Raw genomic sequence first — 143731 nt, 5'->3', positions numbered from 1 at the left:
ACCTCCGGTGCCAGGTGCTTTTCAATGATAATTTCCTTATCTAAGCCTGCTTCGTACCACTGTTGATTCTCGAGTGACGTGAATCTAGTGGTGTCATAATCTGGAAGCGTCTCGTCGCGGCTAGTGGATGCGGTCTTCCGGCAAGACCGAGGTGGTGGCTCAGGCGAAGGAGATTCTTCCTTAGGCGACTCTTCATGTGAGGGAGTTCGTTCCTCGCTTGAAGATGGTGTATGTGAGAGCCCGTAAATTTTTGTATTTTCTAGGATTTTATTTTATTTAATCGCACGTTTTCTATAATTTCTTTATTAGAAAATTTTCCAAAAAATTTTCTAGATAATTTTTATGAGTAAATATAGTTTTAGATGATTTTTCTAGTATCGGTTAGTTTTTGAGAAATTAAGAACGTATACCGGACGTGGGACCCGTTAGTGCGAAAAGTTCAGAAAAATTCGGCCAACTGGGTTAAGTTTTGTTTACAGGGTTTAATTTATCCGGTGTTAGGAGATAATTAGAGGATACCATATGGATTAGAGTGAGAGGGAACAAAAGGATATTCATGCATTTAATGGGGTGACAAGTGTCACCATATGATTCAATCTTGCCATTTTGACCACTATTCATGCCTTTACCAAATTAATATCAAAATTCACCAAAAATTTACCATTTTCTCCCTCTCTTTGGCCGGGCCTCTCTAAGCAAAAAAAGAAAAGAAAAATCTCCACAATCTTGTCTTCAATCTTGCCCGATCTCTCAATTGAACCGATTAATCTTCAAATTACTCCATAAAACCTCTTAGTTTAGTGGAGTTAAGCTTGGTTGTGAAGTGGTTTGGAAGTTTAAGGTGTTAAGTTGCTTCTTCCTTGACTTGGTAAGGTGAGTGATGGAGGAGCTCCTTTTCTCTTTTCAATAATGCTTAATTAGTGATTAATGTGAGCTTAAGTGATGATTTTAGTGATTATTTAGTGACTTTTGGTTGGAATTGGTGAAGTTTTATGTTTATACATGATTTTTCTGTTTTATTATGATTCATATTGTGTGGCCATGTATGATGGTTGGGAATGGCTTAGAATGAAGCCTTGGTGTGTAAATGGTAGCCAATTGCGAAAAATTTCCGCATTGAACGGAATTTCAGAAACTAGGGTTTCATTTCCCCTCATTCTGCCTGGCACTGTTCCTTATACTTAGAGACCGAATTAGCCTTGGGTTAAAACATGAAAATTGTAGAAAATAATGTTTTATAGTTTCCTGCAAAATTTCAGCGCAATCGGAGTAACGTAGCCTGTGAAAAGACCAAAATACCCCTGCTGCCTTGTTTATGTCCGAACCTGCTAATCCGCTTCTGTAATTGGTTAGTTTGACCAGGAATACTACTGATTTGGTTGAGGATGTCTTCTTAAGACTTATAGCCTTGTATCTTAGCTTTCAAATGGCTTTGGAATCACTTGAATTGGAGTTGTATATGCTGAGATATGACTGAATGAATCCGGACTGCCATAGTAAACTTCGAATTAGAAAATCTGGGGTTGTTTTGGTAATTTGACCTAGATACATTGCAAAATGGATTAAGTGGCCTTCTTCAACATTGTAGACCTTTCTCTTAGCTTCGAAACTGTGTAAATTGTACCCCAATCCGATAAGTATAGCTCCAGTTGTGACCATTCCGCTAAATGACATCAAAACTGCCTTTTGGTTTTAAGGTTTATAATTGGGGCTTTTCTAGGGTTCCTTTGTTGAGCTACCATTTGGTTGTTTTGAAGGGTATTGTGGCTCTAATTAAAGGTGTTTGATAGTTTGTGATTGGGTGTTGAGGCTTGGTTGGAAAAGTAAAGAAAGACAAGGGGAAATGCTGTCCAAATGTTTGCAGGAGCTTCGGTGCAGTCTCGGGAGTTTTGCTATATCTTGATGTAGAAATGTTGGAATTGAGTTCCGTTTGTTGCATTTTAAACTAGATTCATAGGGCTATAAACCATGTAAATTTCAGACCCTGTTTCTCTCTGGCCAATTTATGGTGATTTTTCAAAGTTGACTGAAATATTGCACCTGTTCTGTCCTCCACTGGATAAAGCAGCAATTTACGACTTGAATTCGACTGACTTGCGTTATGAATCTTACAATGGTGTTTTCTGGAAAGTTATAGCCCTTTGAATGTATTTTCCAACGGTATAACTTTTATTAATTTTCAACTTACAAAACTTGAGATATGATTTTTCATATAAGGTTGCGCGGAACTGGAAAATCCTGTTTTTCTAAGTATTGACCTTACTTTCATTTTCTACTTCAAAGTTGGAGTTGGCCAATCATTGTAGGTAGAGTTTTGAGGTTTTCATGCCTTTAAGATTAATTGTTACCTTTCCGCTCCGAGGTCATTTCTTTGATTTGCATTAATGGTTCTTTTAACTAAGCATATGGCTCGTAACCGAGTCTCACTTGCGAATTCCATACTAGGTCTTGGAGTCGAGTCTTAAGTGTTTGCCTTGATTGTTCTAGGAGGTGCCGACGATTAAAGCCGCACTTGGGAAGGAAACTTTTGAAGTTATCCCTATTTAAACTGTGAGTGCACCACTCCCCTGAGTTATTGCTAAACTGGCTTTTCTGTACTTGCAACTTGCTATTTGAATAACTTTCCTGACTGTTTATCTTGTATGAGACGAGGGTATACTTTATCACACTCGTTCTCTTGCCTGTACTGAACGAACTGGAATCTATTACTTGTACTTGTCATGTACTTGAACTTGTTACTTGTACTTGTTATGCGATCGTTTGGAAGTGTGTCCAATAATCGTACTGTTAAACTTGATCCCTGTTAAACTTGAGCTCAACCTCATGGGGAGTTAATTAAATCGAGCCAGCGAGGGTTTGGTCGAGATAATTGACAAACCATGGGTGCCTGTTCCTGGGGAAATCTTTGGGTATTGAGATTCTTGATTCCGGTATACTCGAGTATTACCATTCCTGTTCCTGTTTGGCGTTCAGGCCCGATAAGAGGTATGTTTGGTGTACGGGATTTTGGCGTTAAACTGGTGTTCTACTGGACTAGTTTCCTTTATTTGAACGTTGACGGAGGGTCAACGAGGCTGGATCATGTATAGCAACAGGGATTTGGCTCGTGAGAGCCACCTGTATCCTTTACATTGTGATGTTTATTCATTTCTCGTATTTGATGTGAATATGTGCCCCAAAGTGCTTTCTCCTAAATTCTACTGATGCTACTGTTTATACTGTTGGTAACTCATTGAGTTTTGAGCTCACCCCGTTCCGTTATCCTTATTTTCCTTACAGGGAACTATCTTTTGGAACTTTAATGTTTTGAGGAATGAGTTGAGCTAGTTAGAAATTCTTTTGCTCTTTTGGTATAGCTCCTCAAAAATTTGGAAACCCTAAATTGTACCTTAGTACAATGTTCCTTTTGGATCTGTAAACATACTAATATGTATATTATAAAGTGTTTCCTCATGTTTATGTAACATATGTATTTGGGAATGTACCCCTTTCATGGCAAACAAAGTTTACTTGTATGTGGTTGGATCCTGTTTGGCGGCGACCCTTCCCGTTCGTTGGATTATTGCAGTTTTATTCCAGTTTTGATGGAGGTATGACTGAGTCTTGGCGAGAGTTGGGCAGGCGGTCCGCCGAACCCTCTGGTTCGCCTTAGGGGAAGGTGGGGCTGTCACAGTGTAGGAGTACGAATACGAGCCCTCTTTGTGCGAGCCATAGTTCCTATATAAAAACAAGATTAACGTTCATTAGAACAATATAAACTTGCTCACATAGAATTTAAGAAAATTTCAGCAGAGTTTTCCCTTATAAAAGGGCTAAACTCCCTGCCAACATGTACCAAAAAAACAACCAAAGATCCTACTTAACTCATTTCAAACTCAAATGCATATTTTCAGGTAGAATCTCATCAAAGAGTTCGATCATTTGAACCTCAACCATTATTTCAAGAATGAACATGCCGATATATTCATAACTTTATCCACGAATCACACCACAATTGGCTATACCCATTCTTAATAATGTGCATACGAATGAGCTCCAAATTTACCAAAACAATTACAATTGAACTCAAAGAGATAAGAGATTTCAAGAAAAAAAAAAGAAAATTGAATGTGCTAAACTTAATCATAAACACACTCTTTTACCCAATGGAATTGGTTCTATTAATCGCATATCATTTTTAATTGGTATAACAGTGACTTATACTTCTCAAAACAAGTTTATATATTCAATGGAAACCAACATTCACAAGCCTAAAGAACCAAATTGGTCAAGCCTAATAAATTAAAAAAATATACAAAAAATATCACCAATTCCACAACTTTTTCCATACTAAGCATAAAAATAGTAGTAACAACATATTCTAGTACAATGTAGCACATTTATAACAAGAAATTCCAACAAATATGCATTTATCACAATATACCCAAAAACTAGAAAAATGCAAAAATAGGAAATATAAAATCTCAAAGGAAGTTGCAAATTGTTACCTCAAATGTGTAGAGTGATGATAGAAGAGGATATTGTTGCAAAAATGAGGAAGAAAACAGTCCAAATTCGGTCCAAATTTGAAGATTTCAGTTCGGCTCTCCTTTCGGTTTTAACACTTGAAATCCCCCAAATTGATGTTTTTCAAATGAAATTTTTGAGGGTTTATGATCACAAGATGTTGGAAAATGATTTTGAGGTGAAAGATTAGGGAATGAACGGATGAAATGGAAGATTAGAGAGAGAGGGTTAGGGTTTGGTGAAAAGAGGGAAGAAAATTTTGAAAAGTGCAGAAACGAGACTTCGGTTCAGTTATAGCCGCGAACCGATCCGAGCTCGGTTCGTTACTGAAAGCCCTCGTATCCGACATGGTTTGGATCCGCACCGCCAGAAGCACAGACGAGCCCTCGGATATTTATGAAAATTTTTGGATCCGAGCTCGGATCCGTCTGGGCACTTATGATCTGAGTTCGAATATGTATTTCTCTGCACTAATTGCAGAAATTGCAATTTTTCAAACTTTTTCTCCCTTTTTCCGGCCAATTCCAAAACACGCTTTGAAAAAACGTTTTATCAATTCTAACCTCCCACGCACATGTAATATACCAAAAGTACAATATCCAATCTCTTAAAACACATCAAACACATCTACATTGCAAATCGAGGGGTGAGGTTCTTTGATCATTTTTGCATATTTACACAAAAATGGCACTTTTGGGCATTACATGCACATCAAATGAGTCCATGAGCATGTATAAACATGTTATCACCAAAACTCACTTGAATATACTGAAAATGCAACATTGTATGTATGCTTGGGAATTCTAAACACTTAAAGCACAATTTGGTAAGAAAATCTCCCTTTTTACACTTGTTCCTCAATTGTAGCTCCAAAATAATGATGAAACTCCGGTACCGCCTGCAAACAAGTGAAATATATTTAATTAGTCAATTAAATCACACCAAAATGTAAGAAACACATAAAAACACAACTACAATATTATTATTGGGTTGCCTCCCAACAAGCGCTTTTGTTTATAGTCGTTGGCTCGACTCAAAAAAATTGAATCATTTTAGAACATTAGGGAGCGATTTTCTCCCCATGGGTCGAAACTTCCGAGCCAATCCACCATGTGGTGAGCCAATAATTTTATTATAATACAACTATACTAACGAAATAACTACACATCTTGCTTCTTTATTTTCAAGGTCAATATAAAATAAAATTAAACTGTTAATAAGTTAGGGCTTAATTTTCATGAACAAAATTGGAATCTTATTTTTAACTTACCCATATGAGAATATTAAAATTTGTTCCCTATATTTAATGGGGAAACTATGAATAACAAAAGGTAAAAAAATAACAATTTATAAATATATTATAAATAGTATGTTTAATTATTTTTTTTTGAAGTTCCGACATGTAACTAACTTACCGTGTATGAACTAGAGGAGAGGTTAGTATAGTTGCACTGCTTTTTTGGTTTACATATGTAGCCTTTTTTTTGGTTTTGTTTAAAAGAGTACTCATATAAAGTGAGAAATAAGATACGCGTGATGGCATTATTTCACTCATATTTGTGAAATTTTAGAATATATACAAAATGTCACAAAAAAAAGTATGTAATCCATAAGTTAGGTTATTTATACAATAACGATATAAGTAGCGTGCCATCAATGCTGCCCAAGTTTTTCATGAGTACCACATGTTGTTGGTTTGGGTATTCTTTGGCTTCGACGTGGTTGGTTTGGCACTACTGTATGGACTTGAGTAATATGTGTCAACAGTGTAGCATCTTGAATTTGAGTGCTTGTGCCTTCACCTCCTTCACATTGCTCAGAAGTATGCTGATGTGAGTCCCTATCGGACGTAAACTCTGGAAAAGTCACAGGGGACCTAGAATGCCCAATTGATACACCTTTCTCATGCATGACTTCAGTCTGAGGTGTGACAAAAGTAGATGCGCCAACTTGGTCCTTAGTAACCAGCGAACTTCCATGGAATCCAGTTTGTATGGCGGGTTCTGGTGATCGGAGTCTACGACGTCGTCCACCGCCATGCTGACTTCCGTGGGTATTTCTAGGAACTCGCTGAACACGACACGGATCAGCATATAGTGGAATCTCCTGTGGTACGTGTGGAGAGCGAAATGCAAGTCAGCGTAACTCTCCTACATGATGCAAAAATATGGATGCAAAGTCCCTCAACTCTTGAAAATATCTACTGTGTTGTTCATCACTAACTGCAAGAGAGTCCTGTACCATGAAATACATACGAGACATGGCATCGCTCTGGAGAAACAAATATAAGAATAAGAAGGAGATACTGTGGTAAAAAATAGTTAAAAAAAATGAACAAACTCAAAGTGATTATTAAAAGTGGGTTGGAAATAAACTTACAAGATATTGTACCCTAGCGCTATCACCCTGAAAGCCCTCTGGGAAAGTGGAAAATCGACTTGGATTTGAAATATAAATCACCGTCCGCTCCCGATACCACTGAACATACTCATCCGATGGATATGTAGTATCTTCAATTACAGTTCCATCTTGTACATGCACACGTCGATCAGTCCAAATATCAATATATTGTCTATGCGTGGTGCTCCAGTCTTGATTCGCCCTATCACGACGATCTAGAGAATATAGGGTTGCCTGATTATCTGTCAACCTCATATCAGGCAGGGACTGATGAAACCCAAACTGCCGCATAACCCGATGAGGGAGGTGCGGCTCAACTACATCCCAACAAATAAGATACGTTACGGACCTCCAAATGTCCCGACCTGCAGTACAATACGCAGGAAGAGAAGCGAGAACGTCCTCCGAATATGGCTGCCATATGAACTGAAAAAATATAAAATCAGAGTTGTTTCATTTTTTCTATTAAGAAATAATAAAACTTGCCAATATTCAACACAGAAAATTTCATAAGTGTGTCATGGTAGGCCAAAGATTCCTTCCAATAGTCAAAGTGTGTCATGGTATAGATGATACCATTATGACGATTGGAAATGACACAGATAGGATGTCGATCAAGTGCCACATTATATCTTAATTGTTCCATGAACCACGACCAACTGGAAATCGTCTCCTCACCAACTATGGCATAAGCAATTGGCAGAATCTTGTTGTTCGCATCTTGAGTGACTGCAACAAGGAGTTTGCCCTTGTATTCGCCACGCAAATGAGTGCCATCCACACATATAACCGGCCTGCACATGTGGAATGTTTCAATAGCCGATCCAAAAGTCCAGAATACATACTTAAAAGTCTTAACTCGATCCGAACTATCCAAATGATGTGACCACTCCACTACGGTGCCTGGATTGGATTGCACCAGGGTATCGAGATACTGTGGTAGTTCGGTAAAATTTGCCTCCCAAAATCTAAACACAAGCTCAATTGCTTTACGTCTGGCATACCAGGATTTTTTGTAAGACACATCAACTTTCAAGTTTTCTTTAACGAAACTTAGTATGTTCTTGACCTTTAATCCAGGATCATCTTCAATGCTACGGAGTATATGCCTTGAAATAACGGAAGTCGTCAGACTTGTATTGTTATTTCTAATCATGTCGCCCAAGCAGTTATGGTCATTGACCCATTTTGTAATTTACCACATTCCATGAGTCTTTTTCTTTACGGCTTTAATACACCAGTCGCATGGTGGATACGATGAAATGGAAGGAGTTCTTTCAATTGATGATTTGCATTTAGCAAACCACGTGTTACTCTTACTCTCAATAACTCTGAACTCCCTATTGTGATTGATGGGCCACATCCTAACTGCCCGACTGAGCTGCTGCTTACTCTCAAATCTCATATGGAGACGTATATTATTATTCTACTCACTGAATGTAACAATACGCTCCAATCCATCCTCCTCTTCTATATCATTATCATCTATGCTCCCAAGATCGGAGAAAAATGCAATTTCTCTTGGAACATATGCAGAGCTGCCAGCTGTGCTATTACGTCTGATATCTCCGCATTCTGTGTTGGCAACCCGATACCCAACAAAGGGTTGTTGGGTATCAAGGTTTACTCTTAAACCCCCATCTTCATGCTCATCATCCGAGTCACTACCAGACACATCTTGCGACTCCGACTCTTCAACCTCTTCCACATCAACTTCCGGGTCATCTTCTTCCGGGTCATCTTCTTCAGAGGCAAGGAGCCTATCATGCCTACTAGCATATACATCATCTTCAGCTGAACTGCGACAACCTTGACCAGGGTTAGACTCGATCCCATGTGGAGAAATATGGCATGATGGCCCTGGATCTCCAAAATTTGGAATCGAATCCAGGCCATGAAAATATTCCTGGGCACCCATGGACCCTGATGTGAGCCTTGGTTCTAATAAATCCATAGATCGATCATCATGCATATAGTGAGATGCCGATGAAATCTCTGAAATGACTAAACTAGAACTGAAATTAAACTTTGTTGGATCCATGAATGCATGTAAAAGCGACATCATTGGACCAATATTACCTATTGGTCCAGTGAATACGCTATTAACTACAGGCATTTGGACGATTTCTTCCTTCTCGATATAAATCTCCGCCATGTATGAAATTCTTTCGATCCAAAGATCGTACATTACATCAAGGGTTTCATCATCCACCACTACGAAAATAGTATATTTGGAACTCTCCAACGGTTGACGAAGAAACAATTTCAACTTGAACATCCCTTTATCGACCGTAATATAGTGGTAAATCCTGTCAACCAACTCCCCGTATCCAATTCTATGCCTCAAAGTGAATGTCCGGTTGGAAGTACGAGGCAAATAACAAACAAAGTCACCCTCGTAATGTATTTTTCCTCCCTAATATAGGTTTACCCGTAGAGGTTTTTCTACAGACATGTCTGTGAAATGAATCCCTATTTTGGGGACAATAAATTAGAATTAGTAGTCCAAGAGTCCAAATAAATGAAAGAGGGTGGACTCTAGGTCGAAATTGGCACTATTAAATAGACTAATTTTGATCCAAATATTTATGAAAAAATTGAAAACAGGTATGAAATATGTTATAAATGACGATATGAATAGCCTAAAACTCCCAACGAAATTTTTAGAAAATTTGGACAGAGTTTTCCCTAAAAATTGACTAAAACTCCCCGCCAACCAATCCACAAAATAGACTAAAACTCCCTTCCAACCAATCCAAACAGGGTTTATATGAAGTTGTAATGACATTTGCCACATTACATATTGTCAAGAGACCCTATAATTTTCAAAGTACAAGTATAAGAAAAGTACGGGAAGTTATATATATTTGGGCTCCACATTCACACCGCATAACAAGATCCACATTCACAATGATGTGATATTCCAGCAATGAACCTTACAAAATTAATGTTTTTCCCTGTAGCGGATTTTGCCACTTTTTTAGCATTATAGATTTTGTCAATTACAAAAAATACTACAAGGTTGGTCATTGACTTTAAATCCATCAATTCGCCTTAAAATAAATTTGTATTTCATATTCTAACGCCATTTTCTACTAAAAGAAAATTTAACAAACTATACTATTTCTATTTGACGGCAAAGATCCAATAGTTATAATATAAAATAAATTATCTAATGACTTGTATCAAATCCGAATGTAGCCCTCACAAAGAAATGGTAGTTGTAATATAAAATAAATTACCTAATAGTCTGTTGCCCTCACAAAGAAAGAAGTACAAAAATTTCGACAGAGTCTCCCCTATAAATGGGCTAAAACTCCCTGTCAAACAATCCAAATTACTGTTATTTCAAATTGCACAAGACGTATTAAAGTACTTTAAATCCATCAATTCGCCTTCAAATAAATTCATTTAATTTCATTAACGCCTTCGTGGTTTGGAAGAGCTTTAACAAACTATACTATTTCATTGTTTCGACATCCATAATATGTAGTTGTAAACTAAAAATTAATACCGAATGGCTTGTATCGAATTCGAAAGGTGGACTTCTGTGGTTTGGACGACGGACTTCCCAACCCAGGTCTCTACGCCTCCTAAGCTTGTGTCACCAACCTTGTATGCACCTATATGAAGCAACAACTGCTCAATATGCAAACCATTTCATATAAGTTATTTGCATCCCAATTAGTAATAGTTAGTTAACGAGGATTACAAAACTTTTTAAAAATGTCGGCAAAGTCTCCCCTACGAAAATTGCTATAAATATTCAAAAACTGACAAAGATATTTCAAAAAAAAATTGACAAGGTCTCCCCTATAAGTAGGCTAAAACTCACTGTACCAATGATACAAACAGGGTCTATATTAAGTTGTAATCAGTCAACACCACACTGTATAATATTTATGTCCCCTATAATTTAGAACCCTAACAACTATGAGCCGCCTACGAATTGCAAAAGAGAGCGATTGACATGCGATTTGGAATAATATTTAATCAATTTTTGGACTCCACATCCATATAGCTATACAAGATCTATGTTCATATACATATGCTATTTTCATCAACAACACAATAAGATTTTTTTGGCTATATCCAAAGGCCACTTGACAGCATTATCTGTTATTTCCCTAACCTCGACATGCATATATTGCAAATATAGACTATAAGATTAGATTTAACTTTAAATCCATCGATTCGACTTAAAATAAATCCGTTAACGTGTTCTAACGCCCTCTTCTACATCCAGAAGTTTAACAAAACATACTATTTCAATTCGACGTCAAAAATCCAAAACTTGTAATGTAAAATATATTACCGAATGACTTGTATCAAATTCGAATCTAGCCAACTTCTGTGGTCAGGATCTTAGAGGTACCAACCCCAACCTCTAAACCTCCCAAGCTTGTGTCACCAACCTTGTATGTACCTATATGAAGAAATAATTTACCACAAAAAACCATTTAAATTTCACAGAGTTACGACATGTATTTGTAGTAGTCAGTTGTTCTCACAAAGAAAACTCTACAAAAAATTCGACAGAGTCCCCCCTATAAATGGACTAAAACTCCCTGTCAAATAATCCAAATATGCATGAAATTCAAAAGCTCCAATCTATAAACTACATAATGTCAATAAAATTTCTAAACTCCAATTGCAAAACATACAATGTCCAATGTAGATAGTGTTTCGACCAAAAATAACAGTTGCGAAATAGATTTTAAAAACAAAAACTGAAAAGTGGGCACTTGCCACCCAAATTTGGTACATAACCCTTGCCCCCACATTGAGTATTAGAGACTTTGTCTACTATGTGCTTAGCATTTTAGAGAATTATTTTGTACATTAAACTAGTCAGAGATGATTAATTATTATCATTTTAAATGGTAACAAGACATATTAAAGTACTAATTATTGTAATTATTATCATTTCAAATTATACAGGGCGTATTAAAGTACTAATTATTGTAAATGGCTTTGATAACTACATTAGTGAAAAATAAGTATTTGTCAAATATATTTATATACATTTGTTAAAGTACGACAATAGTGTCTAAATGTATATAAAAAATAATTAAATGGCATACTAAAACTGTTAAAGCAACGGAAATGCATCCAAGACAACTTCAATGCTCGGCATCAAATTTTGGGTCACGCTAACATATATTGTAATTTTAGCAAAATTTATTTTTCCATTTTAGTTCAAGGCCCTTATTTTTCTAAAATCTTCTCTACGAACACAACTCTAATGTACGATTTACCCATAGCTGCTCTAGAGAAATTCGTTTCTTATTTGCATCTCATGTTTAATTCCCTTAATTAGAACTCATTTTCTATTTTAAATGGAACTTGCCCCTTTTTTCTTTTTTTTTTTTTTATGTTTTATCTTCTTCAACACAAAAAAATAGACTTTTTTAAAAAAATTATGATGAAAGAGAAATTTCTAAAATTATGATGAATTTTAAAAAATTTCTACAAATGAGGCATTTTGAGTATGGGATTCCATCCAAAGGGTCTTCGCATTCAGCAAATGCGAGCTCCGTGAGTTTGCATTTGCTCAATGCGAAGTCTCCTTAAATTTTCGACCAACGAAATCCAAAAAAAAACAAAAAGAAAACCAGACCTCGCATTTATGAAATGCGTGGTCAGTTACCTCGCATCTCTTAAATGCGAGGTCACTGAGATGCGAGGTCAGTGAAAAGAAACAGTGCATAGGATCTGCTATGTCCGCGAACAGATCCGAGCCCGGATAATTTCTGGCATCCCTCGGATCCAATAGGGTTCGGATCTGTCTCAACAGATGATCAGACGAGCCCTTGGATTTGAGTGAACAACTATGGATCCGAGGTCGTATCACCCAATTTTGCCTTTGATCCTCAAAGGATCCGAGGTCGGATCCGTCTGGGTTAAGTCGGATCCGAGCTCGGATTATGTTTTTTCTGCACTAATTGCAGAAACTGCAAATAAACTACAACAAATTGGAAACAGAAAAATTGCAAGAATTCGAAAAATGTAACGTATATCCTCAAATCCACCACAAAAATTGCAAAAATAAGCACAACCCACATCAAATTTAAACCCAAATTTCACAACAAATCTGAACTTGCCGTTGGATTCAAGTATTAATTAAACTTAAAATGCTATAAGTGAGGCATTGCAAATGGAAAATGCTCACCTTTATGCTGTTTGAGAGTCGCAATGGGACGGCAATGCTGGCAAATGTTGGGTCGGCAATGGGGCGGCAGCGGGTGGTCAAAGGCGCAAATGGGTCGGCAATCTGGTGGTTGAAGAAGCTCTGAAAACCGGCTGCAATCTGGAGGGCTTGCTTCAGCGAGACAAAAAGAGAATAAAGCGTGGCTTCCGGCGGAGCAGAACAACAGAGATGGTGGCGCTGCTCAGCCATGTGGCGCCGCTCCTCCTATTTCTGCCGTCTGGCGTTTGGGCAGCACAAAATAGGACAAATGGTGGCCAGCTCCGGTCTTTGGATGCTTCGATGTGCAGAACCCAACTCTGTTTTCTTTGTTTTGCTGTTCGACAGCTCTGTTTTCTTTGTTTTGCTGTTCGACAGCCGTTCTGCTTTGACTCACTTTTTTTTTTTTTTTTTAAATGGTCGCGCTTGGTGAGGTCGCAGTGAGCTCGCATTCGCGGAATGCAAAGACCCCATTTGTAGAACAACCCCCAGAAACCGCCCCAGTTGTAGAATGCCTTTTTTTTTTCATCATAAACTAAGAATTCTCCCGACGAATTTGGCACAATAATACCAAGAGGAACTAGCTTCACATCCAGGATAAGAATAGGGAATTGTTCTTCTATATGCCAGGCTAATGTAAGTTCTTCGAAAATCAAAAAAACCAAAAGTTAGAGGAAAAAAAGTACTACTGCAGTGCATAAGACAAAAGTACTTGGAAACTTGAGAATCAACAACATATCAAAGGGTTTCACGTTTTTTCCTTGCCTTTGTTTCTTTTTTCCTTTTAATGTTATTTTATTTTATTTTATTTTGTCAAATGAGTACAAAGCATCTAGGCTTTACTTATGAAGGGAAATCAGACAAAAATTATGGAATGGGCAAAAATATATATATAAAAAAAAACAGGCCTTTCTAGTAATTAGGATTTTGTCAAATAATTTTGCTATTATCAAGTATATACTTGATTAGTAAAAGGTTGCCTTTTTACTTAAAAATAAAGTAGATAGTCTTATAATTCATCAAGCTTTCCGTTATACATCTAAAAAAGCCATCATGGTACAAACAGGATGTAACATTCGATTGTCAAGACTGAGGGATAGACCTGGAAGTCTTCCCTTGGCAGTCTAATATTCTCTCGGAGCAAGGGCAACCCCTCGAAGACGTTGACGTCAAGGTCAAAAGCTACAGTGATAGCATCATGGAACTCAACCACTTTGATTAATCAGGAAAATGCCCCAGATTTTGTTAGAGATTCTTGGGATGAAGAAGTTGATGACAAAAAGAGGGGGAAAAAAAAGGAAGTTATTTGAGAGATGTGTATCTGAGTAAGCACTTAATGTATTCCACTATTTTTTCTTCTATTTTATGGTCCTTAAAGATGAACAAGAGCTCGTTTGCTCTTGCTCTAGATGGGTAGAGAGTAAAATGTTTAGCACTTCATGTATCATCCAAGATGCCTTCAATTTCATAGAGATCTTCTTAGTTGTGTGGTTGTTGTCAGGAAAGAGTACACTGTACACTACTGCTACCTATGCAAGTAGTTTTCCTTGCACTGTCATCTTTTTGACTGCTTTCTAGATCTAGGGTTTACTATAAATTTTGATTTTTAGATGGTCAATTGACATTAGGATTTTTTGGCTTTTCTAGATTTGTTTTGCATCTGGGTTATTGTTAGTTTCAGGTTTTCTCGATTGAAAATTAGCATTAAAACTACAGGGAAGAAATAGAGGAAAAGAGAACCACAGAAATTGGATAATCAGATATTTCCAAGCAGACGAAATTACTACGATGAGTCAAGATTTATTCCTTTATTTCCTCTTGTGAAAAGGCAAACTTTGTCCATTGGAGAATTCCCGATAATGGTGGCAAGAGGATTGGAGATATCAGTGGTGGCAGATGACAGAAAAAGAAGAATAGGAAAAATAAAAAATGAAAAAAGGAAGGGAGAAAATGGGGTAAATTTTCATTTATATCCCTACTTTTCTGGTTTATAACAATTACACATACATACTAATGGAGCGTGTCTCCACGCCCTTAAGACACCATCAATTTTTTGGATTATGTCATGGATTTCATTTAAGCAGGACAAAATTTTTAGTTTAGGGATTTAAATGTTCTATTTTGAAGTTCAGGAATTGAAGTGGAATTTTGTGTGTAATTTGAGGAGACAAAGTGAAATTATCCCGGGAACTTTAAAGGTAGGAAAAGACCAACTTTTCCATTGGCAATTTCTCATAGGACCAATTACACTTTGCAGCGCCATTGGGCCTTTGGTCCAGTGGTCATCCCAAGCCTTCTAAGGTTTGGTGATGCAAAGAGGTTATGGGTTCGAACCCTACCTCCCACAAAAAAATTTGCCACATTCTGTGGCGGTCTTAATTGACTTTCATCATAAGAAAAAAGAAAAAAATTTTAGAAGTTTCTTTTAGCCCCAAAGAAATTTTGGAAAATTTCATTGAAAATCTTTTTCTTGTGCCCCCCCCTCCCTCCCTTAAATTTGAATAAAATTTCATTGCCCTCTCCCTTTAACTTTTGCTTCTTTACTCTTTAATTTTTTTTTTACTTGGCTATTACGTTAATTACTGTATGAAGTTCAACTTGTTATTAATTAGTATTACATGCTGACTTGTTAAAACCATGTCTATTATGTCAAGAAAAAATTGTTCAAAACTAAAGCGCGTACAACTTTAATTAATTATTTCATGTTTTAATTTGCCAAATTTTAAATTTAAGTACCTCTTCTTGCTTGCATTTGATCTTTTGCATGTGACTTTGAAACTAATAATCAAGTTTGTATATTTTGAAAAGTTCTCTTCTTAAACATATAAAATGAGTGTATACATATAATTAGCAATATTAAATGAGTATTTTGCATTTATATTTCGAGGTATGATTGCTTTTCAAAGTTTGAGATTAGAGAGAATAATCAAACTATAAGTTTTGCACCTGAGATTGTAAGAATGGGAAGACATAGGAATGAACAGTCGTTTTAATAAATAACTAATGCATATGTTGATTTAGTAATGAATATGCGCTTTCTTATTGTGTTTCATACAGTTAAGTTTATTTTTGCTTCGTTAAAATAATGTAGCGATAAAAGGATTAGAAACTTTGACAGCAAAATCAGGATTCGACTAAATGCATGCTTAGTTTGATTATTAGAGATTTTATTATTTTATGGTAGACGTGTCTATTCAATAGGCACAAATAAATATATTTTCTCAGATGTTAAGACACCATTTCACAAAAAAAAAAAATAAAATGTTGCCACAATATAATTATGAAAATTCGTGGATCCGACCCCAGAACCATTCGAATACTGAATGAGATCCCTTACAGAGTCTTTATGGAAAGAGCAGGGTGGACTTGAAAGTCTTCCCTGACAGAGTCTTTATGTCGTTAGCATAAGCAACCCCGCAAAGACGTGGACCTCATGGTTGTCACAGACTAGTGTGACAGCTTCCCAGAAGATTATTGCCCAACAAATACACAAATCAAGCACAAAATTATTGCCCAACAAATACTCCTTTATATCTTGACTGCAGAGGCCTTCTGTGCGTTTACTAACTAAGTCTTCCCTATCGTAAGTTTAAAGTCCTTAGAAGTGCACAATTAACAATTGCAACTCTCTTCTGGAAAGGAAACTTGCGTCTTTGAAAAACAATTCCAATGGGCTTCAATCGGTTCATTTTACCGATGCTCTTGCATTTGGTAATTGCCTTAATGCTTTCTTCCGCTTCAACTTTGTCACCCCCAACATTTCCTATAGCGATGCCCGGCTGCAAAGATCATTGTGGCAATGTAAGCATTCCATTTCCATTCGGTATTACAGAAGATTGTTACCTTAACAAACATTTTTTTATCAACTGCACCAACCCTTCAACCTCTGTCCCTCGACCACTTCTGCAAAACGGTACAATCAATGTCACAGAAATATCTCTGGAAGGTCAGGTGTACCTTATGCAGTATATAGCAATTGATTGCTATAATGAAAACGGAAGTTTATTTTCCAACAATTCACCATGGATGAGATTATCTAAACGCTTTACCTTCAACAGTACAGCTAATAAATTCATTGTCGTTGGCTGTGATGCCTACGGTATAGTTTATGGTTTTGGTCAACACCGGAGCTACGCAACTGGATGTGTCCCTTCCTGTGATTATAAGGAAGATGTAATTGATGGCTCTTGTTCTGGCATCGGTTGCTGTCGGACAGATATCCCACCAGGGGCATGGAATATTACTGTGAACTTGACCAGTCTTAATAACGACACCGACGTGTGGGATTTCAATCCTTGCAGCTACGCTTTTGTGGTCGAAGAGAAGGCTTTCAATTTTTCTGCAGATAACCTCACCAACTTAAGCGATGATTTAAGTCTTCCCGTCGTGGCCGATTGGACCATTGAGGACGTGTCATGTGAAGTTGCTCAAAGAAACACGACCTCTTATGCATGCTCTGGAAAAACAGTCACTGTTAGGAACCTTTCAAGGGATTGGGATACCGTTGTTCTTGCAATCAAGGATACGAAGGCAACCCATATCTTCCTGATGGCTGCCAAGGTATGTGTGGAAAAAAATTGTTTCATTTATCTAATTAATCCATATATGCATGTGTGTTTCAATTCACATTTGAAATTATGTTTTTGCTTTCTATTTTTTTATTGAATTCTATAGCTATTAATGAATGCCAAGATCCAAGTCTTTACAATTGTGCGAAGAATAATGTTTGTTACAACACAGTGGACAACTACACATGTCCTTGTCTCAAATAAATTTTTTCCCAAAGAACTTTCAATCCAAACAAACACGGTTTGGTGTACTTTTGAAAAATGATTTTTACTTGAACAAATCCTTGATAGATCCAACATGATTTTTTTTTGGGGGGTAACATTATGCAGATATTGATGAATGTCAAAAAGAAGAGACCAATAATTGCAAATTCGGAGAACTTTGCATAAACGTCGAAGGAGGCTACAATTGCTCTTGCCCGAAGGGGTACCTTAAGAAAGATGATGGAAAAGGGAGTGAAGGTTGCACTAAGAAAAGCCATCAAGCACTTGTGGCTGGTATTCTTGCAGGTAATAGTTTGTCTTTTGTGGTACCGAAGTTCCCAAGTATTATACAGATAGGCACAAAGACCAAGCTTGGTCAAAAAGCAAATTATTGTTCTCAGATCAGCTTAATTTGCATTTTGTTCTGTTTATAAAGACACATACACATACGATCAACCTAAACTCCACTTTTTAAATTTTTTGCATTTCTTAAGGAATTATTGTTAGAAAGCCAAGATTAATGGTTGAAATTCCAAGTAGGGATATTGACTAAGTTTGGCGCTTTGATGCTCATATCATGAAAACACAGAGACTCAAATGCGGCACTCCAGGTTGTTATCCTCCTTCATTGAAGTGACATAAACATTATAGTATTACTTGTGACGTGAAGTGATGTATGTAAAATAAAAATATAATTAAAAATAAAAAAAATAATCAGGAAACGTATTTATGATACGTGCAAAATAATTTTTACAAAAAATTAGCATCTAGACAAGCCTATTGCTTACACATTGTTTCAATTTTTATCTTAAATAATAAATCAATATGTTTTGGTGACATGGAAAATGGGTAGTACCTATTATCACAACCTACACGTAGTAGCTTCATGTTTTTGGAGAAATACACAAGGTAAGGATAATTGAGAGCAACCTGAAAAGGGCTAAGAGTAGACCGAGGCAAAACTACCTAGCTGAGTCATTGTCAACCCAAAGCTCGACCACCTCTTAATCAGGTTTACTTTTGACCTCGAATTTAGCCAAACCAAAGTCAACATATATGTAAACTAAAAGAGAGTTAAGAGTGTGAAGCACAAGACCAATTCGATAATTAGCCACATTAATCAATTGACGTTATCTTTTTTATTCGAATTCAAAATCATTTCTTTTTTTTTTTTTGCTCCCTTATTGTACGGTTTGAAGTCTCCATTAAAGTGAAAAGAAAAAAAAAATTTCTAGGGTAGACATTTTCTCACATTGCCTATCAGTTAAAAGCATCACATATAGAGAAGCATTCTATTATTGCCGAAGCAATAAACTCAGGGACAAACTCTAGCTTAAATCTTGTTGAGAAATATAATCGACAATTTCACTCATATAAACTTGATAATAATCACTTGTATTATACTTCGAAGTTGATATTGCTTTACCCCTGCGCAGTTTAACATGTTCCTTCTCGTTCCTTCCTTTTCTGGGATTTTTCTTCCTCTAAATATTGTAAAAAAAAACACTGTCTTAGGTGTTGCTGTGGGCACTATGGTTCTGCTAGTGGTCTGTTCTTGGTGCTTGTACGTGTCCAAGAAAAGAAAGATGATGTGGTTGAAGGAAAAATTCTTTCGAGAAAATGGAGGGCTACTCCTACAAATGCGACTCAATGGACAAGAAGAATCCTCAAATAGCCCAAGAATTTTCAGTGCCAGAGATCTTGAGAAGGTAACAAACAACTTCCATGAAGGTAACATTATTGGTCAAGGAGGTTTTGGGATAGTCTACAAAGGTCGTCTAATAGACAACAAAGAAATTGCTATCAAGAAGTCAAAAACAGTTGATCCCAACCAAATTGAGCAATTCATTAATGAGGTTGTGATTCTGTCACAAATTAACCACAAAAATGTGGTTAAGCTCTTTGGTTGTTGTCTCGAGACAGAGGTACCTTTACTCGTTTATGAATTTATCAACAATGACACTCTTTTTAACCATTTACACAACAAGAAGCGGGCACGTGAAATTAGTTGGGACATCCGACTGAAAATAGGTGCAGAAACTGCAGAAGCCCTCTCATATTTGCACTCCGCTGCTTCACCTCCAATCATCCATAGGGACATAAAGACCACGAACATACTTCTGGACGAGGAATTTACAGCAAAAGTATCCGATTTCGGTGCTTCAAGAATGGGCCTTCTTGATCAAGATCAACTATCTACAGTGGTGCAAGGAACTCGTGGATATCTGGACCCTGAATTCTTCCAAACATTTCAGTTGACAGAGAAAAGAGATGTTTATAGCTTTGGAGTCGTTCTTGTGGAGCTACTAACAGGGAAAAAGCCCGTATGCTTCAATAGATCAGAGGGTGAGATAAGTTTAAGCAATCATTTCCTTTCTTCGATGAAAGAAAATCGACTGTTTCAAATTCTTGAAGATTCTGTCGCGTCTGATGAGAATATTGACCAATTGAGACAAGTTGCTGTACTTGCCGAACGATGCCTAACTGTAAAAGGCGCCGACAGGCCTTCCATGAAAGAAGTAGCAATGGAACTGGTAGGGTTGCGAATCACATCAAAGCATACTTGGACTCAAGGTTCTCAAGCTTTAAACCAAGAAGAGATTGAGCCCCTGATTGATCATCAAGAACAATCCAATCCCTCCGGTGGCGGTGATATTATGTTGACAACTACATATTATAGCCTCCAAAATCAAGAAATACAGCCAATTGCCCATGGGAGATGATCATTTGATCCCGCGGTCATGGGAAGGACTGGATTGCATTTTTACGTCATCCTTACTTGTGTTTTTTATATTACTAGTGATTATGTTATCACGATATGTTAACATCTTTTTAACGCTAAAGGTCGCAATTATATTTTGATTGTCAACCTCACAACAACATATTAGTATGTTTTTAATTTTCTTTAACCAAGTTCTTTGAAAAAGGTATTGTGTACGATTAATCACCAAACTTTTCTGATATCTCATCTTACTCCATTGAGCTATATTGATGGATCCAAATTGATAATCACACATAAACCCACAGGAACAATCTCAAGAATTTGATATATGAGGTAAAGGAAAGAAATTTTTTTCTATTACTCAAAGAAGGCTGCGGCTACAGAAGAACGAAAAACACAGAGGCTATGCACAAAGACCAAAAACAAAAGGCAACTGCTACTTTGTACAATAGCTAGACACAAGACTTCTAATTCTACTATGACTAACATTATGGGATTTGATCCCATGTAGCCAACTTTAGACTTGCCAAGAAAACTAGCTAATAAACAAATGACATGCGGTCAATAAATAAAACTAACCAATCAATCATAGTTTGGTTTATATTTCTACATTGACTCCCTTAAACCAAACTCCTCTAATTTGGACATGCCCAACAACTTCTTCAAGTTGATAAAAATCTCCGTCTTCAATGCTTTGGTGAAAATGTCAGCCACTTGTTCTTCAGTTCTGCAATAATCAATTTCAATCTCTCTCTCTCGAACTAACTCACATATGAAGTGATATTTGATGTCAATATGTTTGCTACGCCCATGAAGTACTGGATTCTTGAACAACTCAATTGTTGACTTACTATGACAATAAATTTTCGTAGGATCAACCTGCTTGTGCTGTAGAATACAAAGTACGCGACGTAAGCACAAAACTTGAATAACACGGTTAGCTGCTGCAATATACTCCGCTTCCACTGTAGACAATGCAATCACCTGTTATTTTTTCGAACTCCAAAAAAACACTCCGGAACCAATAAAAAATACATAACCTGAAGTACTCTTTCTCTCTACTGTATCACCTCCCCAATCACTATCTGTGTAGCCAAACAACTCAATTGCATCATTTCCTAAATAAAAAATGCTATCACTGCAAGCACCTCCAATATATCTCAAAATCCTCTTAACTGCCTGCAAATGTGACTAATGTAAATTTTTTATGAACCTACTAATCAGACCAATAGCAAAATTGATATCTGGCATTGTAAATGTTAAATATTTCCAACTCCCTACCAAACTTTTAAAATATGTGGGATTCACATATCCACCAGCACCCTCCTTGGTCAATCTCAATTTTTCTTCAACTGGTGTCATAATTGGTTTTGCTGTATCCGTTTTTAACTTCTTTAAAATGTCACCTGCGTATTTCTTTTGAGATATAAAAGTTCCACTATTAGATTGAAAGATTTCAATTCCAAAAAAACATGACATGAGTCTCATATCTATCATCTCAAACTATTTAATCATGGCCACCCTAAATTCTGCAATCATCTCTGGATTATTTCTTGTAAAAATTAAATCATCTATGTACAAGCACACAATAAGAATATCACCACGAGCATAAGATTTAATATATAACATGTGCTCATATGGACACCTCTGAAAATCACGAGTCAGAAAATAGGAATCAATTCTTGTATACCACGCTCTTGGGGTTTATTTCAATCCATATAAGGCTCTCTTCAATCTATATACCTTATTTTCTTGATCTTTTCTGACAAATCCTGCTGGCTACTCCACATGTACTTCTTCATTAAGAACTCCATTTAGGAAAGTTGACTTGACATCCATTTGATAAATTCTCCAGTTATTTTGGGCTGTTAGAGAAATTATCATACAGACTGTATCAAACCTAGTAACGGGTGCAAATATTTCAAAATAGTCAATCCCGGATTTCTACTTGTATCTTTTCACCACTAATCTCGCCTTGTATCTATCAATTTCTCCATTGGGTTTGAATTTTTTTTTGTACACTCACTTCACTCCAATGACTTTTTTACCAATTAAAAGAAAAGTAAGTTCCCAGGTGTCATGTTTCTCTATTGTATTAATTTCTTCCTCTATTGCTTTCACCCAATGATCATCACTGGCTGCCTCCTCATACACAACTAGATCACAATCTACAAACAAAGCAAAATTAATAATATTTTCGTCAGAAGGAACATCATCTAGTGTAGTAACATAATCTTGTAGACGAATTGGCATCTGTCGCTGACGTTGTGGACATCCAGTTAACTCAGTCTATGGATCTTGATCAACTAGTGATAGCTGAACATCATCATTAGCATCCTCTTGCTGATAATTTAGAGTCACCTCTGCTGTCTTAGAATCTCCAGTTGACAAGTCCCAAACTCCTCTTTCATCAAAAGTCACATCTCTACTCATTATATCACCACATCTCTACTCATTATATCACCTTTTTTGTCACAAGAATATACAACATGTAAGTACAGGAGACTTCACTATAACCAAAAAATACACACTTCTCCCTCTTGTCATCAAGTTTCTTTCTTAATTGATCAGGAATATGGAAATAGGCAATACACCCAAAAACTCTGAAATGACCAACAAATGGCCTTCTACCACTCCAAATTTCTTCAAGAGTTTTTTTGAAAATACTTCTGGTAGGACACCTGTTTAACAGATAAATTGCACAAGAAACTGTTTTTGCCTAAAAAAAACTTTGGCATATTTGTCAGTTTCAACATACACCTCACCATATCCATAACTGTCATATTCTTTATCTCTGTCACCCCATTTTATTGGGGAGTGTACCTGGTAGTCAATTGATGCTTTATCCCATTTTCCTCAAAAAAAAATCATTACATACCAAATATTCCTGACCCCTATCTGTTCTCAAAATTTTAATCTGACACCCACTTTGCCTTTCAACGAAAGTTTTTAAAATTTTAAAAGTGTCACAGGCATTAGATTTTTGTTTCAAAAAATACAACCAAGCTTTTCTACTAAAAGCATCAATAAAGGTAATAAAATACCTACAACCACCATTAGAAGGAATCTCCACAGTACATAAATCTGAATGAATAATTTCTAATGGTCTTCTGGCCCTCCATGATTTGTCAGTTTGATATCTGATATGAACATGATTCTCCAAGGACCGCTCAAGAGAAATGCTTACATAAATCTGAATGAATAATTTCTAATGGTCTTCTGGCCCTCCAAGATTTGTCAGTTTGTGCATATTTTCTAACAATCATCTAATAAAAATGCTTAAAACTCAAAGAGAAATTTAGTTGTCATAGGAGATGTGAGAAATTCCAAAACTAGTAAATAATATGTAATCTCAATCTATCTATTGAGCAAATAGATATTAATGAATATGAAAAACATTAAATCTCCAAAACATCTTCCATGCATCCAGGTGAATCACTATAACTCAAAAGATTTGTGCATGTTTTTAAAAATAACATTTGTTAAAAAATGATTGAAGCCCAAGGAGAAATTCAGCTAACATGGTAGATGTGAAAATTTTCAAATCTAGGAAACCATCTGAAATCTCAAATCTCATAGCAAAAAAAGAGAAAAAAATGGAAAAATTTCTTACAAAGGAAATCCTAGGATAGAATAAAATTTTCACTAGAAAAAATTAGGAGAGAAGAAATACTTACCAAAGAAAATTCCTCGCTAGAGGGAATTTATTTTAAAAAAGCAAATAAAAGGTATAAAAAAAAGTTCCCTCCTATGGAGAAAGATCAGATCTGAAGGCCATTTTTGTTAGAGAGCCTTAAAGAGAAGAAAGAGAGAATGAATTTTAGAGAGAAATACACTGACACATAATCACTAAAATATTGGTTTCCACAAACTAAATATTAGAAGATGTGCATTACAAACATATATCTTAATTACTTTCATGACATACATTGCATCCAAGAACACATTTGTGAATTTTCACGCATATCAAGTGAAAATCATGTACAAAGTATGGTTAATAATTTTTTTTTAAAAAAATGAATAAATAGGAAGACTAGGATGGACTTGGAAATCTTTCCTTGATAGCTTTGTTATGTCGTAGACTTGTAGCATGAGCAACCAACGGATTTGGGGCAGGAACGGTCATCAGAAAGACCGTCCCTGAACGCTCCCCTCACAAAACTGAAGAAGTGGCCATTATCAATCCACGTTGACAAGGTTCAAAACAGAGTCGTTTTGATTAGTGAGCAGGGAAAAAATTACTAAAAAGCATGTGTGAGCCTGACGCCTCTGTTACCAACCATTGAAACTCTATTCCACAAAATCCTGCCCAAATTGACTCACTATGACTATTCATTTCAATTCTTCAAAGGAGGAACTCTTTTAGTCTCCCTCTAAAAAGTTGTCAATATTCATCCACAACTTTAGAACTAAGGCAAAATACAATCAGTGAGTAGGAAAGTGGTAGACAAGGGACGGAAGAAAAGCAGTCAAAATATACTTAATTAGGAAAAGGAAGAACTACCTCTTGAAGGAGAAAGTCTTGGAGGCCTAATATCTATAAAGGCTTGAGGAAGGTCAGGACCGAGCAATGAAGCTAAAGATGATGGAGTGCGAAGCAATGACAACCAATCGCATCTACGTAAACCCTTCTGGTAACAATATTGCAAGCCAATGACATAATTTTCATTGTTTGGAATGGCATCCCATGATTTTATATCATGGTTGTGGAAACCCTATGTATCTTAGAAATCAGATCTGTTCATGGCCCATATGGGAGAGTAAAGTAGAGAGAAATTTTGCTCACCAAGTGTTTGCAAAAAAGAAAAGGAGAACTTCCAAACCAATTAGTAGAAGGAGTTGTTAGGACGGGATAAACAGGGGTCGTAACTCTCGCATTAATAGCAAGTGTAATCATTATATGAACTAAATGGGTACGGGAGATTTTAGGTTGCTAAAATAACAAGGAAATTTTGAAGTCAAATTTTTTTTTTTGCTCTGTATGGGTAGATAAGTATGGATGCCTTATGATGTGCATAGCATTACTGGGTGTTTATGACCGCTTACATTGAAGTAGTATGAGATATACATTAAGAGTAAAGGTAAGAAAAGTGAAAAAATTTATGATAGATTACAAGATGGCCTACCGACTATGCATAAAAGCTAGAAGAGGGAGGAAAGTACATACACTATTAGACATCAAAGGGTAATACCTCATGTTTGAAAATTAGTAGTCAATCATACTATAGCAGTGTAGTAGGTAAAGTAAATTACTTCAAACTTGATTGGTATGAATATAAATGTCAATTTGTATGTGTTAAGTCGAATGTACATATTGTTGAATGTGACCCACTTAGTGTAATAAAAGACTTACAAGATGTGTTTATTAGTAGTGTGTCCATACATTATGTTGGACACCTATTACTTTTTGTGAATACATAGTGATAGTGAAAAATATATTCATGTAATTGTAAATTAGTAATCAATTAACATAATGATGTTAAAGAAAGGTCACAATGAAGGAAAAAAAATAAAAGGAAGGTAGGGAGGAAAGTGCACATATTGAACATTAATAGTGGTTGTTATCTTGTGTTTGAAAGTTGGTACCTGTTCATACAATAGTAGTCTAGTAGTTGAAGTGGATTGCTTAAAAGTCAATTGGTATAAGTATAGATTCTAATTTATGTGTTAGACTGAATGTGCATAGTGTTTACTGTGCCTTACTTAGTTGTAGAAAATGGTTACAAGATCTGTATATCATGTTGGATAACTATTATTATCAGTGAATAAATAGTGACACTAGACAAACACTTTCATTCAATTGTAACTTAATAATCAATTAACATAATCATGTTAAAGCAAGGTCGGCGGGATTTACAGTGGAAGGGAAATAAATAAAAGAAAGAGAAAAGTGCACACACTATTAAATTGATAGTTTGTTATCCCATGTTTGTAAACTAGTACCTATTTCTATAATACCAATCTATGGGATTAAAATTGATTGGATTAATGTAGGTTCTAATATGTATGTATTAGGTTAAATGTACTTATCATGATTTTATAGTGTATTATGAATGCTGGGTAAAAATCTTAAGCAATTAAACAAATTATCTTTTTTTTTGGTCCAAAATTGTTACAGATGACATGAAGGAGATCAAGATTGGAGAAGTGCTAGCTTAGGAGTTGTTTAATTTGGCTACCAAATGTCATAGAGAATTCTAAAGATTGAAGATACTTTGCATACCAAGACCAAAGCATCATCCAGCAAGCCCAAATCAACGAACAAAGGGAAAAATCACTACAGGAAACAAAGGTTGTAAATCTAGAATCAAGAGACAAAAATTCTGAATATGAATATGAAAAAGAAGGGGATGGCGACAAAGATGCCGAAGAAGATGTTCCCGATGAAAATGATGATGAGGGCATAGACGTGGGAGCATCTGGAGCCAAGCAATTTAGGATTCCTAATTTAAAATGAAATAAATTGTTTCTGATCATTGTAATATTACCTAAACAAGTTGTAACTCCTTATTAATTGCTTGTACAAATTCACAATATAAGTGTGATAAATTTAGCAGCTGTTTCTGTGGGTTTCATGCATAATAATCACGTATCTATTATGTACTGATACAAATAGTTGACATTATCTTACAATCAGTTCAGACAATGTTACATTCATTCCTTGTCCACTTTCTACAATTTGCAAATTCAATCAATATGAATATGAATAATATTTAATAATTTGTAACAATTTTATAATTCTCTCTAAATTCTATATGGTTGATTTATTGATGCCTCAAACAACAACTTTGGCCAACATGTATGATAGGTTGCAATTTTCTCTTTCATTTTAGTATTAATTTCCCCTATTACCTGACCCGATGTGGATTAATTGTTGGATTCTACTCACTTTTAGTATTTTGCATTTATTTCAATGAGTAGAACGAAAATATGATAACAGGTGCCACTTTGGCAGAAAAGGAGTCCAAATGATAGAGCTTGTTCGAGGGGCATTTTTGGAAAAGAAGATGTGATGCCCATTTTGGTAAATTCTGCGAAGGAAGGACGGCTTGAGGGCTTCTTCTTGGCGCTGGGCCGCCGCACAAGGAGAGCAGAGAATTGGACTTATATTTCTTCTTAGTGGTTTTCATTTTTTTAGCTTAGCTTTTTGGGGGACTTGTCTTTTTTCTTTAGCTTTGAGTAGTGTCTCTTCCTCGAATGTTAGGAGAGGCAAAACAATTAAGTACTTCCTGTAGCTTTTCTTTCTAGTCAGCACTCCATCGAATCAAGTTTACCCATTTTCCAATTGATGGCTGCGGTTTTCTCTCCAATTTCCTGTGGGTTTTGTTCACCAATCATGAGTTAATTTTTTCCACTCTAGTCAAGAGACAACGGAGGCTCTGGTTCGCCTAAAAAATTGTGAGATCGATTTAATTTTATCTTTTCCTTTATTTATTGGTATTCGCATATTTCTTGGTTGCAGTGCGTATGATTGTTTAATTAATTGATTGTCTTGGATCCGGATAATTAGTTAATTTGATAATCTATTGACAATTGCGACGTTAAATCCGTAATTGTTTAATTGTCTCAAAATAGTGACAACTGGCATGATTGGGTTTGTGTCAGGGGAATACGCGGGCTAACCTAAAATAACCCTGGTAGTGTGTTATTTGGTTAGAATAGGGCTCCTCTAATACGTAAGGCAATTGAAAAATTAAATCTTATGGGCGTACCTAGAATTATTTCTCAATTAGAGTAGTGATTAACAGGCGTACCTTAATCACCGACACAGTAAGGAGGGGTTGACTGTCAACGCTCGTTTGGCAATTATAACCTATTTATTAGTAAATAATTGGAATTGCCTTTGTTTCAATGATCAATTAGGTGAACCATTGCTGAAGTTATTCCTTGGCTAGATCCTTTGATTTTAGTAAATTGTTATTTAATTTCTAGTTGGCTATTTTATTTTTATTATTTTACTTTTAGTTGAATTGTTTAAATTGTCACCCCTGAGATAAAAACACCCCCCTTGTCACTGTGAATTTGAAAAGAAACAATTACTCCCAGTCCCTGTGGATTCGACCCTATTCACCGCTATCTACAGAAATTACTTTTAGTTTGAGCAGGTTTTATTATTGCACAGGCTGACACCCTGTCAATGTACATAGTGGCCGAACTCCATTCCCATCAGATTGTTATCGATGAGTCGATTTCTAGTTCATCATGCTAACTCATGGTTATATATTATGCATATTTTCTACTACTGTAAATATGGTTAGACTCAGCATTTCTTAAATTCTGTTGGAAGATGAGGACTGGTAGCCATCTTTGATGGGGATCTTGGACACCAGCAGTTGTCAGTAACAACCATTCTAAACGATATAATATTTTTTGAACAAGATATAACTTAATGTAAACTACTTGTAAAACTTAACAACAGAGGCACAATTATTACATATGAGACCCATATGAACAGTAACAAAATATCACATCTCTGTTATAAAGATGTACAAGTAGTTAAGGAGGAGTTACAATTTGTGCAGAGAGAGTTATGCCGTTCAGGGACGGTTGATTTGACAACTATCCCTACCCCAAATCTCTTTAGATCGAGGGTGTTCTAGTTTTGTAACAGGTAGTAACTCAATTTCAACTGCTTGTATGTTTAAGTGACATAGATGTTATATACAATTATTACTTGTACATCTCAATTATTATTGACTCATAGTCACATGGCACTTTCTTATCCTTACATATCTTATGAAAATCATTACTGGCAAAGGTTGTATGCCATTGAGTACAATCATTCCTCAAAGGTGTAACGGCTTACCAATAAGTTATAAGACATAGGTAACTATTTGTAATTTCTCATAATAGTGATACAATTACTATGTTTGTGACCCATATCAACACTGGATAGAACATCACATAGTTATTGTTTAGTTGTACATGTCATGCACTGTGTCTAACAACTTATTGAAATAGCATTATACTATCCATGACACGATTCGCTAATTTAATCAACAATTCGAAAAGTAAACAGTGGGCAGGAAAGTGAATAATAGCAATATTGCCCAACATTCACATAGTTTACTCTGTAATTTGTATGGTTACAGCAAACATGCTGAATAATAATTGACCTCTACCAATTGGGAACTGTCCAATTTTTTTTTATATATTATAACAATTTGTGAAATTTTTTAATACAGATATAAAAGTGCTAAAATCAACTAAATTCTAAGAATGCAGGAAATGGTCTCAATTTTGGAATCAAATAGTACATTTGTCCAAAGAATTACAAATGCCTAGAGCACTGCCTTTAAAATTTTGAACTTAACGCCCGAACTCCATACAACTTGTTTTGTTCTCTTTCTCCCAAGATGGTGCCGGCAATTGAGAGTCATCTTAGCAACACATAGTTATGCTCCAACTTTAGCTCCAACATATGGTAACTACATCGTTGTCTTTGTTTAAGTAGTCCTATGGAACACTAAATTTCGTGGCAAATCCATATTTATTGTAGAAATTATACGCTTTGTCTTCTATATGAAACTCCATTCCAATTTGCCAAGGCTCGTCTTCTGCCATTTCAAGCATTCCACTACATGAATTTCATTTGTTTAGAGTGTATAAATTCATCAACATCATGTAAACATTCCATAACAGAGTGTATAATTGCATGCATATCTTGTACATGCTATCTTAGACCATATAGAATCAAAACTCTAAAATAAGTTATAGTGCATTGTAGTTAAGGACTCATGACAACTGAATCAAAACTATCAATTAAGAAATTGGACATCCTAAGAATCGAAATCCGACCAAAATCAAAAGAGATAAGCCCAAATAAACCAAAATAGGATGCAGAAGAAATGAGAACTATAATTCATTCCTCAAAACTTGCTTTACTCTAGAGCTACTAGTGTATGCTACCTCTTTCAGCCATCAAGAAGAATAAGCGAAAAAAAACTATTGCTCTCTATTCAGATGTACTCTTCTCATGCCTAATTAATATGCCAAATCATGCAAGGGAAAATTCTAACAATTAGAGTTTAATTTTGTACCCATAATATTAAATATATATAATTGGAAGAATCTTACCAAAGGACAAGCAAACTTGCATAGAGGCAACTAAAAATGATTGTTATGCATTACAAAAGAAACTAGCTAGCAAAGAATATCCAAACATGTGGCATATATAGGAACAACGAGATAATAGAATCACAAAAGAACTGTTGTATAATAAAATAAAAATTTTTCATAGAAAACACAAGTAAGAGAAGAGGCAACTATAATGTACAAATTATGGTGTCTCTCAATCCGATTATACAATAGAATACCCTAGCATGTACAACATAACCATTATTATAATAATTCTAACCATGTGTGTTACTCTTAAAATTATCATATAGCAACACGATGAATAAATAGTGCTCTAACAAGACATACTTGTACATATACCAAAACTCAATGTAATACTCATGAAACACATTGTGAATATTTTCTAACGTTGCGTATAGACACCACATGTATGTATTTGCTATTTGTTATCTTACATCTACATATCCAGGATTTAATCCCATTAACAACACTTATATATTAACTATTATGATAGCAATGATTTTTTCACTTGTACATAAAAATGAGCGCACTGTTCTTCCTGGGTAACAATGTGTACAATCAGACAGACACGCTGAAAAACAGAGCATAACTTCTTTTTCATTTAAATATTAGTTTCTGCTAACATTGCTACCACTACAATTTCTATCCAATTCATATGATAATCAGCATCATTACCTTCATCAATCTTCGCCGCATTGTTGTAACTATTGCTCACCCTGTTATAATGTCTATTGTCTTGGCCATTATTGTATGCTACAACTGTAATAGCCTTTTCTAGTTTAAATCACTTCTTGGAAGCGATGTCAATGCAAATACTATGATTGCTTCGGTGTTTACTCGTACCCTTGCCGTCCCAGATATGGGTGGTGGTCCAAATTATCAACATTTAAAACCCACCATAGCAAGATTTTCTAACCCTAATTTGGTACACAAATCTGCATTTGCTATTTTTGCCCTCTCTTCTCTGGAGATAGATTGTTATTTCTCACCATTCTTCTCTTTCCACTATACCTTCGAAGAACTAAAATGAAAGCCTTCTGTTTTGTCAAGGTTTTCCCGGGTTTGTTTTCAAAATTAGTTTTGAATTCAAATTTTTAATTCAAATTTCATATTTTAACAATCCCGTTCCAATATAACGCCATTTATATTGGTGTTTTTGAAATTAATATTTTTTTTAAACTTACTAATTAGAGGGTGTCGTTTTGATGCCTTCTTTCTACCTGTCGACGTGGATGCATAATAACCACTTCTTAACCATTCAGGGACGGTCTTTCTGATGACCGTCCTTGCCCCAAATCCCAACGAACCACTCGAAGATGTCTGAGGCTACTGTGACAACTTCTACAGTAAACACCATAAGCAAATCAAGCTCGAAATCATAGACCAACAAACAGTTTTTCATTTGTTGTGTTAGCAAAAAGAATCAAGCTTCATCAGAAGATACAGTAGCAATCATATATTAGCCAATAGTTAAATTCCAATGGTACCAATTGGTTAGGTTTGTTGTTATAGCAGTTAGTTAGATCCTACTAATGGAAGAGAGTACACTAGCCTACAAATAGCCATTGTATGAGGAAGTTGTAATCAGCTACGGAGTGAATGAAAGTCCCAATCCTTTTGCATTGAATATTCTTCCATCTCTGTTTCTTTCTTTCACCTTCTTCTTCCTTTTTTCCTTCCCTATTATTCTTGCTTCTACTTCTATCTCTCCCTTTCATTCTTTCTATAATCTATCCAATTATTCTCAATAATCCCCATATATATATATATATATATCTAAAATCCAATTGGAATCTTGACGACTGCGTTCAATTGTATGTCAACCATCCTAGGTTTTAAGAGTGCTTCACATGCCCTCAGCTAATGCATGTGCAGGCTACATTTATGCACAAGGTTAGCAGTCTTTATGAGACTAGAGTGTCCAAGAACACAAGTTTATTCACGATTGCATCGACTAATTAAGATGTGGTGAACCAACTTAGGGTTATTTCATACTAATAGGAAAAGGAAAAAAAAAGTTTTAGTTCCTAGTGTTTCGCACTTGTGTGAATTTAGACCTCTCCAATGTTTGGCACCAGTGTAATTTTAGTTCCTAACTTTCAGCAAAAATCAATATGGTTCCCAATATTTCCAATTGAAGCAAATTTAGTGTAATTGACGGATTTTCCCCAATTACTAACGAAATCATGTTCTTTGCAGTCACATGTTCACTAGATTGAATTAAAAAAGAGAATAAAAAAGCACCTGACTTTAGACAATAAGAATATTAACTTATGTGATGACACGTGAGTAATTAATTAACCACAAAAATAGAAATAAAATAAAGAAATTTGTGAAATTATATATAAAAACCTGTAGGGATTTTTTTGCTTAAGGGGGAGTGGGGTTGCAATAGAGAGTGAAAATGAGTTCTGGATATATGAGTTAGGTACTTTGATTGGTTTCAACTGTGTAGTTTAACTAATTTCTTCCTTTTTTCCCATTGTTGTGATTAATTAGTTACTCCAGTGTTAGTAGGTGAGTTATTAGTTCATAATGTTCTTATGTAAAGTAATTTGTTACTTTCCTTTTTCATTTTTAAATTCAATTTAATGGACATGTGACTGTACGTGATAGGAGTCGGTTAGTAACAGGGGAAAACCCTTCAATTGTCCTAATTCTACTTCAGATTAAATACATTTGAGACCAGATTAATTTTTATTGAAACCTTACGGACTAAAATTGTCCAAATTCTACATATTGAAAACCAGATTTATTTTTATCGAAAATTTTAGATATCAAAATCACACAGGTGCTAAACATTTAGGACCAAAACTATATTTCTTCTCTAGGAAAAAACAACTCTTCCATTGGAAATTTTCATATTGTCTCGACAGGTGATAGATGAAAAAAAACAATCAATTTTTCTCTTTGGATTTATTCATCTTCAAAACAGAAAAGTTGGTAGAAGTCCCTGAAAGAGACTGACTAGACTTATGGTAATACTTGGGATCGAGAGAATAAGTCACATCCTATGTTCCTAGAGTGCTCCACACGGCCCGATCAGCCAATGCACGAGCAGCCAAGGTAGAGTGGCAAAGAACATAAGTTCATTCACGATTGCAACAGCCAAGGCGTGGTAAATCTTAAGGTTATTTTGTTCATCTACTATAATTGCAATTCTTCGTTCATTTGTTTGGTAGTGGTGGTAGTAGGGTACATGCTGGGAAACTAATGGGACAAAAAAACCAAGTTTTCTATTGGCAATTTTTCTATTATCTAGAGAGGTGATAGAGGGAAAAGTCAATCATCTGATCTCTTCTTGATTCCACAATTTTCAACACAGAAAAGTTGATAAAATTCCGTTCCCTCGACCATGATGACTGGAGTTCGTGCTCATATGAATTGATGTTGCAATTGTAGCACAAATGATGAAAAAAAAGTAGAGAGTGACATAGCGCTGAAATGCAATTAGTAACGTTCAGGAACCCATACCACACGGTATCAGAATAAGTCAAGTGAACTTGCCAAGTCAATTTGAGGATGAGTGACTTTCTAATGTTGGGGTGGCTTTGCTCAGGGAAGGATCTATATATTGAAATATGGCCTTCTCCAAGAACACCAAAAAAAACTCATCATCCCAAAATTAAATAGCCATCACAGTCCAAAGTTTCCCCAGTGATGAAGCTTGTTCAAATGATACTTTTCGTGTTGACGGTGTCCTTAAAGCCAGCTATCACACCAGCAGCAACATACCCTCCTATAGCCAAGGATGGCTGCATTGATACCTCTGGAAAAGTAAAGATCCCATACCCATTTGGCATGACAGAAGATTGTTATCTTGAGTCGAGATTTTCAGTCAATTGTAACTACTCTTTAATCCTTCCATTCTAAGCATATATTTTTTATTTTTTAAAAATCTTTTCTAGTAAAAGAGAATGAAATTTAAGAAGCGGGTGTAACCAAGCCCTCTAAATCCTGGAACCTCAATCCTTGACCCCTATTTGATAACCCAATTCAACACTTAAACTAAGTGAGTTCAGATCTTAACATGTTCAAACGCATTTGATAACAAAAAATCGAACTTCTGATTTAATTAAGTGGCACCGAATTTTCTAGATAATTTTTTTAAAAAAAATAAGTGATAAGCTAACCACGTATCACTTAATATAATAGATACTCAAATATATCAAATATGGTACTTAACAATTCAATAATTTAACGAATTCCGCCTTTAGATTTCAAATTTCATATTTCAATCTTCAAATTTTAATTTTATCAAATACACTCTTAGTCACTAGGCTAAAACCTCATAGGCCGAAACGTACATCTTAATTACGTTCATGAACGTTACATCCAAAAACACATTTATGAATTTTTTCTCATATCAAGTGGAATCGGTTCCCTTATTGTTTTTCACGTGAATAAATGGAAAGACCAGGGTGGACTTGAAAGTCTTCCCTTGCAGAGTCATTATGTCTTTAGCATGAGCAACCCCGTAAAGACGTGGACCTCAATGTCGTCAGAGACTACTGTGACAGCACCCCCAATAAACTCCGTACACAAATAAATCTCAAAATTATTGCACAACAAACAGTCCTTTATGTCTTGAGTCTTGACTGCATTCATTTGAAGTCAACCGTCCTATTTGGGGTCTACAGAAGAAGTTTCAATTGTGAAATGCGTAGGCCTTCTGTACGTTTACTGACTCAAGTCCTCCTTTTACTTGGAATGCCTATAAAACGACCCTATAGTCAGTTCGAAGTCCTTAGTAGTGCACAATTAACAATTGCAACTCTCTTCCGTAAAAGGGAACTTGCTTCTTTGAAAAACCATTCTAATGGGCTTCAATCGGTTGATTTTACCAATGCTCTTGCATTTCGTAATTGCCTTGATGCTCTCTTCCGCTTCAACTTTGACACCCCCAACATTTCCTATAGCGATGCCGGCTGCAAAGATCATTGTGGAAATGTAAGCATTCCATTTCCATTCGGTATTACAGAAGATTGTTACCTTAACAAACATTTCTTTATCAACTGCACCAGCTCTTCAACCTTTGTCCCTCAACCAGTTCTGCACAACACTACAATCAATGTCACAGGAATATCTCTGGATGGTCAGGTGTACCTTATGCAGTATATAGCATTTGATTGCTATAATGAAAAGGGAAGTTTATTTGACAACTATTCCCCATGGATGGCATTATCTGAACGCTTTACCTTCAATAGTACAGCTAACAAATTCATTGTCGTTGGCTGTGATGCCTTGGCTATAGTTTATGGTTTTGGTCAAAACCGGAGCTACACAACTGGATGTGTCTCTTTCTGTGATTATAAGGAAGACGTAATTGATGGCTCTTGTTCTGGCATCGGTTGCTGCCGGACTGATATCCCACCAGGGGCATGGAATAAAAATGTGAGCTTGACCAGACTTAATAACCACACCGACGTGTGGGATTTCAATCCTTGCAGCTACGCTTTTGTGGTCGAAGAGAAGGCTTTCAATTTTTCTGCAAATAACCTCACCAACTTAAGCGATGATTTAAGTCTTCCCGTCGTGGCCGATTGGACCATTGAGGACGTGTCATGTGAAGTTGCCCAAAGAAACACGACCTCTTATGCATGCTCTGGTAAAAACAGTCACTGTTACGAACCCTTTAAGGGGTTGGAATACCGTTGTTCTTGCGATCAAGGATACGAAGGCAATCCATATCTCCCTGATGGTTGCCAAGGTATGTGCGAAAATTTTGTTAAACTCGTCTAATTAACCAGTATGTATATGTGTGTTTCAATTCACATTTCGAATTATGCTTCTGCTTTCTATTTTTTATTGAATTCTACAGATATTAATGAATGCCAAGATCCAACTCTATACAATTGTACGAAGAATAGTGTTTGTTACAACACATTGGGCAACTACACATGTCCTTGTCTCAAAGGGTATCATGGTGATGGAAGAGGTGGAGATGGCTGCAGTCCTGACCAAATAAATTGGTCTATGATTGTTTCAGGTTAGTCTACACTTTGAAATGATCGGAGAAGCAAAGGAGAATTTATCACTATGGATTGAACCATCTCTTAAGTGGTGTGATAAATATGTGCTGTATCATGAGAGTATTAAAATTAAATGAAGATTTCTTGAAACCCGTTCCATTTGGTTTAAGATGGCAACTAATCATAGTATAAGAGAGAAAGAAACCTAATTCTTTTCTTTACCAGGTAGTGAAAGAACATGAAACTTGAAAATCACTTGCAAAATTAGAGTCTTTAGCTGCAAAGTATCCGATAGATCTCTTCATTTGCTAATTTTTCAGTCAAATTTGTCAACAGGTGTTGGCACAGGCACATCAATTCTACTTTTCTGCTGCTTTTATTTGTGTTTGGAATTGAGGAAAAGAAGGGAAAACAGATTGAAGGAGGAGTTTTCCAGAAAAATGGTGGATTAATGCTACAGCAACGACTGGCTCAAGAAGGAAGAAACACAAATGTTGCTAGAATTTTCACTCTTGAAGAACTACGAAAGGCAACCAATAATTTCGAGGAAACTCGAATTATTGGTCGTGGAGGATACGGCACAGTTTTCAAAGGAATCTTAGTAGACCATAATTCTTGTACTGTTGCCATTAAGAGGTCCAGAGAAGTTAACGAAAATCAAGTTGATCAGTTTATTAATGAGGTGATTATGCTTTCCCAAGTTAATAGTAGAAATGTCGTTAAACTTCTAGGTTGTTGCTTAGAGACGGAAGTGCCATTACTTGTTTATGAGTTCATCGACAATGGTACTCTCTCCGAGCATTTAAGCAGCACAACAAAATCACATCATCTTTCTTGGAATATCCGATTAAGAATAGCATCAGAAATTGCTGGAGTTCTCTCATATTTGCACTCAGTAGCTTCACCACCGATTATCCATAGAGATATCAAATCGGCAAACATACTTCTAGATCAAAACTACACTGCAAAAGTCACGGACTTTGGAATATCAAAATTGGCTCCTTTAGATGAAAATCAAGTATCTACAATGGTGCAAGGAACATTTGGCTACTTGGACCCCGAGTACATGCTAACAGGTTTGTTGACAGAGAAAAGTGATGTTTACAGCTTTGGGGTAGTTCTTATAGAGCTACTGACAAGTGAGAAGGCATTATCATTGGATAGAGTGGAGGAAGAGAAGTTTCTTGCGAATTATTTCATTTCTTCACTGAAAAGTGGTCACTTGGTCCAGGTTCTTGATCGCAACATTATGTGCGATGTAAGTATTGAGCTTTTGAAAGAAGTTGCAATGATTGCGAAATCTTGCTTGAGTATAAAAGGTGATGATAGACCATCTATGAAGAATATAGCAAGAGAACTTGAGGTATTGGAAATAAGAGCAAAGCAATCTCCAATTCAAGTTTCTAAGATTGATTTCACCGACGCTGATGCCTCCTTGTTTGGTATGCAATCAACAAAAGCACATGTCGACAGTGGTGATTCTAGCTGCATACATACTGAGAGTCATAGCATAATGGAGCATATGATGGTACCAATTGCTGGTGGGAGATGAATGATAAGGTGTTCTGGAGCTGCAAGTTTCGACTTTTGAGTTCTAGTGCACTTCTTCATTTATTGGGAGAATTCTTAGTTTATGATGAAAAAAAAGGTATTCTACAACTGGGGCTGTTTCTGGGGGTTGTTCTACAAATGGGGTCTTCGCATTCCGCGAATGCGACCTCACCAAGCGCGACCATTTCAAAAAAAAAAAAAAAAGTGAGTCAAAGCAGAACGGCTATCGAACAGCAAAACAAAGAAAACAGAGCTGTCGAACAGCAAAACAAAGAAAACAGAGTTGGGTTCTGTACATCGAAGCATCCAAAGACTGGAGCTGGCCACCATTTGTCCTATTTTGTGCTGCCCAAACGCCGGACGACAGAAATAGGAGGAGCGGCGCCACACGGCTGAGCGGCGCCACCATCTCTGTTGTCTACTCCACCGGAAGCCACGCCACATTCTCTTTCTGCCTCGCTGAAGCAAGCCCTCCAGATTGCAGCCGGTTTTCAGAGCTTCTTCAACCACCAGATTGCCGACCCAACAATTTCCAGCATTGCCGTCCCATTGCGACTCTCAAACAACATAAAGGTGAGCCTTTTCCATTTGCAATGCCTCACTTATAGCATTTTAAGTTTAATTAATACTTGAATACTTGAATCTAACGGCAAGTTCAGATTTGTTGTGAAATTTGGGTTTAAATTTGATGTGGGTTGTGCTTATTTTTGCAATTTTTGTGGTGGATTTGAGGATATACGTTACATTTTTCGAATTCTTGCAATTTTTCTGTTTCCAATTTGTTGTAGTTTATTTGCAGTTTCTACAATTAGTGCAGAAAAAGCATGATCCGAGCTCGAATCCTACTCAACCCAGACGGATCCGACCTCGGATCCTTTGAGGATCAAAGGCAAAATTGGGTGATACGACCTCGGATCCATAGTTGTTCACTCAGATCCGAGGGCTCGTCTGATCATCTGTTGAGACGGATCTGAACCCTGTTGGATCCGAGGGATGCCAGAAATTATCCGGGCTCGGATCTGTTCGCGGACATAGCAGATCCTATGCTCTGTTTCTTTTCACTGACCTCGCATTTAAGAGATGCGAGGTAACTGACCACGCATTTCATAAATGCGAGGTCTGGTTTTCGTTTTGTTTTTTTTTTTTGGATTTCGTTGGTCGAAAATTCAAGGAGACTTCGCATTGAGCAAATGCGAACTCATGAAGCTCGCATTTGCTGAATGCGAAGACCCTTTGGACGGAATCCCATACTCAAAATGCCCCATTTGTAGAAATTTTTTAAAATTCATCATAATTTTAAAAATTTCTCTTTCATCATAATTTTTTTAAAAAAGTCTATTTTTTTTGTGTTGAAGAAGATAAAACATAAAAAAAAAAAGAAAAAAGGGGCAAGTTCCATTTAAAATAGAAAATGGGTTCTAATTAAGGGAATTAAACATGAGATGCAAATGAGAAACGAATTTCTCTTGGGCAGCTATGGGTAAATCGTACATTAGAGTTGTGTTCGTAGAGAAGATTTTAGAAAAATAAGGGCCTTGAACTAAAATGGAAAAATAAATTTTGCTAAAATTACAATATATGTTAGCGTGACCCAAAATTTGATGCCGAGCATTGAAGTTGTCTTGGATGCATTTCCGTTGCTTTAACAGTCTTAGCATGCCATTTAATTATTTTTTATATACATTTAGACACTATTGTCATACTTTAACAAGTGTATATAAATATATTTGACAAATACTTATTTTTCACTAATGTAGTTATCAAAGCCATTTATAATAATTAGTACTTTAATACGCCCTGTATAATTTGAAATGATAATAATTACAATAATTAGTACTTTAATATGTCTTGTTACCATTTAAAATGATACTCCCTCCGTCCCAGAATTTGTGTCGCGCTTCGAAACTTGTAATTTTTATCAACAGTGCAAGACTTTTAAATGATTTGTGTTTAAGTTCCGGCAATACCCCTTGACTTTCAATATTTCCATACGTGATTGAATGATAAAGGGGTCATAAGTTGTGATAAGACATGTGGGACCCAAAAGAATAAAAAGTCTCCACACTACTTTAGAGGAAAGTGTCATGCACGATTGTTGTTTGCATTTCATGTGAGAATCACGATCTATCAAGTGCAGTGTTGGTACTTGGAAAGTGCATAATTGGGCCCACTAAAAGAAAAGAAAAGGCTGTCACATTGAAGGGTATGGAGCGGAAATGTGTGAGAGTTTTCATTGCCAATTTTAGTAAGTGACAATCATTTTGGGACGGATAAAAAAGGAAAGTATGACACTATCAATGGGACGGAGGGAGTAATAATTAATCATCTCTGACTAGTTTAATGTACAAAATAATTCTCTAAAATGCTAAGCACATAGTAGACAAAATCTCTAATACTCAATGTGGGGGCAAGGGTTATGTACCAAATTTGGGTGGCAAGTGCCCACTTTTCAGTTTTTGTTTTTAAAATCTATTTCGCAGCTGTTATTTTTGGTCGAAACACTATCTACATTGGACATTGTATGTTTTGCAATTGGAGTTTAGAAATTTTATTGACATTATGTAGTTTATAGATTGGAGCTTTTGAATTTCATGGATATTTGGATTGTTTGACAGGGAGTTTTAGCTCATTTATAGGGGGGACTCTGTCGAATTTTTTGTAGAGTTTTCTTTGTGAGGGCAACTGACTACTACAAATACATGTCGCAACTCTGTGAAATTTTACAAATTATTTCTTCATATAGGTACATACAAGGTTGGTGACACAAGTTTGGGAGGTTTAAAGGCTGGGGTTGGTACCTCTAAGATCCTGACCACAGAAATTGGCTAGATTCGAATTTGATACAAGTCATTCGGTAATATATTTTATATTACAACTTTTGGATTTTTGACATCGAATTGAAATAGTATGTTTTGTTAAACTTCTGGATGTAGAAGAGGGCGTTAGAACACGTTAACGGATTTATTTTAAGTCGAATCGATGGATTTAAAGTTAAATCTAATCTTGCAATCTATATTTACAATATATGCATGTCGAGGTTAGGGAAATAACAGATAATACTGTCAAGTGGCCTTTGGATATAGGCAAAAAAATCTTATTGTGTTGTTGATGAAAATAGCATACGTATATGAACATAGATCTTGTATAGCTATATGGATGTGGAGCCCAAAAATTGATTAAATATTATTCCAAATCGCATGTCAATCACTCTCTTTTGCAATTCGTAGGCGGCTCATAGTTGTTAGGGTTCTAAATTATAGGGGACATATATATTATACAGTGTGGTGTTGACCGATTACAACTTAATATAGACCATGTTTGTATCATTGGTACAGTGAGTTTTAGCCTACTTATATGGGAGACCTTGTCAATTTTTTTTTGAAATATCTTTGTCAGTTTTTGAATATTTATAGCAATTTCCGTAGGGGAGACTTTGCCGACATTTTTAAAAAGTTTTTGTAATCTTCGTTAACTAACTATTACTAATTGGGATGAAAATAACTTATATGAAATGGTTTGCATATTGAGCAGTTGTTGCTTCATATAGGTGCATACAAAGTTGGTGACACAAGCGTAGGAGGCATAGAGACCTAGGTTGGGAAGTCCGTCGTCCAAACCACAGAAGTCCACCTTTCGAATTCGATACAAGCCATTCGGTATTAATTTTTAGTTTACAACTACATATTATGGACGTCGAAACAATGAAATAGTATAGTTTGTTAAAGCTCTTCCAAACCACGAAGGCGTTAATGAAATTAATGGATTTATTTGAAGGCGAATTGATGGATTTAAAGTACTTTAATACGTCTTGTGCAATTTGAAATGACAGTAATTTGGATTGTTTGACAGGGAGTTTTAGCCCATTTATAGGGGAGACTCTGTCGAAATTTTTGTACTTCTTTCTTTGTGAGGGCAACTGACTATTAGGTAATTTATTTTATATTACAACTACCATTTCTTTGTGAGGGTTACATTCGGATTTGATACAAGTCATTAGATAATTTATTTTATATTACAACTATTGGATCTTTACCGTCAAATTGAAATAGTATAGTTTGTTAAATTTTCTTTCAGTAGAAAAGGGAGTTATAATATGAAATACGGATTTATTTTAAGGCGAATTGATGGATTTAAAGTCAATGACCAACCTTGTAGTATATTTTGTAATTGGCAAAATCTATAATGCTAAAAAAGTGGCAAAATCTGCTACAGGGAAAAACATTAATTTTGTAAGGTTCATTACTAGAATATCACATCATTGTGAATGTGGATCTTGTTATGCGGTGTGAATGTGGAGCCCAAATATATATAACTTCCCGTACTTTTCTTATACTTGTACTTTGAAAATTATAGGGTCTCTTGACAATATGTAGTGTGACAAATATCATTACAACTTCATATAAATCCTGTTTGGATTGGTTGGAAGGGAGTTTTAGTCTATTTTGTGGATTGGTTGGCAGGGAGTTTTAGTCAATTTTTAGGGGAGACTCTATCCAAATTTTCTAAAAATTTCGTTGGGAGTTTTAGGCTATTCATATCGTCATTTATAGCATATTTCATACATGTTTTCAATTTTTTCATAAACATCTGGATCGAAATTAGTCTATTTAATAGTGCCAATTTCGACCTAGAGTCCACTCTCTTTCATTTGTTTGAACTCTTGGACTATTAATTCTAATTTATTGTCCCCAAAATAAGGATTCATTTCACAGACATGTCTGTAGAAAGACCTCTGCGGGTAAACCTATACTGGGGAGGAGAAATACATTACGAGGGTGACTTTGTTTGTTATTTGCCTCGTACTTCCAACCGGACATTCACTTTGAGGCATAGAATTGGATACGGGGAGTTGGTTGACAAGATTTACCACTATATTGGGGTCGATAAAGGAATGTTCAAGTTGAAATTGTTTCTTCGTCAACCGTTGGAGAGTTCCAAATATACTGTTTCTGCAGTGGTGGATGATGAAACTCTTGATGTAATGTACGATCTTTGGATCGAAAGAGTTTCATACATGGCGGAGATTTATATCGAAAAGGAAGAAATCGTCCAAATGCCTGTAGTTAATAGCATATTCACTGGACCAATAGGTAATGTTGGTCCAATGATGTCGCTTGTACATGCATTCATGGATCAAACAAAGTTTAACTTCGTTTCTAGTTCAGTCGTTCCACAGACTTCATTGGCATCTCACTATATGCATGATGATCGATCTATGGATTCATTAGAACCAAGACTCACATCAGGTTCCATGGGTGCCCAGGAATATTTTCATGGCCTGAATTCGATTCCAAGTTTTGGAGATCCAGGGCCATCATGCCATATTTCTCCACATGGGATCGAGTCTAATTCTGGTCAAGGTTGTCGCAGTTCAGCTGAAGATGATGTATATGCTAGTGGGCATGATAGGCTCCTTGCCTCTGAAGAAGATGATCCGGAAGAAGATGACCCGGAAGTTGATGCTGAAGAGGTTGAAGAGTCGGAGTCGCAAGATGTGTCTGGTAGTGACTCGGATGATGAGCATGAAGGTGGGGGTTTAAGAGTAAACCTCGATACCCAAAAACCCTTTGTTGGGTATCGGGTTGCCAACACAGAATGCAGAGATATCAGCCGTAATAGCACAGCTGGCAGCTCTGCATATGTTTCAAGAGGAATAACATTTTTCTCCGATCTTGGGAGCATAGATGATGATGATATAGAAGAGGAGGATGGATTGGAGCGTATTGTCACATTCAATGAGGAGAATAATAATATACGTCTCCATATGAGATTTGAGAGTAAGCAGCAGCTCAACCGGGCAATTAGGATGTGGTCCATCAATCACAATAGGGAGTTCAGAGTTATTGAGAGTAAGAGTAACACGTGATTTGCTAAATGCAAATCATCAATTGAAAGAACTCCTTCCACTTCGTCATATCCACCATGCAACTGGTATGTTAGAGCCGTAAAGAAAAAGACTCATGGAATGTGACAAATTACAAAATGGGTCAATGACCATAACTGCTTGGGCGACATGATTAGAAATAACAATACAAGCCTGACGGCTTCCGTTATTTCAAGGCACATACTCCGTAGCATTGAAGATGATCCTGGATTAAAGGTCAAGAACATACTAAGTTTCGTTAAAGAAAATATGAAGGTTGATGTGTCTTACAAAAAAACCTGGTATGCCAGACGTAAAACAATTGAGCTTGTGTTTGGATATTGGGAGGCGAATTTTTCCGAACTACCACAGTATCTCGATGCCTTGGTGCAATCCAATCCAGGCACCGTGGTGGAGTGTTCACATCATTCGGATAGTTCGGATCGAGTTAAGACTTTTAAGTATGTATTTTGGGCCTTTGGACCGGCTATTGAAGCATTCCACATGTGCAGGCCGGTTATATGTGTTGATGGTACTCATTTGCTTGGCGAATACAAGGACAAACTCTTTGTTGCAATCACTCAAGATGCGAACAACAAAATTCTGCCAATTACTTATGCCATGGTTGATGAGAAGACGATTTCCAGTTGGTCGTGATTCATGGAACAATTAAGATATAATGTAGCACTTGATCGACATCCTATCTGTGTTATTTTCAATCGCCACAATGGTATCATCTATACCATGACACACTTTGACTATTGGGAGGAACCTTTCGCCTACCATAGGTTTTGCCTGCGACATGTTAGGAGCAATTTGATGACACATTTCAAAGGTTTACACCTTAAAAGATTGTGTTGGGCAATGGGAAGGGCAAGATAATTGCGCAAGTGGCGGATATTCAGAAGAGAACTACGAAACATGTTTCCAGATGCTTGAAATTATCTGTCTGCCATTAGTCCAGAAAAGTGGTGTCTAACACACGACGATGCCATCGTTGGGGTATTCTAACTACCAACATATCCGAAAGTTATAATAATGTCTTGCGCGGTGCACGCCATTTGCCAATTCGTGCATGCATTGACATGACATTCCATCGGACAGTTGCGTTATTTAAGACGAGAAGGGAAGATGTTTCACATTGTCGCAATCCTTTTCCCCCAAAGATATGGCGGCGTTTTAAGAATGCTGAGCAGAAGGCAGGCGCCCACAGAGTCATTGAGTTCGATGGCCCATCGGGCGTATACAAGGTTATCACAGGCCGGCGTGTCGATGATAAAGGAGGCAATACGCAAACCGTCAGGTTTTTTGATAAGGCATGTTCTTGTGGAAAGTGGCAGAATTACAGGCTTCCTTGTTCACACACTTTGGCAGTGTGCAGGAATAGAGGTGACAATCCGAGATTGCTTGTGGATCAGCAGTTTACCAAAACGAGATAGGTCGTGCAGTATTCAGGGAAGTTTAACCCACTGCCGCAGCAAGATATTTGGCTCCATCCTGGATGGGAGCTGCAGGCAAACAAGAGCAAGTTTGTTGCACGTCGGGCAGGGCGAGTTCGAACTAGCAGAATTCGAATGAGATGGATGAAAGAGATCCAGACGAACCAAGAAGATGTCGAAATTGTCATCAGACGGGTCACAATAGGAGAAATTATCCGAATTATAGGTCTTGATTTGATCGAGTTTCTAGAAATTTTGAACTCATGTCAGTGCAGTTCAGTTTGCCTTAGGGTTCATTGTCAGTTCATTTGTATTCGTTTCAGGATTTATTTCAAACAATTACGTTAGTGAATTTCATTGTTCATTTATCAAATGCATGTTGCGTTCTTGACTATGATAAGTATTGAATTAACCAGTTTAAACGTGCAACCCAACAGTTTAATTCATTTATCGCTACATCTCCTATCCATTGATCTGTTGACATATTTATTAAAGGAATGTTCGGATGGTGTGTTATATGTGTTAATACTCTTACATATGTAGGATATGGTATTTTGATATTTGATTGACAGGGAGTTATGACCGCTTTATAGGGGAGACTCTGTCAAATTTTTTTTAAAATTTTTAAAATATGACTACAAATAGATTGCTGCAGTATATGAGTACATAGAGGGATAACAAATGTTTCTAAAAAAAAATAACTGATAGGCATGGAGTTTTAGTCGATTTATAAGGGATATATGGTCAAAATTTTCTCAAAAAAAAGTCTTGAACGCGATTTATATGTCAAAATTGTATACACAAACTTTTGGGAAGTACTTATGCATAATTATTGAATTTAATCGATGCAGATATTTGCTTGGGATTATGGCCTACCAACATATCCCTCCTGACCTACATCCAGGACCATACGTGCACGACATTATATCGGCGGGAACTGTACACCGGACACATTTCATTTTTCACGGACATATTGAGGGCAATCAGTTAGATGTCAGACGGTGTGACAGAGGATTTTGGGAGTATACGTCTATTTCTGATCGGGTTTGTCGTTATATTGTCTTGGCTAGATTTGAGGGGGTGCTTGAGAGTGGATATCAGATGATTGATCATTCTTTGATCACAAGTTTAGTGGAGAGATGGCGGCCCGAGACGCATACATTTCATTTACCGGTTGGAGAGGCTACCGTGATATTATAAGATGTAGAGGTGTTGTGGGGGCTGCATATCGATGGTTCACCGGTTATAGGGATAGACACATACCGCAACATTCAGGAGTGGGGAGCCATTTGTGGGGAGTTCATTGGATTTTCTCCTGCAGTGGATACTTTGATGGACAGAGGCTAAAATTGGGATGTTTAGCAAGGGTTTTAGACTCAGAGTTGCCACCCGATGTTTCAGATGTCGAATGTAGGCAGCGTGCGCCCATCTACCTCTTACTGATATTAGGTGGACATTTATTGTCCGATAAGTCCGGCAACAAAGTCTCTTTATTGGGCAATATAGTTGGGGTAGTGCGTGTTTGGCGACTCTCTATCGGTCACTTTGTGATGCCACGAATCCTGCCAAATCGGCTATTGCCGATCCATTAGTGTTGCTACAGGTACATTGCACCGAATAATGATATATCTTGAGTTTTTTGCATATTATCATTTTACAATTTTAACATTGATTCTAATTTCCTAACAGCTCTGGATTTGGGAACATATACCAACCATACATCCGGACCGAATCGCACCGTTGGAGCATTACCCTGATCCATATGGAGTTAGGTGCGCGTTTCACCCATATTTCAATCCTGCCAATGACATTTGTTATCGAAACTACTTTAATTTGTTCTAAACAGGTGCCTATTTTATTAAATATAGGTGGAATAATGACTTGGACGTACACAGAGTTGTTAGGCATGTTGTGCCCGCATTCCGAGATCAGTTGACAGGCCTGCGTCCTGAAGAGGTATTGTACATATGTCCGGACAATAGAAATATTTGAAAAGTTGTGCCAGTAGTCTTGTCATAATATTTCTTGTCAACTGAAAGCATAAGTTTGTCAGATTGCATTTTGTGAATGGAAATTGAGTTTGCTGGCAGGGAGTTAACCTCCAGTTATAGGGGAGACTCTGCCGAATTTTTTTTAGAAATTCAAAAATTTTTTAATTGACCGGGGACTAGCACTTTTTTCATGAAATTTTTTATGTTGAATATTGGGAAGTTTTATTATTTCTTAATAGAAAAAATGAAACAACTCTGATTTTATATTTTTTTCATTTTATATGGCAGCCATATTCGGAGGACGTTCTCGCTTTTCTTCCTGCGTATTATACTGCAGGTCGGGACATTTGGAGGTCCGTAACGTATCTTATTTGTTGGGATGTAGTTGAGCCGCACCTCCCTCATCGGGTTATGCGGCAGTTTGGATTTCATCAGTCCCTGCCTGATATGAGGTTGACAGATAATCAGATAGCTCTACATTCTCTAGATCGTCGTGGTAGGGCGAATCAAGACTGGAGCACCACGCATAGATAATATATTGATATTTGGACTGATCGACGTGTGCATGTACAAGATGGCACTGTAATTGAAGATACTACATATCCATCGGATGAGTATGTTCAATGTATCGGGAGCAGACGGTGATTTATATTTCAAATCCAAGTCGATTTCCCGCTTTTCCAGAGGACTTTCAGGGTGATAGCGCTAGAGCACAATATCTTGTAAGTTTATTTCCAACCCACTTTTAATAATCACTTTGAGTTTGCACAATATCTTATATTTGTTTCTCCAGAGCGATGCCATGTCTCGCATGTATTTCATGGCACAGGACTCTCTTGCAGTTAGTGATGAACAATACAACAGATATTTTCAAGAGTTGAGGGACTTTGCATACACATCTTTGCATCATGTAGGAGAGTCACGCCGACTTGCATTTCGCCCTCCACACGTACCACAGGAGATTCCACTATATGTTGATCAGTGTCGTGTTCAGCGAGCTCCTAGAAATACCCAAGAAAGTCAGCATGGCGGTGGACGACGTCGTAGACTCTGATCACCAGAACCCGCCATACAAACTGGATTCCATGGAGGTTCGCTGACTATTGAGGACCAAGCTGGCGCATCTACTTTTGTCACACCTCAGACCGAAGTCATGCATGAGAGAGGTGTATCGATTGGGCATTCTAGGTCCCCTGTGACTTTTCCAGAGTTTACGCCCGATAGGAACTCACATCAGCATACTTCTGAGCAATGTGAAGGAGGTGAAGGCACAAACACTCAAATTCAAGATTCTACACTGTTGACACATATTACTCAAATCCATACAGTAGTGCCAAACCAACCACGTCGAAACCAAAGAATACCCAAACCAACAACATGTGGTACTCATGGAAAGCTTGAGCAGTATTGATGGCACACTACTTATATCGTTATTGTATAAATAATCTAACTTATGGATTACATATTTTTTTTGTGACATTTTGTATATATTCTAAAATTTCACGAATATGAGTGGAACAATGCCATCACGCGTATCTTTTTTCTCACTTTATATGATTACTCTTTTAAACAAAACCAAAAAAAGGCTACATATGTAAACCAAAAAAGCAGTGCAACTATACTAACCTCTCCTCTTGTTCATACACGGTAAGTTAATTACATGTCGGAACTTCAAAAAAAATAAAATTAAACATACTATTTATAATATATTTATAAATTGTTATTTTTTACCTTTTGTTATTCATAGTTTCCCCATTAAATATAGGGAACAAACTTTAATATTCTCATATGGGCAAGTTAAAAATAAGATTCCAATTTTGTTCATGAAAATTAAGCCCTAACTTATTAACAGTTTTATTTTATTTTATATTGACCTTGAAAATAAAGAAGCAAGATGTGTAGTTATTTCATTAGTATAGTTGTATTATAATAAAATTATTAGCTCACCACATGGTGGATTGGTTCGAAAGTTTCGACCCATGGGGAGAAAATCGCTCCCTAATGTTCTAAAATGATTCAATTTTTTTGAGTTGAGTCAACGACTATAAACAAAAGCGCTTATTGGGAGGTAACCCAATAATAATATTGTAGTTGTGTTTTTATATGTTTCTTACATTTTGATGTGATTTAATTGACTAATTAGATATATTTCACTTGTTTGCAGGCGGTACCTGAGTTTCATCATTATTTTGGAGGTACAATTGAGGAACAAGTGTAAAAAGGGAGGTTTTCTTATCAAATTGTGCTTTAAATATTTAGAATTCCCAAGCATACATACAATGTTGCATTTTCAGTATATTCAAGTGAGTTTTGGTGATAACATGTTTATACATGATCATGGACTCATTTGATGTGCATGTAATGCCCAAAAGTGTCATTTTTGTGTAAAAATGCAAAAATGATCAAAGAACCTCACCCCTCGATTTGCAATGTAGATGTGTTTGATGTATTTTAAGAGATTGGATATTGTACTTTTGGTATATTACATGTGCGTGGGAGGTTAGAATTGATAAAACGTTTTTCCAAAACGTGTTTTGGAATTGGTCGGAAAAAGGGAGAAAAAATTTGAAAAATTGCAGTTTCTGCAATTAGTGCAAAGAAATACAGATCCGAGCTTGGATCATAAGTGCCCAGACGGATCCAAGAACGGATCCATTGATCCTAGATCGGATCCAAAAATTTTCATAAATATCCAAGGGCTCGTCTGTGCTTCTGGCGGTGCGGATCTGAACCATGTCGGATACGAGGGCTTTCAGTAACGAACCGAGCTCGGATCGGTTCGCGGATATAGCAAAATCGAAGCCTCGTTTCTGCACTTTTCAAAATTTTCTTCCCTCTTTTCACCGAACCCTAACCCTCTCTCTCTAATCTTCCATTTCATCCGTTCATTCCCTAATCTTTCACCTCAAAATCATTTTCCAACATCTTGTGATCATAAACCCTCAAAGATTTCATTTGAAAAACATCAATTTGGGGGATTTCAAGTGTTAAAACCGAAAGGAGGGCCGAACTGAAATCTTCAAATTTGGACCAAATTTGGACTGTTTTCTTCCTCATTTTTGCAACAATATCCTCTTCTATCATCACTCTACACATTTGAGGTAACAATTTGCAACTTCCTTTGAGATTTTATATTTCCTATTTTTGCATTTTTCTAGTTTTTGGGCATATTGTGATAAATGCATATTTGTTGGAATTTCTTGTTATAAATGTGCTACATTGTACTAGAATATGTTGTTATTACTATTTTTATACTTAGTATGGAAAAAGTTGTGGATTTGGTGATATTTTTGGTATATTTTTTTAATTTATTAGGCTTGACCAATTTGGTTCTTTAGGCTTGTGAATGTTGGTTTCCATTGAATATATAAACTTGTTTTGAGGAGTATAAGTCACTGTTGTATCAATTAAAAATGATATGCGATTAATAGAACCAATTCCATTGGGTAAAAGAGTGTGTTTATGATTAAGTTTAGCACATTCAATTTTCTTTTCTTTTTTCTTGAAATCTCTTATCTCTTTGAGTTCAATTGTAATTGTTTTGGTAAATTTGGAGCTCATTCGTATGCACATTATTTAGAATGGGTATAGCCAATTGTGGTGTGATTCGTGGATAAAGTTATGAATATATCAGCATGTTCATTCTTGAAATAATGGTTGAGGTTCAAATGATCGAACTCTTTGATGAGATTCTACCTGAAAATATGCATTTGAGTTTGAAATGAGTTAAGTAGGATCTTTGGTTATTTTTTTGGTACATGTTGGTAGGGAGTTTAGCCCTTTTATAAGGGGAAACTCTGCTGAAATTTTCTTAAATTCTATGTGAGCAAGTTTATATTGTTCTAATGAACGTTCATCTTATTTTTATATAGGACCTATGGTTCGCACAAGGAGGCCTCGTATTCGTACTCCTACACCATCTTCAAGCGAGGAACGCACTCCCTCACATGAAGAGTCGCTTGAGGAAGAATCTCCTTCGCCTGAGCCACCACCTCGGTCTCACCGGAAGACCGCATCCACTAGCCTCGACGAGACGCTTCCAGATTATGACACCACTAGATTCACGTCACTCGAGAATCAACAGTGGTACGAAGCAGGCTTAGATAAGGAAATTATCATTGAAAAGCACCTGGCACCGGAGGTGGATGCGCACTACTACATCTCTACGGCATTCAAGAGACTCGGATGGGAGAATATCCTTCAATTGCCCAAGCACTACTACCCCAACCTGGTCCGGGAGTTCAACGCCAATGTAGAAAACAAACAGAGTCACAGTGGCAACCTCATCGTCTCCTGGGTTCAAGGAAAGAGAGTGGCTCTTAACCGGGATATAGTCGCCAAAATCGCCAAACTCAAAAACGAAGGAGTGGATGTTAAATTGACTAAGGAATTCAAGGCACGCGACCCTTGGCAGGTGGGAGAAGCGGTAGCACGTCTAAATGGTCAATATAGGGAGCGAGAAATTTCAAAGAAGCTCACCGTATATGCCGACTCTTTCGAGCATAGGTACCACTTGATATTCTATCTCTTCGCCTTCAATGTGGTACCCAAGAGGAGCGGAAAACGGGAGCTCCGCAATAGTGACCTCTACTTCTTGGATAAGATGATGCATGGTGTGGGTGGGCAGTTGACTGGTATTCATTTGCCCAGCATCATCATCAGTTACATGCGGACCACAGCTCGCATGAGGGCTGGCGAGACTTGCTTTGGATTCCCTCGACTGCTATCGCTCATTTTTTAGAAGCTCAAAGTTCCTCTTAGAACCGAGCGAGCCATTGTCACTAGGTCTGCCGACGAGGTCAGTGCCTCGATACTCAAATCCTTGAGTATCTCTACAGATTTTGGAGCTGCTCTGGTTCGAGACACTGGAGAAGTTTCGACTTCTGCTCAGCCCCCACCTCACACTCAGCAGGAACCAGAAGCTCAAGAGACAGGGGCACAGCAGACTCTTTCTCCACCCGTTTCACGACCACCACCTCCGCCGCGATCCAAATGGCAAGAGCTCCTCAATGCCATCTGCTGTATGGAGACACGAGTCATCGAGCGCATTGACCAGACCGAGAGGATGATGACAGAGCGACTCGACAGACATGATCGCCGTCTTCGTGCGATCGAGGATCATTTCCATATCCGTCGGTCACCTACTCCGCCGCCTCAGCAGGAGGAGGGGCATATTGGTACATCACAGGGTCCTCATGGAAATGAGGAGGCAGTAGACCCTCGTTCTGAGCAGCCATGAAGATCTTTAGCTGATTACATCTTTTGTTGCTATATTTTTCTTTTATTGTGTTCGGTTTAAACTTTGTAGTTTTCATATTGGATTCTCTTGTGCTACTCATGGTTTTTTGTACTCTTTTGTTTCATTGTGAACAGAATTTGGATGATCGTGAGGATTAATGGCTTCAAATTGAATCACCACTTATTTTGAGGGAAGTTTCGGTTTCTATTACCTTCTTCACAATGAGGACATTGTTAAATTTAAGTGTGGGGGAGGGATTACTTTATCTTATGGGGATTGTGTCTTGAAATGCATGATTTGAGTTGTCTATAGTTTAAAAATATTGGAATTTTATTTGGAAATGTTGTATTGTAGTTAATTTTCTTGAAATTGAGGTTGTTGACAGGGAGTTTTATCCATTTTTATGGGAAAACTCTATAAAAATTTTTAAAAATATTTTCCAATAATTCCAGTTAATGGCCAAAATGTTCAATTCTGTGAATTGTGAGTGGATTAATGAGTGGATTAAATGAGTGATTTAATGCATTAATTTTGTGAAATTGTGAAGGATATCGATATATGAAGTTCATGCACGAGCTGAAAGAAGTGTAAGGATTGTCCAGAGGATAAAGTACACAAGAAATTAGGAGCAAAAATGAAGGAAAAAGGAAAGAAGCGAAAAAACTGGAAATTTAATGGCACGGATCCGAGCTCGGATCCGTGAGAGCAAAGAGAGATCCGATCCCTCGTCTGTACTTCTGGACGAGTGTATCCGAGATCAGAAGATCCGACCCCGGATCCATCATGGGAAGTTCTCGGATCCTAAAGATCCGAGCTCGGATCTTTAGGATCAACCCTCGGATCCGAGACTCGGATCTGTCTCTCTCTTCAGCAAGTGACACAGCCGTTTTCCTTTACCTTTCTCACAACTTTTCCAGCTATTTTGAGGGACAGAAATCGGTGGCACATGCTTCTGCAACAAAAGAGAATACCAAATGAGTTGTAGACAAAAGAAAACATCATATCTTTGGTTCAGCTACTGACTACATTAGAGATAGCACTCAGGGTTTGAGGCTTTTAGTATTCAGGGTTTTAGGGTTTTAGAGATCAAGATTTAGTGTTTTGGGAGAATAGCACTTTCGGGTTTAGGGTTGTAGAATTTTAGTTTGACAATAGTGTGCTTTGATTAGGACTTTGGATTTTTAATTAAAATAGTAATCCTATCGTGCCGCAAAAATATTTTTTAATGGATTTTAATAAACCCAACAACCTTGATTTAATGTTTTAGGGTTTACAAGGATTTGGTTTCTAAGATTTACGATTTAGTGTTTTACGACTTTAGCACTTAGGGTTTTAGGATTTTTGCATGACAATAAATTTGCCTTGATTATCGCTTTATTTTTTTAATCAAAATAGTAATCCTGCCAATAATTGTAAAAGGTAAAACACGCAAGATTTAATCGCTAGATATTTGATTTAATTTTTTTTCTTTTCCTTTTCAACTACCAAACAAATAACATGCACTTCATAAAAATAACTTATATAATTTTTTTAAATAACATTGCGTTATGAAATTTCTAAAATTACAGTTGAAATTGTAACAGATATTAATGACTATTAACTATTAGATTCTTATAACTAATATTCATCGGTGTCAACAAATAAATACGATTCATTAATAACAAAGGAAAATTAGAATTTGATAAAAAAAATTATTTGATAAAAAAGGAAAAAAAGTTAGTATTTTATTCATAAAATATAGTCAACACCTTACATGTTAACAATTTCATTCTATTTTTACATTGATATATGAAATAGAAAGAACTATGCATGTGTACTTTTTCCACCATTTAAATGTATTATAATAAAATAACGCATTTCCAACTGTACAATTACCAATTTTTTTAATATAAAATAAATATGATTTTTTTTAAGGCACATATTTGATGACTTTAGGCACGTGCAAGTTTTAAAATAAAAAAAAATTTATTCCTCTGCTAATTACAGATTTTTAAATAACATTTCTCTAACATTTCTCCGAAATATAAGATTTTAGTAGAGTTTTTAAAATAAGATTTTACTACCGACAGCATTTTAGTAAAGTCAAATTCTACAAAACAAACAACATTTACAGTTAATTTTACATTTTGGTGGGAGCTCGTAAATTTCATTTAAAATTTTTTTTCTAGCAAGTTTGAATTTAATTTTCTGAAAGTCATACTTATAAATGCGAAATCTAACAAAAAAATTAAATACAATTTTTGGAGGTCAAATTTATCAAATGCGAGCTATTTGAAAAATTTTATTTAGGAGCTCGCATTTAGCTCTTACTATTTTCTGGAAAAAATTCTCTAGCTCCCAAAAAAAAAGCAAAAAAATTTAAATTATACTTAGTGGGAGCTCTATTGAGTAGACCTCGCATTCTGTGAATGCGAGCTCTATTGCCCTCCGAAAAAAAAAATTTTTAAGGAATGCGAACGCCAATGCGAGATCTTTAAACATTTTGTTTTAATACAAAAAAATCTCTACCTCCGAAAAAAAAATAAGCACAAAAATTTTACTGGGCTCTGCTGAGCTCGCATTTCGCGAATACGAAGACCCCCCTACGGAATTCCTCACCAAAATCGCCCCTTTTGTAGAATTTTTTAAAAATTCATCACAAAATTGGAAATTTCTCCAAATTCGTCCCATGACACAAACAAAAACCTCAAGGGATTTCCACGCACTTGCTTAGTTACCTTATTATTATAGAAAGGTTTCTATTTTTTCATTTTTGTAAGTCCATGTATCATTGATCAAGATAAGAAAAGAATGGTTATAACTTGGTTGCAACGTTAACTTCCAGCCAATTGGAGCCTATCACAAAATGTACGAAAGGTTTCTATTTTTTCATTTTTGTAAGTCCATGTATCATTGATCAAGATAAGAAAAGAATGGTTACAACTTGGTTGCGACGTTAACTTCCAGCCAATAGGAGCCTATCACAAAATTTACGAAACAGAATATGTAGCTATACAATTATAAAAACAAACTAGGGTTAAGTAGGGTATCACTATTGATGCTCTTGAAAAATAGGGTTAGTTAAAAAATATTCCTCTTAAGGCTTAACTAATTTTGCACTTTATCCCTTAACGTTATTTTTTTCTCACTTTACCTCCTAAATTGTTAGTCAATTCTAATATTGCATAATGGAAATATCAAAAAGATATTGATACTCCTAATGGTTAATTACAATAAATCCCTTTAAGATATGGCCATTTTTGCACATTACCTTCTAATATCATTTTTCTCTTAATTTGTCTATTTGCCCCTAAAACGATTAGTTAATTCTAATATTTTGTACCACTCACGACAATAATGTTTGAAAAAATTAATATCCCTAACATAATTATAATATTATTATATATTTATGAATATTGGTCTTGTTAAATTTTATCCCCATAATTACAAGTTTTTTAGATAAAGAAAAATATTGCACTCATCTCACGTGATAAGGAAAAACATATTATGCAAAACTAAACTATGAAAATATTCTATAGATGGGATTTTCTTGGATTGGAGATTATTTGAAAATTTTTTTAAGAATAGTAGCACTTTTTGCAATTTGATATTTGTAAGACAAAAAAGTGGTTGAAAAAAATAAAATGATTGAAAAACATGTTTAGATATAATTAAAAAAATTAGCAATCCAAATAAATTTTAATAGCATCTAAGCATGGTATATTAAAGAACAACTTTGGAAACTGTGAACTCCAAATCAACTATGTTTCTCTTTTTTAGTATTACCAACCAAAAAAATGTATACTTCCATATAGAAAAAAAAATCTAACTACTAAAAGAAATGTTTAGCTATATTCCCAGAGAAAAAGTGATAATAATAATATTTTTACATTTTAATTTTTAATAACAATTTGTTACAAACCTCGTTGAGGACAACAAGACCTGACATCTAGACAAGCCACCAGATTGTTTTAAGGGCAAGAGGAAACCCGTAATAGAAAAATATTTTCAAAGTTCAAGACTTTCTGCTTGTTTACTTTGGGCTAGTATTTTGGATGGATGCAGCATATACCCCCTAGCACAAGTTTTGCTACGGTGCTCCTGAGAATATGATATCATGAAACGTCTCAATTCATTGCCACAAATCGCCACCTTCCCTGCATCACCACGCTGCCTATCTTCCTCGTCCCCTGCCCCCGTCCTTTCCCTCCCGTAACTAGCCCCAACATCTACCCCGTTAATTTTTCTTCTACTTCAAAAGTTCGCAATTTCCTCATCTTTTCCCTCTAGACGTCCTTCACTGGGTTGGGTTTTTTTGTTCTCAATTTCGACTACTCATTCAACGCAAATCAGTTTTAATTTAGTAAGAGATTTCTGGATATTTTTAAGAGCTTTCAATAAATAAACTCCAAGGAGAAAGCTGTCATAATATCAGTAAAGTGGGAATGGAGGTTTAGGCTAATAGTGAGAAGGTGCAGCATCCAACAGGTTGGTGGTGCTTTTTATTCTCCTTATCTCAATAGTAGCACTTTTTATTTGTTTAATCGGTCATGTAAAAAAAATTATCATTATCTACTGAAGTGGTGCCCTCAAGTTGAGTTCTATGTAGTTAGGTTCAGTTGATTAATTCTTATAACTTCTAGTGTAAACTCATATGGTTTTGATTTAATCGTGATTTTTACGCCAACTCAGCCGAATGTTATGCTTAGACCAAATTTATACCATTTTACGCTAAATATTGTAAGAGTTACATAACCTAGCAGAACTGAACTACAATTCAACTTGAGAGGCCTTTAACGACATTTCTACTATTAACTTGGGAAAGCATAATCACCTCATTAATAAACTGATCAACTTGATTTTCGTTAACTTCTCTGGACCTCTTAATGGCAACAGTACAAGAATTATGGTCTACTAAGATTCCTTTGAAAACTGTGCCGTATCCTCCACGACCAATAATTCGAGTTTCCTCGAAATTATTGGTTGCCTTTCGTAGTTCTTCAAGAGTGAAAATTCTAGCAACATTTGTGTTTCTTCCTTCTTGAGCCAGTCGTTGCTGTAGCATTAATCCACCATTTTTCTGGAAAAACCCCTCCTTCAATCTGTTTTCCCTTCTTTTCCTCAATTCCAAACACAAATAAAAGCAGCAGAAAAGTAGAATTGCTGTGCCTGTGCCAACACCTGTTGACAAATTTGACTGAAAAATTAGCAAATGAAGAGATCTATCGGATACTTTGCAGCTAAAGACTCTAATTTTGCAAGTGATTTTCAAGTTTCATGTTCTTTCACTACCTGGTAAAGAAAAGAATTAGGTTTCTTTCTCTCTTATACTATGATTAGTTGCCATCTTAAACCAAATGGAACGGGTTTCAAGAAATCTTCTTTTTTTTTTTTTTTTTTTTTTCATGAATACTTTTTTTTATTTATTTATTTTATTATTTTATAAAAATTTCGGCAGAGTTTCCCCTTAAAAAAGGACGAAACTCCCTGCCATCAAACCACAATTTGACAATAAATTTACAAGCTAGTGAAAGTTTAAGCATTTAAAAACTGAAATTAAGATTAAATCTTCATTTTTCCATATCAGGATGTCTTCCAGTGAATCTGAAGGATGATCTTTGAAGATTTTAGCAGTCAATCTTCCTCCCTTGATGTCCTTCTAACCGCCATTTTCACCTTCATTGGCCTTTTCTGCTTCTTATTCCAATTCATGCCAGACACCGTGTACGAAACGTAGGAAATCCTAATCGATCTAATCTAATAGCCCCCCTAACCAATTGCGGCAATTCTGAGAATGTATTAAACACATGACCTGCACTAGAATCAGCACCAAAATTTGCCAAATGATCTGCAGGTGCGTTTGCTTCCCTGTAGCAGTGTGTGATCGATGTGAAATATTGCTTGAACATCATCAACTCATCCAGATCTCTCTGTAAACGCCAAGGACAAGCACTAGTCCCTTGAACAATGTGAACCAGGGTGAGAGAATCCGCCTCTAAGTGTAACTCCAAGCACCCTCGAATCACACAATGTCTAACGCCCCATAGCAACGCTCGAAGTTCCGCCTGCATGCTGGTTATCACCCCGAAGGGCTCCGCGTAGCCGAATACAAAATTTCCTCGACTATCCCGCACAAGCCCACCCCCCCCCCACTCCTTCCTGGGTTCCCCCGAGAACATCCATCTGAATTCAACTTATAGCCTCTACGTGGAGTTACCCAGTAAACTGGCCTAATAACCATCCGCCTTTGATGACTACCTAATTCGAGAAGCAACCCTTCCCATGTAGGGGCAGAAAGCTGCACCCCCGGGAACCGTGACTGAAGGAAATCATGCAGAAACTGAACAATCCGATTCACCGTAGGCCTGATCCTCATCTTCCGACCTTCAAACACCCCTTCATTCCTAGCCTTCCATAAAACCCAGCATACCACCGAAGGAAGTATATTATGCAAAAACTTTACACGATCATTAGTCCCCCTCCTTAACCAACAAGACCACACCATATGACGCACCGTATGCACCCCACTAAACTCACCAGCAGTACTCTCGAAGTGTCGCCAGACCAATCGTGCCCCTTCTCCTGAGCAAAACACATGATTCAAATCCTCCTCCTGGGGATTCTGACAACACAAGCATCTAGATGGGCCACAAACCCCAAACCTCTTTAGGCGATCCATAAGAGGGAGCCTCCCCTGTAGTAGTCGCAGCATAAAGAAAGAAACCTTGACTGGAAGACCCTGCTGCCATATACGACCAAAAAGCCAAGAATTGTCATTGGATTGACGGATCAATGAGTAAGCCGATGCAGTGGAAAAAACACCCGAGTTCGTCAATGCCCATACCATTGTATCATTTCCCCTATCGGTAGGAGGGTCAATCTCCAAAACCTGCGTAACCAATTCTCCATCCAAGAATTGATGGAGCATGTCCACATTCCAAGCCCGCCGATCTACAAAATCAACCACCGAATGATCATGGAAGACCTCAACCTTGTCACAAAGCGCACCTGACCCCATCCAATTATCATGCCAAAAGTCCAAAGCCCCCTCCCGAACTACCCAGCTAATATTATCCTCCCCAAAACGCTGCATTGTAACCATCCTCTGCCAAACTTGGGATCCCGGATGCCCAATATCAGCAAGACAAGGGTGATGACCTGCACAATACTTCTGGGACATAAACTTTGCCCATAATGATTGTTGTTGTCGAAATTTCCACCAGAGTTTAATGGAAAATGAGTCGTAGACCTGTTTCAAACCCCGCAGGCCTACACCCCCTTCATCCTTCGGCCGACACAAATCTGCCCAACGTATCCAATGGAATTTATCCCCGAAATTCGAAGATCCCCACAAGAACTTGGCGAACAATTTCTCTATGACCATCAACATCCCTTTTGGAGGGGACGCGGCTGCCAGCAAGTGAATTGGCATAGAGGATAACACGCTCTGAATCAACACCACCCTGCCTCCTAGCGATAATATCTGGTTTTTCCAACTCAAAATCCGATTCGCCACCGCATTGTATATATCCGTATAGTAAACCTTCTTGCTCCTTCCGGTATACAAGGGACAACCAAGGTACCGTATTGGAAAGTCGCGTTTATTATACCCTAGTATCTGGTTAACAACCGCTGCCCTCTGAGATGGTGCCCGTGGATGAGTAAGGAAACAACTCTTCTGAGGGTTGATTCGCTGACCTGATGCCTCATTATAATCATCCAAAACCCGTTTAATCAGACGTAGGGATGACTTGGCCCCACTGGAAAAGATAATCACGTCATCGGCGAATGCCAAATGCGTAATTATAGAACAATGAGGAGGAACTTTGAATGGAGTAAATCCTCTTTGTGTGGGTAGCGTGTTGAGGGTTCTAGACAGCACCTCAGCTCCGATAACGAATAAGGCTGGTGAAATTGGATCCCCTTGCCGTAAACCCCGTGAAGATCTGAAAAAGCCGTTTGAACCACCATTAACAAGTACCGAGAACCACACATTCGATATTAAGCGCCAAATCATGTCTATCCAGGTCTCACTGAATCCGAAATATCGTAGCACCTGTAGGAGAAAGGGCCATGAGACTTTATCATAAGCCTTCATCATGTCTAACTTGATGACCACATTGCCACCCCGATTTGATTTCCCGATATCGGCTACTAACTCCTGAGCTAACAAGAAATTATCTGTAATCTGCCTCCCTTGGACAAACCCGCTTTGCTGTGGAGATATAATCCGGGGTAATATCATCGCCAACCTTGCCGATAACAGCTTGGAGATGATTTTGTTAGTAAAGTTGCACAGACTGATTGGACGAAAATGCTTAAAATCTTGGGGGTTCTCCACTTTTGGCAGCAACACAATTGAGGTAGCCGTGATACTCCTAGGTAGTTCAGCACCGCAGAAAAAGCTGACAACCGCCCGGTATAAATCCGATGCCACTACCTCCCAAGCAAAGGTAAAGAATTTCCCTGTAAACCCGTCCGGGCCGGCTGCGCTCTCTCCATCCATAGCAAAGACTATGTCTTTAACTTCTGTAAGAGATGGAATGTCCGTTAACCGTGAGTTTTCCTGGTCTGTTATCAGTTTAGGTATGATCTCCAGACCGGTAAGGGAGGGAAGATCCCCCTCTGCCGTGAAAAGATCCTTAAAGAAACCCACCGCTGCCTCCCCAATTTGGCATTCCCCCTCGATCCACTCTCCAGCAGTACCCCTGACTCGATGAATTACTGCCCTACGTCTCCTTTCCGTAACCAAGGAGTGGAAATATTTGGTGTTCCTATCTCCGTCCGAAAGCCACTTAACCCGCGCCTTTTGTCTCCAAAAACCCTCCTCAACTACAAGCGCTCGGCGCAATCGAGCCCGAGCATGATGTAACTCGCTCCGTCGCTGCTCAGTAGGATCGAGGTCGTATGCTGTCTCAGACTCGGTTACCACACGCTCTGCACTACGTACCCCTTCAAAAATATCCCCGAATGTCGTCCTAGACCACTGCTTGAGGGCATTTTTAACATTCCTCAACTTCGATGCCAATACTTGCAAAGGAGAGCCATTGACTGGATGAACCCAACAGTCCTTGATAACCCCCAGAAAATCAGGATGAGTGGTCCAGATGTTTAAGAAACGAAACGGCTTGGGTTTATTGTCTAGCCTCGTATCCACCGATAGCAACAAGGGAGCATGATCCGACGGGTCACGGCCTAAATGTTGCACCATGAATTGGTACGGTAGCTCCATTGCACTCCCACACAGAAGTAAGCGATCCAGACGCTTCCAGATCCGCGCCGTTCCCGAACGATTATTACACCATGTAAACCTTGACCCAGAGAATCCCGCATCACTGACACCAGCTAGCGCCATAAAATTCAGAAAGTCTGATCCCTCCGACAGTCTAAATGGCAATCCACCCCTCTTCTCCTCTGTATTTGTGACCACATTGAAATCCCCCACCAAAAACCAAGGATTGAAGGCGGGTTTATCCTGCAAAAGTGCATTCCACAAATCCTCTCTGTCCTGCTGCGTACACTTCGCGTGTATACAAGACAAAATAATGGAGTCTTGGAAAAGATGAGATTGTACTCTAATAGTTATATGTTGGGGAGACTCCCCTGTAATCTGACACGTAAACAATGACCGGTAGAAAATCCAAACAGAACCCCAATGATTGAACATGCAACAATCCATCCCCAATTTAATTCTAATATCAGTAATTGACTCCACCCTCAACTTAGGTTCAACAACAACCACCAATTGAAGATCATACAATTTAATAAGTTTCCTTAACCGCCTTAAATTAGGAGCACGAGCTACCCCTCTTATATTCCAAAAAAGTAACTTAATCATCAGAAAGGACAGAAAAAGAATTTGTTGAAGAACTAACCATGGAGCGTAGTGTTCTATCTGACGGGAGACCAACCCGGAGACCACGCGACCTTGCATCCATTCGCTCCTTACGAACAACTTCTTCTAGTTCCAGGGTACCCCCCGTGTCTATATGCCCGGTCTCTAGTGATGACTCTTCTTGTCGGATAAGATCCTTGCCCCTAGGGGAGAGGGTACCGACCCTTCGTTGAGTATCTTGTATGTCTTCAACTTGCCCCTCAGCAGAACGTACGACCACCCTCGCGGGCAACCCACTCCCCACATCTTCAGAACGTTCCTCTCCTTTGTCATGTGGCAGCACCACCTCGATACCTTCTACCGCCACCGTCCCATAATCCTCCTCCATTTTCCTCTCCTGCTGCGCTGGTATAGTAGCACAGGACTGCTGCACCTGGTCACCTTGCTCAGCTTCGTGAGGCGTACCACCTATTAACTGATCGTGAGCAACTAGCGCTTTGCCAGTCACAGTCTCATTAACTTCTCCCTTTGCCCCATCAATTACTGCCGCATCTTGTATCAATACCGATGGCCTTTCTCCATTACCCTCCAAAGGGCCATCAGGCATGTCTGTATTCGACGTCTCTGCCAACCGTAGTTGTGTTGTTCCAGTAGTCTTGGTATGGTGACCAGATGCTCCTCGCAACTCGGGCTTTAAAACATGACAAGTCTCCACATCGTGACCTTGGCGGAAACAATGTGAGCAGTACCTTGGAAGGTTCTCCACCACCAGCTCTTGCCAAAAACCAGCATGATTTCCATTGCCAATCCAAACCCGCGACGGTGTCGAACGCAACAAATCCATCTCAACACACACCCGTGCAACACTTGGCCGTGACACTGCAAGGGTAGCCGCATCAACTAGCAAAGGGTTACCTACCATAGACGCAATCTGGAAAATCACCTCCTTATTGAAAAAGTGCAGCGGGAGTTTTGGTAATTGAAGCCAGAGCGGAACCACCGACGACTCCCTGTCAACATGGAAGTCCGTGGTCCATTTGAATACTCTCATGGGGAAGGAAGACACATACCAGATCCTCCTAAACCATACACGATGGAAATCAGCTTCATTGTTCAACTGAATTAACACATGTCTTACGTCCAACAAGCCCACCACCGGGTTCTCACGTAAATCCAGCGATGCAATGAACTTCCTCACCTCCTCCAACTTCGGTCTACGTCTAGAGAATTTCCCAATCAATGCGAAACGAAATGGACTGGCTAGAGCTTCGACCGCTGCCTGTGGGAAAATCAACGCAGGTTCCCCTTTGTGTGTAGCCTCCTGTGCCGCAAAGGATAGCGTCGGCTGCTGTGAATTCTTCGTGAACAACTCTGAAAAGGATTTGCGTTGAAAGGTAGGAGGGGCAGGCTGCCCTCCATCAGGTGGGCAGATGGCAGCCATGGACTGCCGCACCACTACCCAAGCCGTTCCTTGGAAACCTTAGCACAAAATCCTTAAAGAATGTAGAACTTTTTTCTATTGAACCGGAATGGATTTCACCTTTGGCCGGCTATTGCTCACGATTAGCGAAAGGAAAACGAATGGTAGCGTGAGAGCAATAGAGCAGTTAGTGATCTGTTTTTCGAGGCTATCCTTTTCAGTATCCTTTTCAGCATCCTTTTCAGCGTTTACTTCAGATATCCTTTTCAGTAGCGTGAGTTTCAAGAAATCTTCATTTAATTTTAATACTCTCATTATACAGCACATATTTATCACACCACTTAAGAGATGGTTCAATCCATAGTGATAAATTCTCCTTTGCTTCTCCGATCATTTCAAAGTGTAGACTAACCTGAAACAATCATAGACCAATTTATTTGGTCAGGACTGCAGCCATCTCCACCTCTTCCATCACCATGATACCCTTTGAGACAAGGACATGTGTAGTTGCCCAATGTGTTGTGACAAACACTATTCTTCGTACAATTGCATAGAGTTGGATCTTGGCATTCATTAATATCTGTAGAATTCAATAAAACAAATAGAAAGCAGAAGCATAATTTGAAATGTGAATTGAAACACACATATACATACTGGTTAATTAGACGAGTTTAACAAAATTTTCGCACATACCTTGGCAACCATCAGGAAGATATGGGTTGCCTTCGTATCCTTGATTGCAAGAACAACGGTATCCCAACCCCTTTAAAGGTTCGTAACAGTGACTGTTTTTAATAGAGCATGCATAAGAGGCCGTGTTTCTTTGGGCAACGTCACATGACCCGTCCTCAATGGTCCAATCGGCCACGACGGGAAGACTTAAATCACTGCTTATGTTGGTGAGGTTATCTGCAGAAAAATTGAAAGCCTTCTCTTCGACCACAAAAGCGTGGCTGCAAGGATTGAAATCCCACACGTCGGTGTGGTTACTATAACTGGTCAAGCTCACAGTAATATTCCATGCCCCTGGTGGGATATCTGACCGGCAGCAACCGATGCCGGAACAAGAGCCATCAATTACATCGTCCTTATAATCACAGGAAGGGACACATCCAGTTAGGTAGCTCCGGTTTTGACCAAAACCATAAACTATACCGTAGGCATCACAGCCAACGACAATGAATTTGTTAGCTGTACTATTGAAGGTAAAGCGTTTAGATAATGCCATCCATGGTAAATACTTGTACGATAAATTTCCGTTTTCATTATAGCAATCAGATGCTATATACTGCATAAGGTGCACCTGACCTTCCAGAGATATATCTGTGACATTGATTGTACTGTTTTGCAGAAGTGGTTGAGGGACAGAGGTTGAAGAGTTGGTGCAGTTGATAAAGAATTTTTCGTTAAGGTAACAACCTTCTGTAATACCGAATGGAAATGGAATGCTTACATTTCCACAATGATCTTGGCAGCCGGGCCTTGCTATAGAAAATGTTGGGGATGTCAAAGTTGAAGCGGAAGAGAGCATCAAGGCAATTACCAAATGCAAGACCATCGGTAAAATCAAACGATTGAAGCCCATTGGAATTGTTTTTCAAAGAAGCAAGTTTCCTTATACGGAAGAGAGTTGCAATTGTTAATTGTGCACTGTTAATTGTGCACTTCTAAGGACTTTAAACTTGCGATAGGGAAGACTTAGTTAGTAAACCCACAGAAGGCCTACGCATTTTACGATTGACGCTTCTTCTGTAGACCCCAAATAGGGACGTTTTATAGGCATTCCAAGTAAAGGGAAGACTTAGCCAGTAAACGCACAAAAGGCCTACGCATTTTACCATTGAAACTTCTTCTGTAGACCCCAAATAGGACCGTTAACTTCAAATGAATGCAGTCAAGATATAAAGGAGCATTTGTTGGGCAATAATTTTGAGCTTGATTTGCGTATGGAGTTTACTGGGAAGCTGTCACACTAGTCTCTGTCGACCATGGGGTCCACGTCTTTACGGGGTTGCTTATGCTAACGACATAAAGACTCAGTAAGGGAAGACTTTCAAGTCCACCCTACTCTTTCCATTTATTTACGTGAAAAACAATAAGGGAACCGATAAAATTTTTTCCACTTGATATGAGAAAAAAAATCATAAATGTGTTTTTGGATGTAATGTATGTCATGAAAGTAATTACGATATATGCTTCGGCCGATGAGGTTTTAGTCTGCTTAGAGTGTATTTGATAAAATTGAAATTTGAAAACTGAAATATAAAATTTGAAATCTGAAGGCGAAATTTATTAAATTATTAAATTGTTAAAAATCATATTTGATGCATTTGAGTGTATATCATATTAACTGATATGTGGTTAGTTTTTTAATTATTTTTTAGAGTAAATTTTGTCTAGAATATTCGATGCCACTCAATTAATTCAAAAGTTCTAATTTTTGTTATCAAATGCGTTTGAATATATTAAAATCTGAACTTATTTAATTTAAATGTTGAATCTAGTTATCAAACGGAGGCCTAGGATTGAGATTCCAAGATTTAGAGGGCTTGGGTTCAAATCTCTCCTCTCTTCCCCCGCTTTTTAAATTTCATTCCTCTTCTACTATAAAAAAATTTAAAAAATAAAAAAAAATATATGCTTAGAATGGAAGGATTAAAGAGTAGTTACAATTGACTGAAAATCTCGACTCAAGATAACAATCTTCTGTCATGCCAAATGGGTGTGGGATCTTTACTTTTCCAGAGGTATCAATGCAGCCATCCTTGGCTATAGGAGGGTATGTTGCTGCTGGTGTGATAGCTGGCTTTAAGGACACCGTCAACGCGAAAAGTATCATTTGAACAAGCTTCATCACTGGGGAAACTTTGGACTGTGATGGCTATTTAATTTTGGGATGATGAGTTTTTTTTGGTGTTCTTGGAGAAGGCCATATTTCAATATATAGATCCTTCCCTGAGCAAAGCCACCCCAACATTAGAAAGTCACTCATCCTCAAATTGACTTGGCAAGTTCACTTGACTTATTCTGATACCGTGTGGTATGGGTTCCTGAACGTTACTAATTGCATTTCAGCGCTATTCCCTTTTTTAACACTACGCCATCTTCTGTATATGGACTCTTTACTTTTTTTTCATCATTTGTGCTACAATTGCAACATCAATTCATATGAGCACGAGCTCCAGTCATCGTGGTGGAGGGAACGGAATTTTATCAACTTTTCTGTGTTGAAAATTGTGGAATCAGATGATTGACTTTTCCCTCTATCACCTCTCTAGGTAATAGAAAAATCGCCAGTAGAAAACTTGGTTTTTTTGTCCCATTAGTTTCCCAGCATGTACCCTACTGCCACCACTACCAAACAAATGAACGAAGAATTGCAATTATAGTAGATGAACAGAATAACCTTAAGATTTACCGCGTCTTGGCTGTTGCAATCGTGAATGAACTTATGTTCTTTGCCACTCTACCTTGGCTGCTCGGGATCAGCCGTGTGGAGCACTCTAGGAACTTATTCTCTCGATCCCAAGTATTCCCATAAGTCTAGTCAGTCTCTTTCAGGGACTTCTACCAAATTTTCTGTTTTGAAGATGAATAAATCCGAAGAGAAAAATTGATTGACCTTTTCATCTATCACCTGTCGAGATAATAAGAAAATTTCCAATGGAAGAGTTGCTTTTTCCCACAGAAGAAATATAATAATTTTGGTCCTAAATGTTTAGCACCTGTGTGATTTTAATATCTAAAATTTTTGATAAAAATAAATCTGGTTTTCAATATTTAGAATTTGGACAATTTTAGTCCGTAAAATTTCAATAAAAACTAATCTGGTCTCAAATGTATTTAATCTGAAACCAATCAAAGTACCTAACTCATATATCCAGAACTCATTTTCACTCTCTATTCCAACCCCACTCCCCCTTAAGCAAAAGATTCCCTACAGGTTTTTGTATATAATTTCACAAATTTCTTTATTTTATTTCTATTTTTGTGGTTAATTAATTACTCACGTGTCATCACATAAGTTAATGTTCTTATTGTCTAAAGTCAGTGCTTTTTTATTCCCTTTTTTTATTCAATCTAGTGAACATGTGACTGCAAATAACATGATTTCGTTAGTAATTAGGGAAAATCCGTCCATCACACTAAATTTGCTTCAATTGGAAATATTGGGAACCATATTTATTTTTGCTGAAAGTTAGGAACTAAAATTACACTGGTGCCAAACATTGGAGAGGACTAAATTCACACAAGTGCGAAACACTAGGGACTAAAACTTTATTTTTTTTCCTTTTCCTATCAGTATGAAATAACCCTAAGTTGGTTCACCACATCTTAATTAGTCGATGCAATCGTGAATAAACTTGTGTTCTTGGACACTCTAGTCTCATAAAGACTGCTAACCTGGTGCATAAATATAGCCTGCACATGCATTAGCTGATGGCATGTGAAGCACTCCTAAAACCTAGGATGGTTGACGTACAATTGAATGCAGTCATCAAGATTCCAATTGGATTTTAGATATCTCTATGGGGATTATTGAGAATAATTAGATAGATTGTAGAAAGAATCAAAGGGAGAGATAGAAGCAGAAGCAAGAAGCAAGAATAATAGGGAAGGAAGAAAGGAAGAAGAAGGTGAAAGAAAGAAACAGAGATGGAAGAATATTCAATGCAAAAGGATTGGGACTTGCATTCACTCCGTAGCTGATTACAGCTTCCTCATACAATGACTATTTATAGGCTAGTATACTCTCTTCCATTAGTAGGATCTAACTAACTGCTATAACAACAAACCTAACCAATTGATACAATTGAAATTGAACTATTGGCTAATACATGATTGCTAATGTATCCTCTGATGAAGCTTGATGCTTTTTGCTAAGACAACAAATGAAGAACTGTTTGTTGGTCTATGATTTCGAGCTTGATTTGCTTATGGTGTTTACTGTAGAAGTTGTCACAGTAGCCTCGGACGCCTTCGAGTGGTTGCTCATGCTACAAGTCAACGACATAACAAAGCTGTCAAGGAAAGATTTCCAAGTCCACCCTAGTCTTCCTATTTATTCATGTTTTTTTTAAAAAAAAATTATTAACCATACTTTGTTCATAATTTTCACTTGATATGCGTGAAAATTCACAAATGTGTTTTTGGATGCAACGTATGTCATGAAAGTAATTAAGATATATGTTTGTAATGCATATCTTCTAATATTTAGTCTGTGGAAACCAATATTTTAGTAATTGTGGGTCAGTGTATTTCTCTCTAAAATTCATTCTCTCTTTCTTCTCTTTAAGGCTCCTCTAACAAAAATGGCCTTCAAATCTGATCTTTCTCCATAGGAGAGAACCTTTTTTTATACCTTTTATTTGCTTTTTTAAAATAAATTCCCTCTAGCAAGGAATTTTCTTTGCTAGCATTTCTTGGTAAGTATTTCTTCTCTCCTAATTTTTTCTAGTGAAAATTTTATTCTATCCTAGGATTTCCCTTGTAAGAAATTTTTCTCTTTTTTTTTTGTCTTTTTTTCTATGAGATTTGAGATTTCATATGGCTTCCTAGATTTGAAAATTTTCACATCTACCATGTTAGCTGAATTTCTCCTTGGGCTTCAATCATTTTTTAACAAATGTTATTTTTAAAAACATGCACAAATCTTTTGAGTTATAGTGATTCACCTGGATGCATGGAAGATGTTTTGGAGATTTAATGTTTTTCATATTCATTAATATCTATTTGCTCAATAGATAGATTGAGATTTCATATTATTTACTAGTTTTGGAATTTCTCACATCTCCTATGAAAGCTAAATTTCTCTTTGAGTTTTAGGCATTTTTATCAGATGATTGTTAGAAAATTGCACAAATCTATTGGACTGCAATGATTTATCCAGATGGAGGATGTTTTGGAGCTTCTACTTTAAAAAGGATGCTAAGGACTAATGGCATTTGCCATTCTGTTACCAAGCTTTTTAGGTATATGACAAAAACCTTCTTGAATTACCAAACTATCTTTAGAAAGAAAAAAAAATACAAAATTAATGAAATCCTAATTACCACTTTTTTCGATTCCACAGTATTCATCTTTTCAGTCATAACCAAACCCTAGATCCTGAGCACTTCTATGGCAAAGAAAAAATGAAGGAAGACAAGTGCACAATTTGATAGGTTGACTAAAGATCAGAAGTGTTCAAAATATTCACCAATACAAAACGCATATGACATTGTCTCTACGTTCATTATTCTATTTAGAATTTCAAGCAGCAAATTTCCCAATAGTAGTTTAATTTTTTTGAACGACAACTTCATCATTTTGTTGCATCTAGTATCGATAGTAAAAGAGTGGGATTAGCAATAATGGAAATCAGCCAAAGGCTTTGAGATGATAGCTTCTTAATTCTCTTCTAGTACATAAATATTATGATATGATTTTATTGTTTGTTCAATAAATCAATAGGATTTATATCAGGAAAATTAACTTTTATTAGTAGTGATAAAAGTCAAAAAATATGAACTTTTCATGCAATAATTGAAATGTCAACACAAAATTCCATCTACAGCTGTTAACTCCATTAAGAACTGTTACATGCTATGTACATGATAATTTTCTGGAACAATTATAGTGAAGATACAACATAGAATTGTATGTGCCTGTCAACTACAGCTGCTGGAGAGTTTTTGTGTGTGACTCTGGCCAATAGCAAGCAAAGAGGGTGAAGAATACTTGTCTACATCTTCTATGAGTACTTCACCCACAAAAACATAGAGTCACCAAAAACTTAAACCATTGAACCTATAAAAAGAGCCAGCACAAATGAGAAAAAAGAAGTACATTAGAGATTTTAGCCAATGGAACACTTTCAAAAGTCTATTTACATTTTACTGTATATCTTATCAAATATCTTCCCTTCAATGGATGATTAACTTCCACAAATATAGAGTAGCCTCTTACTTGAAAGGTTCTATTTAACGAGTGCTCAATGGGCATTCATTAAAATATATTTCAGGTGTTAAATTTTCAAAAAATTAATATTAATTAGAGAAAGTGTATAAATGCAAGAAAAGGTGGTAATTGTTAGAGCGTGTCTATACATGGTAAATTAGGTGAAATGTAGGCGTGTTGATGAGTGTCAATTGAGCACCTTTTAGAAAAACTCTACTTGAAAAAGTTAAACAAAAAAGGAAAAAATCATATAAGGCCATTTCTCAATGCACAAGAGAATAAGACTTTATCTCGAAAACATTATTAGGGCCTGCAAAAAATTGTAACTGCAAATTCAAACACAACTAGATTGTGAATTAAAAATAAAAAATAGGACAACATGATTAGAAGAAAATCTAAAAGCTCATGATAAACGCATAGTCAATGATGCAAGAATGATGAAAAGACAAGCGATGAACATTGTTGGATTGTATTAGGATGGAGAATAAGCAGAAGAGAAAAATCCAGCTAAATCAAGGGATTGGGTGAGAAAGAACGCGGTAAATATGGGGCCAAATTATCCGTTTGACCCTTGAACTTTTAGTTTAGGTAAAATTAAGCCCTCAAATTATTTGTAGTCAATTTGCAGCCCTTGAACTTGTAAAATTGGGAACCCGTAGCCCTTTTGGCTAGTTTATCTGGTTTTGCAACTGGAAAGCCAAATGACACGAATTTGCAATATCATCCCAATACATTTACCTCTATTTGTAGCATCCCAGCAGAGACTCCAGCTCTTTTTTTCTCTGTAAGTATCATTATTACAACAACCAACCAACTCACCACAAGTACCCTTACAAGAAACTTATTCAACCATTTCTGCCACCATAAATGCTCCTCTGTTTCTCTTAATTTTGCTTTCAACTTAGCAGCTTTTGCCTCAGATCTTGATGATGTAGTTTCAAATTTCTCTTTTTGCTTTTTTGTTGCATTGATCCTTCTTAGAAGGCCCCGTACATATGTATGTATGTCTAGATTTATGTACGTATGTAAACGTAAGTAAATATATATAATTGTGATTGCCTGATTGGTCAACTTTTAGTTTCTTCTGTCATGAACTTTATGTTTTTTTGCTTGTTCTATAGAGACATGAAAGATGTTGACTTCGACGTGGATCGCTTCATGAAGGACATGGAATCAGTATTGAGAGGTCAGGGTTTTGAAGATACTGGCAACGATGTTGATCATGGACAAAGTTCATCATCCGACATGGACTTTGGTAATTTCTTGGACTAAAAAACTAAGAAATTTCACACATTAGCAGCTCCTAAAAAATCTGCCTGACTGAAAATTTTAATCATGTTATCTTAGGTAGAACGGTGGGAGTATCAGCTATTATGATTCTGGGGAAATATTCTGATTGAAACTTTAACTTGTATTTGTATTAGAGAGAGAGAGAGAGAGAGAGAGACGCTGTAGAGAGTCGTTGATCATGATTATGTTTTTCTTTATAGTGCATATGTCTTATTTTATAAAAAGATTAGCAGGATCATAAGCATTTGGCATAACATTGTCTGTGGAGCACGAACTCTACTTAGCTTGGGCAATTCCAGGAGATATATTCCAGGAGATACAGATCGGAAAACTTACTTCCAGTTCTCTTCATAATAAGCAACTGATGCCCTCTTTTAAACATGGATGCATTGGTTTCTTAAGTGTTTAGGATATTACTTTCTAAAAATTTGTCAGCAGCATGTTCAGCTTGTGACGTACCTTCTCCCTGGGTTTCTATCAGTCCATCAAGTAATCATCTTTGTCACTTTACCGCAGGGACAAATAGGAAGCAGAGGGCTGCGATATGCATTTTTGCTTGTTTTGTGGCACAATTCTCTCCCTTCCCTCTGCAATTCATCTGTTGAGATCTATTAGCGATTTGGTTAGGAAAAGGAAAGAAAATGGAGTTGTTCACTTTTTGATTATTTCTATGCAGACAAAAAGACCCTTCTTTAAAGCATACTGCTATTCGTGTGATTTGGTTTTCCGATTGCAAAACTGGATAAACTAATCAAAAGGGTCACGAGTTCCCAATTTTACAAGTTCGTGGGCTAAAAGTTGACTACAAATAGTTAGAGGGTTTAATTTACTTAAACTACAAGTTCAAGGTCCAAATGGATAATTTGCCAGTAAATATGGAGAGAATTCTTGAAACCGCTTCTCAAGAATTTTAAGATTTAGTGGGCTGCTGAGTTACTTAGATAATTAAATTAAAGTATTGCAGAAACAAAATCCGTTCAAGGCTAAAAAACAGATCAAGGCTGTCTTTCCACGTATCCCACAACAATTTTTCTGGATTAAGGTCTGATAAATAAATTTAAAAATGTGTATACATATTTGAGCAGTACATTAAGCTACAAAAGGCTAAAATGATGGTCTCAAATTGCTGGCATTAAAAAAACTATAGAGTCGTAACAATAGGAAATAATTCACTTCACTAAAGGACATTAAAAACTTATTAACAACTACTAAATGATTAGTTACCATAAACTTCCTGAAATCCAAGGTTTTTAAGATAAATAGGAAACTTCACAAGCAAATTTAAGGGAAAGAAAGTAAATTGGCACAATGACAACAGTTAATAACTCTTTCCATCGTGAACACACTCTACCAAAACATAAAGATTCAAATGGCCGTTTTAGACAAACCTCTGCATCAGACTCTTGTACAACGAGTTTAACCAAATTAACAGAATTGTTCCAAGCGACAAAATTAATCCTTAGTGGTTCAAATGAAATTGATAAACATCAACCTAGCTTTGAAATTTGAAGATGGGAGGACAGACCTAACGAAAGAAAAAGAAAAGCCAGCCGTTGAACATTCGTTTGGACCTATTTGGGATTGCTATACTTTTGCTAAAAAAGTGTTTTTCGAGGATAAAAATACTATTTAAAAAGTCGACCTTTTGGTCATTAAAGCATTTTTAGCATAAATTCAAAATTGGCGCTTTTAGGGCAACTTTGACATTGCAAAAAATAAAAAACTAACTTTAGCTATTTTATTATAAATTTTGAACTACAATTATCAAATTGAAAAAGTACTTATGTAAGTATGCACCTAAATGATATGATTAAACACTTAATAAAAAGTTTGACCAAAAGCTCTACTAATTAAAATGCTTTTAGACAAGTTACTGCAACCCCAAATGGGATCCTAATAAAAAATTACTAAAAGCGCAACCAGTCTTTAAAGCTAAAAGATAAGAAGGGTGAACATGTTCAGAATGCAATATGTATTCACATACAACCCATGTTCAGAATGCAATATGCTGGAAGCTACCACGAGAAGTGAGGGAAACAAACACATCTCCCTCACAGCGAACATCCTGTGGCAAATCTGGAAATGTAGGAATGCAAAGGAATTCAATGCCAAGCAGTACCCCCTATGAGACCAATACAGATAGCTCAGGAGGAATGGCTGGAATATGAAGAGGCATTGACAAAGACTGCAAGCACGAGTACAGAAGAAACAAGAGAACAGGTGGAATCCCCCCAGCAACAGGAAGAAATGGAAGACATATTGAGATTAAGGTTTGCAACAGAAAAGAGTAAAGACACGCCTCAAGTTGGGATAGGCGTCACTGTCTCCAGGGACAATCAAAACATGATACGAGGCTGGACTCTACAAGAAAGAAGCTCTGGTCACCAAGTCATGGATGAACTAACAGCCATCAAACTACTGTTGTGTAAAGCTGCTGTCCAAAAAATGGAAAGGATTGAAGTGCAAGTCCAGAACAAGCTAACGTACAATCTCATTCAGCAAAGGAAATCTCAGGAGATGCGAATGGCCACTCTGATGGAGGATATTCTCAGCCTTCAGTCCTTGTTTCGCATGTGCTCATTTTGTCTAGTAAATTGGAACAGTAACCATATTAGTCACTGGATTAGCGTGCAAGCGCTTGAATTTATTGAGGATCAGGAATTTTGGATTCCTCAGTGTTAGGATACACTGATTGTAATGTTCTTTCAAGTCTTTACTTGAATCTGTATAGGTTTATTATCTATAAAATCACCTAACGTTTCGACAAAAAAAAAAATAATAATTGCTTTCAACGAGGTAGTTAAAAGCACAAGCAGCAGGTGAAACCAAACTACCTTTTTTATATAGTATAAGGATATTTCTTTGCTGTATCTCCATCCCAATTTGGTTGACTTGATTAGTTGAGATATCTTCCACTACTTAACTCCAAAAAAGACGACAACAAAGTACAGTCTAATTGATAAGACGCTTCACCTGTAATCGAATAATTAAGAAAGCAAGTGGAGAACTATTATTAATTCTCTAAAAATTAAAAAAAAATTAAAAACTCCAAAAAGACAAAAAAATAAATGCTTTGTACCCTGTCCTGGTTTTCATTGCGGCATCCCTGACTCATTCAGTCAATTGTAATTGCTTACTCTTGCCTGCCACATAAAAACGGTTAATTGCAATATACACCATTGAACTACTATAATGTTTCGGTCTGCTCCTCTCATTAAATCTGTCAATTGCAGCAAGTTAGCATATTAAAATATCAATCAATAGCACCTACATTTTTTTTTCTTTTTTTGCTCAAACGTCAATTTTGTATTTTAAAGAACTAACTTGAAAATGCAAGAGTTGGTTACAAAACAGAGGAACTGCTCTTCTGTCATTTTGTGCTGCTCCTCTCTAAGCGCCACAGGGAAATCAGATTCCCATTGAACATCTTTAGTGAGTCTAACTGCAAATTTTGCATTTCTATGACTACAATCATTTCCAACTCTACGGGTAAAGGAAAGCCGCAGAGTCGAAACAACATCCTCAGCTTTGCTATATCTTCCAGGATAGTGCCTATGATGCTATTATTCAGCCCTTTACCTTGTAATCTGTCAATGATATATTTGCAATCAAATTCAATTTCAATTTTTCTCCATCTTTCTTCCTTAGCCAGAGTCATAGAATCTACTTGAATTCACTTAAAATCTGTTAATTTATTGCTATCTTTTTTAATATAAAGACTGGACAGGAGCTGCTTTTGTAGTAGGAACCTCTGGCTTTAAGGCTCTTTTGTGTCACGGCAGCGCTTGTCAGTCAAGGACCAAGTGCTGTTTTTTTTCCCCTTTTTTGAAAAAATAAAATCACAGTAGGAAAATGACAAATCAGGCTTTACGTGAATTCGAGCATCAAAATGTTGAATTGTTTGGTCTACGAGGTCACCAAAATCCATCAAACATGTTGAAAAATGTCACAAGTCAGTAGCATTCATGCAATTGCCAGTCTCCTGTACAAAATCCATAGGCATAGCTATTTATAATTTGATCCCCCATGAAGAAAGAGGACAACAGGAAACTGTAAAAGAAAAAGATAAATAAATAAAATCAACTTAAGTTTCCTGTGGACAATAAATATGTTGATACTGGCAAGAAAATTCTCATCTGCCATCATTTATCGGCAAAAGAACATGTTTTTTGGGGCTAAGAATGATTGTAACATCACTAAGAAGGGATTCCATCTCCTCTAAAACTGTTGCAGGATGTTGTACCCACGAATGCCTCGTTGATAGACTCATTCCTTCTAATTCCAATGCTACTTCTTTCATGGTTGGCCTGTCTTCCCCCTTCACATTTAAGCATCTTTTTGCCAGCATAGCAACTTCTTTCAGCTGCTCTGCATTTCTTTCAGTGTCGATATTATCATCCAGAACTTCAAACAAACGGTTATCCTTTATTGAAGAAAGAAAATAACTCGCCAGACTTCTCTCCCTTGCAGATCTATCAAAGCACAGTACCTTCTTTCCTGTCAATAGCTCCACAAGAACAACCCCAAAGCTATAGACATCACTCTTCTCTGTTAATTGACTCGTCTGCAGGTACTCAGGGTCTAAGTAGCCAATTGTTCCTTGCACCATTGTCGGTATCTCAGATTCAATCATGGGTACCAATCTTGATGTTCCAAAGTCTGACACTTTCGCGGTGTATTTATCATCTAGGAGTATGTTGACCGACTTTATGTCTCGATGAATAATAGGAGGAGAAGCAGCAGAATGCAAATATGAAAGCGCCCCTGCAGTTTCTGTGGCTACCCTCAAACGAGTATGCCAGCATAGAACCGAGGCCTTGGCTTTGTCCTGCATATGATCGAAAAGTGTTCCATTGTTGATGAATTCATAAACTAGCAAAGGGACTTCCATTTCTAAACAACATCCAAGGAGCTTGACGACATTTTTGTGATTGATTTGGGAGAGAACTATAACTTCATTGATGAAGTGGTCAATTTGGGATCTATCAACTACTCTAGATTTCTTGATTGCTACTACAGTGCAATCTGTCAAGTTTCCTTTGTAAACTGTGCCATAGCTTCCTTGGCCAATGACCCTTTTTTCATCAAAGTTGTTGGTTGCTTTTTCAAGTTCTTTAGCAGTGAATATCTTGGCAATATTTGTGCAGTCTTTTTGCTTGATTAGTTCCTGTTGCAGGAGCAAACCACCATTTTCTTGAAAGAATTTTTGCTTTTCGATGATTAGCTTTCTTCTCTTGAATTCAAAGTATAACCAGGAGCCAAATGCAAGTAGAGCTGCTGTGACGAGCGCAATACCTGCAGGTAAGTTGTTTCCACAAAAATAATAAAAATGATAATAAGAAATGAGGCTAACAATAACAACATACTCTTGGAAAACATAGTTACTTGAATGATCATAAAAATATGGCTATTCATCAAAATCAGCAAGAAGGTTTTGAGTTGTTCAGACTTCAGAACATGATGCATGAGTAGATGTACAATTTTAATGTGAATAATTTCAGCTTTCTTGGAAAAAAGTTTGGTGAATGATAGCGTTTACTTTCAAGAATTGGCATTTCAGAACATTCAATTTTCCAAAGTTTCAATTGGAAGTTAACCCTTGTTTCTTGCAGTCTCGAGAAGTTAACCCCTTTACAAAAGGTTTAAGATCCAGTAATCCTATGTACTTGAAGATCTTTATGGTTAATAACATATCAGATTTTTCATTACCACATCATCATTAGAAAACATATGATAGGAAAGTCAATCATGTCAGAAGTAAACTCAAATCAACATTGGTGATGGTATTTTCTTTTCAAAACTGTTATCCTTACTTACTAAATAACACAAAAGCGGAACAGTAGACATGGTTCTGACCTGCAATAATCCTAGTAACAAGTAGCTGCTGGTTTTTCCTTTTGGGGAGGCAAGGTGATATCTTCCCATCACCCTGATATCCATTTGGGCAAGAACATTTATAGCCGCCTATTTCATTTTTGCAGAGGCTTTTGAATGTGCAGGTATTAAGATTTTCATCTTGACACTCATCAATATCTGCAAAAAACATAATAAGATTGGAAGGCACCAATAGAAAAACAAAATAACGTGAATGACATTTGGCATCCCAATTAGTCGATTCTGTACCTTGACAAGCAATGTAAGGGTTGCCTTCATAGCCCTCAAGGCAAGAACATCTATATCCAGGATAACTATCAGGTTCAGGATCGTTTATGCACTTGCTGTTTTTCTGGCAGGCATAGGTATCCAAGTTCTTTTGAGCAATTTCACAAGTCTCATTCCCAATAGTCCAATCAAGCGCTACAGGGAGTTTATTCACATTTTCTATATCCCTCAATAGATCCATAGAGAAGTTGAACCCACCTTGTTCAACAACAAAGACGGAGCTGCAGGGATTAAAGTTCTCAACAACTGAGTGGTTACGGAAGCTCCCCACTGACAAACTAAACTCTGATGTCCCTTTTGGGATGGATGTCTGGCAGCACCCTCCACCTGAACATATCCCATCAACAACTTCCTCTGTGCTGTAGCAGATAGACATGCATCCAGTAGTATACCCCTGAACACCATGAAAACCTTTGATAAAACCGTATGTGTCACAACCTACTGCTGTAAACTTGTTGAGGGTATGGTTTAGGGTGAATTTTGCGAGTGAAAATGTGGTTACCATATGTTTGCTGGGCACCACACTGGATTGACTAAAACATTTGCGCGCAACGAATTGCAGGACATGTATTTGACCTTCAAGGGATATTCTTGCAACATCGATTTCACTCAATTGCGAAATTGGTTTAGGAGGATTGAAGGAGGTGTTACAGATGATCTGGAAAGGTTCATCAAGATAACATCCTTCAGTCATGCCAAAAGGGTAGGGGATTTCAACGTCCCCACAGCTACTATTGCAGCCTGGTTTGGCTATAGGAAACGCTGCAGCTGATGCAACCACTATTCTTGAAAACAAGATTGCCAAAATTACTACAAGTATAAGCTGAGCCATCATAATCGTTTGCAACACCATTGATGAAACTTGTACCAAAATTGTGAGATTATCAGTTTCTTGAACATTTTATTTGGGTTGCAGGCCTTGGAGACTTGGTCCATTGACAGGAAACAATTGCAAGAAGTTAACTAAAATGTGTGAGACAAAGACTAAAGACGTTTGTACGAGGAGTCTGTGATTGGTCAGCCCGTATGAATACTGGCCGGCTGAAAGTTCTACTTACTTTTGACATATATATATAAGTTGTGTTTGGATTGCATTTTCTGTCATTTTTCATGAAAAAATTACTGTAGCGATTTGATATATATGAGGGAAAAAGGTGATGGGGAAATGTGATCACGGAAAACGATAATATTTTCCGACGGAAACAAGCAATCCAAACAAGGCCAAGAGACAAATGTAGTTACACGATAAATTTATTCTGAGATAGCTTTACTGTAACACGATAAATTTACACGATAAATTACTGTAGCAATTTTATTCTGTAATTACAGAATAAATTTATTCTGAGATCCCAAGCCAAGAGACAAATGTAGTTACACGATAAATTCAGGGTTTTACAGATTATCTGTACCTGCCAGTTGTTTTTTTCCTTTTTTATTCGTTAGATTACATAGCAAGAATGTTCGGCATCGAATTATTGGTTGCTTTTCAGTGTCTTTAGGAAAATGGGCTCAGTAGACTGATTAACAAAACAAAGGATAAACCACACTGATCTACACACATGACTGTCACGTTACCAAACATAATTCTTACTAAGCTTTGCAACCAAATAACCTGAAAAAGCACTTTTCACACTAAATTTTACCATGTGTTGCTTGCATATGGATTTTACAAAGCTTCCCTCTGAATCAGTGGCGGAGCCAGAAAAAATTTTCAGTGGGGGTAAAAGTAACTCTAAAATTTTTTATCTACTCTTTTTTTAGTTTTTTAAGAAAAAAATATTTATCAACAAGTACAAATGATGCATATATTTCATGAAAAACATCAAAAGACGGACTCAAAATTATTACTGTAATAATAATTTTATTTCAAAAGCAAACTGAACCATTTACAATTGCTCATGACGGGTTTTTATATTTTGATAACGGTTTACAACCTTTTCATTTTAAATATCACGACGTATATTTTTCTCAATATAAGTAACTAAACAATTATCCATCCAAGTATCTTCCATTTTATTTTGTAACCGATTCTTCACTATATTCATCATTGAAAAAACCCTTCTACGGTAACTGTAACAACAGGTAAAATCAAAGACAACTTTAAAAGCATATACACCAATAGATATACAAAATTCCAGGAGGCACACTTGAAATTACATCAAATTTTTACAGGTATTATAAAAATTTAAGAGGGACAGTAAGGGCCTATAAACCAATAGATACACAAAACTTCTGGGGATACAATTAAAATTATATCAAATTTTTATAGATATCATAGAAATTTAAGGGGACAGTGGGGCCCGTGTCCCAGTGCCCCCAGTGTAAATCCGCCAGTGCTCTGAATGGACTACTTTTGGACTTGTGATAAGTTTATAATTGTTATGTGTACCTCTTTTTATTTTTTTATTCTTTATTTTTTTTCAACTTGGATTTGGAAAAAGTCTATGCAACTTAACATTGAAATGATGAAACTCGAAGGGGTGTTGCCGTCCCCCTAACCTTGACAAATGTCGAGACAGTTAAACTTGATTCTCATAAGAAGAAAAACTGCAATGGATTAAGGCAATAATATACACAGTATTATATAGTTTAGGTCGGGAGAGAATTTAACTACTTGAAAGACCAGTTAGTTCTTGTACCATATATCTTTCTACGGTGACTGATTAATTTGTTTGAGTCTCTAATTACTGCTTCTAATATGTGGGATTTCTGAAAGCGTTCTTGTACAGGTTTTGTTTTATATATAAAAGTACATTAATTGAATTTTTCATTATATAAATTCTGATGAAATAAATTATAGGAAAAAAGAGATATTTTTCCTCAACTTTTTTGTTCTGTACAGAAGGAAGTTGACTGATAAGGAGTATGGCTAGGCTAAGGAGATGGAATTTCAACTTATTCTGTAAAAGATAGCGTACCAATTTGGTGTCAAACCGGAATTTCTGACTAATTTTTAGCCTAAATCATGCTCACAATATCACTATTCCAAGTTCATTTTAGCTTTATGTTGAATTTGTTTTTGCCTCTTGCATCTTCTTCTGCCAATTCTATGTATGCAATTATGCTTTGTCCCTTCTTCATTGTCTTTCACAGTCCATTTTGTTCTACAAGGAAGCATAATAATCACCGCTGAGTGCGAACCCTCAACAGAGATCCCTTTCTTCTCTTTCTTCTATTTTCATGGTGTTCCCAGTTTGGGCCATCGTAACAGCATGCAAATGCAATAGTTCGTCTCACCAGATACACCAGTTTGAGCCATCTTCGCGGATTCAGGCTAATCAGGATATGACCAAACCATAGTATACTCATTGGTTTCATGACAACAAGTGATGCCAACACTATCTCTGGCATATTGAGCTAATTAAAGTCGCTTCTGATAGAGATGAGTGCTCCTGTTAGAAACTCAATAAGTCAAACTTGATTGAAAAATGCATAAATAAAATTCCAATCAAGTGCAGCTCAGCAAGTATATCTGCTTTGAATATTCTCTAATCTTCGCCTTCAGAATGTAGCTTCAGAAAAAACCTGATCTGTGAATAGTCAACTGGATTGATCCCAAATTGCGAGGAGCTCAACCGGTATCAAATTTCACAAAAGCTTTTCTAAGCCAAATACCAGATTCTGCGCAGGGAAGCACAAAAAAAAAAAAATACTCAGGGCAGGCAGGGGGAAAAGTAAACAAGCATAGACAACAAAGATAATGCAAGTTAATTTCAGCCACCTTAAAGCGCACTACTCTTCTAATGGCTAGGATTAGGCCTGGCATGAGAGATTGCACATCCGTAATATCATGTTTGATCGTATAGACCTGAATTCAGAAATACCAGAGATGACATTATCACAATTGAAGAAGAGTCTAGTGTTCTGCATTTCCTAGGGCAGTTTAACAATGGATATTCTGCTAACCTCTCCGGGCCTGGAAAAATACACTGTGGTACTAGACGGTAGCCCTGGAACAACTAGGCTGTGCACTCGCACTCCATCTTCTCCAAGAACCTGACCTCGTGCCTAACATGATAACAGAGCCAAGAGGTATTATGTCATCAAGTATGTAATAGGATTGGAATGCTTGTAGCTGTAAATACTAAACAAATGGTAATTGTTTCTTACCTGGACTTCAGTCGAGATATCTTGTCTGTTGTATAACTGACCTATATTGGAGATGTTGTTTGCAATTTGTATTGCATCTTGTGTTGGAAAATCCTGTCAAGCAACAACATCAAATCAAGACAAGCTTGATATACTTCTCCCAGAACAGATGCTCAGAGTCAGAAATCAGAACGGCTCGGTTATTCAACTAGCTGCAGAATCAAAGCATCTGTGAACTTACAGCAGCATTTGCCCTGGATTCAACTATTTCTACATTGTTGTAATGGAAAGAAGCTGAAATCGCAGCTTGCTGAAGGAGTATCGATCCTATTGATAATGTTGGAGCCACCAGACACCCCTGAACATTACATTCCTAATTACCATGAGAATGCTACTTAATTTATGTCGAATAGAAAATTGAATTAATCAGTTCTTGCCTACATAAGTATCCTTGTACAAATCACAGGTAAATTTTTCATACCATTAACGTGTATGTTTCTTAGGAGAAGTTCAGGATACACAGAATTTGATAGCTAAAGCAGTAGAATTACAATGATTCAATAACATAAATCTCACCCTGAGCTCACCATGCTGGCCTTTTCACAGAATGATGACAATGCCATCACTGTGTCCTGTTTGATGCGGGGCACATAAACCACACTATTCATGCCAAATGCTGTTGCCTATTTTGTACCACAGGCAAGAACACAACAAAAGACTAGTCAATTCCCAGGATTATGTAATGTACTGAGAGTAACAGAATTGAAACTTATCACTTTTGCCATCTGTTTTGATGCTGGAGCTTATCTAGAATGGACCTGTTTAACGTTGTCATAGACTGTTGTAGGATCTGTGAAATCAACAACAACTGCCATTCCTTTAGACTGCAAACAAGGTCCTAACCATGTAAACAATCGATTTTGTTACCAAAGAAATGCATTTTCCTTTTACTTGATTTCTGTGTTGTTACCTGAGATATGGAACCCAAGACCATGGTAAGGTCGTTCATTATAGGAATTTCCAAAGCTTCTTCCATGTCACAGACCTGAAAGTGTAATTAAATAAGGATCACCAAACAAAATTAAATAAACCAGAAAAGTTGTAAGAAAAAAAACAATAATGATTCAATATAAGTGGGAAAGAAGATAACCTTTCCAATATCTTCTCCAACAAGGTAGGAATCCACTGCACCCGCCACTTCCATCCCCCTTGCTTTTGTAACAGCAACTACAGCTGCTCTTCCTATTTCCTTGGCTGCCCCATTTACGATTACCTCTTCCCCATGATACAAAATGTATTTAAAAAAGAAAAAACTCTTAGCTTCTTTTTATTACTCTAATGCATGCAAATTAAGCATACCTGATAAAATTTCTGCAATTGCAAATAAAGTTCTACCTTGATGTTGCTTTGTCCTCCAGGCTGCATTGAACACGAGATGGACGGTGCCACGATTTTCTTGACATTTTGGAGACTGGACGTATAGCTCATGGGATGAGAATGGCAGCTCAAGGCTGCCATGGATGCTAAAAGCCTCTCTCGCTGTAAAGAAGAGGGTGTGGTTATAGAAACGGATAAGTTTATTTCTGGCGATGTTTTGCGTTGTTCTCAGGATAAGGTTTCTGCTCTTTTATTGTCTTCCTTGGTCCTTAATTATCAGGCCAATTTCAGGAATACTTAATACTAATAGCATTCATTCTTTACCCTATGTTGATCATGTCATCACCACAATGCCATTTGAGCTTTGATGGCCACCAATTATTCCAAAAGCTGTGTAATTCCAACCTTAAAATTGATATGAACAAATAAAGGACTAACTCTACTCAGCACCCCCTAAACTTGTACCACTTTCTTGCTTTGACTCTAAACTTCAATTTTAGACAATTGTACCTTCTAGTCTCAAGTTTGTCCCATTTAAGTATAATCAATAATTATGTTCGCAAAATTAACGAGATAAAGGATGGTAAAAATTAATGACAAGATATCATTTTGTTCAAACTATGATCCCTCAATTTTTCTTAACCACTCTCAGTTTATTGTCATTAATCTATATAGTTACAATCACTAATACTGTTAGCAAAATTAGCGAAATAAAAAGTGGTACAAATTAATGGAAAGCATTATTTTATTTTTGTTACGATATCTTGACACTTTTTTGACCATTTTGGCACATTTTCATTGATTTGTTGATGCTGTTAATTTTGCTAGAGTTGTCATTGATTGGATTTAAATAGAACAAATTTGGGAGTGTAGGGTGCAAAATGTATAAAACTAAAAGTTTAGAATACGAAGTGTTTAGAATTGCAATTTAGGGCGCAAAGTTAGAAAATGGTACAAGTTTGGAGGTGCAAAGTAGAGTTAATCCACAAATAAATGACTCTATGGGCAATGTTCATTAAACTTTTTCTTTTTCCTTTTCTTTTCTTGTACAATCGAATTCATTGGCTTTCGCAGCGTAAAAGTACGACACTTTTATAATTTAAGATAAGACAAAGGAAGACAAAAGGCAAGAAAATAGAATTTGAACGCCAGCTGTTAAACTTGAATAAGCTTTAGGAAAAGAATTAGGGCTGTGAATAATCTTTTACAGGCCCGATCTCACTCCATCTAGCCCTATAAGTTATGGGCTAAATTTTTTATAAATAACTCTCGGGTAAGCCCAAATTTAAAATCAGTTAAGTTTGAGCAACATTATCCCTAGCCCATACATCTGTATATGTAGATGTTAAACTTAATATACATGTTAATTAACTAAAATTAATATGATTGTAAGTCGGAGGTTTTGGGTTCAAAATCTCTTTACAAAAAAATACTCATTATTTCAAGAACCAATATTATTTATAAAATTTGCAATCATAATAATGATTACTCTTGTAATAAGTATCTTAAACTTTGATTTGCTTAATTAATATCTTAAACAAAATGTCTCTATGAGCAAAGTTCATTGAACTTTTTTTTTTCTTTTTTTATCCTACAGTCAAGCCCATTGACTTTTCCAATTAAACAGATGATACTTAGAAAATTTTCACTCATGCCCAGTTTCTTAAGGCTAGCAAAGAGTGTATTTGTCAAAGCAAGAGCATAGAATTTGAATATGATTGCGTCTGGGGTTAAACTCGGATAAACTTTTCAAAAGGGGCTCTAATGAGAGGAAGCGTAATCTTTTTCAGCTTCTTATGTATCTAGTCACCAAATTGTTCTAAAGTAAACAAATATTCCACTAACATGTATTTAAAATAGTATAAAAATCATCAATTCTTTGTAGCCTTTACTATGTAGGCAAACATTTAGTCTGTCATAGGTACTCAAAATTTTAGTCTAATTTCTTATATTTTTAAGAGATATGGTTTTAGGTAAATAGCTGAAAGAAGACAAAAGTTTTAAGGTGAAATTACAATTTTTAAAAGGTATGCCAGTGAAAATAGAAATTTGGAAAGATTTTGGCTGGCTAAAAGATAAGCTTTCTTATGTTGCCACACATATTTTGTTTATTTCTAGAAGGTGTTGGGTGCGTATTTCGGATTTTGGGAATCCAAGTGGAATCACAAATTTCACCTTGGGTATAGGTTTTCGTCATTCTTCTTACATGTTTGGTTTGGAACCAAAATGAGGTTTCATTCAATCAATAATTTAGTGATTTTGAAACCTAAGTAACAAGTGTGCAATGATAGGGCAAAATTTAATATTTTCATTCATATTTAACAATTCTCATAGTGATCTATCAAATAATCTGTACTGGTATTATCAATTTCGCTATCCATCCCTAATGCTCAAACTCATTTACTAAATATCATCTTTTTCTTTTCAAGTAACTCTCACCATTGCCACCACAAAAGAGGGAGGGAACGGTCTTCACCTTGAAGTGTTAGAAAAATAAGTTCTTCTTCTATAATAAAAATAACAAATTTTTAAAAATATCCTCTATATTTATAGTTTTTGCCTCGCTAAAACTTGATAAAATTCTATAATGCACTGTCTAGAATACACATACATAAAAAGAACAATTTCAGAAACCTCTCCTAAGGTTTCACAAAATATCATTTAACTCCTCCAATGTTTTCAAAATTTTTCTCAGCTCCCCTGAAGTGATTGTGGAACCATATGTCGCTATTAGAAGGGATCAATTGTCAATAATATCCTCAATTCTTCTAGCAATTATTTATTCTGCTAATAAGCAAAAAAATTAGACAAAACTATTAGCATGTAATAACAAAAAGCCCGAGAAACAATTTGGTGCCACTTTTCTTCTATACCAGCAAAGGCACGGAATTATCTCTGACAAAGTTTCAAAGGCACACAATTCTTTTGTTAGATGAAATACTAACTATAAAAGGACTCTTGTTTCTATGTTGTAGAACCATCCTTTTTTTCTCGTTTCTGTTCTCTCTTCTGTAATGAACAATACGAGAACTTGGAGCAGAGGTAAAAGGATTCCATAAGTTTGAAATGAAGGCATGATTCTCAAAACAAAACTGCAGAACAAGTAAAAATCCTGACTGGAGCTTTAAATGATCATCTAGTACTTAATAGGAGATGATCTGAAGTTCAATATCAAAATAGTTACATAAAAATGAGAGATTGATGTAATTTTTATGTTCTGATGAAGGAGCCTTTGTTGATTGTGAGGTATTCTTGATGATCAGGCCATAATACCTATGTTGTCCTTTTATTTTTGTATTTTGCTGGACTTGATAACTAATTTTACAATTTAACTAGCGTTTTAGTAAGTATTTTTGATATTGAATGCTGAATAATATATGTGATTTGATGATAGATGTTTGATGATTATGTTATTTATGTCAGCGATTCAATGACTGTTTAGTGATGCAAAAAGCTGCAATACATAAGTATGGAGTAAGTTCTTGATAAAGAATCTGCTTAGGATCATAAAAGCTAGTATTATTCCTTTATACAGCTTGTGGAGAAAATTTTGTTTTGTAACTTAAGTTTTGCTTTGAACATCATATACGTTGACTTACAATGTGTATAGCTCAAGATATAAATGGATGAATGAAGAAATGATGATTACAATGAATTAAAAGTATGATGCATATGTAAACCTTTTATTGTGCTGATGAATAATTATACACATGGTATACTATTTGCAATATTCCAAAATGTAATTCTTACAACAGCTGATTGAAACTTTTCTTGGAAACACATTGATACGTTCTACACCCTATTTCAGACGGAACCCATAACACGCAAGTCCTGGATCTAGAATCGGATGGTATTAACGTTTGAATAGCAAAAATCTAGACAAACTTAGACCACACAAGAATATCAAGATTGGTAGATGACGCCACAATCAAGGTGACTGCTTGATGGATAAGTCAATGAGCACCTTAGAAACCGTTCTTAAGGTGTTCAAAAGTATCTTTCACAAGTCAAAAGAATTGTTTCACTCGAGAAATTGAATGTTAGCAATTTCTCAAAATCATCTATAATATAAGTCAATGAGCACCTTAGAAACCATTCTTAAGATGTTCAAAAGTATCTTTCACAAGCCAAAAGAATTGTTTCACTCAAGAAACTAAATATTAGAAAATTCTCAAAGTCATCTATAATGCTTCTAAAATTCGGCTATTTATACCCAACTTACAAATCTAAATGGGTCAAGATTTAAACTCTTAACTAACCGAACTAATGAATTAATTAAGGCCCAACTTAGACATAAACTGGCCAATTTATTCTCCTAACCTAAAAGTCCCATTCGACTCAATTAAACAAGCAACTATGTGGATCCAACTTACATGCAAGTTAGCCCAATTTATTCTTGAAATAAACGACCAAACTAAGCTAGAGAAACTAAGCTAAAAATGACTCCAAAGCAGAAAACTTGATCCGCTTCATTTGTAAGCCCTTGATGTGAACCTATGAACTGCAACTGGATATACGAATCTTAGGATCCAATGGAGTTTGATCAACATAGATGAGATTAATAAAGATTGTTTCAACATGCTTAAACCCTTCAATGGATCTTGACACTTCATTTTAGTCTTGACAGCCCACACTGGAGCTCGAAATGCTCCTTTAAGTGTCATAGCTCTTGCTCTAGTGACCTTATTCACGAGAACCCACATTGGATTACCTTGAACATCTCGCATGCTCACATCACACATTGACATGTAGAATGAGAAGAATTGTTGCATATGATATTGTAGTTCATTGCATGGGAAACAAAGTTAGAACTTCTAATGTAGATCCAAGGAATTCGCAATATATTGACCTATTCAATGATATTACTGACAAGGAAATGAATGACTTGCCTGGAAATTTGAATATACTTTTGCACATGAAGTGTGGGATTCCTAGGACAACATGCTTTATGAACATTACTACAAACAAATCAGTCTTTGTTATATTCAAACTCCATGAAAAGGATCTTGTTGTCAACTAGTATGTGCTACACCTGGAAATTATTCCTACAACAGAGGAGAATACCGTAGAAAACAACCAAACTAAGAATGCACAGAAAACTTAGAAATCAAAAAGGCTCCTATTCTTGTGGAATACATTGAGGCTAATGATGAGATTTATGATTCTAGGTCTAATGACTCTTGGAAGGATAATATATATAGTGACTTGGAAGATGTCATAAATGAAGATAGGGTGTCAATTTCTTCCAATGATGAGGGTGAAATTAACTTGTCTAATTATGAGAAGAATAAAGATGGCCTTGTTGTGCTTGAATCAAAATTTGAAAAAGAAGTGGATCCTATTAGAGCAGTCATGAAGTCCAAGAGAGAACAATAAATTTGAAAAAGGATACTTTCTACCAATGTGGATGCATTTAGGGCAGGCTTGAAAGACTATACAATTTAGAAAGGATTGCTACTAATGAGGTTAAAAAATGAAAAGAGTAGGTATACTGCCAAATATGGTGCTCAGGGTGGTAACTGGAGGATTCATGCATCCCTAATTGCTAATACAACTATTTTCATGATTAAAACGTATACACCTAAGCATGTATGTGTCATGAATAGGAAGAACTCAAATGCAACTCTTGATTGGATTGTAAAGAAACTAATTTCTGTGATGAGAGACCACCCAGAGATGACAAACAAGGAAGTTATTGTTAAAATGATGAAGCATGGAGTGTAGCCAAGTAAAATGCAAATCTACAAGGCAATAAAGAAAGCCTTTGAAGAGATAGAAGGATCACAGTATGAGGCACATGGAAAATTGCCAAAATATGCTAAGCTTTTGATGATTAATAACCCAAGTAGCATCATGAAAATTTGCTATGACAGGCCCAACCTTCTTATGGAGTCTAAATTTTTGAGATTGTTCAAAAGTTTTGAGGCACAAAGGATAGATTCCTTGCAGGTTGCAGCTTATTTATTCACTTTGATGAATGCCATTTTAAAGGTGCATTTGGGGGTATTCTGTTGACTGCTGTTGCTCTTGATGGAAACAATGTTGTTGATAGGTTGCATTTTAGTGGGTATTTTGGGCATTATTGCACAACTAATTGATTAAATATTTTCATTATTTGGGTGGATTCTACTGATATTTTGTTTTGACGCTAATTGCAGGGATGGACGCTGAAAAGTACTTAAAATCAAAACTTAGAAGATTTGTCGCTGTGGGGTCCGATTTAGAAGCTGAAGAAACTTAATTGTAATAGATAGTATTTTATTTTATTTCGAGGGAGTCGGGTGGCAATTTGGAGCAAGTAACAATTTTCGGCTATTGGGGATATTATTTATCTCTCGCGCGGTTTAGGTTAGGGGAGTTGTTCTTTCCTTTGTTTTGTTTTTCTTGGCTCTGGAAGGAGGGGAGAGCCGAAGCTCTGTAGAGAGAAATAAAGCCCCCATTGTTGACATTTTCTAGGATTGTTTTTCATATTCTGTTGACTTGAGCAGTTGCTATTTTCTAATCTATCAATTGAATTGGGTTGACCGAAATTGGAAGACAAAAGAAGCAATTGAAAACAAAACCTCTCGTATGTCTCTTTGGTGATAAAAAGAAAGAAAGCAAAGTGCAGCCGCCATTGTGGACTTGGTGGGTTCTCTCTTTACTCGATTTTGACCAAAAAATTGGGAGACTATCCGACGTATGCTTTAGAGGAAAATTGGCAGCAATAAAAAAGCTTCCTTGCGTTTTCCTCTGGGGCTGACCGAAGCGAAGGAAAAGTGATCTGCAAACCTCCCCAAACTCCGCGCGCCGCTTGCCCTTCCTTAATGGCGGGCTAATTCTCCAATTCTAGTCAAGGGGGCAACTGACGAATTGGTTCACCGATTACTGTGAGATCTAAGCCGTTGTTAATTATTTTCTCCGTTTATTGGTATTTATATACTCCCTGCTCTTAATTGTTATAGTTCTTATGTATGATTGATTAGTGCGCAATAATTAATTATTCATAGAGACTATTTTGCTAAATAGGGGTAATTGAATCCGTAATTGTTCGTTACCTCTATCCCAGTAGCAACTGGTATAATTGGGTTTATGTCAGGGGAATATATGATCTACCTTAAATAAACCCTCGTAGCGTGTTTATTGGTTAGGATTGGGCCTTTCTAATTATTAATGCAATCTGGAAATTAAATCCTACGGTCGTACTTAGGGTTGTTTTTGGGTTAGAGAAATAGCTAACGGTCGTACCTTAGTTATCGATAAATTACGGAAGGGTTGGTCGTTTGGCGCGTGCGAGACAACTATAACCAATCTATTAGTAGATGTTGGAATTACATTTGAATCAATGATCAGTTGCATGAACCATTTCTGAAGTGTACCCTTGGCTAGAGTTTCTCTTAATTATTTCTTTTAATTAATTATTTCTTTGCATTTAATTTGTTTAGTTGGCATTTGATACCAAAACCCCCCATTAATCTTGGTTTGAAAGGAAGCAAAAATATCTTGCTAGTCCCTGAGGAGACGACCCTGCTTACCACTGTCTACTAGTTAGGGAATTCAGTTAAATAATTAATTCAGGTATATAGGATTAAGCAAACTCTTCGGGAACAGGGTGAATCAAGTAACCCATTGCACACCTAGAGTCCCTGCTCCAGTACTCGAATTGATTACTGACTGTTCCAGGTGGTAGTTAGGATTTATTTATTATTATTGCACAGGTTCAGCACCTGTCAATTTTTTGCGCCGTTGCCGGGGACTGGCGTTTGAATTATTTGCTTCTTTTTGAATTCAGTTTTATTTTGTTTTATTTTATTTTTCCTTTTTCTTGGTATTTTTGCTAGTTTATGCCCCGTTCTTCTCGCACAGGTGACTTGGTATACGATCCTGAGGTCGAGAAGGCAGCGCGTAGGCGAAGGCAAGAGACCAAGAGACAAAAAGAAGGGCATTTATTTTCTGCAAACGAGCCAGTAGAAAACGAATTTAGCATGGCCAACACCCAGACATTAAGGGAGCTGGCTACCCCAGACCTGACTCATCAGCCCTTGTGCATCACGTTCCCAACTCTGGTTGAAAATACTTCTTTCGAGCTGAAATCGGGGTTGATTCAGCTCCTGCCTTCGTTCCATGGTCTTTCTGGTGAAGAACCCCACAAACATGTCAAGGAATTCGAAGTAGTTTGCTCTAGCATGAAACCTCCTGGGGTCACTGAGGAGCAAATAAGACTGAGAGTCTTCCCCTTCTCTCTCAAGGATGCAGCGAAGGATTGGCTATACTATCTACCTGCAGGTAGTATCACCACGTGGGCACAATTGAAGAAGAAATTCCTGGAGAAATTTTTCCCCGCATCCCGGGCTGCAAGTTTGAGGAAGGAGATTTGCTGCATCAAGCAGTACTCCGGGGAGTCATTGTACGATTTTTGGGAAAGGTTCAACAAGTTGTGCGCTAGATGCCCACAACATCAGATTAGTGAACAACTGTTGATCCAGTACTTCTATGAGGGACTCCAGTCAACTGACAGGAGTATTATTGACGCTGCAAGTGGAGGAGCCCTGGCGAACAAGACGCCGAGGGAAGCGTGGGACCTTATTGAAGCCATGGCAGAAAACTCTCAGCAGTTCGGCTTTCGTGAGAGCAATCCTACCCGTAGAGTCAATGAGGCAGAGACGCCATCCATCCAGCAGCAACTGTCAGAGTTGACATCTGCTGTCAGGCAATTGGCCATGAGAGACACACCGCGAGCAAAGGTGTGTGGAATCTGTACTAGCATGGACCACTGCACGGATTCGTGCCCCATTCTGCAAGAGGACGGGGCGGAACAGGTAAATATGGCCGGAGGCGTGCCCGCGCCCCGCAGGCAGTATGACCCGTATTCCAACACATACAACCCCGGTTGGAGAGACCATCCCAATCTCAGTTATGGGAACAGGCAACAGGGTTCATTCCCGAATCGTCCACCAGGATTCCACCAGCCTTGGCAACCAAAAATCTCAACCCTCATCCTCCAATTCAGGAAGCTCCTTAGAGGACCCAGTCAAGAACCTGGCCACGACTACTACCAACCTGGCCACGACTACTACACAGCTTCAACAGGAGATCAGATCCTTGGCCGCGAATACCGCGCAGCTCCAGCAGGACACCAAAGCTGACAAGAAGGACCAAGATGTTCGAATAAGTCAACTGGCAACTGCCATCAACCGCTTGGAGTCTCATGTTTATGGGAAACTGCCATCGCAACCCGAGGTAAATCCCAGGAATGTAAGTGCCATGACGCTGAGGAGTGGCAAGGAACTGGAAGGGCCTACAGTGAAAAATTCAAAAAGCAAAAGTGAGGAGGAGATAGAAAAGGAAATTGAAGAGGAAGGACGTATCCGAGAAGATCCTAAGGTAACATTCACTTCTCCACCCACTACTACATCTGACTTACCTCCTTTCCCTTCCAGGTTGGCGAAGACAAGAAAAGTAGAAAAGGAAAAGGAACTTTTGGATGTATTCAGGAAAGTAGAGATTAACATCCCCCTACTGGATGCAATCAAGCAGATACCAAAATATGCCAAATTTTTGAAGGACTTGTGCACCCACAAGAGGAAGCTGAGGGGAGATGAACGAGTGGCGGTGGGAGAAAACGTGTCAGCCATGCTCCAAAGGAAACTCCCACCAAAATGTGGAGACCCAGGTATGTTCACCATTCCCTGCAAGATAGGAGGTGCCTCGATTAGGAAGGCAATGTTGGATTTAGGGGCGTCAATCAATGTAATGCCTAAAATAATTTATACGTCCCTTAATCTTGGTCCATTAAAAGGCACAGGCATTATAATCCAACTTGCAGACCGCACCAATGCTTACCCAGAAGGGTTAGTTGAAGATGTTTTGGTGCAGGTCAATGAGTTAGTTTTTCCTGCAGATTTCTATGTCCTAGACATGGGGGATGAAAGGGCACTAAATCCGTCTCCTATTTTGTTAGGTAGGCCATTTTTAAGCACTGTTAGGACGAAAATAGATGTAAATGAGTGTACTTTGTCGATGGAGTTCGATGGGAAAATTATAAATTTTAATATTTTTGATGCGATGAAGTACCCAGATGAGTCTAACTCTGTTTATGCTTTAAGTGTTGTTGAGCCCCTTGTGCAGGAAATATTTGAATTGGAGGGGGTTGATGCACTAGCAGTGGCATTAGCCAAACATCTTGAGTTGGGAGCAACTCCTGATGTGGGACTGAGCGATGAGTTATATTATGCAGTTGGAGCACTGCATTCGCTCCCACCAATCTCCCCGAGGTATGAGCTTACGTCTGTCTTCGTACCAGAAACTCAGACGAAATTGTTGCCTTCAATTGTGCAGGCACCTGAGTTGGAGCTCAAGCCTCTTCCGAAGCACCTGAAGTATGCATTTCTCGGAGATAATGAGACGTTACCAGTCATCATATCTGCACACTTATCACCAAGGCAAGAAGACAACCTGATTCGCCTTCTTCGAGATCATAAGGAGGCGATTGGGTGGAGTGTAGCAGATATCAAAGGAATTAGCCCCTCCTTATGCATGCATCGGATCCGGCTTGAGGATAATGCAAAGCCAGTTAGACAAGGGCAACGGAGATTGAACCCACTAATGATGGAAGTGGTCAAGAAGGAGATACTTAAACTCCTAGAGGTGGGGATCATCTTCGCCATCTCAGATAGTCCTTGGGTGAGCCCCGTGCAAGTAGTCCCGAAAAAGGCGGGACTAACTGTTGAGGAGAACCAAGAGGGTGAGATGGTCCCGGTGAGAAAACCTACAAGATGGCGCCAGTGCATTGATTACCGGCGTCTGAATGCTGTGACAAAGAAGGACCACTTCCCTCTACCTTTTATTGATCAGATGATAGAAAGGTTAGCTGGCCGTGTCTATTACTGTTTTCTTGATGGTTTCTCTGGTTATTTTCAGATAGCGATAGCACCAGAGGATCAGGAGAAAACTACCTTCACCTGCCCCTTCGGTACATTTGCATATCGGAGGATGCCTTTCGGCCTCTGCAATGCCCCAGCAACTTTTCAGAGGTGTATGGTGAGTATATTCTCCGAATACGTAGAAAAGATTATTGAGGTGTTTATGGATGATTTTAGTGTGTATGGAGATAGTTTTGATGAATGCCTTGATAATTTAGCTCTAATTTTGAAAAGATGCATTGAGACAAATTTGGTTCTGAATTGGGAAAAATGTCATTTCATGGTAGATCATGGTATTGTTTTAGGGCATGTAGTGTCGGCCAGAGGTATAGAGGTAGACAAGGCAAAAGTCGATATTATTTCTGCTTTACCTTACCCCGCAAGTGTGCGGGAGGTGCGCTCCTTTTTGGGTCATGCAGGGTTCTACAGGAGATTCATCAAAGATTTCTCCAAAATTGGAGCGCCCCTGTTCAAACTGTTGCAAAAAGATGTGGCATTTGACTTCACCAAAGAGTGCAAGGTGGCATTTGACAGGTTGAGGGAGTCATTGACATCACCACCTGTTATCCAACCTCCAGATTGGAGCCTCCCATTTGAGATAATGTGTGACGCGAGTGACTATGCAGTGGGAGCAGTGCTGGGGCAACGGATTGGCAGGGCGGCTCATGCAATCTATTATGCATCAAAGGCGTTGAATGGAGCCCAACTCAACTATTCTACAACAGAGAAAGAATTACTTGCTGTGATTTTTGCACTAGAAAAATTTAGACCATACTTGTTAGGTGCAAAAGTAATAGTTTTTTCTGATCATGCAGCCTTGAGATATTTGATAACAAAGAAGGATGCTAAACCAAGGCTTATCAGATGGATACTGCTCCTTCAAGAGTTCAATTTGGAGATTAAAGATAAGAGTGGGGCAGAAAACTTAGTCGCTGATCATTTAAGCCGCTTGCTTGCTCATAAGGAAGAGCCACCATTGAGGGAGGCATTTCCAGAGGAGCAACTACTTGCCATTAACTCGTCTACACCCTGGTATGCTGATATAGTAAATTTCTTGGTGACTAATCAATTGCCTGCAGGGTGGCCAAAGGCTAAGAGAGACAAGTTGAAGAGTGATGCTAAGTATTACATTTGGGACGACCCGTATCTTTGGAGACAATGTTCGGATCAAGTGCTCAGGAGGTGTGTAAGTGCAGGTGAATTTCACTCCATTTTAAATTTCTGTCATTCGTTTGCATGTGGAGGGCACTTTGGGCCCAAACGAACAGCTCGCAAGGTGTTGGAGAGTGGTTTTTACTGGTCTACCCTGTTTAAAGACGCTTATTTATTCTGTAAATCCTGTGATAGGTGTCAAAGGGTGGGGAATATTTTTCGTAGGGACCAAATGCTTCAAACCCCCATGTTCTTTGTTGAAATTTTTGATGTTTGGGGGATAGATTTTATGGGTCCTTTTCCCTCATCTTTTGGTTTCTTATACATTTTACTTGCTGTAGACTATGTCTCTAAATGGGTGGAAGCCAAAGCCACCCGTACTAATGATTCTAGAGTGGTTGCAGAGTTCTTAAAGTCTAATATCTTTGTCCGTTTTGGAATGCCAAGAGCTGTGGTTAGTAATAGAGGGACACATTTCTGCAACAAGACTATCACTGCCTTGTTTCGAAAATACGGTGTCCTCCATAAGGTATCCACACCGTATCACCCCGCAGGCAAACGGTCAGGCCGAAGTGTCAAACAGGGAAATCAAGTCGATCTTGGAGAAGATGGTGCGTCCGGACAGGAAGGATTGGAGTTTAAAACTAGAAGACGCACTATGGGCTTATCGAACCGCGTATAATACGCCGATTGGGATGTCTCCTTATAGACTTGTCTTCGGTAAGGCTTGCCATCTTCCCGTGGAGTTCGAACACAAGGCGTTTTGGGCAGTGAAGCAGTGTAACATGGGACTAGAGGAAGCAGGGGTCCAAAGGAAATTGCAGCTACAAGAGTTAGAGGAGATAAGAAATGAAGCGTATGAGAATGCCACGATCTATAAAGAAAAGAGTAAAATCTTTCATGATCAGCAGGTTTCTAGGAAAACTTTTGTAGTGGGGCAAAAGGTCCTCTTGTATCACTCAAGGCTTAAACTTTTTCCCGGTAAGTTGCGTTCTCGTTGGATTGGTCCATTTGTCGTTTCTAATGTGTTCCATTATGGTGCAGTGGAGATCCAAAGTTTAAAAACGGAGAAAAAGTTCGTGGTGAATGGCCATCGTCTCAAACCTTATTATGAGGGGTTCTCTGTTGAAGAAGTGGAAGTTAAACACCTCCAAGATCCACCTTATCATGCTTGAGGGTTCTGGCCATGTCTAGCCAAAGACGTTAAAGAAAGGCGCTACTTGGGAGGCAACCCAAGACTATTTATTTCAGTTTTCATGCATTTTTGAAGTTTTAGTTAAGTATTAGTGTCAATTGATGGTTTGATGTTTGGTGGCAGGAGATCAGTGGTTAGGCGTGCCCACGCCTGGTGGTCACGCCTGAGGAAAAGAAATTTCCGCTCAGATTCTGCGAACTCCATAGCAGTTAGGCGTGCCCACGCCAAATGGTCACGCCTGACGGAAAAAATTTTTTCGTTCAGGATCTGCGGACTCTATGGCAGTTAGGCGTGCCCACGCCAGGTGGTCACGCCGGAGGAAAAGAAACTTTTGTTCAAGATCTGCGGACTCTATAGCAGTTAGGCGTGCCCACGCCTAAGCCAGAGGTTTTAAAAAAAAAAAAGAGGGAGAGAGAAAGGGGTGGCGAAAAGACGAAATTGCCCTTATTGAAAAAGAAGGAAAAAATCGTAGCCCTACTTCTTCTTTTCTTCCTTTTTCTTTCTTTCTTCTTTCTTCTTCCTTTTCTTTCTTTTTCACTCTTCTTCTTCCTTCTTTTCTCCTTGTCCGCCGCACCTCCACTGCCGCACGCCGCCATTGTCCGCCGCCACTCCTCACTCCACCCCATCGCCCAAGCGCGCTCCGCGCGAGCTCCAGCCTCCATCGCGCGCGGCCTCTCGGTCTGCACAGCCCACGCCGCGCGCCGCTGCCGCCCAGCGCACCTCCCTCCGTGCGACGCAGCCCTGCGCGCCGCCCCCAGCGCAGCCCAGCAACCAGCAGCCGCGCCGCACGCCACATCGCGCGCCCATCAACAGCCTGCCGCGCGCCAATCCAGCCCCTCTCCAGGCGCAGGCTTTGCGAAACCCTCGCGCACTTCTTCTTTGCGAAACCCAGCTGAGCCAGCCTCCTGCAGCCCGCGCGCGCGCCCCAACTGAGCCAGCAGCACAGGATCTCCCCTACTCTCTACTTCACCCACTGCCAGCCAAAAATAAACTCCGGTGATTTCTTTTTCAAATTCCTGTCACTTAGCTGAGGCCAGATTCTTAATTTTTGTAGCAGAGGACAGATTTTAATTTGTTAGCTGAGGCCAGATTTCTTTTAATTTGTTAGCTGAGGCCAGATTGTTAAATTCTTGCCGTTTGGGTGCTGTGATATGTTTGTAGCTGAATGTTGGAGAAAGTTTTTACTCTGGTGCTTGGTTAATTAGTTTTAGGGGGAATTTTGCTGAGTTTAATTAATTAGGTAATTTTTGGGGTTATTTGGTAGCATTTGGGGAAATCTTCGTGGTTTCCATGTTTAATTGGTTTTTGGGTGAAGATCTTATTATTTAGCAACTTAATTGATTTTTGGGTTGTTTAGTTTCTATTTGTGCAATTGTTGGTGTTTGGAGCTGTGTTTGGGGACCCCTTGCTTTGTTGACTAGTTACCGCTCCAGTTTACCCAACTTCACCTTAACTTTTGCCCTGCCCTTTGATCTCAAATGACACAAACAAAAACCAAAGGCAAGAACAAGCCTTCCACTTCCACCCCTCAGCCTACGGTCCCCTTAGGGGGACCTGCCCCATCGACTGGGCCTGGAGGGCCCCGTACTCGCCTTGGGCGGAATAGGGAGGTTCATATCTCCTCTCCGGTCCATTTTGGCGGTCATTTGACCTTCACCCGGGCTGCCGACAAGGAGCGGTATGCCTCGGCTTGCACAAGGAAGATAATTCCTTGTAAATACATCCATGGCCCTACACTTGATATGTTGAACCTTAGGAATGAGGTCACGCAGCACTTGACTGACGTAGGCTGGACCCGCTATGCTTCTATCATTTTACCTGCTTTCACTGAACTGACGTGGGAATTCTATGCTACTTTTGAGTTGAATATTCCTGATGAATTTTCCGTCACCACTCCTGAGGTAGTGAGGTTTCGATTAATGGGTAGAGAGTTCACCCAATCTATAACTGAGTTTAATTTGGCTCTTGGGTTTATTGATATTCCCTACTCCCAGAGTGAGGAGTATATGCACAGTGTGTGCGAGTACTCGGAGCCGTTTTTCTCTCATTACCTTGATTATTGGAGTGGTTTGTCAGTTGACCGACAATGCTATAACCCCAGTCAGTCTAAGGCTTCTTATCTTAAGAGCGCCGCCTACCGCTATTTACATAGATTCATGGCCTATAGTTTCTCAGCTAGGAAGGATAGCTCGGGTACTCTGACTAAGCCCGAGTTCTTTTTCGTTTGGTGCATGGTCACTCGAACTAAGGTCAATTTGGGCGGCTGGTTTGCCCTCCAACTCCGAACTGTGCTAAGTAAGAAAAATAAACCATTAATCTTAGGCTCATTTATCACTCAGTTGGCTGTAAATCTTGGGGTTTTGGACTTAAATAACCATAATTTGCATCGTGCTTGTACTATGGAACCCCTCGATTTGGTTTGTTTGGAGAAAATGGGTCTTGTGCGACAGGTTAATGGCGTTTTCCAGTTTGCTCCCCCGGGGCCAATCTCTGTTCCTCCGAAGCGCAGCGCTTCCAAATCCACTGCCCCGGAGGCTGGTGGTCCTTCCACGGATACACCTGGACCATCCTCTTCGGCACCCCCACCATCTTCCTCCGTCGATAGCCAGCTTGCAGCTCTTCGGTTCCAGATGCAGCACATGGACACTCGTATGGATCGGATGGAGGGCCAAATGGCCGGCATGGCCCAGAATTTAGCACAATACCTCCACCACGTGGGTTTTCGCCCATCGTGCCCTCCACGACCTTAGTTCACCTCTGCCCCCCGCCGTATTAAGGGAAGTGTTGTTGTCTTTATCGCTTTGCTTTCCTCTTTATCCGCTTCCATTGAGGACAATGAAAGGGTTAGGTGTGGGGAAGGGTTAATTATGCATTAGTGGTGCTTTGAGCTGTTTTATTTGCATTTTCCTTGCCTTAGTAGTTTTTTTTTTCCCTTTAAACTGTGATGAATACAATTGAGATGTGAGTATAAGCAGTAAGTTCATGCCGTGGGGTGTTCTATTTTCCTTAATATTGAATTGATTGCTGAATATGCTGGATTTGACATCAATTTGACCACTTGTGCGATTTTTGGGCCTAATTTTTCGTTTGTTTGAGTGGTTAGTGCACATGGTTTGTCATTCTAGAACTTGTTCGGTTATGCGTGTCAAGACCACATCTAAATGAGTTTAATGCATTGAAATGATAGGGCACCTAGGAATAAGCCATTTTTGGACTTTCTTAAAACCAACCCTTGGATTATTTACTATCATTAGGGAGCCAAGTTGAGCCTTAACCCCTATTCGTTCCTTGAGACCCCAGCTCTTAGCCGTGAAACCTCTTTTTAGACTTTCTTTTTGAACCTCGTGTGAAAAAGTGCTTTGATTTCATTGTACAGACTTTTGGAGTATTATTCGAAGGGCATTACACCCATTTATGTCTCAAAAAAAAATCCAAAAAAAAAGAGAGAGAAAGAGAAAAGAAAAAAAAGAGGGATGTGAAAAGAAGACAAAGTGCAGGAAACCAGCAAGTAAAGTTGACTTTTAGGGTGCTGGTTGGGAGTATTGGAAAAAAAAAAGCAAAAGAAAAAAGGGGTAAGAAGAAAACAAACAAAAAAAAAAAGGGAAAGAAAACGAGAGGGGAAGTAGATGAATGAAAAAGGAGAAAAGGCGAAGGGTGTGGCAAGTGCTGATTCACTTCACTTGTGTGATGGTTGAGATGCCTTTAAATTTCAAATGTGCAAGAATCTATGTAATGAACTTCTGGGCACTTTCTTTATACTTTTGTACCCTTTTGACTCCTTTTAATCCTACATTCTCACCCTAACCCCATTACATCCTTGCAAAGTCCCTTGATTGCTGCATTTAAATTCATGAGTAAGTGGTGGAGATATGATATATGAGAAAGCTTATGGTAGTGTCATTCTATTGTGTTGATTTGAGAGCCATCTTATATACATTTCATATACACTTTGGAGTGAATGAGTGCACCTTGAACTGTGAGCATTGTTGATTTGGTATATTCTGATTTCGATGAGGTTATCGAGGAATTTGGGATGCCGCTTTTGGTATGAACTGCTGTGATTAGCTTCGTATCTTGATTGTACTTCTGAGTTAATTATGCTTGAGGGCAAGCATAGTTTAGGTGTGGGGGAGATTGATAGGTTGCATTTTAGTGGGTATTTTGGGCATTATTGTACAACTAATAGATTAAATATTTTCATTATTTGGGTGGATTCTACTGATATTTTGTTTTGACGCTAATTGCAGGGATGGACGCTGAAAAGTACTTAAAATCAAAACTTAGAAGATTTGTCGCTGTGGGGTCCGATTTAGAAGCTGAAGAAACTTAATTGTAATAGATAGTATTTTATTTTATTTCGAGGGAGTCGGGTGGCAATTTGGAGCAAGTAACAATTTTCGGCTATTGGGGATATTATTTATCTCTCGCGCGGTTTAGGTTAGGGGGGTTGTTCTTTCCTTTGTTTTGTTTTTCTTGGCTCTGGAAGGAGGGGAGAGCCGAAGCTCTGTAGAGAGAAATAAAGCCCCCATTGTTGACATTTTCTAGGATTGCTTTTCATATTCTGTTGACTTGAGCAGTTGCTATTTTCTAATCTATCAATTGAATTGGGTTGACCGAAATTGGAAGACAAAAGAAGCAATTGAAAACAAAACCTCTCGTATGTCTCTTTGGTGATAAAAAGAAAGAAAGCAAAGTGCAGCCGCCATTGTGGACTTGGTGGGTTCTCTCTTTACTCGATTTTGACCAAAAAATTGGGAGACTATCCGACGTATGCTTTAGAGGAAAATTGGCAGCAATAAAAAAGCTTCCTTGCGTTTTCCTCTGGGGCTGACCGAAGCGAAGGAAAAGTGATCTGCAAACCTCCCCAAACTCCGCGCGCCGCTTGCCCTTCCTTAATGGCGGGCTAATTCTCCAATTCTAGTCAAGGGGGCAACTGACGAATTGGTTCACCGATTACTGTGAGATCTAAGCCGTTGTTAATTATTTTCTCCGTTTATTGGTATTTATATACTCCCTGCTCTTAATTGTTATAGTTCTTATGTATGATTGATTAGTGCGCAATAATTAATTATTCATAGAGACTATTTTGCTAAATAGGGGTAATTGAATCCGTAATTGTTCGTTACCTCTATCCCAGTAGCAACTGGTATAATTGGGTTTATGTCAGGGGAATATATGATTCAGGGGAATATATGATCTAGCTTAAATAAACCCTCGTAGCGTGTTTATTGGTTAGGATTGAGCCTTTCTAATTATTAATGCAATCTGGAAATTAAATCCTACGGTCGTACCTAGGGTTGTTTTTGGGTTAGAGAAATAGCTAACGGTCGTACCTTAGCTATCGATAAATTACGAAAGGGTTGGTCGTTTAGCGCGTGCGAGACAACTATAACCAATCTATTAGTAGATGTTGGAATTATATTTGAATCAATGATCAGTTGCATGAACCATTTCTGAAGTGTACCCTTGGCTAGAGTTTCTCTTAATTATTTCTTTTAATTAATTATTTCTTTGCATTTAATTTGTTTAGTTGGCATTTGATACCAAAACCCCCCATTAATCTTGGTTTGAAAGGAAGCAAAAATATCTTGCTAGTCCCTGAGGAGACGACCCTGCTTACCACTGTCTACTAGTTAGGGAATTCAGTTAAATAATTAATTCAGGTATATAGGATTAAGCAAACTCTTCGGGAACAGGGTGAATCAAGTAACCCATTGCACACCTAGAGTCCCTGCTCCAGTACTCGAATTGATTACTGACTGTTCCAGGTGGTAGTTAGGATTTATTTATTATTATTGCACAGGTTCGGCACCTGTTAGTTGTTGTTGAGTATGAAAACAAGGACACATGGAGCTGGTTCTTTTATTATTTTCAGTAGTTATTTGGCCCATTTCCTACTAACATTCCACTCACCTTCATGAGTGATAGGCAGGAGATATGTTACTTGTTTCAATCTTTCATCTAATTAGTCTTCATAATGTTTCATACAGTTTAATGCTTGTTTATTATTTATGACTATTTATGCAAATATTTGTACAAGGTCTTAATCTTGCTTATAAGGAACAAATGCCACAAGATAATGCAAGCTATTATGATTGACACATCTATAGCAAATTCAAAATGAAATTTCTAGGATTGCTTCTAAAGAGATATTTTTGGCAAGTAGCAAAAAGCTATGATCATACAGACTACAACGAGGCTATAAAGATTGTGACAGCCCCACCTTCGCCTAAGGCGAACCAAAGGGTTCGGCGGACCGCCTGCCCAACTCTCGCCAGGACTCGATCACTCTATTCAGATAAAATAAGACAAAACCTTGAGAAAAAGTAAAACAAAACCAATTTTCAAACTTGAAACGCCTACTTACATTCATTTCTATCTCAAAAGTAACACAATTCCAAATGTACAAAGCTTTAGGTTCCCAATACTTCCAACCCTAACCAAGCACTAGAGTGAGTACAATTGCAAAAAATAACTTCAAAAGGACTAGGCTATACTATTCTATACAAGTCTCTCGCCCTTGCTCGCATCCCCTGTAAGAAAAACAAAACTAACGGAATGAGTTAAAAGCCCAGTGAGATTCCAGACACATAAACAAACAATGAGTTCAATGCATTAACCATAGATAGCAAGTAATTCCTGAAACATGACAATATAAAGCAATAATAACATTCATTAAAAGGATATGTACTCACATGGAGCCATTCACTCATTTATTCATTCTCCTTTCACGTTCTTATTCCTCCATTCGTTTGAAAATGCATTTTGATAAGTAAAACCCTTCATTTACATTGACATTCGTTCATTCATTTCATTTCACCCCCTCCAGACTACAAGGTAATACTCGAGTATACCAAACGTTCACCTAGGGTCACCAAATTGCCCGACCGAATCCACTTCTGGCTCGAGTCGACTGGCAACGAAGGGTAAGGGCCCAGTTCAGCCAAACGGCTTACATTCATCCGCAACTAGCATTTAATTATTTAATCATTGAAAATTTCACATTCATTTAGGTCGAGTACGATAAAGTACACACTCGCCTAGAAAACTCATTTTAAGCAATCATTGAAAACATTTAACATGTTATCATTCGTTAATAACAAGTCATATAATCAAGAACAAGCCACATAGTCAATGAAAATATAACAAACAAGGAACACTCACCTATTTACGCAAAATAACGTCCAAAATATCCTTCCAGATTACACTCTCAATCACCAAGGAACCCTAATATAATCAAAAGAACACATTATGCTTCAACCACCAAAGATTTAAATGATTCAAAGAAAATTCGAATACGTACTAGTACAAAGTATAAATATGGTTTTGGTAGTGAAAAGAGTACATTTAAACCAAAGTATATAAATAAAATATTTGTAAAACTTATGCTCACTCGTAAAACTTTAAAATCTCCATTTGGGTCGAAGTGACAAAGAAAACGTATTTCTATTAGTCGAAAATTTCATTTTTTCAAGGGTACAAGTTTCAGCCAAATTCTAACTTATATACCTCGATAAAAGAAGACGTAAATACCCTAGATGGTTCACGTGGTATTCGCTCTCAAATCTTACTCAAGTCGCAAGTATATCGACCTAGTTCTCGAGCGTAAATTTGGGCAGCACGCCCTTTGTATTTACCTATTTTCCAGCCATTTATGGCTTCATTCTTTTCCTCAATCAATCCCAAAGTCACACACAAAATCATCTCATTTCAATAGCCATTCCATAGGCTCCAAGTCATACAAGTACAAAATCAAGCTAGGAACATGTGCGGAAATGAAGGTTGAGTCAAGAAATAAAAGACAGATTTGATGTTGTTTTGCGTAACGGACACAACCGAGGCTACACATATCGGATTGGGGTGAAATTTATACCGTTTTGAAGCTAATACAGAGGGCTACAACTTTTGTGTTTTGGCTAAATACTAGTTCAGTACATATCATGGTGAAAAGACATGACCAGATTGGTGAAATATCCAAAACGGATCACTGGATTCACCTAGGGCAGTCAGGGTATTTCGGTCTTTTTACAAGCTACGTTGCTCCGATTGAGCTGAAATTTTGTAGACAACTATAAAACATCATTATCTACAACTTTCATGTTTTGTACTAAACCTAATTCGGCCTCTAACCTAATCAAATAAAACCGATCAGAACAGGGGAGGTGAAAAACCCTAAAACTGAAATTTCTATAATACTACTTCCAACTATGAAATATGCTCATAACCTACCCAAAACTACAACTTTAAACCACTAATTAGCAATTAATTGAAGTAAAGAGGAAGTTCTTGGCAAAATACCTTGGAAACTCAAGAAAATGGCAGCTTAGACTTTCCTTCTCCAAAACAACTCCACCAAAACCTTTAAACTTCCTAGTTGAGCACTTGTATGGTGTAGTTTGTGATTTGGGTGGTTGAAACTCAAGATTTGAGCAAGAATTGAGGCTAGAAAATGAAGAACTTTCCTTTCTTGTTTTGCTCCTCAAATGGGTCGGCCAAGACTAAGAAAAATGGAAGAAAATTGGGTCAAAAATTGGTTTTTAGTAAAGGTGTAAGTTAGGTCAAAATCCAACCTCTAATGGGTTTGCAACACTTGGCCCTTCTAGTGTTTTCTCTAATCCTTTGGCTTCCAATGGTCACATCATATAACAAACCTCTAATTATCCTCTAGCACCTTGTATAATAATAACACTTAACACAAAAATCACTTAGTCACCAAAATTATATCGCACTAGTGGATCCCACGTCTATAACGCACTTCAAATTAACACGCACTTCAAATTAACGTACACTAACTCATACTAGGAAAATGATTTTAAAACTATACTTGCTTGTAAAAATGCATAGAAATTTTAATATTTCCAAGAAAAGTATAAAATGCAAGCAAAGAAATAAAATAATGCTGAGAAAATGTGAAAATTTTTGGGTTCTCACAAAAATGATAAAGGATAGTAGCTTTGGAAGAGGTAGAAAAAAGAAGGGTCACACTGTGAAGCACATGAAAAGTTGCCAAAATATGCTAAACTTTTGATGATTAATAACCTAGGTAGAATCATGAAAATTTACTATGATAAGCCCAACCTTCTTGTGGAGCCTAGATTTAAATTTAAAGGAACAAAGGATGGATTCCTTGCAGGTTACAGTCCATTTATTCACTTTGATAGATGCCATTTTAAAGGTACATTTAGGGGTATTCTGTTGAATTTTGTTGCTCTTGATGGAAACAATAGTTTGTTTCCATTAGCTTTTGCTATTGTTGACCATGAAATCAAGGACACATGGAGTTGGTTCTTTTATTATTTTCAGGAGTTATTTGGCCCATTTCCTGCTAACATTCCACTCACCTTCATGAGTGATAGGCAGGAGGTATGTTACTTGTTTCAATCTTTCATCTAATTAGTCTTCATAATGTTCCATACAGTCTAAGATTGTTTATTATTTTTGACTATTTATGCATACATTTGTACAGGGTCTTAATCTTGCTTCTAAGGAACAAATGCCACAAGCTAATGTAAGATATTATGATTGGCATATCTATAGCAAGTTCAAAATGAAATTTCTAGGATTGCTTCTGAAGACATATTTTTGGCAAGCAGCAAAAAGCTATAATCTTATAGACACAATGAGGCTATGGAGAGGATAAAAGATATTAGCTTAGAAGTTTGGAGATACTTAGCAAACATTCCCAAGTCTACTTGGGCAAGACATGCATTTTCAATTGAAATTAAGTGTGATCATGTCACCGATAATTTCAATCTTTCAATGCATAGGTTGGTGAACTTAAAGGAAGGAATATACTGGCTCTAACTAAAGGACTAAGGGAAAAACTCATGAAGAAACTGCATAAGAGGTATCAAAAGGATGCACATTGATATCTGTTGTTACTCCTACAAATATTGCTAAGTTGAAGGAAATTGCAAGCCGATCAAGAAGATGTGAGCTTACAATGGCTAGTTAGAAGACATTTGAAGTAGTTGATATGGATAAGTCCTACATAGTTAAGTTGGATGAGAAGGCGTGTGAGTGTGAAGCTTTCTAATTGATTGGCCTTCCTTGAAAACATGCTGCACTAGAAGCAGTTTATAGAAGGGAGAAACTGGAAAGTTATTGTCATGCAGCTTTTTCAAGAGATCAATATCTAAAGACTTATGTATCAATGATGAACCCAATTCTACATGTGAATAGGCGGCCTCCTATAAAGGAAGTGACACCCAAAATAGTTTTACCGCCACTCAAAAGAAGAGTTGGTAGACCAAGGAGAAATAGAAGAAAAGCACTTGATGAAGGAATTCCTTCATCTCAACACAAGCAATCAATCATCTTCTGGTGCTCTAAGTGTGGTGCATTTTGACATAATAGGAAAACTTGTCAAGGAGCTCCTACTGTTGAAAAAAAAAAAGACAACTCCACTTCTGCTAATCAGGTAGCATCTTTGATTTGTGGCTTGCATATTTGTCGCTAGGATTCATATATTTATGCATCTATGTTTGTATTGTCAATTTAGGTGGTCAGTCAAAGAAGAAGACCAGGAAAGGGTATTGCCAATATAAGATGGGTAAAATTTCAATCTCACATTACAACATTTTTTGTATTTAATACCTTATAAATGAACTGCTTTGTATCATGATTTGCTAGGATCATGCACAAGGAAATGTACATGTGGTTGTATCAAATCAAAGTAGTAACATAAGCACTCAAAATCAAACTAATGGAACTAATGTTCAAGTTAATCAACCTACTAATACTAGTACTAGTGCCAAAAAGGTATATGATATCAGAAATTAGCTACACAAAAATCATGTACTATTTTTTGGTTATGAACAATTCACTTATAGATTTTGTATAATGCTATTAGAGAGGAAGACCTTTTGTTGGAATTGGAACCATTACTGCCAACAATAATAGGAGAAGAAGACCAAATAAAGCTGGTAATCCACAACAAACTCCAACAGTCACTGTATCTACAATTACTCCCAATGATGATGCATCTCAAACTGAAAGAAATGGGAGTTTCTACTACTACAACTATGGGATCTCACAATGATAGTAGCAGTTTAAGTAAGTGGTTCTAATTATGCAGATCTAGTCCATCTTCTCAATGAAAAAAGAAGCAATATAAATAGATTTTTGTGTATTCTAGTAGAACTGACCGTGTATAGTTCTTAATATTGCAAGCCTCACTATCTAGATAACCATTTCTAGATGGTGTTTTGAATATATATATGGATTGCTATATGCTTTTGTTAAGTACAATGGATAGCTGGTACCAAGTACTCATTTGTATTTCCCCCATCTTTGAACTACTCTCAGGTGGTGTTTTTTTTTTTTTTTTTGCTTGGGAATTACAATTTAGGCAATGTTACTGTGTCTATTGCTGCTATTGACATTATTAGAAACTCCATGGCTTATTAGTATTATGTTTCAAACGTGTTTTTAGCCACCTATAATGGCAAGTTGAAACCAGAATTCTTAGCTTTCTTTGTCTTGTATGCTCTGCTGTTTTCCAACTAGTATAGCAGTAGAGTATTGGTCTCCTTATACATGGTGCTCTATGTTCTTGATTTGTGACTGTTCAATAACTTTTTGGTGTAACAATAATGCAACAAATCTTAGTAATCATTACTCAATAAAGAGTAGTTTCACCTCATTTTGATATAACTTAACAGTTATATCCAACTTATCTTTCATGTATGACCAGTAAGGCTCAAAACAGTTTGGCAAATTCTACATTCTTAGTTCTACTTCAACCAATTACTTTAAAGATTTGAATGAAAACATAAATCACTAAGACTACAAGATTGATGATGAACAAGATGGTGATAATTGCATTTTATTGAATTAGAATGTTGGTTTCTTGCATATGCTTTCCTTTCTTCACTGTAGAATTAGTTTCATTCTTCTCTTTGATTTCCTTCATACCGCAGGAAGTAGTTTCATTTTGAACAATTGAAATAGAGTTTATCCTTTTTTTTTTTTTTTGCTTTCTGAAATTTTTAAAGTATCCTTATGATTCTTGATACTTAACGATGATGATGATTAGTATGAGTGCCCTCCATTTTCTTCTACCAATTTCCTTTCAATCTGCCTATATACTTTAGTTCTTTTTGCCTTTTATTACTACTACAACATCTCCAAGTAGCCGTTGCCTTCCAACAATCTATTAGATGCTCATTGCAGCAAAATTTTCTCCTTTTCACACTTTCACCCTCTTACATTCAAACTATTTTTAATTGAACACTTTTTCCCTTGATTTCTGAAATTTTTATATTTTTTGGACAGTCTAAGGGTATTAAGAGCACTAAAATACTCTCTCCCCTTCAATATGCTTTTTCTAATATTACTTTTTCTCAAAGGGCTTGACATTGTTAACAAAATGTCAATTTGAGAGGAGCGAAGAGAGAATTTGAAACATTGGGAGAACTAAGTGATATTTGACCAAAACCTGAGAGGAGGTTTCTTTGACCCTAAACATGGCTTATTCTCACCAGCACCACAAATGGGCGGACCGTGCAATTAAACAAACATCTGTGTATAATGGGTGCTGGAAAATTGTTCCAAACTCTAAAGAATAGCCTTATTAAACTATTAGAGCAATCTTCAAATTTTCTGAAAAAAGCTGTCAATGACTTTTCTCTTACTAAATATCCTAATCCTATAGTAAAAGATTTCTTTTTATTTTTGGGATAATTTCAGAAATTTCCCTTCAAGTTTTTAATAATTGCAGGCAACTCCTTTGTAATTTTAGGAATTACACTTACTTCCCATGGTAGTGTAAATTTAATTCTTTATTTTATTTTATTTTTGCAGGTGAAGGGTGGAATTTAATAAATGGAGAGAAAGAAAGGGAGATTTGCAGCCAAGGTTTCTAATTCTTGGGCCTCAACCTTAACAACTAAACACTTTAATATCTCTCATAAAACACTTAAATCTATTTATAAAAATTAAATAAAAAAATTTCTTATCCACAAGAACCAATGACCAACTCAATCTCAAGACTTCAAAAACAAATAATTTGAGATAGGTAAACAATCAAATTTTCATGCCAAAAAAAAAGATGAAATACAACCTACGTCTATTTGATACAGAGACCATGAATCACCTAAATAAATTGCTTAGCATGAAACCTAGATCAAAAATTAGTTTTGTGATTTGGTTCTTTAGTATTAGTGAACTCACTTAATCCCTCTCTTTTATTTTTTTTAGGTGCAAGCAAAAAAATAGATTCGTGAGGCACTAGCCCTAGGCATAGGATGGGTGCATATAGGATATTAAGGTTTTGATGAGTTGGATTGGGGTTAATGTGGTAAGCGTGTGTTGGGTTCTAATTGTTGTTAAGTGGTGGATGAGATTCGGGATAGGAACTCCTTGGCTATGTAAGAAAGCTGCAAATTTTTTTAACACTTCACAATCTTATTTGAATTACATATAAAATAAATCTTATATACATTGACAATATATATATTATTTTGACTGAGTGCACATGATACATATGCAAAATTTTGATTTCGTATTCAAATTTAGATTACTAATCATGCATCTAAACCTTATAGTAGATACGCTGCCAGTATATAGAGGATTAATCCTTATATTTAATATAGATTTAGTGAGTTTCACTTTTATTTGAAATATTTTTATTGGTCAAAAATTAACTACTAGACTTGTCAAATAATTGGTTCAGACTGTAATAAAATTTCTAAGATGGAGGCGAGATAGAGTTTAAAGGATCGTTGATAGTATAAAATAGCACTAGCAAGTTTGAAAGAGGTTATAGAGAAAAAAGTCTGGTTAAATTAGGAAAGGGATATTCGAGAATATTTGAATCAAAATCTGTCCTACATCATCTTTCTGGGCCTACTTTGTTACTTAAACTATTAAAAGAAGGGAAATGAGAGTAATTTCTTAAACCTCAATGGAGCTCCTGGCAACTATGACAAACCTCAGAGGTGGTTTCTGTAATTGTCTCTTTTTCATAATACCACTAGCTAAAATACACAACGATGAGTTATGTCTAGAATAGGGCTGCAAACGAGCCGAGCCGAGTCGAGCTTTGAGCTAATCGAGCCGAGCCTCGACTAAATTTTACCAAGCTCGAGCTCGAGCTCGAGCTCGACGAGCCGGCAAATTTCAAGCTCGAGCTCGAAAAAAAATAAAAAATAATTATTTTATTTTTTAAAAAATAAATAAAATAATATTTTTTTCTTAATAAATAATAAAATATTAAGGATATATACGTAATTTTACTATGAAAATAAAAAATAAAAAAATAAATATAATATACGTAATTTTATTATTAAATAAAAATAAAAATAAAAAATATATATATATACCCAAGCTCGCGAGCCGGCTCGTGAGCTAACGAGCTTAATATTCTGAGCTCGAGCTTGACTCGAGCCGCTCGCGAGCGGCTCGATTCGTTTGCAGCCCTAGTCTAGAAATAGCAGAAGTTTGAGTTGCAACTTGCAGCAGGAATCAGATGGAAATAATAATCTAATCTCCAATGTCTCAAACAGCGATCCGTGAAAGAAAGGAAATCTGTGATAGCATTGTCTCAAGGAGGAGAAGAAAAAGGAGTAAATGGACAAATAAAAGCCACATAAACCACTATATTGAATTGGATTCCTCGTGATAGTTGAAATTACTTGTCTATTAAAAATATTCAAACTTCAGAAATTTTTTTAGTTACTTCCATATAAATTCAAGAAGCTAATGCTGCTTGTCTTCTCAAATACATGTGTAAAGCATAATTAGGTTTCGTTAAGAGATGAAATGCAATGTGTTACTGAAACAATTAAAGGCCCAAAGTGCACCTCAATGTTTTTATGTTGCTTCGAATATTTAATCACTCTTGAATCATGATATATAGTCAAAAGTAGAAAAACTGAGAACTGCAACATCCATTAAATTTGATGTTGGCTTTTCAATGATGTAATTAAAGAATTTTGGGCTGTGGATAGTTTTTCTTTTTGAAATGAACCAAATATTCTCTGCTCATCAGGTTCCATAAAAAATTTTGGACCATTGACACATCCAGATCTACATTGACTCCCAGACTGATTAAAACCTTGACCACAACTGCAAATGATACCACTCAGTGGTTTATCACTCTTATTAATCAGGAATGACACCACTCATTGGTTTATCATTTTCATTGACCCACTAATCAATCAAATAGTTGAATGTTAATTATGATGATTTTGATTGGCCATATCGTTACTAATCATCATCAATAATTAACTAGCTATTTTTCATCAAAAGTAGTATTAACCTTATATCATTCTTGACCTATTTATAGCTTGAAAGTTGGTCTATTTTTTTTTTTTTTTAAAAAAAAAGATTTCCTAGTAAACAACATGTTCCACCTTCAAATACTTTATGCAGTATGTCGGTACAATGCTCACTAAATGCCTGAAGGTTATAGATTTGTATTCTAGTTCCAGGATAAAAGAGCTTTCTTAATTATAATTTGTGAATTACGCTTATGCATGAAACGCACTTTACTATAAACTAATTAAACTTACACGAGTGATCAAGGGAGAGTTCTTTCCACTATCAAATTCAAAATTCTAAACTTGACATTTGAAGGAGGAAACACTTGAAGGTAGGAAAAAACACGGGGAGAAGTGAGAAGATATTTAAAGAAAAAAAAAATTTATATAGGACACTCGTTAACACGCCTGCATTTCATCCAATCTATTATGTACATACATACATTAATAATTACTACTTTCTCTTGTATTTAAACATTTTTCCTAATTAATCTTCTTATATTTATACACTTTTCTTAATTAATCTTATATTTTCAGGAATCTAACACCTCAAATGTATTTTAACGAGTGCTCCGAAAAAAGGAAAAAAAAAATCGGACCTACACAAATGTGGCAAAAGACCAGGATCCTTCCATCCATCCTTCGGTCCCTTTCCGTTTTATTCTTCAGTCGATTTCCTCATTGACGACCACAAATTCTTGATAACGTTTTCAAGAGCTTTAAATTGTAGATGACCAAAAAAAATGCTTTTACATATGGGAAAAAAGTGCATGTCACATTATATCTTTTTAAATTTGACTTCTTTTTTTTTTTTTACACATCCGACGTGCCTATACATCTGTTAGTGTTAAAAATAATTTGAATTGCAAATCTGGTTTAATTTTTAATAGCTATTTCAATAACTCCTTTTCCTTGAATAAATTTTCAAAATGTAGAACCGAATGAAAAGCACATCCAAAGCCTTGGCACATTTCCTCTAGCTTAATTCCTTGAGAGGTTAAAATCTATTCTAATGATCATATCTTTGTAGTGATAAAAAGTAATTAATTAATTAATTAATTAATTGCATTATGCTATTATTATAGCAGAATAAATTAAGCAAAATTGTGCACAACATATATACCTAAACAGTGGGTTGTACGGTCTCCATCACGGAACTTCCGCACAGAATATCCCTCCCCCACTGCCACCAAACTGCGACCACGTGAGACATCTCATCGACGGTCGTTAATCTACCACGTGTACACTGGTCCAGCCGACGGCGTTGATCGTTCGGTCCAAAAGTGTCGGTGGCAATTACAAATCGCATTGAAGAGAGAGAAAAAGGTCGAAAGGATGAAGACAGCGAAAACGGTTGGTGGTTCAGATGACTGACACGTGTACCTCTGGGAGATGTGACGTAATCAACCTTGTTTTGTGTTCTTGGCAAAGGGGAAGGTGACGTAACGTGCTTGAGTGTGTCTTTTTATATTGCTCTCACTTAATCCGCTTTGTCTTAAGGTGGATAAGATTTTGGCTAATGAAGCTCTAATTACGTAGAATTTTTTTATTAGTTTGCTTAGGATTTTTTTTTTTTTGAAAAGACTTGATACTATTAATTTTTATTTTCAAATTTTATGGGTTTTTTTCTTTTTTCAACTTTAGAGAACCTAATCCGTTAAAAGTGATGATGATTCAGAAAGTTATTTGAAAAACTAAAGCATCATGTTTATGTTACAAAGAGTATTTCTGTAATTTGATGTTAAAAACTTAAAATTCTTCTAATAAATTAGTTTTAGTCAAATCCAAAACTTGCATGAAATGAGAACATTAAAATTTAGGAAAGCTAATTAATATGCAAAACGTAAGGCCTCGAAAATTTTTTTACTAAAAAAAACTATGATAATGTTAATTCTAATGGTATAAATATATGGCCAGCTTTATCTGTGGCCAAAAATCAGAAAAAAGGCTAAATATGAATAATATGAAAATTAAGAAAAATGTATATGAGAATTCAGTTTGCTAGACATGCAGTCAATCAGACACTTAAAAGACAAAAGTAACCTCGATGAGGCTTTGGACTGCTTTACGCCTGTTGCATGCAACAGTCTTGTTAAAAAATTTTCTGTTGCTTTTTCCTTTTTAACTTTTTGGAGCTTTTTTTTTTGTTGCATTAATCAAAATTAAAATGATATTCAAATTATTTACAATGGAAAAATGTGTTACTGAGTCATCCTAAGATAACTGCCTTAATGGAGTGATATTGTACGTGTAATAAAACTATTTCTTAAGACAGCATATTTTACTTACTAACGATTTACGTTTCAAAATATAAGGTGTCTTTTAATATTTTTGTATAATGTTATACATCTCTTTTTTTGAGCATGTTAACAATGATTTAATGAACATGATTGAAAACTCAAGTGAGTGATGATGAGCTGTACTTCCAATACTATGTTGATTTGGTTGAAAAATAGCAAAATATACAAATTGGATAACAATGAAATTAATAGCAAGTCCCCAAAGGTCATGAAGTAGACAAAAACTAAGTGTACATTGTATGTTGTTTGGAGAATTAAGTAATACTACTGGCATACCACGCTATCCTATACATCATTATTATTTAAAAGAAAGGGTCATAAGGAATTTCAGTAAAATAAATGCAAAGTCTCATTGATCTATTTACCAAAAAAACACATGACCAAATAATATAGATTTTTATTTTGGAATTCAACAAAAGGATGATCCGGTATTGTTTTCTTAATATAAGACTTAACAAGATAACACACAAAGTTGAAATACAAGGCAAACTACTTGACTTTCACATTAATTGTAGATTAATAAGAACTTATTTGAAAGTTGTTGATTTACTAATCAAACAAAATCTATTAATTGTTAGCTGTTAAAACTCACTTCGATCACCATGAAACCTAATTATTACAATTCATGAAACAAGCATTCAAACAAAACCAATAAAAGCTCAGCACACCTTGTAATTAAACTAACATTCAACACGATTTTTTCAAGCTAGTTTATCAATCAAATCCAACTCGAATACTTCACTTATCTATAAAATTCTAAATCCTTTGCCCTCTTTTTTTTTTTTTTTTTGCTTTACCCTCTTAATGACGTATAAATGGTGTATTTCTTACCTTGTAATTAAACTAACATTCAATATGATTTTGTCAAGCTAGTTTTTGAATCAAATTCAGCTCGAATACTTCACTTTTCTATAAAATTCTAAATCCTTTACCCTCTTAAGGACATATAAACGATGTATTTCTTCTCTATTTTTCAAAAAGAAAAAGAAAAAAAAAGTAGTATGTTACTCAAAGGGCATAAAAGACAAATCAACTAAAAAGAATTGAAAGATCTCAACTCCTCACATTCAACACCACTAACTAAATCCGGCCTCAAAGTCAAATCTTTGTCCAGCCAACCAGCCATCTTTTCCATTTCCCATATTTCCATTTTTCATTTTCCATTTTCCAGTTGTTGCCGACGCCTTCTTCTTCCCGCTATCTCTTTATATTTTCTCAGCTATGATTTTGAAGAACCAAAAGCATAAATCCTCTTTTGATCTGATAAATTCTCAGAAGACTTCAGCACTTCAGAAAATGCAATGTTAAATAGTAGTAGTGATAGTAGCAAGAGAGTATCAAGAACAAGATGATGCCTATGAAGACTAAATCTATGGGAATGGGCTTAGGACTTCCACCGACACCGAATACAGCCGCCGCAGCTGGCAGAAGGGGAGCTGGAGATGTTGATGGCGACTGGGAGATGAGACCCGGTGGAATGCTAGTTCAGAAACGTACAAGTTCGGATCAAAATCTACCTCCTCCTCCCACCATCCGGGTTCGGGTCAAATATGGTGCTGTTTATCATGAACTCAATATCAGCTCCCAAGCCACCTTTGGTAATTTTTTTCTTTTCAATGAAGTCTTTATTCTTCGATTTATTTGGGTTTTTTTTTTGATGGGTTGTTTTTAATTTTGTGTTCTTTTTTTGGGTGGTGGAAATGAAACAGGAGAGTTGAAGAAGATGTTAACAGGGCCAACAGGATTGCACCACGAAGATCAGAAGCTGATTTTCAAGAAGAAGGAGAGGGATTCAAAGGCTTTTCTTGATACTACTGGAGTGAAAAACAAGTCCAAAATTGTGTTAATGGAGGACCCAATTAGCCTAGAAAAGAGGCATATTGAGATGAGAAAAACTGCTAAAATGGAGAAGGCAGCAAAGTCCATATCAGAGATCAGCTTAGAGGTCGACAGGCTAGCTGGACAGGTAAATTTATGATCCTTTTCTTTCCTTTTTGTTTCCTTATTTGTCACAATTAGTATGTTTTGAATAGTCAAATTCACTAGCCAAGTGACATTCTTGGGGATACTTGATTCATGCACTATGGTGTAGGCTTTATAGGCTTTAATAAAAACATGCGCATTTAAGGTTGGCAGAATATGTTATTTGGATGTAATGAACTCATTGAATCTTTTCCCAAATTGAGTAGGTGTCGGAACTTGAATCTGTCATCTCAAGAGGTGAGAAAGTTGAGGAGAAGGATGTTGTAAATCTGATTGAGTTACTGATGAATCAACTTCTCAAGTTAGATGGAATTATTGAGGATGTTGATGTCAAAGTCAAAATGCAAAGGAAAATGCAGGTATGATTCATTGAACTTGTTTCATTCCAAATTTGAAATTTTTTCACAAGTAGGAGTACTAAAGTCTATTCAAGGCTTGAAACTTAATCCAATGTTTCACTTGATGAAGGTAACAAGAGTGCAGAAGTGTGTTGAGACTTTGGATATGTTGAAGATCAAAATCTCAACGCCAGAAATCAATGCAAGTGCAAATGTAGCAGGCCCCAAAATTCGCAGTCCAATTCCCTCACAAAAGCACCAATCATCCCCAATCCAACAAGGGCACAAGATTTTGAAGGAAAATGTGCCATCTCCGGTGGGGAAACAGCAAGCTAGACATCCGTTTGGGGTACAAAAGCAGCCTCAGCAACATCTGCAGCAACCATCCAGGCACTCAGCTTCGGGGCCCGTTGTGATTACCACACAATGGGAAACTTTTGATTCCATGCCTGCGCCAGTGGCACTGCCGACTGTTCCTCCGACATCAACAACTTCAACAAGTACAGCCATGGCTTCAGCTCAGCCTATATTCACTTGGGATTTGCTTTAGAAAAGCTAAAATGCCTGATTGATTTCAGTATTTTTCTCAAGTTGGTTTGGTATCCGTTCCCCATTCTTTGCTGTATGTAGAATTTTGTTAGCATACCCTGTATGTTCTTGTCCCCATTCGGCTGAGAAATAATTGGGGTCAAAATTATTACAGTAATGAGATACTTTTTCTTTTCTTGTTACCTGTTTTGCCTTGAAAGACTTGATTTTCAATCCTGCTTAGAAATTTTCTGCTATTTGACATGGTATGATGGGTTGAATTAGGACATTTCCATATGGGGAAGTGCATAGTGGAATCAAATAATGAGACTTTTCAGCCAACTGGTTAAAGATTTTTAATTCCTCATGTCCCTTTCTTCTCCACTAACTTAAGTAGGCGGGTTACTAGATCCTGTTTTAGTGCTAGTGGAAGTGTATAATAAAGACTAAAGCAGTTGATATCAATGATTGAATCTTATTCCTTGCTTCTTCTTGAGGGAACAGACTGACACATGGTCACATGTAAAAGTTTCCTGGAAGTGGACTTAGCTGGCTGGCCGGCAAAACATGATAACAGTGGATTAGTTAAACCAGTGGAAACCGGTTGTCGCTCAGGCAAGGCAAGCGATCTTTCACCAGAACCCTCAAGAAAGACAAGAGGACAAATGATTACTGTATCTACTCATTCCCTTGTCGATTAAGAAATTGAATAATTAGCATGCTATTCTCGCCAAGGTAATCATTCCAGCAAGTCTGGCAAGTTTACGTATCATACTGCCTCGGCGTAGGATGGCATATATATATAACAGACTACAACAATTGAAGCTAACGTAAAACATGGTCAAGATTTGTTGTTTCTGGATGGGATTCTTGAAGAATGAAAAACTAGCATCCTAGACTAGAATATGTTCTACTCCAAATCCAACCAAAAGCCCTTCAAAGGTAACTCTAGATCTGAAGGAGAAGCATGGCAACTTCTCCACCAGAGAAAGCTGCAATCAATATGATTTCCTCCCCATTCCAATGTTTATTATTCTCGAAGGTCCTGTGTGTAAAAGCAAACTCTCCAACTTTATGACCAACCCTTCCTTCACTAATCTAACAATGAACATGAATGCAATGCAGGAGGTCAAGATTTTTAACTCTTCACACCACCTGGACCGCCCCGAAAGACTGAAGGAAGAAAAAGGATGGAAAAGTAGGAGAAGCTTGGTGGCTAAATAAGTGCCTTCGTGCTTGATCTTGAACATAATCGGCATAGGTGGTATATGCCAGAGCCAATATCAGCTAGAAGCAGCGGCGGCAGCAGCAGTTCTTTTTACACCAAGGTACAAAATTCAATTTCCCTGCACAATCTCTTAGCCATATCTCTAGGCTGTTGCATCAACTGTTCAGCGCAATAATGCAGACATTAATCGCACGTTTCTTGGATCTAATGGAAAAGCAATAGATGATTGATAAAGCCCGTTTAAGATAGTGGCACAGGATGAAGTTTAGATATTACAAGCAATTGCTTCCTTGTACGAAAATGAATGCAATTGTGGTCCAACAACAAAGTGAAAAGTCAAAAAGATTCGAGGGCTTGAGCAATAATCAGTTACACAAGTAGAATCTGGTAAGGACTCTGTAGACTGGTGATAAGCACTAATTCCACTTCGTACCTCTAGCAATAAATGAAATTCTCACCTACCAGCCCTAACTTTTAACTCTAAATTAGCTAAGACCTACCAAGTTTATCTCACTGCTAATCTCCAGCTTAAGGACAAAACACACCATTCACCCTTTCTCAATAAAAGACAAAAAAGAAGAAAAAAGATTCCATTTATGAAGTTGAAACTTAAACCTACTAATAGTGAAATTGATTTTTGCTGGATATAGGAAAAACCATCAGATTATTAGTCCAAATCCCAGAGTATAGGGCTGTAAAGAAAGCAAATCTAGAGCAATGCTTTCTATCCCATCGTTGTCTAAGGCACAATGGCCTAATTATTGACAGCACAATACAAAGTCCCGCAAGCCAAACAACTTTACATTAGACATTATAATGTACTAAACTTTTGACATAACATATTTCATATTTCATTATGTACATTCGCTGAAACAAAATAGTCAATCTGAACAAGAAAAGCTATACTGGGACATCACCAAAACAAAGCAGAAAAAACATCTATCCATAGTTGTATGTAGCATGCTTAACAAACTTTTTTTTAAAAAAAAAAAGAAAAAATACATACTCCGTTAGTGGATTTCCAGATAAAGCACATCTTACAAATAAGAGTAAGTTTTTATACACTGTCAGTGTATAATTTTTTTTTTTTATACTAGTAGTTTTAGATCATATGTCACATAACATAAATTCAAATTTGAAATTCAAATCATGCACATATGATATACATCCATAGCCGCTAGTGCAAAAAGTCACTACACTGTCAATGCATAAAAAGTTAATCCATTTTTTAATGGCTTATCAACAATTCAGTAAGCAACCAAAATATAGCAGACTTGAATCTAGAGAAATTTCTAAATGACATAGCAGAGTGTTTTCTTTGTAGTTCGAAAGGAATTATACTCATCATGTGGAAAAGCAAAGATCAAACCATTTGAAGGAATGCCATAACAGAGTATTTTCTCTGTAGTATGAAAAGGAAGTATACTTATCATGTGGGAAAGTAAAGATAAAAACATTTGAAGGAATATCTTTAACCTTTTTGGAGAATTTTCATTTTAGAGAAAATTCTAGGAGAAAATAATAGAATTTTTATAACAAGTGCAACAAGTTAGATTGCATACAATTAACATAAAAAATATGAGCCAGTTCTTTACAAGAGAAAATGTCAAAATGAAAAAGGAATATACTAGTCGCAAAGATCTAAATTTGAATCATGTACGTCATTAACCTTTTGGAATAAGATCCTAGGATAATTTCAAAAACCTCCCATGAGATCTCTAACAATTTCACTGCCCTCTCGCAAGGTTTTGAAAATATCTCTAACCTCTTTTAAAACCAATTTTGTTGTAACAATTCAGCCCAATCCAAAAAAAGCAATAGTAAAAAAATAATTTCAGGTCTGAGAAAATTTATTTATCCCAAAAGTGTCCCTCAGCTATTGTACTAGTTAGATTAAATATTTGATCTAACTTATTAATTTACTTATGGGGCCATTACTATGCATGATCCATAAAAAATTTCCATCATTTACAACAAAAAATAACAACTTTCAAAATTTAGTAGAACAAAACTTTTTTTTCATACCATAAGATTCTTGTTATCACCACCCTTAGAAAAAAAATCAGCCCAAACGAAACCTCTTTATATCCGATTCCTTTTATTTGTCAAGTACATAAATTGGAAAAAGGGTGCCTTGTGTTGGATCCCTTTCTTTATTTTTACATTTCAAATTATGGTTAATAATTTAGTTCGTAACAGGCTTCATTGTTTCTTGTGTCTAAATCCTTTAATTTAACAAGTGCATTATGTCTAATTTTCTTTTATTGTCACATATATAAATTAGAAAAGTTACACCTAGTATTGGCTCTATTTTTAGATGGCAAATTAATTAACCTTTTACAATCCAAACTATGGTTAATGTAGTCAGCAAACATTTAACTATTTTCCTTCACATATCTATGTAAATATCCTAACTTGTAATAGTCGTTTCACCATTAATCATGTAAGCATTGGGTCCCAAATTACTGACATGGGAGGTAAGTGAAATTTTCAAAACCTCAAGGAAGGACAATGAAACTATTAGAAACCTGAGGTTTCTGAAATTATCTCTAATATCCTAGTAAAAACTCAAAATGTTATCTAATAATCAACTTAATCAAGGACTATATGCACTTACACATTCACGGGCATTGAGCAAAGGCTAATTTAATATCAGTGGCTTATTGGCTTAATCCAGGGATAAGAATTGTGATTCTTAGGGTACATAGTTCATTTGAATAGAAACAAAACCCCCGAGGCAGGACCTTTTCTGCTTCTTTGCAATACCCGAGTAAAGCTGGTTAGAATGAGGTAGCCAATCCCTAGATCTTTGTTGTATGGCTGGAAAGAAGTACTCAATTGTTGAGTGAAAAATTACAGCAAGGATATACAAAACTGTTAAACAAAAGCTGAATCTAAACCAAGAGAAAACACCAAATATTGTCTCCTAATTGCCTTGGAACATAGGAGGGTGGCTTTGCTTTTATAGAGGATGGATGCAAATATATCAATATGTTTAGAACATACAGAAAGTTGACTGAATAAGCACTAATTGAATGACATTTTACAAACATGTAGAGATGTTCATACCTCTGAATTTGTTCGCAACTGCTCTTATCCAGGCTCTATCTTTACTGCTATATGCATAAGTGCTGCTAGAGGCCAGTAAAACAAATCCATCGCTCATCTCTGTTTTATCAGAACTTGAGTCCTGAGTATGCAGCACTGGTTGTATCAGGAAAGAACGAGTACCTCTGGGGAGGATCTCCCATAGTTCTGTAGTTGAAAGGTAAATGAAATCTTTTAAAGCTTATTGATCATGCATATATCTTTGTAAGTAACAACATAGCCACAGGAATCTGCTCTCCCAATATTCTGGGTTGGAAGACCTTGCAGAGATAAGTGTTGTATCTGAAGCTCGCTTGCAGACATGGATTGTCAAAAAATATATAAAAAATTAAAAAAAAAAAAAAGATTTGAAAACTTCAATAGCTCCTTCAAATCAAAGGTTAACTGTAAGCACAAGATATTGAGATGCAGGATGTTAATTTCACAAAATAGTGGATCACCCTATTGACCTTGTGTTCAACAATTGGCAAACGGGAAAACACAGTCGAGAATTGCAACTTATTTTCATATGAAAAACCATACTCTGTGTAATACAACACTCATCAGAATTCATAAAGGAAACTGAAAGCAACACAATACCTTCAGCTTGCGGAAAATACAATGTCTCCCTCAGATCAAAAAGGCCAGTTTTGTTAATCTCTTTCTCAAACCAGTCATGCACTTGATCCTTCGGTATATCTTTAGGGGTGTTCCAATAACCACGCACACAAAGTGCATCTTGAATAAAAATGAGCTACAATATCATCAATTCAGTGAAACATCAAAAAGTTCGACAACAAGTTTATTGTCACATGCTTGCATTTTATAGCACTCATTAAAAGATCACTTCCTTCAATAACTGAAGTTACATTTAATTATTTATCCGACTTCAGTGGATTTCTCTTTTGAATACATAAAAGGGTTAAGCCAGCAACATACCACTGATATAGTGTTGGTATTACGCAATAGAACATATGTTCCCCAAGCCAAATCCTCCTTCAAAGTGTCTGGAATGTTTTGTGACATGAGAAAAATTGGCTCTGCACCTTCAGGGATACTTTTTTCATTGTTTGGAGTAGCTCCCTGAAAATATGCCCAAGTACCAAAACATTCAGAAAGTTTGAGCTCATATCTTATTCTGTTTCACCTATTACAAATTCACAATTTTCTTATCATAAAAAACATGAACATTATTGCATACATCAGACCAAGTCAACATTAACAAGTCTCGAAAATAGTCATTAGTCATTTGGCACATACTAGCACAATGTCAGATGTCACATTAACATAAGCTTTTGTATATTTGAAAAATTTTACATAGACCCCGTCTAAATAGACCGCAATTTAGGTGGTTGTACCCAGGACCTCCAAATTTCTAAATCCTGGGAGTTGCAGGCACTATAAACAATTATCTACAGGTGGACGCTTCAAAACGGAATTTTTCACAGCATGTAAGCATTGACAAGAGTTGCATTGACCTGGTTCCACTGGACCACGACCTGTTAGATGCTTGTACCACGTGCAGAGCTATTTGTATATCCTAGAAAGGTACAACCATTTCAAGCAGGTCGGTGCACAAGACCTGTTCGTTTCATTTCTGTGTGTACTCTGATGAGCATAACTAACATCCCAAACACTCAATTGCGCATATTAATGCCCTTTGTAAATGATAATTCAACAGCATGCTTTCTTTTATTATCATTATTATTTCTCTAACATCAAATCAAGTACCTAAAAAAGAAAACACCAGATCAAATGTTTACGCCTACTGAATCTGCAATTACATGCCTTTTTCTTTCATAATCATTTTTCTGAAGATTGAAAGAAAGATAATACAAGCTTAGGTAAGACTATTCACCTTGGCCTAAAAAAAAAAAACAAAAGATTGTTCACCTTGAGAAATTTCCCCAGATAGGGAAGGACAATAGAAAATGCAGCCAAAGAAAGCCCCAAAACCTCTGTTCTCTGCGCTTGCACACAAAAACAAAAAATAATAATAATAAAAAATGAATTCTGAAATCAATCAACGGCAGAACAAGAATTTATCATAAAAACTGTACAATCAATGAATTAATAACATAATAATAAAATATGAAATTAAGCTAATAGGAGCTTCTGAGGTCAAGAAAAGGTGTGAACTCACCAACTGAGCTGGAGTAATGGCGGAAAAATCCGACCCCCCAAAGTGGTTCAACAGCAACAGTGATCCGAATGCATACCCAATCCATCTGGGCAAGTATGATTCATCCAATCCAGGTATCCCTTCAAAAAAATTCAAAAAAAAATTCAAAAAAAAAAAACACTCAAATCCGAGTGGGTTCTGATAAAGAAAATTATAGGAATTATTACCAAAAGTGAAGCGAAGGACAGAGAGGTTGAGCTGTTGCTGCTGGGATGTGGAATGAGAAGAATTATCAGAACGGCTGCAAGAAATTTTAGCCAAAGATTTAAGTTTTCTGGTGGGAAATTTGGTTAACGGATAAGATTTGTTGCCAATATCTGGCGGGAAGCTGAACGGAATTAACGGAAATGGTGAGAGTGCAGTGCCGCTCATCCTCAGACCACTTTTGATGCTATTAGAACAAATTTGCAAAAAGAAAGCATACATTTTTGGCAGATTTTTAACTGCTGGAAGTTTGCTATTTTTTATTTTTTTGAATAATATTATTCATTTTTGAAATCCCATTTATAACCCTAAACATTTTGCATTTAGTCGTTAAGATATAGGTAAAATACCAAAACCCCCCCTGTGGTTCGCCAAATGTACATTTTACCTCCCTATAGTTTGGAAACCTACAATTTAACTCCCTGTCGTTTCAACTAAAGTGAAATCTGACAGAAAACATCTACAATAACGGTATTTGAGTGCCACGCGCTTCTGCTGAGAGTTGTGGTTGCGATAATATTTTTAATTGCCAAAGATACTCCGTGTGTTTCCAAATCATAGGGAGATAAAGTGTACATTTGGTAAACCACATGGGGGGGTTTTTGGTATTTTACCTATTCTCAAATGCATGAAACATTCTTTCGAGGAATTGACTTATAGAGGGGCAATTTTAGCATTTTTTGTTCAAACGTTAATTTAGATGTTTTCTGTTAGATTTCACTTTAGTTGAAACGGCAGGGAGTTAAATTGTAAGTTTTCAAATCATAGGGAGGTAAAGTGTACATTTGGAAAACCACAGGAGGGTTTTTGGTATTTTACTCTTAAGATATATATCAACCCTCCACTCTAGTTTTTATTATTTATTTTTATGGAGAAATGCATTTGGTCCCTAATTCTTGGCACGTGTGCAATTTTAGTCTTTAAAGTTTCGGTAAAATTAAATTTGGTCTCCGATGTTTGGCACTTGTGCTATTTTGCTCCCTAAAGATTAGACAAAACAAAGTTGGTCCTCAATATTTCTAATTTGGAGCAAATTTAGGACAATTGATGAATTTTGCCAATTACAAATAAAACCTAATCATATTTAGTCGTGTATTTGTTAAATAAATTTTGAAAAAAAATGAAGCAAACCAGTGGTTAGTTTTAAATAACAAGAATAACTTACATCATGGCATATGAATAACTAGTTAATCAAGAAACTGAAAAAAATAATTTTGTTAAACTACATGCAAAAACCAGGTTTTAGGGTTTTTTGCTTGGAGTCAATGGGTATATATAGAGAGATATTAAATGTGTTTTGGATTGACGATGAACTAGGTGAAAGACCTATTTCAATTTTATAGTTTAAAGAATTTTTTGTTTTACTAGTTAATTAGTTACTCACATGCAAGTATGTAAGTTTTTTTTTAAGCAAAATATAACTTATTATTTATTCAAGACAAGCAGACACAAGTACATGGCGCTGAAGCAACCCAGAAGCTAAAGTGTGGGGGATCTACTCCCGTAAACGCTGGACCCGTACATTTGCGAATTCTCTACAATCTAGTAAAACTGTTGCCCTTACTTCCCCTGGGAGGTTAGCAGAGGATGTTGTGACCCAATCCCTCCCCAATTTAGACCCTGCTAACCTATCAGCCGAACTGTTCTCCTCCCTAAAGGTGTGACGAACAGAGGCCAAAAAGGACGTAACCAAATCCCTGATTTGACGTACAAAATTACACAAAGGCCATTTTGACGAACTCCTTGAATTGACCAGAGAGACGAGAGAACTCGAGTCCATTTCTACCAGCAGTCTCCCCCTAAAAGCCACTAAGCACAAACGGAGGCCATGCAGAAGTGCCAGGCTCTCCGCCGTTAGAACGTCAACCTCCCCGAACTCCTTATAGAAGGCAAAGATGACCTTACCTTCGTGGTCATGGAGCAAGCCTCCCCCCGCTCCTTGGCCATCGCAGACGCTTACGTCTATGTTCAGCTTCATGAACTGAAAAGGTGGTCGCTTCCATGCAATTGCCAAGCACCGAACTCTGGTACGACTCGGGGTAGCCAGAGCTCTCCATGGATCATCCGAGTCCCCTTTGAAGTGAGCTGTCGTAAGCACATTCGCCCGTCCCAGATGTGCCACAAAACTCTCCACCATGTTAATAACACCTCGAGCGTCGTAAGCCACCCCGTCGAACCTAGCTTTATTACGGCCAGTCCATAGGAACCACAAAATCAAACACGGAATCATCACCCTAATATGGTCCCGCAATACCCACGATGATGAGTAAAACCATGCCAAGCACATAGCCGAAATTGAGTTGGCGCTAGAGCTTAGTATCTCAAATCTCCCCTTGAAATGATTCCACACCTGTGTGGCAACCGGGCCATCGAGGAAAAGGTGTGACACGGATTCCCCCTGGGCCGAGCAACATGAGCAACAAGAAGCAAGATGAAGACCCCGACTTTGCAAAACTGAGTCCACCGGGACCAAGCCCCTTAGAACCTTCCATACAAAAAAAGAAATCTTCAATGGTACAGTCGCATTCCAAATATGCCTATCCACTACCGACCCGTTCCGTCGCTGTCGAACCGCCGCCCAAGCCGATTCGAGTGAAAAGTCGCCAGACAACGAGTCCCCCCAAACCATATAATCGTCCTGATCGGGGAACAACTGGACTTGTTGGACTTGATGAATCAAATGGGTAGGCAACCAGCTTGCTAACCGCTCTCGGATCCATCCCTCATCTTCGTAGAATTCCGCCAGCAGTATATGTGGGGGATCAGAGATGGCCACCAACTCAGCAAGAGGCCGATCTAATAATCGTTAAGCAAGAGGCCGATCTAATAACCAACGACCGAACCAAAAGTTGACGAACCCCCTACCCAAGTATCATCGAATTTTACTCTCAGCGACCTCACGAACCTTCTCCAACCGCCGCCAAGATAATGGCGGTCTACTAACCTGGACCACCATGGGATGCACCCCCTTTACGTATTTCGAGTGCATAAAGTCAGCCCATATGGAGTCTCGCTTCCGTAACTTCCACCAAAGCTTACAGGCAAAGGCCCTGCTCATATTTGCAAACGATCGAAAACCTAACCCTCCTTCGTCAACGGGGTAGTAGCACCTATCCCAGAACCTCCACCGAATGCCTTTCAACCCCCCACGTTTGTCCCACATAAAAGCATTATAGATTCTCCCCAATTTTTGAACCACACCCTTAGGGGGACATAGCACCTGCAATAAGTACATCGGCATGGAGGTTAACACATGACGTAGCAGGATCAACTTACCTCTTGAGGAAAGTAACCACGAGCTCTAGTGAAATAGCCGATCCCGCATCTTTGCCACTAGGCCATCAAATAAACAACAGGTAGCTCTTCCCCTCGAGACTGGCGCACCTAGGTAGCGGAATGGAAGCACCTGCTGTTGGAATTGGAGCTTCGTCGTAACCAACCGCGTTTGGTCCTCCTAGGCTCGGTTCGAAATAATGAACGAACTCTTACCCGCATTAATACGTTGGCCTGAATACGCCTGATACCTACCAAATAGGTCCGAGAGCACATCTAGACAGCGCTCCGAGCACCTGGCAAAAATCAGAATGTCATCTACAAATGCAAGATACGAAACCCAACTACCAGCCGACATATAACATCTAATCTCGTCCTGCTGAAAAGACCTTGCAACCCACGACCTAAGAATTCTGCCACTAGAATAAATAAAGCCGGCGATAAAGGGTCCCCCTGACGGACCCTCCTGGAAGACTTAAAGTAGCCCGCCGGAGAGCCATTAACCAGAATCGAGAACCAGTTGTTCGACAAGGTTCGAAAAATGAGGTCCACGTTCCCCTTGTCGAAGCCAAACTGGCAGAGCATGAAAAGCAGAAAACTCCATTCGACTCTGTCGTAAGCCTTTTCCATATCCAACTTCAGAATAAGGTTCGGGTGTCTCAACCTCCGATCCAGATCCAAAACTAGCTCTTTGCCAGCAAAATATTGTCCTCTATTCCCCTGCCCGGCACAAAATCCATCTGCCAGTCAGAGACCAACCTGGGGAGTAGTCGGTTGATGCGGTTCGCCAAAATTTTGGATATCAGCTTCGAGCTAAACGTAAGTTATTATTTCTTAATTTTGTTATTTAAAGTTAGCTGTTATTTTGCTTCTTTATTTTAAAATTCAATATTATAGGCGTATGACCGCATGTGAGACCAAATTACATTAGTAAATGACAAAAAATTTTCAATTGTCTTAAATTTACTTTAAATTAGAATCATTAGGGACTAGATTTGTTCTTGTCAAAACTATAGAGACTAAAACTGACAGGTGCTAAACATTGCGAATTAAATTCATTTTACCAAAATTTTAATAACTAAAGCATGATAAATACTAAGAAGTAAAACTGCAACTTTTTCTTATTTTTATCACTTTGTAGCAATCAATTGAGATATTATCATTAAGGGTTCCTTTACTCCGCCTAAGGTATAGGATAAAAGGTGAATTCGGTATTTAATTATGAAAATATACAAATTTTCTGAACACAAATTTACACAATTTAGAGGTAGGTAACAATATTTGAATTTTATAATGGACTGCTAGATCTAACTCTTTTATTTAGTGTGCTTATATTGTACTATTTATGGCACACAATAGAAAATGCTTTTTATTGAATGATTAATCTTGTAAATAGCAATAGTGTATATATACTAGTACCTTTGTTGCATACCAAGTAATATTAATTTAAATGTGCACTTCGTTTTTTACATGTGTGACATGCAACTAAGGATAATAGTATATAAACTATCGGTGATACAAATTAACCACTTATTAAATCTATATTATATATAAGAATTAATCTATCTAACACTGACATTGTAGATTTGGATAAATAACAATTATACAAAATTTGAATTTGAAATCCAACTTTTGTACATATATCATAGATCCAACGGTGATAGTATATACACTGAGTGCATTTGGATAGTGGATTATTTGGAATAATTCTTTAAATAATTATTTGTTGACTTTTTGAAATGTAGGGGTGAAAGATAATCGTTTGGACAACATGAGTATATTCCAAATAGGTGTTTGGATAGGTTAACAATTATTTAGTGCAATGGGATTCAATTTTGGGCCGAGTGCACATTTACTATTGCAAATAAATAAACATTCAATCATGGTAAAAGCTAGTTTAATCCAATACAAACCATGCATCTGCACGGATATTACATGGAACATCCGAAACTTATTTACGATTATCTACTGTCTAATGGATACACCATAGTAGAATAGTGGTTTATTCATACACAATCTATAAAAGCGAGGCAACCATTTGAGCCACATTTCTTAAAACACAAATATAACTCAATGCCCCTGGTGAAACGCGGTTTTGTATTAGATAGGTCCAAGTTATACTCCTCACTTTCTTGTGCTTTCTCCTACGTTACGCGCCATACATTTCAGTTGCAATCGCATCTCGCCTAGCCTTCCAAGCCATAACCTCAGCTCAGGATGCATTCAATGGCTGAATGTTTGGCCTCTCAACGCCACCATCTTGGTGCTCTAATCCAACATTGCCGTCCTCGTACAGTTGAAAGTGGGCGTCACTTGGTTGGTGTAAGCGAAGAAAGTTGTGCAATACACAGCAAGCTATAACAACACTAACTTGAGTCGTCATGTAAAAATTTGGAACCGGTCCCTTTAAAAATTTAAATCTGTTCTTCAACACTCCAAAGGTTCGTTCAATGACATTTCTAAGTTCCGAGTGGCGCTTATTAAATAAAGATTTTTCTGGACCACCCCCGGTGCTGCATTCTTATACGGCGGTAAGAAGTCTGGAATATTCTTATATGCAGCATCTACAAGGTCGTATTTACCTTAAATATAAACAATTAGGTGTCAGTTCCTAATGATTAGAGAATTTGTAAGCAAATATTATAGTACTTTAAATGGATAAATGTTTTACTTAAAAATATTCTTGTGGCCTTAAAGTACTTTCGGTTAAATAGTACTTAATAAAGTTGCAATAAAAAATTAGTACTAGTTTTAAAAAATAATTGTTTTTTAAATGTACTTAAAGTACTTTAAAAAACTAGTTCTTAAATAAGTACTAAGAAAAACTTGATGCTTTTAAAGTACTTTGATTTCTAAAATATGTGGCCATCGCGAAGGTGAAGTTATGTACCTTAAATGTACTTGTATTTGACTAAAGTACTTTAAATGTTTAGAATACACAATCCAAAAAAGGACACAACTTAAATTAGTACTTCAACGTACGTTCATGTACTTAAACCAGAATTTTGCCTTGCATAGTTTACAAACAGATGGCATTGGGAAGTCCGAAGGGTGTGACAGAGCACCATCTAACACTTGGGCATCATGTGCACTTCCCTCCCACCCAGCATATATGTACGTGAATCGTATGTTGAAATCACAAATTGCCAGTAGATTTTGCGACTGAAACCCATGTCGATTTCTATACGCCATTTGGTGACCTGAGAGTGGGCATGCAGGAATGTGAGTGCCATCGATTGCTCCCACGGCATCCTGCATTTTCCAACAATTAAAATAGCATTTTCTCTCTTATAATGGCTCATGAGCTTTGAGTTAAAAGAACTTGCTTAAATTTGCCTATTTATTTTGGCAGACCTAACCTTGAACCACGGGAAGTATTTTTTCGAATTTTTGATTCTTGGGTGTACTTGATCGTAGTAAAAATGGCAAATTATTTGTGAAGCAAACATACAAAGACCGCGTAGTACTTCCCTTACATTTCGGTTAATTGTCTCCGTTGATCTATTGAAACGCTCTGCCAAAACTCGCTGCCGGGCACTATGACTTACCATTACCAAAGTCATGGCCAGTGCCTCTTCGATTTCCATTCGTTTTTTTATAGTTCTGAGGTACGTAATTATTGTACTTTAGTATGTCACAAAATAGGGGGAAATTGTCAACCGAAATACGACAATTTTCCATTATTCATTTGTAGTGACCATTGATCAATTCCTCAACCCATTGGCGCCCTGACAATGAGCCATCATGATGTGGAATTTTGAGTTTCGGTCCTCCATACCTTTCTACCTTCGGATGTCGAAGTATCAACTCTGCTGCAAGTTCAAATAGCAAGTCGTCCTGGTCATTGTCAGATGTTTGGTCATTGCTTGAGCTATGAGTACCACTACTATTTTCATCGCGATCTATATCCCCTGCAGTAAGTACACAAAAATTAGGCAGCTTTTATTACTAGTTTTGGAAAAAAAAAATTAAAGGACAGCCAAACCTTCTACTCACGGGGCGTTGTACTTTGTCTTTCGATGAACCGAAGCCTTGTCTAGGAGTCAGTCCTCCTTAACTCTATCCCCCAACGTAGAGTAATTCCGTACTTTGAAAAATATGCACTGGCCCCTATAATATAGAGATCTAGCGAGCAGATATTTTTTTGAGGCACGGGCGCACTATTTCCTTCTACTCGGGCCCCTGTTGACAGAAGGGGCCACCGCTCCAGAAATGCATGTTCCAACTTATTTTGGCAAAATCATTCCTTCAAACATTGGATTCCATTTTGCAGCCTCACATGCAACAACTGACCACTAGGGCAAGCTGTATCTAATAAAACAACTCGTATTTTTCAGTTTTGTTGACGAATACTTATATGTTAGATGCACTCTTATGTCTAACATCACATAATAGAGACATGACACTGATGACCAAATGCACTACCGGTTTGAACCTTAATTAAACAATGGGTAAAATACCAAAATACTCCCTGTGGTTTGATAAATGTTCAATTTAACTCCCTCTAATTTAGAAACCGACACTATAACTCCCTGTGGTGTTGACTAAATTGAAAATTGGATAGAAAGCATCCAATCTAATGGTTGTATGTGAAATGTCAATATTACTCCTACTACATATAAGATGCTTTCCATTCAATTTTTAATTTAGTCGAAATCACAGGGAGTTATAGCGTAATTTTTTAAATTAGAGGGAGTTAAATTAAACATTCGACAAACAATAGGGAGTTCATTTATATAGGGGCAATATTGATATTTCACGTATAACCGTTAAATTGGATGCTTTCCGTCCAATTTTCAAATTAGTTGAAACCACAGGGAGTTATGGTGTAGGTTTCCAAATCAGAGGAAGTTAAATTAAATATTTAGTAAACCACAAGGAGTTTTTTGATATTTTACCCTTAAACAATTCCAATTAATATATTATGAAAATAGGCAGCTAATGTACATCGCCTAATTTACACAAAAAGCATACTAGGTGCTTTTGTGCTATTCAAACAAACTAGCCTATCAAATTGCAAGCAATACTTCAGCTTTCAGATAACTTCGTAGTTTTGTCTCCTTTATAAAAACAAGCAATCATGGGCTACGTGTTGTTGATTCCAATTTCACAAATGAGACCAATTTCACAAACAAGGTTGCACCTGCACTAATACTACTTATTTCGGACCTGCAACCAAAGGGCAAACTCTAAATAAAGCCATAAACCATCTACCCCCCATTTATAGAGCTAGATAATTCCCACAAATAAAAATGTACCCAGAAGTTGCATAACCAGCATCGAACCCTCATCCAAACGCTCCAGTTCGAGTATACCAAATGCTACAATTAAGAATTAAATCAAGAAGCAACCAAGAGGCAGTGCAAGTAAAGTTCAGCCCAGGAATTGAATTTTTAACATTATAAAGCAAATTGACAGAAGTCCAATTTTGACAGTTAACCTAGGCCAAACACTGTTCAACCTTTTTCTCCAATAACATTTTGAACATGAACGCTCACTCTGGGGGCTTGTCACTGCCAAGCTCCTCCATGATGAGTTGAATATAATTATAGCGCTCGGTTTCATCAAAGCATACGAATGCAATTCTTTGTCCCGCATTTCTTCTTTGGGCAAAGTACATTGTCGCTTTCAACTTAACTGATTTTGGAAGTTGCATGTGCTTCACGATGTCCTGCACTATCGATACACTGTATTTTGCTTCCTCTTCATACCAACTGTGCTTTGTCTCCATGGAAGCGGTGTTGACGTGAGAGATTTTGCTGATTGCATCATCTAGTCTTTTCCTATCACTAGACGATCTTGTTGATTTAGTACCTCCAGATCCCTCACAATCACCAGTAGTGCCAAGACTTGAGAGGGGACGCTTTCCAGATGCCGCTCCTAGTACTGGAGGTACGTAGTATACGTCATCTCCTTCCCAAGGGTAATGCTAGTAGCTAGGGCCTGCCGAAGTTGAGGCTGGAGCCTTCCTTTGCTCTTTTGTAGCATTCCAGCAAGTGGCCGTCGGTGTTCATCCTCGGGCACTTGTTGACCTGCAAACTGCGCGTAGTTGCCTGTTGCAGTTTTTCTCAAAGTTGTTTGGGTATAAATATTATATAGAAAGCAGCTTCTAGGAGCTTTGAAGTCTTTGTAGTCTTTGTTTACCTAAAAAATGAATACCAATGAGTTAGTTAATGGCCAACCAGTAAATTTATGACTATTAGGAGGAATGTACGTTGATGTAATATCGAATCCAGAGCTGAAACAGGTCATTTTGTAGCCTCACACATTACTCCGAGTGGCTGGATTCATAATAAATATTTCAAAGCATGCACGTTTATTTGTACAGCTTTAGCATAAGCAATTGAGCACATTTTTCATGTTGAGCAAGTTGGGTATACAAATGGAGGATAAGCAGAAGAAAGGAATGCAAGTATATAGTCGCATACCGCTTCTATTTGAGCCCAGTACTCGTCGCTGGACGTGAAGCAATTACTTTCTTCGTCCCAACCAATCCTAGTCTCAGGTTTAGATGGCAAACCATGAAGATTGGAAAACACATTCCACTTCTTCTTGCACCTATACAATCTTGACTGGCACTGGCCCCCGGTGACTTGCATCTCAAAATGTTCCCTCAAATATGTGGCAAGCATATCGTAATTCTAGTCATCTGTCTTGTGATTGTCCCATTTTTTCGTTTGCTTCCAGTCAACATACGTGGTGATGAAGTAGAAGTCCACTGCAATTTTTCGTTCATTTGCTGCACATAAGAGCAGAAATTTGGAATTTTTATGCTTAACGCCATTGCAAATGTCAGTTTGGACCCAAAAAAAAACAGAACAACATAAAGGTTGTTGGTGCCTTTACATGGTGATTGTAGTTGCCCATACACAGTTGGTAGTTATTTGAACCGCTGGATGAGTTGGAAGAGTAATAAGATGTGCAGCTAGTAGGAGAGGCTTCAAATGTAGAAATTTCACAATTAAACAAGCAATCATGAATGAATATATTCAATGACTGATAAAGGTTAGCAAGACTTACAGAGGGATTCAATTTTGCACTTAGTAGCATTCATGGGCTGAATCACTAACACATTGTAGGCCAAACAAGTGTAGGTTCAACAAATACAAATGAAACCTGCAATACCTATAAGGAAGACATGTGCAACAGTGCTACCACAAATAAATTAAGGAGTACAAATTACCGGACTCTACAACAAGTTAAGATGACAATTTTTGCAAGAGGCTGTATGTTATATCCGTCTTTTGAACAAAGTCACACACCAACATCCGTTCAAGCATAAGAATGTATAGGACAAAAAGAAGATTATTTTCAAATCCATGGAGGGGCATTTTGTTATAAGCCACACAGATATTTTCCAAGCATATGATTAAGCAAACAAACATGTGACTTAGAGCATGAATATATTTCACTTAAGTTAGGAATTTTAACATAAATGTACGGGGACAAATGTCTTTTATCAAATGATTATAAAAAAATTATATGATAAAAAAATGATACGATAATTGATATAAAAATCTGTTATAATTTTAACTTAATTTGTAAGATAGTAACAACAGCAATTGAATGGCTGCTGTTACTAGACCAATAGATCATTGCAACCATCTGTATTTTCAGCCCAGAACAGTACTATATGAATATGTCATCTCTTAATTTGTGCTCAAAATTGTGGCATACTAAGCGCAACTAAGGGTGAGGTTACAGATAGTATTGGTCGGGTGGTTTAACATCCATTTACAGCTTAAATGATTACTACCACAGAGTTGCCTTCAATTTATAAAAATATTAGACAAGCAAACAAACCCTAGTTCTGGAGATAAGAAGCAGAGCAACAGTACAGAACTTATAATCATGTCTTAATAACTATGCAAAAATGGAATCTTGAGGCAATTCGTACAATTGACCAACTCTACACAATCATACCGCAAAAGAGATAGAAGTATTTGCAGATTGCTATAGGTTTGGCCAGTGCACATCATTAGAACAGCAACAAAAATTCCAATTTCATGGACCGTTGGGTTGGCATTAGTTGGATACAAAATTAAATTCCCGCGAAACTAAAAAAATCCCCTTGACAGGTGTAGAAGGGGAAGACATGTTGACAACGAAAATTAAAATTGAAAACAGAAGGAAATACTTGGGATGTGGCCGGAGTTTGTCGCCGATAAACTGTTATTTACCGCTGTAGATTAAACTGGAGTCGTCGATGAAGGTAGGACGATTTGTAACGCTTCTCCTATAAGGACTGTGAATCCCTCAGATAAGTTGTTCGGCCGACATTAATTGTTTGCCCAAGCCCCATACGTTCATGAAATGCATATCTGGTAAATAGTTGTGATATTTTAGTGGAGAGAGATGAGTAGTTTTGAAGAGTAAAGGAGAAGGTCGGGTGGTTGGCTGAGCTATGAGTAAAGCTTTTGGGCAGCTTTGTTGACTTTCACAAACGGCAGACAGAAAAGGACAAAATTAACGGTAAGTAATTTTGGGTCGTTCATCTTATCACTCAGCTTGACATTAAACTACACCATGCTGCTTACGTAGAAAGAGTACAGATAAAATAAGCTCAAATACATTTGTTGTTTTATTTAACCTGCCCAAACAAGTATAGGTGCATTATCACTAATAAGTTTTCATTTCAGCAGGCCAAACACACTCATTGTTAGTGTATATAAGATTTACTTTGTATATAAAAGGAGAGCCTTGGGTATGGTGTGAAACCTTTTTGCCATTTTCTGAACTTTTAACTTTACTATTAAAAAACTTAAATTTTACTTTGACTAACTAATTTTAATTTTCCAACATAACCACTCTAACCACTTCCAAGGATTGTAAATATCAAATTAACTCTAATCATATTAACGACATAATAAGCCAAATTTTTTTAATGATATATTTATAATTTATGTGGAATTATTTTCAAATTGCACACATCTTCAGTGTGCCCTTATTAAGTAATGGATGATGGAGGGACATAAAGCATTACTTCCTAATTTTAATTGTATACATTCATGACACACTAGACTGTTTGAAATTCTAACTGGCCCACATTAGAGATAAAATGTTCCCAATTAATGGTAGTGAAAGCGTTTCGAATATTAGTAGACTTGGAACCTTGGGTGTTTTGAATCATTCTACTAATATCCAATATTTTATTCCGTCGAGCATTTTATTCAATTTGTGAAATTACATCATTTGGTAAAATTGACAGCATATTCTGCAAGTCTTTTTCCACCCCTTTAATTTTTGAAATACCGTTTGTAGCTTTATCTAGGGTATTTGAGGTTTCTCCTCACTATCCTCTTCCTTTTCATTTGTGATTGAAAATTATGGGTTGCATTTCCCTAGTTAGCATTGTTTTCGGACACCAAGATTATTTATTCTGAATTCACCTTTTTCAGTTCACTTCCTCTTGTTCTGTGTTTAGAATGTTGTTGCCCTTCGTCCCAAAGGTTAACTGTATATTACCGCTCATTTGCACTTTTCTACTAAACTTCGTTGCACTATCCTAGGGGCGGAGCCACCTTAGCTTGAGGGTGGATAATCACTTCCCACAATTTCATAAATTACCCTTAAGCTGTGTTTGGTTCCCCATGGAATTGGGGTTTAGAATTGGAATTGGGGGGTCCCTATTCTAATTCTTGTGTTTGGTTAGTACCTTCCTCACAGAATTAGAATTGCATTCCAATTCTACGGGAGTTGAATTCTACGTTTGCAATTCTTTAGCTGGAGTAAAGTTTTCCCATCCCAATTCTGTGGTTAAATGGATAGATACGCGGAATCTCTGGTTTTTGGCTTTTTCCGTAGTATTTGATTGTCTCATGTTTCTGGCTATATCAAGATGCAATTCTCTTGTTTAATTGTGTTCGTTACTTTTAGCTAGTCAAGTAGTCGTCGAGTATCTATTTGGCTGCTAGAATACATTCATCTCCATGTTCGCTATTGAAGTCTTTATCTCTAAGTCCCAAATTTGCCAGTGATTGGCTGCTTATGGTCAGCTATTGCAAAACCTGAGATCTGATTGAAAAAAAACTGATATCTCATGAATTATTTAATTTAGGAACTAATTCATCCAAACTTAATTACTGTCATGTGTTTATAATCAGGCCTTCTGTTCATCCCTTTTGCTATATTGTTCAGCTTGGCTAATTTTAGTGAGAGATTTTGGGCTTAGTGGTTTGTTGCATGTACTTTTGACCTACTTAATTTGGCTATTTTGTGGGATATCATGAAGTTCCTTTGAAATCAATCCAAGAATTGTGTCCTTGTGTAATAAGTATGATTTAACTTTTGTGCTTATCAGGCACAATATTATGACTTCTTATAGATTCTTGATGAACCAGCGAAATACAAGTTTATATACATTCTTTGAAATCAGTGCAAGAATTGGACACCTATTTTATTTGACCAAATGAACCAAGGAAATAAATTGGATGGTAAATGTGCGTGGAAGACAAGAGCGTACACTGCAGTAATGAATGTTGAATTCCATATCTTGAAGATAAAAGAAGGAAAAATCCAATAAAGACCAGCTCAGAGAAAAGCAGCAATTTTCACATTGGTTTATTTATCCTGAAAAAAATAGAACTATAAGAATCAAGCACATTGTGACCAAAATAATTAATAGATATGGTGAAATCACAAAGATAGCCTTAATTGCTTATACTGCATCAGAAACACGAATAATAGTAACACAATAGCATCTAGAGTAATTGGAAAACTACTTCACCTAAGTTTCAGTAGCTGCGTCCCCTCCCCCTCCCTCCCCCAATGAAATAAAAGAATTGGGAAGCAAATACGTAAAGCATAATCACTTACACAAGTAGAAAACTAATCCACAATCATAACTTGCTAGTACTTTTTAGGAGGATTGACGTCTCATTTAACTTGTTTCCAGAAGAAAATCAAGGAATAATTAAAAGAACAAAGGCAATGTCTTCTTTATAGTCTGATCTTCTTTTTTTAGGGAAGAAAACTTCATTAATGGATTGTTGGAATTCGTTTAGCATGATTTGATTTACATCACTATTTTAATGGTAGGTTAAACATTGACTAGAAGTTATAGATCTACAATTTAACATATATAATAGCTTTGAAAAATTGTCAATCAATCTAAAAAATACAAGAAATTTCTCACTTGTCTTCTAATAGATAAATCACTGCAACATCTTTCTGTACATGTTGCGATCGCTAGATCTGCTAATTAATGGTTTGAGACTTCAATAATGATGATGAGATATATTGAAATAGATTCAAGATCCAAAAAAATTCACATCTGATAACTAATCTGAATTAAATTTAGATCTAACAAAATATAAAAAAATAGAAAAAGTACAGAATATCCATAGGAATTTCTAGGAAAATAGAAAACTCTCACTAAGCAAATTTAAGAGAGACTTTATTAGAAAAATAAAACCAAAATGAAACAAAATTCATCCATGGTCTCCCTCCCTAAGGTAAGGCCTTTAGAAAAAAGAGAAGAAGAAGAGAAAAATTGGAAAAGAACAGAGGTAGAGAGAGATGAGGGTTGGGACTATAGTTTGATCTTCTAATTCAAACAATTAACTCTAAATTACCAATAACGGATTAATTTACAGTAATTCAAACTCAAACCAAAGACTTTTCAATTGGGGGAAAAAAGACTTAATGGAAATGTAGGATAGATCTTGAACAGAAGTTTGAGAAAAAAAATCAACAAAATTCTATCTAATGAAGAAACTCTTTCACAATTCACCAATACATTGTATACTAACTTAATCTTTTCAAATTCATTATGAATATTATTCTTCTTAGTTTTGTAGTATTGTTATAATTTTATTTTTAGACCTTTCATTTTATTTGTTGATTTAAAAAATGAAGAAAATGTACTTTAATTACATATAATTTAGCATATCCAATTAATTAAAACATGTGCATTTTTTGATGATTACTATGGTAGGATTTGATTTTCATAACAATTCATTCTTTTCAAAACATGAGGACTCATCGACGAAAATTGTGAATTTTTTATTTATTAATTTCAAAATAGTTTTACTTTTGTTTTAGGTTTGGATTTCAGTTCACTTAGTGATAAGATTTTTTTTTTGGTGCATAATTTTTTCTTTTTTGGTGTATAAGATTTGCCTTTCATCTAAATTGTAACTTATTTTTTTATTTAATTTAATTATCAATATGTGTAAAAATATTTTAACAACGTACAAGACCCCCGGATCCAAGAGTCCTAGCTCTGCCACTGCATTGTTCCCTAACTAATGGTTAGCCGTACGATTTTGTTAAAAAAGAAAACATTGATGTCCTTAAATTAGCAACTAGTAAAATTAATACCCAAAAGGGAGATCCAATTTTTTGTTTCATCAAATATCCTTAAAATGGGATCCAACCGTTTAAAAGAACCTCGTGCCCCTAATTTCCATTGTAAAATGTAAAAGAAAATCATTTCTTGTGTGACAGCCCCACCTCACCCTAAGGCGAACCAAAGGGTTCGACGGACCGCCTGCCCAACTCTCGCCAGGACTCAGTCGTTCACTACAATTCTCAAATAAATTACAAATTAAACTCCAATATCACATGAAATGTTCCACAAATTCACATATCATAAGCAAAGCGGAAACTAATTCTAAGCGTGGAACGTACACATACATCCACTTCAATTCCAAACAGTCACACTGGTCCAACTATTACACAAATGAGTCCAAATCTAAACTATACAAGATATAAGCCATCCAGTCACACAAATAACGTGATACAAGCGCTTCCTTTGCCTCGAGCCCTGTGGAGGGGAAATAAAACGTTTTGGGGTGAGCTAGAAACTCAGCGAGTAACCAGTAAAAGCAGTCATCAAATCAGTTTCTCAATAGTTCATTTCAATGATGTCATGAATCAGTAATCCAATGTACGTTTATTGCTCTCGTGAGCCAGTGAAATCATTGTACTTAAACATCCAACGCTCAAATTGATTCAGTAACAGTGAAACAGTGATAGGGAGCCACTTGCTCTAAGTAAACAGTGGTGGAGACGTTGGTGTTCAGCACAAGACTTCCCAAGAACTCATTGGAGCCAAATCATGTCATGAATTCACATGCAAGAAACAGTTCATAAGAAGTTTTAGAAATAGTTTGGGGTCACTCACCAACCACGGCTCTTAATCCTCATCCATCATAGACAGTTTTCCTCGATCAAGTCCAAGCTCTTCATTCTACCAAGAATTAACCCAAACTCACAGCGATTAAACGTTCTCAAAAATTGGACAGCACTTCCCCTTAAATTCCTTATTTTCCATCCTACAATACATTACAAATCACATCTCAACTCAATCACAATAAAGCCCCAGAGTCATACACAAAATCATCTCATTTCAATAGCCGTTCAATAGACCCAAAGTCATACAAGTACGAAATCAAACTAGGAAAATGTCCAGAAATGAAGTTTAAGTTATAAACTAAAAGACAGATTTGCCGTCGCTTAGCGTAACGGACACAACCAAAGCTACACTTATCAGATTGGGGTGAAATTTATACCGTTTCGAAGCTAAGACAAAGGCCTACAACTTTGATGAAGACAACTCAGTCCAGTTTGTAGTGTATCTAAGTAAACATTCTGGATTACAGAACCAAAATCTCATATTCGGGCTAGTTAACTGCATTATGCGTAAATGATAATAACTCAGGCTACTGGAGTCCGATTGAGGTGATTCCAGGGGCGTTAGAAATCTAAGACATAGCACTACAATTTTCATGTTTTGACTAAATGCTAGTTCAGTACGTATCAAGGTGAACAAACGCGACCAACTTGGTGCACTGTCAAAACTGTCCACTGACTTTACTCCTATGGCAGTCAGGGTATTTTGGTCTTTTCATAGGCTACGTTGTTCCGATTGAGCTGAAATTTTACAGGAAACTATAAAACATCATTCCCTAAAACTTTCATGTTTTGAGATAAGGCTAATTCGGTTTCTAACATGCTCAAACAGAAACGGGCAGAACTGAACCATAAGAAATCTCAATTCTGGAATTTTCTCAAACCACCATAGAAATCACCAAATCCTCCACACAAAACCACAAAAGTGATATATAAACCATCATTAACCCTTATTAGCATCTTACAACATCAAAATCAACATTTCTACTCAATTGCTATAAGCTTTTACAAGAGTTCAAGGCTGCTTTACCTTCCAAAGATGGGTTAACAAGGTTGCACTTCAAGAACCAAGTTCCTTAGCTTTCTTTTGCTCTAACTCCCAAGCTTGTTGGATGGGTTGCACAAAACCAGAATTTTTCTCTTGTTCTTTCTCTTATGTCTCTCGGTTTTTTCCTTTCTTCATTTCTTCCACAAGCTGGCCGAAATTTTGCTTGTTTCTTTTGGCTTTAGTCTTGCTAAGAAGATTAATACTAAGTCCCTTGGTCAAAGTTCACTACCTTTTTTATTAGCCAATCAAAATTAAGCTTAGGAATATCATGGAACCTTTAGGAAGTCTAGCAACTTGTAATTAACCACAAGTCACACTATGGCCCAATTAAATTCACAATCCTACCAATTTACTCCACAATTTACATACTTGATATATGCCAAAAACCTAATTACACTTCAATTACTCCACTAATCACCCAATCACTATAATTACCTATAATAAAATATGTATTGTCATACATAAATTCAATTACATAATAACCTTTTAGTCACAAATAAAACTAGGGTTTTGATTTAAATTTAAAGTGTCCAAGAAAAAAAATAATGTTTTTAAACAAAACAAAAGAAATAAATCAAAATTTTAAAAGAACGAGAGAAAAACATTGTCCTAAAATTCGGGGTATCACATCTTGTACTAAAGAACTCGTAAACTAATCATTGAAAAATAACACTATGAAACTTAGGGGGTCAATCGGGCTTTTTGAGCCGGATTTTAGTAAGCCCAAGCTCGGCTTACAAGTTATATGAATTTTCAGGTTTTGAGCTTTCGAGTTTTGGACTCATTAAAAAGGTTCAATTTCAGTTCACACTATTATATGAGTTTCAAGCTCAAATTGGGCTTGACTCAAACTCATAATTAAATGCATAATTATATATAATATATATTTTATAATTATGAATTAATACAAATTTAAATATAAATTATTATCATTTTATGTCGTAATATGTACTAGTATTCAAAGCACAGACTAATGTGTGTGCAATTAATAGAAATTAGTAGTTGCTAATTAAAATTAAGATTTATTAAATAAGTTGAAAAATAGAATATGAAAAAATACATATTATTTTGTAAAAAAACATGTTGGTAATGGATAGTTGTCAAAGATAGATAGATTTTTATTTATACCAAAAGTTCTCTCATCATCAAGGATAGTTTAGGAAGTGTATAAAGTGATGGACTTTTGTTTACCACAAAGCCCCTCATCTCTCTTTATCTATAGTATAGATAATTATAAATTATAAATATTATTACATATATTTTACATATATATATATAGATATATATATTCATATATGGGCCGGCTTTTGATCGAGTCTGAGTCTAGTATGTCCAAACTTGGTTCACATTTATTTCGGATCTAATATTTAGGTCCAAACTCTGTTCGGCCTAATTAAAACTCAAGCTCAGAGAGCTTTCTTGGAACCGAGCTCGAGTTGGCCAGACCCTATTGACAGTTCTGCGTGAAACTCAACAACAAAAATTGTCTAGCGATTTTCAATTATCCATGACATGCATATGCGTGATAGCTTAGAACATTTGCATCTTACCTCCTCTTATCGACGACAACCTCGAATAGTTCAAAGTCATTTAATATTTTGCATGGTTTTTTGATTTAAATCAGAGTGAATATTTCGGGAACTTAGTTCTTTTTTTTAAAAAAAAAAATGAACAAAATGAAGGTTAAAAGCTTGGGCAATGAGGAGAAGGATGTAGAAAAATGAAAATAATGGCAAAATTGAAACTCGTTAATATTTTTTTAATGATCAAAATTGACGTGGCCGAGGACAAGATTTAACGTTGAAAGAGAAAGTGCAAATGACAGGAAATATTAAGGACGCTTAATATACGTCCTAATCCATACATTGAAATAGGGGGCCTGTTTGGCACCCTAGTTTTTTACCAAGTTTTTTAGCTACTAGTTTTTTAATAACTTTTGCTACAGGAACCCCAAAAAACTTTTCAAAGTTTTTTACCTACACACTTCAAAAATCTATACACAAAAAATTTCTCAAAAACTTTTCTTCCTCCCTCACCCAACCCACCACACCAGACACCGCCTCCACCACCTCTCCCGGCGCCGG

At 37.0% G+C, this 143731-nt stretch overlaps 10 protein-coding genes, 3 long non-coding RNA genes and 1 pseudogene across 19 annotated transcripts; 7 read left to right on the top strand and 7 right to left on the bottom strand.

Annotated features, from left to right (window-relative positions):
- The first annotated feature begins 16762 nt into the window (after window positions 1-16762).
- Window positions 16763-18507, top strand: LOC140015098 (wall-associated receptor kinase 2-like; annotated as a pseudogene).
- On the top strand, window positions 17527-20791 carry LOC113710955 (wall-associated receptor kinase 5-like). The gene is made up of 3 exons (XM_027234047.2): window positions 17527-17653; window positions 17992-18171; window positions 19381-20791. The coding sequence occupies exon 3, from the start codon at window positions 19398-19400 to the stop codon at window positions 20586-20588; it is 1191 nt and encodes a 396-aa protein (XP_027089848.1). The 5' UTR covers window positions 17527-17653; window positions 17992-18171; window positions 19381-19397; the 3' UTR covers window positions 20589-20791.
- A 3909-nt stretch (window positions 20792-24700) lies between these two features.
- LOC140015470 (uncharacterized) lies at window positions 24701-27149 on the top strand. Its single transcript, XR_011822099.1, has 2 exons — window positions 24701-25221; window positions 26706-27149. It is a non-coding gene; the product is annotated as an uncharacterized lncRNA (long non-coding RNA).
- Window positions 27150-34345: 7196 nt separating this feature from the next.
- LOC113711282 (wall-associated receptor kinase 2-like) lies at window positions 34346-38209 on the top strand. The gene is made up of 4 exons (XM_072066982.1): window positions 34346-34462; window positions 35150-36395; window positions 36507-36674; window positions 36978-38209. The coding sequence occupies exons 1-4, from the start codon at window positions 34346-34348 to the stop codon at window positions 38207-38209; spliced, it is 2763 nt and encodes a 920-aa protein (XP_071923083.1).
- Window positions 38210-44221: 6012 nt separating this feature from the next.
- On the top strand, window positions 44222-44728 carry LOC140015097 (uncharacterized). The gene has a single exon (XM_072066981.1). It carries the CDS (start codon window positions 44222-44224, stop codon window positions 44726-44728), a length of 507 nt encoding a protein of 168 aa, XP_071923082.1.
- A 12768-nt stretch (window positions 44729-57496) lies between these two features.
- LOC113711280 (uncharacterized) lies at window positions 57497-65688 on the bottom strand. The gene is made up of 5 exons (XM_072066980.1): window positions 64668-65688; window positions 62595-64554; window positions 58937-62239; window positions 58532-58649; window positions 57497-57900 (listed from the first exon to the last, which is right to left on the bottom strand). The coding sequence occupies exons 2-5, from the start codon at window positions 63993-63995 to the stop codon at window positions 57497-57499; spliced, it is 5226 nt and encodes a 1741-aa protein (XP_071923081.1). The 5' UTR covers window positions 63996-64554; window positions 64668-65688.
- Window positions 64071-65532, bottom strand: LOC140015096 (wall-associated receptor kinase 2-like). The gene is made up of 3 exons (XM_072066979.1): window positions 64668-65532; window positions 64387-64554; window positions 64071-64264 (listed from the first exon to the last, which is right to left on the bottom strand). The coding sequence occupies exons 1-3, from the start codon at window positions 65530-65532 to the stop codon at window positions 64071-64073; spliced, it is 1227 nt and encodes a 408-aa protein (XP_071923080.1).
- Window positions 65689-76292: 10604 nt separating the features above from the next.
- Window positions 76293-79281, bottom strand: LOC113711279 (wall-associated receptor kinase 5-like). The gene is made up of 3 exons (XM_027234443.2): window positions 78327-79281; window positions 78060-78236; window positions 76293-77498 (listed from the first exon to the last, which is right to left on the bottom strand). Exons 1-3 carry the CDS (start codon window positions 79216-79218, stop codon window positions 76336-76338), a joined length of 2232 nt encoding a protein of 743 aa, XP_027090244.2. The 5' UTR covers window positions 79219-79281; the 3' UTR covers window positions 76293-76335.
- Window positions 79282-81651: 2370 nt separating this feature from the next.
- Window positions 81652-84072, bottom strand: LOC113713008 (dihydrodipicolinate reductase-like protein CRR1, chloroplastic). 2 transcript variants are annotated; one of them, XR_003453414.2, is made up of 11 exons: window positions 83850-84072; window positions 83605-83727; window positions 83425-83499; window positions 83273-83338; window positions 83042-83137; window positions 82696-82812; window positions 82476-82568; window positions 82272-82373; window positions 82087-82173; window positions 81891-81986; window positions 81652-81757 (listed from the first exon to the last, which is right to left on the bottom strand). XR_003453414.2 is itself a non-coding variant. In XM_027236697.2 (10 exons), the coding sequence occupies exons 1-10, from the start codon at window positions 83970-83972 to the stop codon at window positions 81954-81956; spliced, it is 915 nt and encodes a 304-aa protein (XP_027092498.1). In that variant the 5' UTR covers window positions 83973-84072; the 3' UTR covers window positions 81652-81953. The 2 variants fall into 2 exon arrangements, 1 of the variants encoding a protein (XP_027092498.1); XM_027236697.2 differs by having other exon boundaries at window positions 81652-81986.
- An 8952-nt stretch (window positions 84073-93024) lies between these two features.
- On the top strand, window positions 93025-97059 carry LOC140015095 (uncharacterized). Its single transcript, XM_072066978.1, has 5 exons — window positions 93025-93050; window positions 93251-95115; window positions 95152-95928; window positions 96226-96338; window positions 96439-97059. The coding sequence occupies exons 1-5, from the start codon at window positions 93025-93027 to the stop codon at window positions 97057-97059; spliced, it is 3402 nt and encodes a 1133-aa protein (XP_071923079.1).
- An 18651-nt stretch (window positions 97060-115710) lies between these two features.
- On the top strand, window positions 115711-117694 carry LOC113712245 (BAG family molecular chaperone regulator 2). The gene is made up of 4 exons (XM_027235572.2): window positions 115711-116240; window positions 116352-116608; window positions 116832-116984; window positions 117094-117694. Exons 1-4 carry the CDS (start codon window positions 115991-115993, stop codon window positions 117511-117513), a joined length of 1080 nt encoding a protein of 359 aa, XP_027091373.1. The 5' UTR covers window positions 115711-115990; the 3' UTR covers window positions 117514-117694.
- Window positions 117695-118160: 466 nt separating this feature from the next.
- On the bottom strand, window positions 118161-124429 carry LOC113712242 (protein COFACTOR ASSEMBLY OF COMPLEX C SUBUNIT B CCB2, chloroplastic-like). Of its 5 annotated transcripts, XR_003453252.2 has the most exons (8): window positions 124156-124429; window positions 123950-124068; window positions 123700-123771; window positions 122746-122889; window positions 122407-122560; window positions 121789-121974; window positions 121337-121539; window positions 118161-118878 (listed from the first exon to the last, which is right to left on the bottom strand). XR_003453252.2 is itself a non-coding variant. In XM_027235570.2 (7 exons), exons 1-7 carry the CDS (start codon window positions 124412-124414, stop codon window positions 118883-118885), a joined length of 975 nt encoding a protein of 324 aa, XP_027091371.1. In that variant the 5' UTR covers window positions 124415-124427; the 3' UTR covers window positions 118161-118882. The 5 variants fall into 5 exon arrangements, 2 of the variants coding, with proteins under 2 accessions (XP_027091371.1, XP_027091372.1); XR_011821909.1 differs by lacking the exon at window positions 121337-121539 and having other exon boundaries at window positions 121789-121909; window positions 124156-124428; XM_027235570.2 differs by lacking the exon at window positions 121337-121539 and having other exon boundaries at window positions 118161-118923; window positions 124156-124427.
- An 8408-nt stretch (window positions 124430-132837) lies between these two features.
- Window positions 132838-135898, bottom strand: LOC140014951 (uncharacterized). 2 transcript variants are annotated; one of them, XR_011821705.1, is made up of 4 exons: window positions 134486-135898; window positions 134312-134403; window positions 133894-134204; window positions 132838-133609 (listed from the first exon to the last, which is right to left on the bottom strand). It is a non-coding gene; the product is annotated as an uncharacterized lncRNA (long non-coding RNA). The 2 variants fall into 2 exon arrangements; XR_011821704.1 differs by having other exon boundaries at window positions 134312-135896.
- Window positions 135899-140096: 4198 nt separating this feature from the next.
- LOC140015308 (uncharacterized) lies at window positions 140097-141797 on the bottom strand. Its single transcript, XR_011821916.1, has 3 exons — window positions 141630-141797; window positions 140592-140742; window positions 140097-140231 (listed from the first exon to the last, which is right to left on the bottom strand). It is a non-coding gene; the product is annotated as an uncharacterized lncRNA (long non-coding RNA).
- Window positions 141798-143731: the final 1934 nt, after the last annotated feature.

Source organism: Coffea arabica, chromosome 10e (assembly GCF_036785885.1).
Source record: "Coffea arabica cultivar ET-39 chromosome 10e, Coffea Arabica ET-39 HiFi, whole genome shotgun sequence".
Lineage (NCBI taxonomy): Eukaryota > Viridiplantae > Streptophyta > Magnoliopsida > Gentianales > Rubiaceae > Coffea > Coffea arabica.
This window is presented reverse-complemented; position numbering and strand designations above follow the sequence as displayed.

Coding starts and splice junctions, on each gene's coding strand:
- LOC113711279 (XM_027234443.2), bottom strand. CDS start 79,218: ATGGTGTTGCAAACGATTATGATGGCTCAGCTTATACTTGTAGTAATT. Junction 78,237..78,326: donor CCCTTACATTGCTTGTCAAG/GTACAGAATCGA, acceptor TGTTTTTTGCAG/ATATTGATGAGTGTCAAGAT. Junction 77,499..78,059: donor TGTTACTAGGATTATTGCAG/GTCAGAACCATG, acceptor ACTTACCTGCAG/GTATTGCGCTCGTCACAGCA.
- LOC140015097 (XM_072066981.1), top strand. CDS start 44,222: ATGATTAGAAATAACAATACAAGCCTGACGGCTTCCGTTATTTCAAGG.
- LOC113712242 (XM_027235570.2), bottom strand. CDS start 124,414: ATGTATGCTTTCTTTTTGCAAATTTGTTCTAATAGCATCAAAAGTGGT. Junction 122,890..123,699: donor ATCTGGGGAAATTTCTCAAG/GTGAACAATCTT, acceptor GCATATTTTCAG/GGAGCTACTCCAAACAATGA. Junction 122,561..122,745: donor ATACCAACACTATATCAGTG/GTATGTTGCTGG, acceptor ATGATATTGTAG/CTCATTTTTATTCAAGATGC.
- LOC113712245 (XM_027235572.2), top strand. CDS start 115,991: ATGATGCCTATGAAGACTAAATCTATGGGAATGGGCTTAGGACTTCCA. Junction 116,609..116,831: donor TCGACAGGCTAGCTGGACAG/GTAAATTTATGA, acceptor CAAATTGAGTAG/GTGTCGGAACTTGAATCTGT. Junction 116,985..117,093: donor AAATGCAAAGGAAAATGCAG/GTATGATTCATT, acceptor CACTTGATGAAG/GTAACAAGAGTGCAGAAGTG.
- LOC113711282 (XM_072066982.1), top strand. CDS start 34,346: ATGAAGCTTGTTCAAATGATACTTTTCGTGTTGACGGTGTCCTTAAAG. Junction 34,463..35,149: donor GCATTGATACCTCTGGAAAA/GTAAAGATCCCA, acceptor TTATGTCTTTAG/CATGAGCAACCCCGTAAAGA. Junction 36,675..36,977: donor TTGGTCTATGATTGTTTCAG/GTTAGTCTACAC, acceptor CTAATTTTTCAG/TCAAATTTGTCAACAGGTGT.
- LOC113711280 (XM_072066980.1), bottom strand. CDS start 63,995: ATGGCTGCCATCTGCCCACCTGATGGAGGGCAGCCTGCCCCTCCTACC. Junction 62,240..62,594: donor ATAGAACACTACGCTCCATG/GTTAGTTCTTCA, acceptor ATACACGCGAAG/TGTACGCAGCAGGACAGAGA. Junction 57,901..58,531: donor TGGTGCTGATTCTAGTGCAG/GTCATGTGTTTA, acceptor ATTTGTCAACAG/GTGTTGGCACAGGCACAGCA.
- LOC140015095 (XM_072066978.1), top strand. CDS start 93,025: ATGGGAAACTGCCATCGCAACCCGAG. Junction 95,929..96,225: donor CAGGAGGTGTGTAAGTGCAG/GTGAATTTCACT, acceptor TACTTGCTGTAG/ACTATGTCTCTAAATGGGTG. Junction 96,339..96,438: donor TTGGAATGCCAAGAGCTGTG/GTTAGTAATAGA, acceptor ATCACCCCGCAG/GCAAACGGTCAGGCCGAAGT.
- LOC113710955 (XM_027234047.2), top strand. CDS start 19,398: ATGGTTCTGCTAGTGGTCTGTTCTTGGTGCTTGTACGTGTCCAAGAAA.
- LOC140015096 (XM_072066979.1), bottom strand. CDS start 65,532: ATGGTCTTGCATTTGGTAATTGCCTTGATGCTCTCTTCCGCTTCAACT. Junction 64,555..64,667: donor TCTTCCTGATGGTTGCCAAG/GTATGTGCGAAA, acceptor TGAATTCTACAG/ATATTAATGAATGCCAAGAT. Junction 64,265..64,386: donor TTGGTCTATGATTGTTTCAG/GTTAGTCTACAC, acceptor AATTAAATGAAG/ATTTCTTGAAACTCACGCTA.
- LOC113713008 (XM_027236697.2), bottom strand. CDS start 83,972: ATGGCAGCCTTGAGCTGCCATTCTCATCCCATGAGCTATACGTCCAGT. Junction 82,813..83,041: donor TCTGTGAAAAGGCCAGCATG/GTGAGCTCAGGG, acceptor TGTAATGTTCAG/GGGTGTCTGGTGGCTCCAAC. Junction 81,987..82,086: donor GAAGAGTAGTGCGCTTTAAG/GTGGCTGAAATT, acceptor TTCCCTGCGCAG/AATCTGGTATTTGGCTTAGA.